The following is a 140,871-nucleotide window of genomic DNA, read 5'->3' as shown; positions in this document are numbered from 1 at the left end:
TAGGAGTATAATAAAAATAAAAATTGAAAAATAATCCAAAATCTTGCTTTATAAAATATTTATGCTATATAATAATGGTTTCAAATTGATTCAAATAATTTTTTTTTGAAATGGAATTTAAATTTTTTTTAAATTTAAGTTTTTAATTAGTGTAAAATGGTTAATTCAAATTATTTAATAGTTTTATACCGGTTATTATATATAATTCCAATTTCAATATTTTAACAATGTGAGACGTTTCCTTCTTCCTTATTCAATTTTTCGACGTTCTCATCGCAATCCTATCGTGCTAATTGGGCATAATTACTAAATCAGCACCATATCATCCTCGTTGCAATTCTATCGTGCTAAATTGGATACAATTACCAAGTGAGAACCACTTTTGAGTATTATGATTTGCTAATATTTCGAGTAGCTCCACATTTTCATTTGATCCAAAATTATGAACCTAAATTGTTTAGTAGTTTCATACTAATTATTATATATAATACCGATTTCGTATTTTAATAATATGAGATGTTTCATTCTTCCTCATTCAATTTTTCAATGTCCTATCGCAATTCTGTCATCCTGAATTGGATGCAATTGTTAAGTTAGGATTAGACCCTCAGATATTATGGTTTGGGCGGTTTCACCTCGTTCTATAAACTCACTAGTTTCACATAATTTTTTTTTTATTTATAGTGCTTCTGATATCAATTCTTTTATTCAGAGTAATTTTAAATTCTGTCATCCTGAATTGTACCGTCCTGAATTGGGTACAGTTGATAAGTCAGGATCAAAATATCGTGGTTTGTTAGTGTCTTGGACGGTTTTAACTCGTTCTACATGGATGACTCTTTCCTAATAAACTCACTGATTTTACATAATTTTTTTTAATTTAGAATAATTTTGATATTAATATTTTTGAGTTTTTATAAATTTTTTATTTTAAATAAATGATTAAAAAAATTAATTAGACATATAATTCTGCAATATTTAATTAGACATATAATTCTGCAATATTTAATTAGACAAATTGATGAGCGGGAAGTGTAGGATGTGCACAATAATTTAATTACTTTTTTAAAAGGTCATTTTTTAAAAGGCAGCAAGCTGCTGTGCAGCAGCAGCTGCTGCACAGCAACTGCTGCTACACAGCAGCTGCTGCTGCACACAGCAGCTGCTGTGCAGCAGCAGCTGCTGCACAGCAGCTGCTGCAGCACAGCAGCAAGCTGCTGTGCAGCAGCAAGCTGCTGTGCTGCACAGCAGCAGCAGCAAGCTGCTGCGCAGCAGCTTGCCTTGCTTGTGCAGCAGCAAGCTGCTGCCTTGCTTGTGCAGCAGCTAGCTTGCTGCTGCACAAGCAAGGCAGCAGCATGCTTGCTGCTGCACAAGCAAGGCAGCAGCAAGCTTGCTGCTGCACAAGCTATATTTCATAATTCCACATTATTTTTTTTTTTTTATAACTAATGAATTTATTTTCACATTATTTTTAACATATTATAATATATATTTCATAATTTATAAAAATTAGTAACATAATAATCATGTAATCTCAAAACCCCAAATAAATAAATAAAAAATATAAAAACAAACAATTAAGCAATAAACCCATCAAACTCAATGGCTAAGTAATCACCTAATATTTTTCAAAATTATTATTTTAATAATTAATATAAAATTAAAAATTAGTATAACAAGCATACATTAGGATCAACCAATCATTCCTTCAATAACTTACATGGAGTGGCGACGATCGGCAGTTGCAACGGCAGTGAGTGGCAACGGTGGTGGCGGCAGCGGTGGCAGCTCCAGCAATGGCGGCACAGCCGCGGCAACAGCAACAGCTACAGAGAGGCGCAGCAACGCGCGATAGCCCGGGAACGACAGTGGCGGCGGCGATGGAGGCGGCGACGGCGACGGCGGCAAGAAGAAGGATGGAGCGATAAGGAGAAGAGAGGAGAAGAGAGGAGAGGAAAATGGTGGCTGAAATCAAAAAGAGTCCCGAAAGAGATGGATTAGGTTTTTAAATATTTTTTTTCATTTTCTGACGGATTAGCGACGGAATAAATTCCGTCGCTAATATTTTAAAAATCCGTCGCTAATCCGTCGCAAATCCGTCAGAAATATAAAGCTTTAGTGTTCGTCGCTGATCCGTCGCTAATTCCGTCGCTAATTTTTTTTTTTCCGACGGAAGTAATTTCCGTCGCTAAATCCGTCACTGATAGCCTGTTTTTTTGTGGTGTAATAAATACTAATTTTTTTACTTTAACATTCAAATATAATTATTGATAATTAAAAAAACAACATATTACCTAATAATTTTATATTATCAAATTATTTATATTTTCATAATAATTTAAACTTTAATTTAAAATTGAAATATTTATTAAAAATTATATTTTTATCAGAATTAATAATATATAAATAATTTAAATTGAGAGATTGTGCAGATCAGCAAAGAAAGAGCTCACTAAATAATTGAAAAATAAGAGCTAATAAATATATCAAATATCACTAATCATACAACAATTATAGCGCTAAATTGATTAAAAATTTAAAAATTACGAACCCTAAAGAGTCCACATAAGATCAATAAAATATTATTTTTTAAATATTATTTTTTGAATAATGTATATCATTAAATTATTACAGTTCAATTTTTTTAATTTATTTAAATATTTTTAAAATATTTATTTAAATATTATTGAATTCATGTACTTATATTATTTATTTATTAAAATAAAAATTAATATTAATATAATTATTTTAATTTAGTTTATATTAATTTATAATTTATCATTTGAATGATTTTTAATTTTTATTAAATATATAATTATATTTATAAAATATTTTACATGATAATAAAAAATAATTTTGAAATTATTAAATTTATTATTATTATTAAATAATAGTCCAAATGAAATTCGTAAGCTTTAATATTTATTCAAATTCAATAACTTATTATTATAATTAAAAAAATAAAATTTTAAAAAATAATAATAATAGATATTTATCTCACTTTTAATCATAGATAAATTAAAATAAATATTAAATATATTAATTTCATAAGTATTAACTATTATAATTTATAAAATAACATCAACAAAAGCTTTTATATAGAAATTCTTAAAATTATTAATAGTATATAGCTCCATTAATAATATTTCTAATATTCTTTAAATTTATATACTAATATAATTAATAAAAAATACATTTTTTTAATTTTATAAGATAAAACATTTTATTTAGAGTTTTTATTATACAAAAATTATTTTTAATAATAAAGTTATATACTTAATTAATAAAAAATATATTATTTTATAAAATAAAATTTATATTTAAATAGAAAATAGTCAATCAAATTAAAGTTTTAACTACAATTTAATTATTCTTTCATCTTTTCACTTTTATAAAATTATTCTATTTCATGTTTTATTAATTATATTTTATTGAATAAAATAATTTAAATATAAAATAAAAGTATTAATCTTAAATAATATTTAAAATAATTTGCTTAATTATTATATTAAATAATATATATAGTAAAAAAATAAAATTGTAGCACTTTAGATATTTACAAAGTTTTCATTTTTAAATTAAAAGAAAACTGTCATTTTTTCTTTCCTTATCTTTTTTATTTAATGAATGCTTATATGAAAAAAAAATTATATATTTTAAATTAAAAAATTATATGTATTTTTTAAATAACAGTTTGTATGAATATCGTATAAAATATTTAAAAAATTAAATTAAATGTAGATAAAAATAAAATCAATTTAATAATAAAAAAATTATAAAATTAAAAAAAATACTTAATCTTTAAAAGTTTTAAAAATTATAAAAATATTAAATTAAATAAAAAAATATAGTAGACAAATACAAAATCAAATCCAATATAAATCTAAATTAAATAAAAATTGATAACTGAAAATAGAATAGGTCTAGGGTCCGGAGTACCTCTTGGCTAGTCCGCTCTACAGTTCGGACCTGGGTTCAGGAGCGTGTATAAACCGGACTGCTCGCAAGCCTAAGCCCGGTAAGGAGAAGAACCAACCCAATGATGGGACCTGAAAAAGAACTACGAGTCCAGCCCTTTTGCAGCCCTATTCACATACACACTAGAAAAAATTTAATAACTGCCTGATATAAGTGAGAAAATTGATAATACCATATATACGGACCTGCCTAATAAAGATATGGGTCACCGTAGAGGAAAAATCGGAAAGTGTCTCTCGTAAGGAAAAATAGGAATAAACGAAGGAAGGATAGAAATAAAAGGAGGAAGGATACCTCTTAAAGACAAACTTTACACACACGTATTAAAAATTATATTCTCTTAATCTCATAATATTAAAAATAAACATAAATTATTAGAGATTAAAAGAGTGGCTAATATTTATGAAAATTAACAATGTAATTAAAATCTAAAAGATTGAAGTTTTATTTATAACTTGAAGAATTAACAGTGCAAATTTAATAGTATGAAATAAGAAAATAATTAATAAGCTATATGCATGTATAATATATTTCAATTAAATCTCGTTTAATTTAAATTTATATTAGCATTTTCAGTTTGAACCGTTTGCCAAACAAAAAATAAATAATAACCAAATTGAAACCTCATATTTCAATATTATTGTACAGTTCTATATTTATAATATGTAATTCAGATATTTATAATATGTATATATACAATATATGGATTTATATAATAATTAAATTTTACTATTTTATGAAAATTCAATCATATTTTAAATAAAAAAATAAAAATTTTCACTTTTAACTTAACAAACATAATTTTGAAATATATAATCCACTCAAAAATATATTTAAAAATTTAATTATTTTCTTATTTTTTTTCGTTTTAAAATATAAAATTTATTATTATTATAATTTAGAATTTTATAAACAAATAAAAATAAGGATAATAATTTATAATTTTCTAAATAAATAAAAATACCCTTTTAAGTTTGATACTCGGTGAAATATAAATAATTTTTTATATTAATTAAAAACAATAATATAAATTTATCTGTAGTGGCATTTTTTTAATTTTTTTATGAAAAAATTAATTTGCACTAATTATTAATTTAAAATTATTTTTATATACGATTTTTTAAATTCATTATTTTTTAAAAAATAATTCAATTTATGATAAAATTTCAATAAATAGAATTTAAATGTAAAAACAATCTTTTATAATAAAATTTAATCAAGAATATTTTTAATTAATTTAAATTTAAATAGAATTAAATAATTAAATTAAAATTTTTTATATAATAGACTATATATTTTTTTTAAATTATAGTTTAACTTAAGATAAAATTTGAATACAAATATTTTAAATATTAAGAGAATTCTTTTTTGATAAAATTTAATCAACTATAATTTAAATATTATGAGATTTCATCAATCAATTTGAATTTAAATAAAATATTAATATAATTAAATAATTAAATTAAAAATTTTTAAATAATAATAAATTTAAAATTAATAAAATATAGTAGGAATAATGTAGAAAGTCCTAATATTCCTCTCTTCTCATTTATATATATATATATCCTTGCTCCTTTCATGTGCATATCCTCACCCAATTATAGTACTGGTTGAATATTAACGATGAAAGTATATTAGAATATCAATTGATTTTTTATATAAAAATTAGAAGAATGTTATATTAAATTATTGAATTTATTTAAATATTTATTTTAAATATGTTAAATTAATTTTATTTTTTTAATTATGTAGAATTAAAATTTGGTTTTTGATTTTTAACATGTTAGTAGGTGCTCCAAGTCCAATGATAATCGCACGTAGGAAGCACATAAACTTTTTTTTGGTCTAAAAAATATGTTGTATATAAAGGCAAGTTAAAGGTTTGTAAAAGGATTCAGTACAAAAGAATCCTGGAAAGCAGGATTAGAGCGAAAACTTACATCTCTGAGTATGGGTGGATACATTTGCCTCACGCCTTACAAAACTGAACTTGACAGAGACCAGTTGATTAGCTAACAAAACAATATCAGCAACCACATCCTGAATATATAGTGTAATGTCTTTTGAAAGATTCTCTGAGCAAGAACCAATAACAGTAGAAGAATCTCCTTCGATAATAACCTGATGTCATCCGTTATTTTTTGCCAATGAGACAGCTTCCCTACAAGTTAGACTATCGAGGATGAGAGGAGCCTCTATCATTTCTAACTACAATTGTTGTTGAACCATGCTTAGATGTAGAGTCCACACCGACATTGAAATTAATCTTAAAGTAGGGAGCCACAGGTGCTTGCCAAGCCGAAAAATATATAGTTGTAACTCTTACTTTTAGATCTGAAAAGCCGAAAAATATAAAGTTCTCTCCTAAGTTGATGGCAGATGTCACTCTCTCCATTAGATCGCGTTGGATATTATTAAAAATAAACTTGTTTCGACTCTTCCAAATCTACCAAAGAATAAAAACTATTAGCTGAGACAGGTTTGAACTTTTTGAATGAGATTGTATCATGCTAAGCAATAGAGACAACAACCTAGCATCTTTTGGCAAGGAATAAGGGATGATCTCAAACGTAAAGGAGAGTGTATCAAAATGGCAATCGCATGCTGACATTCAAAGAAAAGATGAAAAAGATTTTCTTCACCATCATAAAATTTACGTTGAGTGAAATGAGCTTGTAAACGCTTGTGGATGTTCACATTGCAAGGGAACTTCTCCAGCAGCAGATTCTAGAGAAAGATTTTGATTTTACTAGGCAGCTTTTTCTTTCTTAAGGAATTCCAGAGAGCCATATTCGATCTTTGGCCATTTGGACCAGGTCCACCTGAATCAATCAATGTCTTCTTCAACTGGTGAGCCAAATGATAACCTGTCTTTACCAAGTAGCTGTCGTTTCTGTCTAGGTGCCATATAAGTCTATCATTTCATGTATAAAGCTCTACAGGAATTGATAAAATATGGCGGACATCCTCAGGAATAAAATTAGATTGCAATAAGGAAACATCCCAAGAATTACTAATAGGTGAGAACAATTGACAGACTTTGGTGATGTGCTCTTGATAATCCGGTATAATTCTTGGAGTATTCGAGAAGAGACTTGGAACCCATACATCCTCCTTGCAAAAATTGGATTTCCCATTACCCACATGCCAACGAAATCCATGTTGGAGAAGGTCTCTACCCTATAAAATACTTTGCCATCCCAAGAAGCCTTGCTCCCTTGATTAGCTTGCCGTAAAGATGAAAAAGGAAAATATTTCTCCTTCAAAACACAAGCCAAAGGCGAAAGAGGTTTGGTGAGAATTCACCAACCCTGATTTGCCACAAGAGTTTTATTGAAACACTTCATATCTTTGAAACCAATTCCTCCATGATATTTTGATTCACACATTTTTGTCCAAGAGACCCAATGGAGTTTCTTCTCCCCTCCTTTTTGACCCCAAAAGAAGCTAACATTTCTGCTACTTATCTTATTGCATAAAGAGAGAGGGAAATGGAAGGAAAAAATAGGGATGACAGTTGAAATTGATTTGATGAGCACCTCCTTGCCCCCCTTAGAAAGAAGCTTCTTCTTCCATCTTGACATCTTGCCTTCAATACGCTCAACAATATAATTCATAGCTTGTTGCTTAGAGCGAGGGAATTCAGAAGGTAAACCAAAAAACTGGTCATACACATCAATCTATTCAATTTGCATCTTTCTTGTTATTTGATTCTTGAGATCAAGAGGAGTACTGGGGCTGAAAATAATTGCAGATTTCTGCATATTAATAGATTGCCCACTGACTGCTGAATAACTAATTAAGAGAATTCGAATTTTCTCCGCTTTCAGCATTGATGCCTTAGAAAAAGGTATTGAATCATCAGCAAATTGAAGGTGAGTTACTGAGGTGCATGTCTAGAAATTGAAATTCCTTGCTTGCCTTTTTGATGGCAAAGGATAACCCTTTAGTACAAAAAAGAAAAAGATATGATTGTAACGATCTAGAAACCGGACCGCTACCGGCGCTAGAATTTAGATTCACTTAAGATCGCCGGAACCCGTAGCAAGCCTACTATACATCCTGTGTGTACCTGATAAAATCCCATACATGATCATACATTTTCATAAAATTTAAACATTTCCATGAAACCAAGCTCAACCTATGCATGTATTATACTGAAAATATAAAACCCATACTAGAGCCCTCATCAAATGCTCTAGTATGGTTAACATCACATGCCTCAAACTTGGTTTAAACATAAAACATATTTAAAACTTTTACATAAAGATCATGTTAACATGGATTACAAGGTAAAGAAAACTAGGGTCAAGTACAATACTAATCTATTAAACATTACATATCCACAACTATTCTATTACATCAGCTATACCAGCCACTAAGCTGACTCCCAATGCTATTTCTGATCCAGCAAACCTGGGGTTAGGGGAAAGGGATAAGCTACAAGAGTCTAGTGAGCAGAATATAAAAACAGTTTAATAAACATATGCTCATATGAAATGCGTCACAGCACAAATAATTTATAATAAGATGGACTTATTACTAGTAACTCTTTACATATTCCAAATAGTGCCCGGCTCTCGACGAAGCTCCTCAGGACTTTCTCTTAAATATAAAAACAGTTTAATAAATATATGCTCATATGGAATGCGTCACAGCACAAGCAATTTACAACAAGATGGACTTGTCACCAGTAACCCTTTACATATTCCAAATAGTGTCCAGCCCTCGACGGAACTCTTTAGGACTTCCTCTTAAACATAACATAGCTGTAACAGCCCGGAAACCGGTACACCTCTTGTAACGGCCCCAAACTGCTCGGCACTAGGATCCAGATCGGCTTAAGGCCGCCGGGACCCGTAGTAAGCCTCTAGACATCCTGAACTCTAGGTAAAATCCCATACATGATCAGCATTTTCATAAAAACTTAAGCTTTTTCAGAAAGCCTTTAAACTTTTTCTTTATTTCAGCTTGACCTATGTATAGAAACATAGAACTTCATACTAGATGAGTCATCAAGCTAGCTGTAAAAACATATCCGCTTTGGGTCAAGGGATTGAGACCCTTTCTTCCCTCACGGCCATACATACTTCAAACCATTAAAACATTTCATATAACTTGAAAACATTCTTAAAACATTTCTTTAACTTTCATACTGATCCTGCAAAACCAAGGGATTTACCAACACTAGGCAAAGCACAACTCTATACTATACATCTCACATACTATTCTTAGCTTGGCTCTATCTCTTATAACATACTCATTACTCTTTCCATTCATCATGTTCTTTATATACATAAGGACCATACATCAAGTCCATCTATCATGTCCATAAATCATCATTATCCACTACTAAGCTAAACAAGCATACAAAACATACATAGCATTACATAACATATCATCTCTTTAACAACTTCCTTACATAACATCCTCTATAATCATAAACATACACATCAAGCCTTACTCAAACATAAACAAAACATAGCTAAGCTATTACAACCAAACATGGCAACCCATGCTTGAACCTCTTCTTTCCCATAGCTCTATCTGACTTACTCTGGCTTACTTACTCTGGCCCTGCAAAAACTGGGGTTAAGGGAATGGGGTGAGCTACAAGAGCCCAGTGAGTAGAAACAGAGAAAACAGTTCATTAATTATGATTTCATTTTATTATTCATTATTTATTTTATTTTATTCTTTCTATTTTTTTTTCATGCTTTCATGAAATGCGTCATATCACAACGAATACACATCAAACATTTCTTCCCCGCTTGAGTTCACGCTAGCAATCTCTTCCTCTTGCGGGTGATTTTAGAGGGTTCTCGAAACGTCCTTCCCCTCAGGGTTAGACATGACCCCAACATTCCCTCTGTCAAAACTTGGCCCCGAAGGAGCTCTCATAGGGCTTTCCTACATGTACTTGCCCGACTGACAAAGACTCATTGACAGACTTGTGGGCTATTGAGGTCGCCTTGGTCCACCCATCACATCATATACACAACAATTTATGCAATGCGTCATATTCGTGAAATTAGTGCAATCATCCTATTACATATAAACATGATGCATGCATATGCTTTAAGCATTTGAATTCCTTAAAATAAAAGATGCATTTCTACCCAAACTCAACCATCAAACTCTATAAAACTTACTTAAAACTTCATTAAACATAAGGAAAAGCAAGGATCTACACTAACCTCTTGGAGATCGAGGGTTGGTGTGACTCGAACCTTGGAGATGTGGAGGAAACTAGCTCCGGGGTCTCCAAGCTCCAAATCCTTGATCCAAGCTTAAAACTCTTCAAAACCAAGAATGAAACTCATAAAAACCATAGAAGATGAAGGAAAACGTGAAATCGACCAAGGGAGGACATGAACTCACCTTGGCACGAGAATGGGGAGGAAAACTCGCCCATTTTCGGTCTGAGGCCTTTTATAGGCGACCGGCTGAGCCACATTCGGCGGCCAAACCAGCACCCTAAAGTCCCCCATGTTCGGCGGCCGAACTTGAGGTTCGGCAGCCGAACCTGGTTTCTGCCCAACTCAACTTTCGGAAGCCAAAAGTCCATCCGAAACCATCTCATGTTCGGCGGCCGAACATCACCTTCGGCGGCCGAACCTGGGTTCTTCCTCCTTGGCCTTTTCTCTTCAAAACTCAATTCATTTTCATTTAAAACCATGAAATCATGTGAAAACATTTTAGAAAATACATTCTACCCTTCTAGAGAGATCCAACACCCTAGATTCCGCCGGAAGGCAGGAATCCCGATGCCGGATTCTAGCCGGGTATTACATTCTTCCCCCCTTCAAGAACATTCGTCCCCGAATGTTCCACAAACAAACAGGCATCTGAAACATAGCATCAATCATACATAAACAAGCAAAACCTAAAAACCTCTCTCCTAAAAGAGAGACACGGCACTGCCGGAGTCAAAACTCCCGGTTCTCCTAAGAACACTCTTCCAATAGGAGACACCTCTAGCAATACCCAACTTCCTCTGAAACTCAACGCTTCCACTGCGCTACTCTGATCCTTACTCTTCTCTTCTCTTCTCATCTTTACTAACTGGCTTCTTCTCACTGCTAACCCAAACTAACTCTAACTCTCACAGGTAGTACCCGAATTTCAGATCTATCTTGGAAAACAAACAGTTCCTACTAGCTGTCCCAATAGATCATCCATCCTGCATGGGAATACCTGCTCTTGGTAGTGACCTTGTTTAACTGCTTACAGTCGTTACAAGGTCTCAAGGATCCATCCTTCTTTTCCCACAACCACACTGGAACACTCCAGAGTGAGGTACTAGGTCGGATAAAACCCTTATCTACCAAGCCTCACCTCTATTCTGACAACTCTCAACTACAGGTGCCATCCTATAGGGAAGGACAGAAATGGTTCTGCGTCAAGACACCACTCCTATACTCGACTCCATGTCCCTAACAGATGGTGAACCTGACAACTCGCCTGGGGAGACATCTACGAATTCTCTCTCTAACAACTGGCACTGAGGCTGGTTCCCCGACCTGACTGCTAAACTCTCAAACAAGAGCTAGAACCCTCTGACAATCCCTCCTACGCACCCTACGAACCTGACAGGCTGACATCAAACCTCTAGGCATCCCTACTGTGTTCCCTCAACAAACTACCTCTGACCCATCCTGTCCTCTGAACTTGACTACCTCGTCTCTGCAGACCAAGATAGTACCACGAGTAGAAAAACTCAGTCCAACCCTAAACTGACGTCCAGACAATCATGTCTAGGACCTCAAAGTCGGGTGGAAGGCATCTACCCTCAACTGACACAGAACTGAACCGGCAGACTGACTCTGCCACAGATGGATCACACGTGAGTCCACTGACCCAAAGAGAACACTCTAGCCCAGAAGCTATCAACTCAACCTCTCGACGGCTCCTAGAGCAACTAAAGGAAGAGAAACTCCAGGGTTCACAAAAACATACACATCAGAACATTCAAAAGTGAGCGTACCTGGCGTCACCGTGTTCGATGTGTCTGCTCCCCTTCCTTGCCCACTGGTCTGAGTCACATTACTTGGAGTTAACCGCTGGGACCGTACCATCCTGGGTGCAGTAGGACACTCACGTGCTATGTGTCCCTCCTGTCCGCACCTATAACAAGCTGTTGTCCCATAACGGCAGACTCCCTTGTGCGGCCCTCCGCACCTCATACATCTTGTAGTGTCTCGACCAGAACTCGAACCATCTTCAGCATCTAGCCTAAACCTCTTCCACAACCTACCCTTCCTAGTTCTGCCCCATTGCTTAGGGGTTCTTCTCCCCCTTCTACCTCTCTTGGCGGCTGTACTCAGCATGGAGGGATCAACTTCCCTTGAACTTGAATTCTCAGAATCCTTAGACTCTCCCATGCAGTCCTCATCCATATTCACTTGCACACCTATGTCCCTCCTCTGCACCATTCCTTCTCTACTGACATCAACAGACCTTCCAGGGTCTCTTGATGTTTCCCCACTGCCAACCATACCTGACTGTACTCCTGGCAGAACGGGAGGAAAGGTCTCCGTACCTTCCCACTCAGACGGATCTGACTCCACAGATCGACTAGCACCTTGCATCTTCAGTTCTTCTGAAAACACAACAAGCGCACCGGTACACATAAGCATCACATCACATAGCATGGCATCATAACACATAGCATGCATCATATCATATGGTCCATGTGACAAACACATGACCCCTCATGCAATATATATATCATGGATGAACCTGTCACCTATAGCCTACAACATAGCAGAACATGCCTCGACCAACTGTGCCAAAGGCCATACCTGGTCTCTCAGCCCATCTCATATCAGTACATATTATGCCATTTCGTAGCTAGGGGACTATCAACATCCATAATACAAACATAAATGCACATGCACCACACATGGCATTACACATCATCAAACAAGACGGGACTCCCCATCCGATCCTAGTGGACATGATCTTACTCTGAATATTTCTTATTGTGCTTGCCCTTCTATGACATCTAAACCAACCTCTTTCCGATGTGGGATATCTCTAATCCTTGAGCATCTTTGCTCAACACACCGTACTTATGAGGCCCAAAGCTCTGATACCAACTGTAACAGCCCGGAAACCGGTACACCTCTTGTAACGGCCCTAAACTGCTCGGCACTAGGATCCAGATCGGCTTAAGGCCGCCGGGACCCGTAGTAAGCCTCTAGACATCCTGAACTCTAGGTAAAATCCCATACATGATCAGCATTTTCATAAAAACTTAAGCTTTTTCAGAAAGCCTTTAAACTTTTTCTTTATTTCAGCTTGACCTATGTATAGAAACATAGAACTTCATACTAGATGAGTCATCAAGCTAGCTGTAAAAACATATCCGCTTTGGGTCAAGGGATTGAGACCCTTTCTTCCCTCACGGCCATACATACTTCAAACCATTAAAACATTTCATATAACTTGAAAACATTCTTAAAACATTTCTTTAACTTTCATACTGATCCTGCAAAACCAAGGGATTTACCAACACTAGGCAAAGCACAACTCTATACTATACATCTCACATACTATTCTTAGCTTGGCTCTATCTCTTATAACATACTCATTACTCTTTCCATTCATCATGTTCTTTATATACATAAGGACCATACATCAAGTCCATCTATCATGTCCATAAATCATCATTATCCACTACTAAGCTAAACAAGCATACAAAACATACATAGCATTACATAACATATCATCTCTTTAACAACTTCCTTACATAACATCCTCTATAATCATAAACATACACATCAAGCCTTACTCAAACATAAACAAAACATAGCTAAGCTATTACAACCAAACATGGCAACCCATGCTTGAACCTCTTCTTTCCCATAGCTCTATCTGACTTACTCTGGCTTACTTACTCTGGCCCTGCAAAAACTGGGGTTAAGGGAATGGGGTGAGCTACAAGAGCCCAGTGAGTAGAAACAGAGAAAACAGTTCATTAATTATGATTTCATTTTATTATTCATTATTTATTTTATTTTATTCTTTCTATTTTTTTTTTCATGCTTTCATGAAATGCGTCATATCACAACGAATACACATCAAACATTTCTTCCCCGCTTGAGTTCACGCTAGCAATCTCTTCCTCTTGCGGGTGATTTTAGAGGGTTCTCGAAACGTCCTTCCCCTCAGGGTTAGACATGACCCCAACATTCCCTCTGTCAAAACTTGGCCCCGAAGGAGCTCTCATAGGGCTTTCCTACATGTACTTGCCCGACTGACAAAGACTCATTGACAGACTTGTGGGCTATTGAGGTCGCCTTGGTCCACCCATCACATCATATACACAGCAATTTATGCAATGCGTCATATTCGTGAAACTAGTGCAATCATCCTATTACATATAAACATGATGCATGCATATGCTTTAGGCATTTGAATTCCTTAAAATAAAAGATGCATTTCTACCCAAACTCAACCATCAAACTCTATAAAACTTACTTAAAACTTCATTAAACATAAGGAAAAGCAAGGATCTACACTAACCTCTTGGAGATCGAGGGTTGGTGTGACCCGAACCTTGGAGATGTAGAGGAAACTAGCTCCGGGGTCTCCAAGCTCCAAATCCTTGATCCAAGCTTAAAACTCTTCAAAACCAAGAATGAAACTCATAAAAACCATAGAAGATGAAGGAAAACGTGAAATCGACCAAGGGAGGACATGAACTCACCTTGGCACGAGAATGGGGAGGAAAACTCGCCCATTTTCGGTCTGAGGCCTTTTATAGGCGACCGGCTGAGCCACATTCGGCGGCCAAACCAGCACCCTAAAGTCCCCCATGTTCGGCGGCCGAACTTGAGGTTCGGCAGCCGAACCTGGTTTCTGCCCAACTCAACTTTCGGAAGCCAAAAGTCCATCCGAAACCATCTCATGTTCGGCGGCCGAACATCACCTTCGGCGGCCGAACCTGGGTTCTTCCTCCTTGGCCTTTTCTCTTCAAAACTCAATTCATTTTCATTTAAAACCATGAAATCATGTGAAAACATTTTAGAAAATACATTCTACCCTTCTAGAGAGATCCAACACCCTAGATTCTGCCGGAAGGCAGGAATCCCGATGCCGGATTCTAGCCGGGTATTACAATAGCATATCCATAAATGTTAGGGGCGTAAAATGGGCAACCCTGATCTTTCTCTTACATAGTGCCAGGGCGCGTAAAATGGGCAGCCCTGGTCTTCCATATCCGTCATAACATAACCTGCTCGAGAGCTAGTGGGTCATCCAATATCCATCCACAACAACAGTAAATTATGCAATGCATCATATTCGTGAATTCTAATGCAAACAATCTATTATATATCATGGCATTCGTGATGCATGAACATACTTAAAAAGTTTGATTACTTTAAAATAATAGATTAGTTTAGTTCTACTCATCTCCGGCTGATGCTTGACTTAAACTGGCGCAGTTACCTCACTGCAAGCCTCTACGGTCTCCGTAGTCCGATTCTACACAGATGGACTCAAATGAGGGACCAAACATAGCTATTACAAGACTCTAAACACTCCCCAAAAGCCCCCTAAAACATACCAAAATATGCATAGGAAATAAGTAAAAGAAGGCTGGGTAAGGGACTTTCGGCGGCAGGTTCGGCGGCCGAAGGTCCCCACAAATCCGAAACTCAGACACTTTCGGAGGCAGGTTCGGCGGCCGAAGGTCTCCACAGATTCTAAAGTCACTAACCTTCGGGGGTAGGTTCGGCGGCCTAACCCCTTCACATATCCAAAAGTCCATCTTTTCGGGGGCAGGTTAGGTGGCCAAAGGCTGCCTCCACAGGCTGTAACATTCTAAAAAAAATTAATAAATAATAAATAAATAAAAGAATAAGAATAAAAAAAGAAAAAGAGAAGAGAAAGAAAAAAAAATAAGAAAAGATAAATTAAATTTTAATTTAAAGCCAAGTGGCACAACCAAATAAAAAGAAAAAGAAAAGAAAAAGAGAAAAAGAAAAGAAGAAGAATAAAAAGTTAGCAGAGAAGGAAAAGAAAAAGCTGGAAAACATCTTCTTCAACTTTTTTTCCTCTCTTTCCCGTGAACCCAATAGAAGACCCATTCCTCCATCTTTTTTTTTTCACACCAAAATTTCTTCAAAATTCCATCTCCAATCAACTACCTATTTTCTCCCAACACCTTTTCAAAGAAGAATTTGAAGAAAAGAAGGGAAATCAAAGAGAAAATTCAAGGTTGAGGGAGAATGAACAGTAACCAAGGGTTTGGAAATTTAAAGGTATGTCGGGGGTTTTGATGTAGGGATGTTTCTTATTATTTTTATGTGAATATTTATGAGAAATATTGTATTCATTTGATTTATTGGTTTATTTTTCATGAAGAAGAAGTGGAAGGGAAGAGTGAAAATTCTAAAGGAAAAAGAAAAGAAAAGGAAGATTAAGAAATTTTAAACTTGTGAAAGATTTTGGAAGGTAGGTTTGTGCTCAACTCCATTTGAATAAATTCAAGAATTTGTTAATTAGGTTTTATTTGAAATCCTTACTCTCCAATCAACTACCTATTTTCTCCCAACACCTTTTCAAAGAAGAATTTGAAGAAAAGAAGGGAAATCAAAGAGAAAATTCAAGGTTGAGGGAGAATGAACAGTAACCAAGGGTTTGGAAATTTAAAGGTATGTGTGTTTTGATGTAGGGATGTTTCTTATTATTTTTATGTGAATATTTATGAGAAATATTGTATTCATTTGATTTATTGGTTTATTTTTCATGAAGAAGAAGTGGAAGGGAAGAGTGAAAATTCTAAAGGAAAAGGAAAAGAAAAGGAAGATTAAGAAATTTTAAACTTGTGAAAGATTTTGGAAGGTAGGTTTGTGCTCAACTCCATTTGAATAAATTCAAGAATTTGTTAATTAGGTTTTATTTGAAATCCTTACTGCCTTAGTAGAACTAGATCAAGTGAATAATATTTTTGTTATATGCCATGATTAAAGTTTGAAGAATTGATAAATTTGATAAATAGAAAATTTTGAAATTAATATGTAATTTGAGCAAAATTGAAGTTATGGACCAGTGAAATGTCTCTGCTTCCTTTGATAGGGATGTAATTTGGCTAAGATATAGTAATAATAATAAAAAAAATTAATTATTAGCCTAAATAAGGAATATTATATTAAATGTTATAAATTAGTTAAATTAGGATGGAAAGAAACTTATTGTCTTGATGGTGAAAGGAGTTTGGGGGTTACGATTGAAATTGATAGAAGTGTGATATTACTAGTCACAGGTGGAATTACGTCCATAGTTTAGAGGAAACTCTGCCAAATTTTCGGGTAAAAAAAAAAACCATGATTTACATGTTATAAAATAAAAGGAAATATAAGAGAATTGTTACAGAATGTAATATCTCTGGCTCAGTTAATTAAATAACCGGGTAGGGGGTGTTACAGGCAGGTACGGCGGCCGAACCTGAATTCTCCAGAATGGCAGAACCCGATTCTGCCTTATGCACTCAGCCACCAAAACTCTCCAAATCCTCACATCCAACTCCTCAAAACATGCATACACACTTATCAAGTATAAGGGGCATAAAACTAGCCTAAACCTCAAAGAAACAACAATAAAAACTCATAAGAACAAACATTCATCAAAACTCAACTCAAACCCTAAAACTTTAGATCTAAACATTTCATGCATTTATAGCCCTTTACCCTTTCTTAAAACTCATTTAAAACATAAGGAAAGTAAGGATCTAGGCTTACCTCTTGGAGATCTAGGAGTGATAGCAACCCCAACGTGGAGATGAGTCCAAACGGTCTCCGAAGGTCTCCAAGGTTTCAAAACTCAGATTTAAGCTCAAATCTTCAAAAACGAGGGAAAACTCATGAATATTTTGAAGGAAAAACAATAAAATCAACTATGAGAGAGCAAGAACTCACCTTTGCCCAAAAATGGAGAGAGAAACTCTCCCATTTTCGGATTGGAGGCCTCTTATAAATGGCTGGCCAGACCACCTTCGGGGGCCGAAAGGAGAGCTCCCGCGGCAGCACCATGTTCGGCGGCCGAACATGAGGTTCGGCAGCCGAACATGGTTTTTCCCCCATAGCATTTTTCTTTCTTTTAAAATTCTTTAACATAAAAACCAACAGTAAAATCATAAAATTCATTTTGTGAAGAATTTATTTTACCCTTCTAAAAGGTTCCGGCATCCGATTCTAGATTTTAACGAGGATTCCATCGGAAGGTTGGAATTCTGACGTCGGACTCTAGCCGAGTATTACAATGATGATAAATGATCACCTTGTCATAGGCCTCTAGATAGGGATAGATAGCGAAAACGATGCCCATTAATTTGGATAGAATAAGAAACTGTTATCACACATTGTAATATCCCATGAATCCATTTGGAATGGAGGCCCAAATTTGCAACATATGATCGACAAATGGTCATTCATCACATTCATATGCCTTGTTGATGTCTAACTTCAGTCGTACCATAGTTTTTTCCCTTTTTCCTCAATTTCAGGCTATGCATTATTTCATGACAAATCAAGTTATTATTAGTGATGAGCCGATCTTTAACAAAAGCATTTTGCTCAATGAGAGAGTCCATGAAAGGCTTGAGTCTATTAGATAAGACCTTTGCAATAATCTTGTAAAAGATATTACAGAGTGTGATAGTTCTCAAATCTCTCATAGATTTAACTTACTTCACTTTTAATATAAGGGAGATGATAGTATGATTAAAATTTTTTAGCATTATACCTCCCTTAAAAAAAGAAACAATGGCCTTACATATATCAACTCGCGGAATACCCCAATACTTTTGAAAGAATAAAGGAGTCAAACCATCTTCACCTTGGGCTTTAGTAGGATTCATAGAAAAAAGGGCATGCTCAATTTCCAATTCAGAAACTGGTTCGATTGGTTTTGAGTTCATTACATCATTTACCCGCCTAGGAAAACCATCAGTAAGGTTGTGCAAATTAGAGGGTATTGTAGATGAATAGATCTCCCTGAAATAATCTTTCGCAATGAATTGAGTATCGCTGAGATCAGATTTCCATTCTCCATATTTATTTTGGATGCCTTGAATTAGAGCTTCCTGACTTCAAACTTGTCGATGAGGAAGAGATAGAATGAAGACTTCTTGGAGAGCACATAATATCTATCTTCTGGTCTGGTATATTTGCTTCTAGTTGAACTGGGCCTAGGTTAAAATCTTGGGCTGATGTCTTTGGACTATGAGCCAAATTGGATCGTATCGGGTTGGGCTTTAAACTCGTATCTAGTTCCTCAGCAGAGGCCTCTATTTTGTTCTTGTTACTAAGGGAAACATTGATTTTTGTCTCAGATAAAAAGTTTAGAAACTGCATTTCAAAATATTGCTTCAAATAAGGAAAAGATTCAAACATGCCTGTAGAATCTATAGATGGTTGACCCATAGAATGGAGATATTGTCTGAAAAGATCTAGGATCTCATCCAGAGTAAAAGAGAGGCTCAAATCTGTAGGAAAATAGAAGTCAGGAGTTGCTCTGCCAAAAAATGCTTCATTTGTGTAATATGACTTTGAAACATCAGACTGTTGTTGGATTTAACCAAAAATGGAATAGCCAATGAAGGCATGGCAGCCTTCTGAGCCACGTGTTCCCCAAGGTTGTTCAGAGAAGAGGTTGTCGTTATCGGTGAAGAAGGTCCCTCTCCGAGAAAAGGTTTCCGAATGTCAGAACCTATATAGGTGAGTTCGCATCACGCCGTGACAGATTAGATAGCCTTTCCACTAACTCTGTTTGAGTTTTCTTGTCATCTTGTAACATATTGTTCTTCCAAAAGGTTACAGGAGGAGATTGTGCCTTCATCCAGGGACCATAAGCCAATCTTTTACCAGCTGCTGATGATGATGGATGAACTCGAACTACCTTTGCAGGTTGAACTGAAATGTCCTAAGCACCGCAATTGAAGCAGAGATCTGGCAATCTTTCATATTTGAACGAAATCCATTAGAAAGTCTCATCCTCTTTCTTTCTATAGAAACCAGTTATAAAGGTTTTATCTAACTAAATGGAGGCTCTGATATGGAGTTTATCTGATCCTTTTCTAGGGCCATGGGAGTCATCAGATTCTAGAAAGCCTCCAAGAAAGTTTCCTATAGCCTTGGCATTCTAGGTAGTCATCGTATTTAGTGGCAGACCTAAAACATGGATCCAAAAAAGAGAGGTCTTGAAAGAAATTTCCTCCAAACTATGTCTACAAACCACTCTTGTAGGACAAGAAGATAGTTATGAATGGCCCAAGGTCTATTGGTGAGGACATACCTGACATCTTCTTTGATTTGAAAGGAAAACAGAAAGCAATTGCTTCCTCTTGCTTCTATTTTGAAGTCTTTAACTGCTTCCCAGACTTGGGATAAAATAGCTCTAATGTTAGAAGCACTAAAGAATTTATCCGTTACCAACTTATCAACTAATTAACAGCAATATTTGTTGAAAATCATAACTATGAGAGTTATCCACCTTAAGAAATAGGATATGCTCATTACAGCTCAGATTTTCTATCGAAGACATTAGATCAGTTAATTCGTTTTTCATAAGAGTAAGAAGAAAGTAAAAAGACCAAGGACTAGAAAAGATACAACAAAAGAAGGGTAGGCGAGCTAAGATAGAAAAATACACACAAGAGAGTAACGAAAGGAGATATATAAGCGAAGATAAAGAAGAAGAAAAGATACCCTAGAGTCAAGGCGGAGACAGATTCTCAAAGAAGAGGCTTACCTCAGATGTTAGGGCTTTTTGCAAAATTAGGGTAGGGGCTACTTTTATTTCCGGATTTGAGGTTTGGTTGGAAAGATTTTATTTGCGTTTTGGGTTCAGCTGCCACGTGGCAGCAAAAAAGGATGCATGGCGCTTGCGCCAGAGGCTTTTTTTTTTTTATGTGGGCGCCACTTGGTGGCGCCAGACATTTTTTTTTTAAATTATTTTTTTTATTTTTTAATTATTAATATATTATAATAAAATATTTATATTATATTAATTTTTTTTATTTATATTATATTTTTATAATAATAAATATTTTTTATAATTTTAATATATTAATATTTAAAAAATTTTATTATTAATATTTAAATAAAAAATTATTGAAATTATATTTCAGAATTATAAAATTGATATTATGTACGATTGGATGTATAAAATAATTCAATCATATCGTATACATTTATCGAGAGATAAATTTTTTTATTATTTTAATATATTAATACATTAATTCTGTAATTAAATAATATAAATATTTTATACACGTTTAATGTTATTTTATAACTTTACAAAATATTAAGTGTAATTATAAATCATTATTGTAGTTATAAATAATTATTATATTTGATTAAAAAAAAATAATTATTATATTATTTTACTATTACATATTATATGAGAATTGAGTTATTTATAATTTATTAAAAAAATAATTAATTAATCTAATTTAAAGTAAATTAATTAAATTAATTATAAACAATCCGTTGATCGTATCCAACATTTAAGTGAACTATAATAATATTTTTTATGAGGAGAAAGTCCTCATCTCTGCCGGTTTCGCGGCTTCTCCTGCCCGGAAACGGGCAGGGGAGGCTTTCCTCTTTTTGCCCGGACCGTGGGTTCTCTTCTCTCCCCTCGGGTGGAAGTTTGTAGATACTTATTTTCTGTTTCCTGTTCTTGTTTCTTCTTTTTCCTTTTGGTGCGGGTTGGGTTTCATGGCTGTATTTCTAGATCCCTGTTGTTTTTCCTTATTGGTTGGGTGATAGATTGGTGAGGGGTTTGGATTTAGGCGGTGGTTAATCTCTTGGGGTCGTTACCAGGCGTTTAAGCCATTTATGGTGACCCTCAACACCATCGGTGCTTGGAGCTCTGGCCACTACTCCTCAAGGCTGCGATTTCATCAACTTTTTCTATCTTTGCCTTTTCGATCTTTATCTCCCATGGCTTTTGTTTCTCTTATTGCATGTGCTCAAACCCAAACTTGTCCCTTGTTTTCTGAGTGGTTTCCCTGTATTGGGCTTCTTTAAAGATCTTTTTAGTATCAGGGTGTTGTTTGGAGGTGTGCTTCTCATGGTGAATGGCTTCTGTTGCTCTGTGAGTAGGGGTTCTGAGTTTTTTTTTGCTCGGTTGCTGCTAGTTTCTTTCGTCTTGTTGCTCCTCTTCCTCTTGTTTGGAGCTTTTCAGTGTGAAGTTTTTGATGATGGGGCAACAACAGATTTTAGTAATTGCTTGTAATTGGATTTTGATTTTATTTAATGATAATTTTCATACCTTCTGATGGAAAAAATAAAAAAAATTCAGAGTCAGTTTTAAAATGACGTCATTCATGACATCATTCTCCAGACATAACAATGGACTGTCAAATGACCTGCACTTTCCACGTGGCAGCATCTTAGCCGTGGAAAATAATTCCTGAAACACTGACCTTATCGCGCACGCACGAGCACTCATTTAACTTTTATCACAGTACGCGAGAATCTATCCACCAAGAGGAGATCAATTTCAAGAAAATAAAAAACACTGCTCTGTGCAGACGATGAAACCAGAAGCTGAAACTGCTTGTGAAATGAGCACAGACTATCACAAATACTCTACGATTAATTTTGAAGAGACTGAATTGCGTCTAGGGTTACCAGGAGGCAATGCAATTGAACCTGAGCTTGCTAAGCCTCATGGAAAGAGAGGGTTCTCTGAGACTCAAGTGGATTTGAAGCTTAATCTTTCCACCAAAGAATCACCAGAGAACGATATCGGAGATAAGAAAATGAAGGAGAAAGTTACTGTGCTTCCTTCCTCCGCTGATCCGCCCAAGCCTCCGGCCAAGTAAGTCTCATTTAATTTTTCTCTTTGGTTCTTTTGCTTTCCCACGCTTTACCTTGCTGTTGTTTCATTTTCTGCTATATCAATCAATACAGTCGTCGTGTTGAACATATATCTTGGATTTGGAATTTGATTAGCAACTGTAAATTAACCAGCTGCAGAAGATTTCAGTGTAACTGAGAAATTCAACTGTTGTGGAGTTTAACTTCTGTTTTTTTTTAAAAAAAAAAAATTGTTCCCCATGAATTTTTCTTCTTTTCTAATGATTATTATAGTAATTAATTAATATTAGTGGGTGAACTGCAGTATTGATTTATTTGCTTGAAATGTGGATTATTTTTTATGGCAATGGATATGGTTGTCGGGAGCAGAGAAAAAGAACAAAACATAAGGAATCTTTACTTTTCTCGACAGCCAAACAATTCAGGATAAAGGAAAAGCGGATAGATATTAGATAATCTACAGCTGAGAACCCAAGCCTACCTCTGAATAGAATAATTCAGTCGTACGAATTCACCATTTTTTTTTTATAAATTTTTTAAAAATCAGCTGCTCTTTGTTGACCATTAATCACAAGGATTAAAAATTTACAATACTGCACGCAAGAGCTCTAACATAGAAAATGGATGGGACAATTTCAGGGCACAAGTTGTGGGTTGGCCACCAATTCGATCAAAATTCCGAATGTCTGTACAGAAAAACAGCAGTGAAGAGAGAGAAAAAGCGGCTGCCAGTGCCGCCACCGGCGGAGGTGTGGCATTTGTGAAGGTGAGCATGGACGGTGCACCGTACTTGCGAAAAGTGGACTTGAAATTGTATAAAAGCTACCAAGAACTCTCTGATGGCTTGGGCAAAATGTTCAGCTCCTTTACCATTGGTAATAAAATAATGTAATAAATTTTATACATATAATAAAAAAATGAAATACTAATTTTTTTTAATAAAAATTTGAATGTTTCAGGCAATTATGGATCACAAGGAATGAAGGATTTTATGAATGAAAGCAGATTGATAGACTTATTGAATGGTTCTGAGTATGTTCCAACTTATGAAGACAAAGATGGAGATTGGATGCTTGTAGGAGACGTACCATGGGAGTAAGTTTTTTTTTTTTTATTTTTTTTCAATAGTTTAAACTGGGTTAATTTCCAAAACATTTCATTAGCAATTGCTGATTTTTTAATCTGTGCAGAATGTTCGTGGATTCATGTAAAAGATTAAGGATAATGAAGGGGTCTGAGGCAATCGGACTTGGTTAGTATCTATGTTATCGTTATTATCTATTGATGTTTTGTCGTAATTACTCAGTAATAGCTTAATTAACTGAATTTCATTTATTATTATTATTATTTGTTTAAAAATTACAGCTCCTAAAGCTGTGGAGAAGTGCAAGAACAGGAGTTGAAGAAGTGAAGAATTTTGATTGAGCAGGATTCCTCTGATGACATATAAATAATCAGATAATTTGTTAGGGACATGGACTAATAATTTATAGGAGATGTTTATAAGACCTTCTTTTTTTTTTTAAATATATATAATTTAAAAGCTAATTTATTTTTCTTTTTTAATATTATTGTCAAATTAGTGGGTTGCTGTAAATACTTAGAAAATGAGGTGAATATATAGGCAAGACATGTGTATAAATTTACATTTTTATATTTTTAATTTTACAAGGTTTGTAATTTTAGTATTAAATAATAATTAGTCAGCAAAAGTATTTCTTTTTACTTATAATTTTAATTCATTTTACTTTTTTATATATATTAAAAATATATTTTTTTATTAATTTTACCGTTATACTTATTTTAAATATATTAAATTTTATTAAATATTAAAAAATATTTAAAAAAATTTAAAAATAAAATAAAATAAAATAAAATTGTAATAATTAATTTATATATTATTATAGTCTAAAAAATAAAATGATAAAAAATTAATAAAAAATATTATAAAAGTAACTAATTTTATAATAATTAGATCAGAAGACTTGAATTTAATGCATGATTAGTTATTTATTATTCTTTTTATCTACTTATTTATTACTTTTAAAAAGTTGGTTTTGATCAATATATTACATCATTTCTAAAAGATAAAGTATTATTTTTTTTAACAATTTCCTTATTTCTACTAAATATTATAACTATTTTTACAATTTTTTAAAATTTTATCTTATTATCTTTTTCTACTAGTAAAATAATGAAAAAAAAATTTATTTAGAATGAAGTAATTAGGTGAAATAAATGGGAATCAATCAAATTAAATAGCATTGTATTACAAATTTAAATAATTTAGTTATAAAAAAGGATATATAAGATTTAAGGAGTTTTTTTTTTTATCAATAAATATTTAGGGAGGATAAGGAATAGAATTGTGGTCCTAAAAATTTCTAAATGTGTCTTATTAATCTATCTGGTAAGTGGTAAGTGTATAAGAAAAGCAAATTAATTTATTCTCTGAAAGATGTGTTGATGTTTGTAGGTAAGAAATGTATAAATGGTTTGGTATGATGCATGTGTGTAGGATTTGAAAACAGAAAGCTAGGGATTTGTACAATTGTGTTCTCCATAAAGCCACAATTTCATGAAGATTTTATGTACGTAATCTTCCTTCCTAAACTATCACAATATAACTTCTCCTCTTCATCTCCAACTTACAACTAGGGATTTGCAAGATTTCTTCTTCTTCTTCTTCTTTTTTAACACAGAAAATACTAGTGATCAACATTATTATTTATACAAATTTTTTTTCACAAGTAGCACTGATCAAGTAAAAATCAATCTATATTCAAAAAAAAAAAAAAAAAAAAAACACCCCAAAACTTTAAAAAATATGCAAAAACTCATTAATTTGTTAATATTGAATATGGTTAAATTATAGGTTAGGTTGTCAAAAAGATTATTTACTTTTAAGAATAGAATAAAATTTTAACAAATACGTCGTAGCTTTTATATATATATATATATATACACCATATTCTATTTTGTATATGAAACAAAAATGTTTAAAGAGAGAAAATAAAATTTTAAATGTTTAAAATATACATAGCAAAAACAAGTTTAATGAGAAAAGAAAATAATTAAGACACTTGTATTTTTAAATTTAATTTGACAATAAAGGCATATAGTTAAATTTAAAAAAATCTCAAATTGAACGCTTCAACCCATTTCCTTATATGCAAAAAAAAATTAAGCGATATAGAAATTTTTTTTAGAAAATTCTTGTACACATTTTTTATGCATACGCTCGGATAATGCTATGCTTTTTTCTTTTAGCGGCAAATGTTTGTGTTTAGTACATGCTTCCTGTCAAAACTGCATCGTTTGGGCTATGTAAGCACCTTTTTTCTTTATTGAATTTGACAACATCGAATACGATTCATATAATATCAGTAAGCCACAATTAGCTAAGTGGCTATAGTAAGCCACAAATTTATGAACAATGTTAGTGTCTTTGCACCATTTGACCGAAAGAATTGGCAGGCATACCACACCTCACCACAGCACACCACTGGCCTTCAGTCAGCATTTGTGACATATTCCCATGACCTCCTCTATAATTAAATTCAATAACCTTCCGATGACTATAGATGCACGCAATCGAAATGGCACGGTTAATGTGTCTGTGTCTGATGCTCCTTCTCTGTCTCCTCGCTAATGGCATTGCTCAAGAGCATGGCGATGAACATAGTCAGCAGCAAGCCTTGTTTAGACCTAACAATGAAGGTGAAAGTGCTTCTAATGTGAAAGCTACATACCATTTTTACAACGCTGAGGAAAATGGGTGGGACTTGCTTGCTGTAGGTGCCTATTGCTCAACATGGGATGCTGATAAACCCTATGATTGGCGTAGTAAATATGGTTGGACTGCCTTTTGTGGACCAGTTGGACCCCAAGGCCAAGAAGCTTGCGGCAGATGCTTGAGGGTACGAAATATTACATATTTAGTTTTCAGAAAATCAAAGAATTGGGAATAGATAAGCGCAGAACTAGTAGTTAATGTGAAAATATAATGAAGAAAAATTGATTTGGTTGCAGGTGACAAATACTGGGACTGGAGATGAAGCAACAGTGAGGATTGTGGACCAGTGCAGCAGTGGAGGCCTAGACTTGGATGCAGGCGTATTCCAGCAACTGGATACCGATGGAACAGGCAATGCCCAAGGTCATCTTATCGTGGATTACCAGTTTGTGGATTGTGGTGACTGAAGCTCTACTACTATAATGTTGATGAAGAGGAAAGGAAGTATATAGTTGCTTTCAATTTCAATATCTGAGAATAAAATTTCATCGAATAACAATGAAAAAACTATGTATATTTACAGAATAAAAAAGACCCTGCCACGGTCTATTTAATTACTTCTTAATTGCTCATCATCGTTGACAAAATACATGTTCATTGGTATCTCGGAAATTTAATGAGATTAATCGAGTGCATCATCCTTTATTATCACAACTACGATGCATAGGCAAGAGATAAAATTATCAAAACAAAGCAACTTCATGGATCCCATGTAATGTAAGACCATTTTGTGTATGTGTTAAGAGTTATGATTTAAAGACAATGAGCTATGCTCGAGAGCTTAGGTTACAAGCTCAATAAATTTACTAATGGTTCTAAATAGTTCACTGATGTATCGCCTATACTGCAAATAAAAATTACCAAAAATAAAAAGAAGAGAGGGAGAGGGAGAGGGAGAGAGAGAGAGAGAGAGAGATTGCAACAAGAGAGGCATGAAAAGAAAAGTCCGTGATATTGCTCACTTTGATCACTGCCACAAATAATTACCCAAAGACATATCGACGATCAAATAACAAATCCATATACCTAAAGGCTCAACAACTCTTTCACAATGTCAGGCTTAAGATCACTATTGTCGCAAAGCACTTAATAGGCCTAAACACGCTCTTAGAAGATCTGGAATGGCACAAATATGGCAAGGCATTCCAAAAACTATGTATTATGACAACCTAACTATCCATAACTATGATTTGCAACACAAGCACTGTTGCCAGTAAAGTTGAAGCTAGAAACTGGATTTGCAATTTTCACCACGCCAAACTATTAATTGCATATAAACTAAATAAACAATTCTGCCATTACTTTCCAAAACATGGCAACTAGATCAGGAGAGCTTTCTGCACATGTATTGCTTTATACCTTGCTTAATGGATCAATCTCAATGAACATTGCAAACGTTCATTTCGGCACAACTAGTATTCTTAGCGTTCAAATTAATATACAGCAGATGTTCATTTCTGCACAACTAGTATAGATGACGGAAAGATTCAAAGAGATTTTCATGTACCAAATAGAAAAGGTTCAAATACTTAAAGTTTAGACTATCACGAGCTACAAAAGGATAGTAATCAATTGTAAGAGCATGTAAAAGACAAACCAACCAAACAACAATCCACAAAAGCTTTAGCTGCAGCCTTTCAAAGACAAACACCATGACTCGTTAAAGATATAACAGGTAAAAAGCATAGCTTTTCAAACAAATTCCACCTCCAGGTTGAATCTACCTGACGGTAACAATGTCATCAATCTTCAAAATCATCCGTACACACTCTGTAGCCAGTGTGATTGCACTTGTGCTCACAAGCAGTGGCTGCACCACATTCTCCTCCAAGATATTCGTAATCTGGCCCTTCCTGACGTTAATGCCAGCATTGATCTCCCCTTGAGCATGCCTATTTCTCAGCTCTGTCACAATTGCAATCGGATTCAACCCAGCATTCTCCGCCAAAGTATAAGGTATAACTTCCAGCGCTTCTGCAAATGACTTCACACAGTACCCTTCCATCCCATGTAGCACCTTTGCCCATGCCCCAAGCTGCCTGGATAACTCAATCTCCGGAGCCCCTCCGCCTGCAATCAAAAACCGCTTATTCACCAAACATCTAACCACACACAACGCATCATGCAAGCTCCTCTCTGCCTCATCAAGGACTAATTGATTAGAGCCCCGAACAAGCACCGTGCTAGTCCTTCCCATATTTTTGATCCCGGTAATCTTTACAATCTTGCCGTCTCCAAGAGGAACCTCCTCAACAAGGTTTGCATACCCCAACTTCTCCTCTCTGAAATGTTCAATATTTGCAATGGGTAAACAATTCAAGGTCTTGGTTATGAATTCAATATCATCTCTCTCTACATCCTTAAGCACCAAAATCTTGGCTTTAGCCAAATAATGCAGTGACAGATCCGTGACTGCATCTCTCAAAATACTCTTTTGAATCAGCAATACGTTGCAGCCAGTAGCCTTAATCTTCTTAATTATACCCAAAATGTAGTTCCTCTCTTCCTTCAAAATCCTATCCATCTGGGTATAATCTGAAACCACAATGCTCTGCTCAATGTCAGTCTTTGGAGGAGAAATCTGGAACTGAATCACAGCAATCTTAGCATTCTCAACTCGTGTAGGTCCACCAGCTGCATGGCTCACTTTCTTATCAAAGACTAAACCATTAACCATCTCCGTGTCATCCACAGTTCCACCAAGCTTCTTCACTATCCTGACATCCCTCAAGTCCACCAAATCGGGCTTGGCCGGGTCCACTACAGAGAGAACCGCATCTACTGCTAATGGAGCTAGAAGTGTAGAATACTGACTCACCACTTTACTATTCAGAGAAGTACTTGCAGATTTAATAAGGGATTCGCGGTCCGATAACTCCACAGGGACGGCCATGGCAGTCAATACATCAACAGCTTTAATAGAAGCTTTATGAAGAGAATCAGAGATTACCGTCGGGTGTATTCCACTGCCAAGAAGTGAGAGACATTGTTTCAAAAGTGCGCCAGCAATGACGACGACGGTGGTCGTACCATCACCAGCAGCGGCATCCTGAGACTTTGAGAGCTCGACGAGCATTTTGGCGGCGGGCTGAAGGACCTCCATTTTGTTGAGAATCGTAGCGCCGTCGTTGGTGATGATTACTTCGCCATTGGCGGCGGAAATCATTTTGTCCATACCTTTGGGTCCCAGGCTGGTACGGACGGCGTCCGCCACAGCTCGAGCGGCGACGATGTTGGCATGGCGAATGTCCTCTTTGCGCTTATTGTCGACATAGGATTCGGTTTTAGAGGATCTGGGCTGAGAGATTGCTGGTGCAGCCATTAGGGTTTTGAAGATCGAAAGGCGAAACCCTAAACCTAACGTGAGATATGGGCAGGAGAGGAGTTTTTGGGGCGCTGTAAGTCGGTTTTTAACTCAGTTCGACAGTTCCTGAGTTCTGACCGGGAGTCACCTGTATTGAATTTAAATGGAAAAATCGACGTGTCCGATTAATTTAAAATTTCAGTTTAATTTTTAATTTATTTAATTTAATTTTTAATTTTAAAATTTTAATTATAAAAAATTAAAAAATTAAATTGAATCAATGAATAATAATAATATATTAGTTTTAAAAATTAAATCATATTAAAATTAAAATATTTTAATTAAATTTTAAAATATTAAAAATAAAATATAAAAAATAAAAAAATTTATTAAAAATTTAAACTAATTAAAACAAACTGAATCGAATCAAATCGATTCAATTCAATTCGGTTTTTAATTAAAATCAGTTTAATTTAATTTTTATAAATAATAAAATTTTAATTTTTAATTTATTCAGTTTAATTTTAAAATTAAATCGATGAAATACTCGGTCTAATCTTTTGTTATGTTTAAACAGTTGGAGAAAATGAAGGAAAATTAAGGAAAAATGAAAAATATATTTTAAATAAATTATTAGAATATAGGAGAAATATAATTTTTAAAAATATAAAAATTATTATTATAATCTCAGTAAAATGATAACATTAAATTATTTTAATATAAAATAATATATATTTTTTATTTTCACCATTTTAATGAGAAATATTTGAAATTAAAAGCTTGAAAATAAATTAAATAAATAAATTTTTTAAAATTTATTTTCTTCAATTTAACAAAAGGTACAAAACGGGCGTATATAAGTATTAGCATTATTATTATTAAAAGAAATTTACTTTTATTGGTATAGAATTGAAATATATTTTAAAAATTCTTAAAATTTTAAAAAATTTGCTAATTAATTATTTTAAAAATTTTATTTATTAAATATTCTAAAAAATACCTAAACTTATTAGTTGTTTTTTTTTAAATTTTGTAAACATATTTATTAATTATTTTTTTATATTAAAAGCATTTCTATGTAATATTTAATGGTTATAAATAATAGGGTAAATAATTAGTAAATTTTTTAAAATTTTATGTATATTTTTTAAAATAAAAAAATTAACTAATAAATTCCTAATTAAAAGATAATGTTCTCTAAAAAAATATGAGAAACTCGTTAATTCTAGGCAATTTAGTTATTTTATTAATTATTAATATAAATTTAAATATATTTCAAGTCAAAATTTCAAGTAATTTAATTGATTTATTTTAAAGGTTAAACGATTAGCTTGTTAATGTCTTATTTTAATTTATACTCGTCTGTGATTTAGGCTTCAATAAACCCTAAAAACTCACTAATGAAAGCAAATGAATATATATATATATATATATATATATATATATATATATATATATATATATATATAGCTTCATTTATTTCCACCTTTTCTATTAAAATAGAAAAATCTCACAAGCATTTAATTAAAGAAAACAATAATAATAACAACAATAATTGTGAAATTAAGGAAAATTTAAGAAGCTTCGATACACAAAGGCATTTCCATTTTTAGAGCTAATTTATACATTGGTTACAGAGTAGAAGAGTAGGCCTTCCCCTGGTTCAGAGAGACAAAGCAGAATCATCATCCTCTTCGAGAGTTGAAGTGTAGACAGTGTACAACGACCAAATTAAACCAAACACACCAAGCAGTATCCATCCAAGAAGGTTGTTGCTTAAACCAAATGGAAGTCCTGTCCCTTCTGTGCTCATTCTCTCATCCACCAACGCCACCGCTGGCCCCGCCATTCCTGCCGCCGCTGCCATCATCGACAAAACCATGCTTATGTTCCTGCCTTCGCTGCTCTTTGCCTCCTCCCTCTCCTCCACGATGCTGCACTTAATTCTGCACCCTCTTCTTGTCATTACCGGCAACCCTATCATTTTTTACAATCATTGTCAGAATTTGATAGAATCGACGATGTCTAAAAAAGGTTCACAACAGTTTCTTACCAAGAATAGGAGTGGAGTGAATCCGAGCTGTCTTGTTGAAGCTTGCAGGGGCAAAGCATGTCGGCAGCTTGGAGGTTGTAAGAGCGGCCATTTTCCAGAACTTGCAAATTTGGAAGAATCAGTGTAATTGAGCACTGGGAGTACTATATAAAACCAGACAAATCAAAGGTTGGATTATAGCCAGAAATTCCATATCCTAATCTTTTGCCAACCTATCTGTGTTCTCCACGTGTCATTACATCTTACATGATAGACTGGGCTGATAATGGGCCGAGCATAGTGGGTAGAAGGTACGGTTGGATGGGGCGGGCCATGACCCATAAAAGAATTTTAAAAGTTGTGCTGAAAACGTTACGTAGTTTCAGACAGCGCAGTTGACACGTAGTGGGAAGAGGACATTGACATGAGAAAGCAAGCGCAGGTTAAGAAAGAAGACACCTTGAGGCGCACATTATCCCAAGACAAAAGTGAGTGCCGCAAAAACCAAAGATCGAACACGAATTCGGCGTGTTTCGTATTTACACGCTTCCGAAGCCGAAGTTTTTCATGTATTTCGTCGAACCTCAAAACACCCAAAACCAACGCTCTTTAAGTTTTAACGGCAACAACGGCAATAGCAAGCTGTAGAACCAAGCCCACGCATCCTCTTTTTCCCTTGTCCAAAAATCCCACATAACCCCGCGCCTACTTCAATCTCCAATTTCTTCACTCCTTTTTAGATCTTTCTTTCTATATCGATTCCTTGCTTTTTTTATTTCTAGATTTTCTTTTGCGGTGTAATGTAGTGTGCAGAGAGGGAGAGATGGCGGGACAGGTGGTGAAAGTAAAGAGTGAGATACTACAGGCATGCATGACATGTCCTCTTTGTAAGAAGCTGCTAAGGGATGCTACTACTATATCTTTGTGTCTTCATACGTGTATGTTTCTCTTTCCATCTCTTGAATTTTGTCCTTTTCTTTTCCCAATGATTTTGATCTGGAGATGTCTTGTTCGTAAATTGCGTCTTACGATCTGGGTTGTTCGTGCTTTGTAGTTTCGTGATCTGGGTTTTGTTTTCCTTGCTTTGTAATTTCTCAATTTCATTGCTTTTCTACGTTGACGTTCCAATTTCGTAAATCCATCATCTTCAACTCATCTGGGTTGCTCGTATCTTACGATTTATGGATTGACTTTTATTATTTGAGCGTTATTATTCCTATTCCTCGTTCCACTAGTCCCAATTCTTGTTTATTTACGTATTACTATTGGTGTTTGCACGTATAGATTGAGTTTATGTTTTCGGTTTTATATATGTATCTCAAGTCCCTGCCTTTTATTGATGAGCCTCGTTTGATCTTTGAATATTTCGTGCACGACCATTTCGTCATCTTATTCGAAGCTACAATCCATATTCCATAGTGTAACAGAAAATACGCACACTTAGATGTTTATATATATATATTTCATCTGGGAAGAATCTCCAAATGCTTTTTGTTGAAATAAAGCAACAAAATAGTTCGTTGTTAAATGAAACAGTTCAATCTACCTGCAATATAATAAATGATTGTTGACACTTTTTGAAAGAAAATGTGACCAACTGTCTCTTATTCATCGTCTAAACCAGTTTGCAGGAAATGCATATACGAAAAGCTCTCAGATGAAGAAGTAGATTGCTGTCCTGTATGCAATATTGATCTGGGCTGTCTGCCTGTGGAGAAACTGAGGTTAGTCCCTGTCCAAACTGCAGCCAAGTCTCACAGGGCACCTTCTTTTATGGTTAGAATTGGCAATCATATAAACTTATTCCTAAAGAACAAGGCATTTTTATATTGCTAAATTCATGAAGCTGTTAGCTCCAATGATTCACTGCATGTTTTTGGAATTTGTTGCTGGATCATGTTAGTTATTGATTGGTCAGTGGCAGTTAACTGCGCACTAGAGAGTATTGAACTTTAACAGTGGCCTTAGCAGGTGTTACTTAGTTTACTATTTGATGTTTTTGCTTAAGTTGCACCTTTTGTTTTTATAATTTTTTTATTTTATTGTTAATAAATATCTCTTGAATCCTTGGATTTTCTCCTCCTTTTCCTTTTCTACCTTTCACTTGTGCTCTAATTGAGGTGTTACTTTGACCTTCTGAAATTAATATATGTATCGTTAGTTTCTGTTTCCTTTATTTGGGTCCAATTGTCGGGGGATATTAAGGATCACCAACACTATGCAAAATGTAATTTGATCTGTCGAAACCAGAGGATATGCTTTAGTGCTGTTTTCCTTAGCTGTTAATCATTATGAGCTTCTGTTTATCAAAATAGTTCTTTGTATCATCTTTTCCATGGTCCTGGGCTGCTGCTAATGCCAATTTTGCCTAATCTGCTTGAATTGTGTGATGTCTTTCTGGCTCTGTATGAGCGAGAAGATTGAATTAGATATCTTTTCACAGAAGCGTTAAGACCACTTTCTGCAGCATGAGATGTAAATTCTAAAGTGGCTTTTCATCTGACTTTGAGCTGGTTTGATGTATTGGTTTTTTAACAATTTAGGCTAATTGCACACGCTTGCATGCCTCACTTGACGAGAAATCAAACAGACAGGGCAAAAGTTTTGAACATTTTCATCTCTAACAGAAAATATCCTCTCAAGTCTGTGTGCATCTCTTGATTTTTTGCAGGCCAGACCACAATTTGCAAGATATAAGGGCCAAAATATTTCCTTTTAAAAGAAGAAAAATTAAGGCCCCTGAAGTTATGCCTTCAATTGCATTGCCAGCAAAACGAAAGGAGAGATCATTATCATCATTGGTGGTTAGCACTCCCCAAGTGCCAATGCAAACTGGCTTGACAGGAAGGAGGTCTAAAGCTAGTGCAAGAAAGGCTGCTGCTGTACGATGCAGTTTTATTGTTGATGAATCCAATAAAAAGGAAGATTCCGCAGAAGATCATCCAATGAGCTCAAGCACTCCTGAGTCTCCTAACAAGGTTGTCCAAAACAAAAGGCAGGTAAAGGAAGCAGGAATTTTCATGTTTTGTGCTTTAATTACTTGATTCTCATTGAGCTACCTCCTGCTTCTTAGATCCTTCTTTACTTTATTAATAGTTTTTTCTACTTAATTTGGTGCAGGATTCTTCTGTCAATGACCCTCTTAATACACTAAGGCACAAGGAAGAACCAGAAGAGGATGCAGAAATAATAGAAGGGAAAGCTGACTTGTGGACTCCCTTAAATTGTCTTGTTGAAGCTGCTAACAGAAGCAAGTCCTCCAAGTCAAATTTGCAAGGACTCTCTCTTGCCAAATCAGAACTTCCTAGTGCTTCCTGTAGTGAATTCCGGTCACCTGGAACAAAGTCCAGAGCAGATTCCTCCAATGGTCATGAAAGTGAAGTATATATGCCTAGAACCAAAAATAAAGAACACAGGCAGGATGTGAAAGTCCAAGATGATAAGAATGGGATAAATTCACTTCATACACCAGTCAAACGGAGAAGATTGACAGCATCAAGGAGAAGGGCAGCTATGGCTGAAGAGCTCAGTGCCTCAGCACAAGTTATGCTCAATACTGCAGGTGCTAAGAACTATAGAAGAAATTGTCCAATTTGGTTCTCATTAGTTGCCTCTGAAGACCAGTAAGTTGCTTCTTGGGCTGGTTGTAGTTCTTATTCTATTATATAAGAATATACTATTAGGAAGCTGGTGCGATGATTGGTCCATTTCTAGCATCTGATCTTCTGGTTCATGGCTGCAGGAAGGGAGATGATTCCTTGCCACAGATATCGGCGTGTTACCTGAGGATCAAGTGAGTCTCTTTGTTCAGATTATCTCTCAAAAATTTGTCTCATTTTGTTGATTTTTATCGTGTTCTGTCTTCATTTAATAAGATGAATACTTTTCAATGTTGAAGAAGGCCATATAAAACAACAAATGCTATTTTGTACATGTGAACTCTAACCAGAAGATCAAATGGATTTAGCTGGAAGAAAGAAAAAAGAAAACCTGGCTTAGAAGAACTGCTCCCCTAGACATGCTAATGTCAAGTTTAACATGCATATCAAATATTACAGAGCTGACAATCAATATGGCACGACAAATTTTTTGTCATATGTTTCCCCCCCGCCCTGGAATGCTAGTATTATGGATAGGTTGGTGATCTGCATACAATTAAAGGGTCATGTACCAGTTTTTGTGTTCTGTATCATTTGACATCTAATCCATTAAGAAGCATGGTGAAGTTTAGAATTAGATCATTGAAATTAGGGTAGATATTTTCTTTTTCATCAGATCTAATTAATTCCTTTTGTGATCACATGCATTGGTTTGTGCACTAGTATAGTTAATGAAGCATTTGGATCTTTGTGTTGGCTATATTGCACCATAAGAAAATGAAAATGGTTGTTAAGGATTAAGATGTCCTTAGTATGTGGTAACCAGAAACATTGTTGATCATTTAAAGAGAATGAAGACAAAATCTTATCCTATGTTGCTTGTGCAGAACATTTATCCTGACTGTTTAGTTAGATATGGAGTTGCCAATGCTGCTATTTGGTGAACTTGTGCATTCTTTAATGATCTGGGTGAATGGTCTAAAACGTTGATTTTCATATCGTTTATGATTCAGCTTTCTGAAATTTCAGTTGCTGCATGGAGGCTACAAAAACCTCTTTTTAACTGTACTATCCAATTATTCCAGATAACTTGCCCCATAAATACCTTTTGAGGGATTTCAAGTATTACCTGTAACCCAGATGGAGTATATGGAAAGTCGTGTAATATTTTCAGTTTAAGCAATAGCTTCTTCATTTCAAAAAGATATCAAACTGCAATGATTTTTGGAATTTTTACTGCATTTCAGAACGTAGTTTAAGGTTTTCATACATGATATTCAAGAATTAGTTTGGCTAGAAATTAGGAAGTGGATGATCATCTTAGTTAATTATTTTAATATGCTAAACCTGACATATGTTGGCTTCAGCATAAAATGGCATGTTAATGAAGTTTACGCGCTTTTTTCTTTATTTGTTGATTTAATCATTTTACCTGTTTTTTTTTTTAACAAAAATTCAGTCCTTAGTCGTAAATATAACTTATAACCTTAATTTGACCTTCTTTTAGTTCGTTGTTGTGGTTCTAATTTTTCTTGGTTAGTACTAGGTAATTAAGAAGCTACTAATCGTCTTGAAATTGATTTTCTCATCCTCAGTTATATTTTGTTGACTTTTTAGTTCTCCCATCACAGGGATGGCAAAATGCCTGTCTCGTTCATTCAGAAGTATCTTGTTAAAAAACTTGATCTTACTGATGAGACTGAGGTTAGTTCTATCTTCCCTTCCCAGAAAGATGACATTGATTTGATGTATTTTATGTCTTACAACATGTTTCTTCATGTGCCTATCATCTACATTGATTTTTTAACATATTCCAATGTATTCGGAACTTATGTTCTTTGTGCATGCATGATGAAACTACATGCTTTCATTTTGCGTAGGTGGAAATAATGTGCAGGGGTCAGCCAGTGGTTCCAACTCTGCAACTGCAAAACTTGGTAGACTTGTGGTTTCGGACAGCATCCTCATCGAAAAAAGTGCCGGCATCGGTGGGTTCCTCAGCTAAGGACTTTGTGATGGTACTGTCATACTGTCGAAAAGTTAAAGCTTCTTTAAATAGCTAAACATCTTTAATTTGTTGTCCTAGATCAATTACAGTATCTTGGTTTAGAAAAATATATATAGTTGGATCTTGTGAAGCTGTATTTACCTTGACCGTTGGATCCATTCCCATGCATGTGATTACATGTATGAATATACTTGATTTTATTTATTCTGGTGGCTGGCCTCATCGTTTACAGTTTGAACTCTGCAGCAATCATTGTTTGACTCTTTCCTTAAAAAACATGATGTTCAAAACCAATATCAGCCAGTAATGAGCAGCATTGAGATTGTCGAATGGTTCTGCAAGTTTTTATGTAAGAATGAATGGGAGCTGGAAGGTGATATGCCAAAATAGATAATTATAAAATGTCTGCAGCTTCTTTAGCAGTACAATAATAAACGAAAGTTCATCATAGGTCATCACTAACCATAATACAAAATTTGGACTAGCAAAAGTTTAAATATATTAATAAAATGTTTTATAATCATTTTAAATTGATATTAACGCATTTTATTTATAAATGTAATAAAATAATATTTTTCAATACTACCTAAAATAATATTTAAAAATAATTATTTTCTTTAGATTCTTTAATTTTCGATTATAATTGTTGTACAGTATAAATTATATGTAAAAAAAAAATTTCATTCGAAAATTATTTAATAATAGTGTTAAAAATATACAAATTTATATATAAAAAGTTTAATAATATAAATGAAAATTTTTAATAAAATGTAAAATTATTATTATTTTTTAAAACTAATAGCACCTTAATCTTAACCTTAATGCTTGGCGGAATTTTTTTTTAAAAAAAAAGGGAAAAGTTGATGTACAATTTTGCCCTTTTAGTGAGATGCTTGTGGAGAAAAGATGAGGCTATATGAGTAACTTGATGAGAAGAGAAAAAAAAAAAAGTTAGACCTAGCTCAAAGCGCTACCGTATAAACGACGACTGGAGGGAGTGGTTGTCCGGAGATTCAGGAGGAAGTCGGAAACTTTCTCTGCGTCGGAAACTTTCTGAAACCAACATGCAACAGGTAACCAAAACCCTTGCAAAAGCCCTTATTTTGTATTTTCTATGTTAGTTTTTTCTTTTCTATGAAAAATTATTTGTTGGGCTTAAATAAATAGCGTCGAATGTGAAGGGCGGGGGATCTGAAACGGAGGTTACTTGGGATGATCAGCAGAATATCAACAAATTTGGTCGATTAAACAACCGATTTCACGAGCTCGAGGATGAAATTAAGATCGCCAAGGCTAGCTCTCTCTCTCTCTCTCTCTCTCCTGCGCAGCCACATTATCAGTGTTTTAATGCTTGTTGATTTATTACCCAATTGAATGTTATGTGCATAAAATGCATTTGGTTAATTCAAGTGGTCAGAAGCTGGTAATCGAATTTGAAACTAATTAGCTATGTTTAATTTTGATTATGAATAGTCAGTCCTTACCCAAGAGATGGAGATGGTTTGGGTTAAGTTTGAGCAGCTGAAGCGGTTAGGTAATTTTGAATCTCTAAATAACCTATGCTTGTGAGCTGATTGAGCTCATCTTGAATTGTTAACTAGTATTGAGATTGTGTTGTTTACTTGCAAATAAGCTTGATCTAATGGCAAATAAAGTGGCAACAACTATAAATAAGAATGGGATTAGGGCTTGATTTCTGAAATATGTCAAGTGTTTTATCTTGTTGATCTGGCTAAGCTTGAGTGGACTGTTTTGTTCTATGGAACTAAATCTCGACGGCTAGTTTGTTATACAACTTTGAGATATCTATTGATATTTTCTTTCCTCCTTTCTTGCCAATTGGATGGGCAAAATAACCCTACTTTACTGATTTATATTTGGTTAAGCTGTGTCAAGTTGTTTCTTCTCCACTAATTTAGTGGCTGTTTCACTTTAGGAAACCAATGAAAATCTGGAAGATGCAAGTAATGAATTGATTCTTACTGATGAGGAGGTGGTCCGTTTCCAAATAGGAGAAGTATTTGCTCATGTTCCGAAGGAAGAAGTTGAAACCAGAATAGAACAAATGAAAGAGGTGACCAGCAAAAACTTGGAAAAGCTAGAAGAAGAGAAGGATTCCATCCTGGCACAGATGGCAGAGTTAAAGAAGGTTCTGTATGGAAAATTTGGGGACTCAATCAACTTAGAGGAGGATTAATGGGTATTGTTCCTTCTACTCTCCTACTTATTTTCCATGTTCTTCAATGAGTAAACCATCAATCATTTTTCAAATGTCAGGAAAAACGTCTATTCCAGCGGTTTTCTGGTTTTTTCCAGTTTGTAGGATGTAAGGTTGCCGATTATACAGTATATATTTTAATGGATGTTTATGAATCGCATATGTATCTGTTGTTGGGTGATTTCTCATGTAGCTTTTCCTATTTAATACGGGAGCACGTAACTCATTAGGTTCTCTTACGTTTGGATAGTAGTCTTTACTTTTCTCATGACTTTCGGAGTAATTTTCCTGCATAAACATTTGATTGCAAGCTTAAGACACTTGTTTTTGAACCTTTAAGAGCACTAGTACATTGAATAATATTACTTGCTCTACAGAGAAGCACCCCTTTTATTTGCATGCACAGATTACAAATGCGATTAAACATCTAGAAAATGTTAACATGTCAAATTAACAGGAATGTTGAAACTCGAATAGAAAAGGGTATTGAATGTTTCATATTTTGGAAACAGCTATCCCGAAACATAAATGTACTCCTCCGGAGGTGAGTTCCTGAGTTTGTAAACAAGCCCAGGAAGCACTTCAGCCTGTGGGAGAGAAAGGGAAAAATCATGTATACTAATTTAACCTTAGTGGATTGGAGGAGCAAATCATCGAAGCCAAAAAATCACAAAGCAACAAAATTAAAGTTGAAAAATTCAATGTCAATGAAAAACTTAAATAATTGGAAGAATGAACAATGAAAGCGTATATTCTACAATTATTTTTATTATTATTATTTCAGAATGAAAGCGAACCACAGGGGTATAAAAAGCTCCAGTCTGAACTTGAAAGCGGCAGAAACGATGATGTATGTACAGTCCATGAGAGGTAGCATCTGCTTGTTTGCTTCGAACCATACATATCCGATGCCACGTGGATTCATACACGTGGCACTGTAGTAGCATCGGATATATAAAAAAAAATTGTCGAATTAATGTAGTATTTGGTATCTAATTGTTTAATTGGAAATATGCCAAATGGGCTTGCTCCACGCTTATACTGTTCACCTATTAACATTCTAAAATTATTTGAATTATATTTTTAAATAATTCAGATATTTATAAAGTTTTATAGTATTTTGTTAATGTCAAAATTAATAAAAAAATTTCAAATTTTTATTATTTAAAATACATAAATTTCAATCCAAGCTTTCTTTTCCCTCGTTTTTTCATTTTGAATTTTTTTTATCATGCAAAAAAATAATTTGAATTTTTTTTTTTATCATGAAAAAAAGTATAACTAAGAGTTAAACCAATCAAAAACCACAAAATAAATAAAAAGCTAAATAAAGTCAAGTCCTGATTGGAATCGCTGAAGTCACCCAAAACCATCCAGTGCCACCACCATCTTCGTCATGAACACAGACCCAATCAGCGCATGCTCAAGAGAGAATAGCAAAACAAAACACTTACATGCAACTAGATGGAAAACCAAGACTCATAGATTCCACACAAAACCTTTGCTGCACAACACCACGACTAGTCACACCCAAATCAACTCAAAGCTCAAGGCATACTTAATTCGTTGACAACTCAAACACCACATGAAGAGAAGCGACGCGACAAAACAAAATCAAAGGGAGCATGAATCGCCGAGCATAGAAACGCAGCCCCAACAATCAAACTTCCTCTTAAAAGTGCAGAGATAAAGACCAGGTTTCTCTACTAATTAGCCGCAAAAGACTCTCGGGCAACAAAATACATAACCTAATCTCAACCACCCAAAACTTAATCTGAAAAGCTAAACATAACCTAACCTCAACCACCCAAAACTGAATCTGAAAAGCTAAATAAAACTATATATCGCCGACCGAAAAAGAGACGCGGAGGCTAACTTAGCCTCGCTGGCAACCAAAATCGAAATCCTCACTGCGTTCTCACGCTTTCCAAATCTGAGAAAACTCAAAAAAGAACAAATTTGAACAATTTGGATTTGGGAATGATCCCTTCCTATCGTTGCTTTGGGGGTGTGGCCCCTTTTAACAGAGTAAAATGAGTTTTTCTTATTCGTGCAGGCTGCAAGCATCTCAAACTGGACGCTAGTGCGTAGTGCCACACCATGACAGAAGTGGGGCAACTCAATATTCCCACATGTATTCATCTGCCAAAATGATGACCCCCAACTCTTGACATGGGTTTTTAATATTAAAGTTTTTAAAAAGATATTAAAAAAAAAAAAAAAAAAAACACTCGTACATTTCAAACGTCCATGATCGGTCAGACTTAACCAAAGATCATTTAACCCAAATCCTACTAAATCTTCTGCAGCTTGATATGCAAGTTTATGCTTACAAGTCTAAAAATGGCATGCTCCAAAACCGCTAATGACAGGGCGTGCAGCAGGTAAAAATTGATCAGTGGAAATTAAAATGGGAAATTAGTAAAAACATCACCTGATGGATCACAGAGTATAGGTTATACATTCTTTAGAAATTGATGAGAATTCTTCCTATGGCAGTCTAATGGCCAACAGCCCATACATATCATAAAGCTAAAAATTTCAGTAACTGGGATTCCCTAATTTGTTCATACTCAAAAACATGTATTCTATAAGATGAGAGCAACAAGGTTTTGTCATGTTGATCATAGAACTCTTTGACAGTCATTACTATGTTATATTTGCAGTCTTGATTCACTAAATCCATTGGCAACCATCATACTGCTTTAATTTGTGCCAACAGATGCTTGCTCATGTAAACATAGATCATAATAATTTTGTAGGGTAGCCATGAAACAATAAAAGAAAGCTCCAACATCTTTTTGCTTTCAAGCAAACAAGCTATCGACAGAACTAAACCAAGAATCTAATGCAACTGTCTTCAATCAAGTCCCCCGTGTTAGACATATATCAGAATAATAGCACAGAAGAGAGAAGAGACAGAAGACAAGAACTTTTTGGCTTGACCATTTCAATGATCCAACCAGTGCTAAAATTAGAGAAAACTATAACATTTTCCACTAATAGATAACCGGAACTGACAAATTAGTAATCACATTGATGACTAAAATAAGAATTTCTAGAAGAAAAAAAAAATAGAGATCACCTCCTTCGCAAATACTTCCTACATAAGCCAACTCGATATATAACAGCATTCTTGCCGCTTTGCAGCTTTGCACTCCCAATCCATTCCCATCAACACAACATTACAGTCAACGAAAAACCAAAGAAGGCATAGAAAGCACCAACCGAACTATTAGCTACCAATTTTCTCATCATTTTGCATACAAAATCTTAGGTTTAAAGTCCGACAATGCAGCATTGTAACACCAAACCAAGAAGAGAACACCAAACCCATTTCAAACAACTCCAGATCACCAAAGCAACACCTAAAAACAATCAAATTCGAGTATAGCTTGTGGTCTTCAAAGGTTGACTCCCAACAACCGAAAGCAACCCACCTTCAAATGCACTCTCCTCGTCAAGAAACAAATCCTCAGTATTTCTAAAAGCAGCATGAACGCCAACAACCACAACACCAACAATCAAAGATACCAACACATTCAATCCAACATGGGTAAACGCCAAAGCCACAACAGTAACCAATCCAAGCGCAAGCAAGACAACTCTATCATCAAAACTTCTGTTAAACAACACCACCGGACCCTCCCGAGAGAAGTATAGGACAAACCAAGCAATGAATATTATAATGAAGACAATCATGGAGACAGGGTGCCATAGAAGTCCTGCAAACAGAATGAAGAGAAATACCATGGCGTAATTTACCCGAAAGTAGTTGGCATTGTACTTGATCCGGGAGATGGCATCCCCGTAGCTATATGGGAGGGAGAACGAGGAACGGTTGAGAAGTTCCGTCCATGGACGTCGAGTGGCTATTACATTCTGAGTTGCAGTGGTGGCGCGCGAGATAAAAGTGAGGGAGGTGACAGTTTCTGGTGGGGGTTGCGTCGTGGTGGTGGTGGTGGTGGTGGTGGTGGTAGGGATGGTGCCATAACCGGCGGATGATTTTAGAGACATAGTACTAGTTTTGTTAGTATACTAGGTATAAAAAACTGAGCGGATCTGGAAATTTTCAGAAAAAGCTAAACTTGGATTTCGATTTCGAAGGAGAAAGGAGAGAACTGAAAGAAATTTAGGGAGAGAACCCCTGACCCCAAGGTTTAATTTTTAGGGTTTCTCCCGGAGATGGATGGGGAAGAAATAGGAACCAGCCCGGTTTTTCTCTTCCCTGGAAGATAAGTAGACAATGAACGAAACAGCTGACATCATTGCTTTCACCTTTTTTTTTTTTTTAACCGTTGCTTTTACTTTTTCACATCTCCAGCCAAAACTTTGCATTTCAGACTAAATTTTTAAATCTGTCATAATTAATTTTTAAGATAATTTATTAAATTAAATTTAAAATTTTAAAATTTTATATTTAATTACAATTATAAATAAATTTTTAATATTTTATTTATTTTTTTTAATTATAATCAATTTTTAAAATAATTTAATCGATTTTAATATATATATATATATATTTAATTTTAATATTAATTAAATATATGATAATAATTCTTTAATTTAATTAATTATATATATTAAAAAAATAACACTTATTATTCTAATTTTTAATTTAAATATAAAAACTTTTATTTTTAATAAATTTCTAAAAGTTAATAAAAGTCAATCTCCTTTAAAAGTTTAAATTAGAAATTAAAATAATAAAAATAAAATATTTTTAAATACATGATTTATTAAAGTCAAATGATCATTTATATAAATTTAATTAATCTATATTATATTTAAAAGTCTATATAAATAATGTACTTTGGGGCATGAGCTGGACGAAAGTTTAAATAATGTGGTGGCCGGCTTACTGGAGCGATTGGACCAAAAACATAGAATTGTAGTCTTTTCTGAATCGAATTCAGATTGTTCCGTATAAGTTTCACTATGGTCAATTAGTAGGTGAAATAAGAGTGAAAACCCCAATAATAAAAAAAAACCTCTATATTTCATATACGGAGCGAATTAATATTTTAAAATTTAGAAAGAGATAGAATTCAGGTGTATTTTAGTAAGTTTGGTCTGGTGTGTTTCTCCTTCTTTTCTTTTCTTTTTTATTGTGTTTAGTGACGTATAATTATCGTCCTGTATTTATAGCATCATGCCACAGTCACACTAACTATTTAATTTCATCTGGTGTCGTATGGATACGATCCCGAACGTCACACAATTTGTTATCTCCCGAGGCTAGAGAAATAAATAGAATCAAATCTCTTAAGTGTACATTCGAACTCGATCCAGTTCATCGATACAAGTTTTGAACTTATACATAATACATGTATAACTGTTGGGTCTTAATAGAATTGAAATTTACTTGCACAAAACTAGTCTAGGGTGTCCCGAGTCTAAAACTCAGTAACTATACTTAATATTGCTATTGTTGAGTAAGGTGCAAAATATATTTTTTTTGTTGCTGCAGCTTGGAAGAACAACAAAAAGACAACAAAAAAACATCATCAAAAGTAAGAAAATTAATGTAATCCCTTGTAAAAGATTTTGTGACAAGGATTTATCTGCAACTTTTTTTTTTTGAAAGCATATCTGCAACTTTTTTTTATACATATTGTAATAACTAGTAAGCATAATTTATAATAAAAAATAAAAAAATATTTTTTTATAAATAAATTAAAATAATATAAATATTAATATAGCTATAACTAATAATTATTATAAGTGAAACTAATTTTTAATGTTATTAATTTTAAATTATAAAAATTAAATTACTTATTATAATAAAAATAATTTATTGAATTTAATATAAAGTTTAACATTTAAAAATTTTAATATATAATAGATATAAAATCAACATTTATCTGAATATATAATTAAAATTTAAGTAGATAATAATTTTATTATTTAAATTAATTTAAAATTAATAAAATTTGAAAATTTTATATATTTAAATTTATAAGTAGAAGATAATTTTATAAGGGAGATTTATAATTTAGTCTCTGGATATTGTCATTATTAACAAGTCAGTCCCTGTATTTTTAGAAACCTATTAAAACGTCCTTTCTTTCCGTCAACGAAATAGTCCTTCCATCATCTTTTCCGTTAAAATTAGATAAAGAAGGAAAGGGAAAATTTTTAAAATCCAATTTTACCCTCAAATAAAACCATTTATTTAGTTCTTGGATATTGCTATTATTAACAAGTTAGTCCTTATATTTTTAAAAATCTATTAAAACGTTTTTATCTTTTTTCATATCTAGTAAAACGTCCTTATCACTTTTTTCTGATCAATAAAATAGTCTTTATCTTTTCTCATATCTATTAAAACGTCCTTATCGTTTCTTTCCGTCAACAAAATAGTCCCTCCTCATCGTTTTTTTCTATCAACGAAATTGTCACTCCCTATATTTTTAGAAATATATTAAAACGTCCTTATTGTTTCTTTTTGTCAACGAAATAGTCCCTGTCTTTTCTCTCCTCCTCCTCCTCCTCCTCCTCCTCCTCCTCCTCCTCCTCCTCCTCGTCAAAAGAAGAAAGAGAAGAAGAAGAAGAAGAAGAAGAAGAACGAGAAGAAAAAGAAGAAAAAGAAGAAAAAGAAGAAAAAAAGAAGAAAAAAAGAAGAAAAAGAAGAAAAAGAAGAAGAAGAAGGAGAAAAAGGAGAAGAAGAAGAAGAGAAAGAAGAAAAAGAAGAAAAAAAAAGAAAAAGAAGAAAAAGAAGAAGAAGAAGAAGAAGGAGAAGAAGGAGAATAAGAAGAAGAGAAAGAAGAAAAAGAAGAAAAAGAAAAAAAAAGAAGCAAAAGAAGAAGAAGAAGAAGAAGAAGAAGAAGAAGAAGAAGAAGAAGAAGAAGAAGCGGAAGGAGGAAGAATTGATGAAGAAGAAAAGGAAGGAGGAGTAGGAGGAAAATAATGGGGGGTAATTTAGTCTTTTGCTATATTTTTAACGGTAAAAATAGACGGAAGGACTATTTCGTTGACGGAAAGAAAATATAAGAACGTTTTAATAGGTTTCTAAAAATATAGGGATTGACTTGTTAATAATGGCAATATTCAAGTACTAAATTGTAAATCTCCCATTTTATAATTGGATTTAAATTTATAATGAATAATAAATTAAGTAGATAATTATTTTATTATTTAAATTTAATATTAATAAAAATTTTAAATTTTAAATTATATATAAATACTAAAAATTTAAATATATTTTTTTAAAAAAGTCAAATTTATAATATAAAGTTATTAAAATAATACATTTAAATATTAAATAATATTAAAAAATAATATATAAAATTTTTAAATAATAATAATTATATATATATATAATAAATATATACCTATAAATATAATTTATTTATATTATAATGAATATTAAATCGTAAAGACTAATATTTTAAAAAAATTAAATAAATAATACATGACATAATATATATTAATTTAAAATTTAATAAAATTATTTTTAAAATGGACTATAATTATAAAAAGGTTTAGATATAAAATTGGAAATTGTAGATATTATAATACCCGGCTAGACTCCGATACCGGAATTCCTACCGTCCGGTGGGATCTCGGATGTCGGAGACCTCTAGAAGGGTAAAAACATGTTTTAGAAAATGTTTTCATGAATTTTAATGTTTTAAGCATGAAATTAAATGAGTTTTTGCATGAAAAGTCCTTGGAGGAAAACCCAGGTTCGGCCGCCGAAAGTCAAGTTCGGCCGCCGAACATGCATGCGTTTTGGAGGCACGTTAGGCCCCCGAAAGCATGTGTAAGGGGAGTCCAGGTTCGGCCGCCGAACTTCAACTTCGGCCGCTGAACTTGCATGTGTTGCGGAAGCACTTTCGGCCCCCGAACGTGGCCTGGCCAGCCACCTATAAAAGGGGTACTTAGCCGAAATGGGCGAGCTTTCTCCCATTTTCGGCCACAGCTAGCTTCCAACCTCCCTCTCCCCAAATCTTGTGTTCTTCCTCCAAATCTCTTCCATTTTTCTTGAGTTTTAAACTCACATTGCAAGTTTTGAGCATTTAAACCAAGTTTTGGAGCTTTGGAAACTCAGGATCTCATTTGCTTGGATCTCCGGGTTTTGATCGCCTCTCTCTCGATCTTCAAGAGGTAAGAGCCGATCTTAAGCTCAAAGTATGTTTTTAGCAAGTTTTAAGTAGATTTATGGGGTAGAAATGCATGCTAGGCTATATTTGAATATTTGGGTTTATGTTATGTTTTTGAACAATGTATGTTGATTGTGTGTGTTTGAAGTGTTGTAGATGGGGTATTTGATGTTTTGAGGCCCCTAGAAACTTGTATGCATGTCCTAGTTGAGCTTTATACATGATTTGAGGTTTTGGGAGGCAAGGGGTTCATGTGAACCAAGTTTCTGCCCTTCTGGCAGAAACCAGGTTCGGCCGCCGAACCCCCTTGTGGAGGCAGCATTCGGCTGCCGAAGCTTGCCCCCGAAAGAAGACTTTCGGATCTGTCTGGGACTTTCGGCCGCCGAAGGTGCCGCCGAAAGTGCCTGACTTTCGGCTCTGGAGGGACTTTCGGCCGCCGAACCTGCCGCCGAAAGTGCCCTGTTCAGCCATTTCTTGCATGTTTTTATGTGATGTTTTCATGATGTTTTAGGGGGTTTTTGGGGAGTATTTTAGAGTTATGTTCAAGTATGTTTGGTCCCTCATTTGAGTCCACCTGTGTAGGTTCGGACCAGAGAAACCGAGGACCCCAGCAGTGAGTTCAGCTGCTTCGGTGTTGTCAGAGTCAGCCAGAGGTGAGTAGGACTAAACTTAATCTTTTAAATTAAATGTTTTATCATGTTTCATGCATCATGATTATGCAATAGGATGATTGCATTAGTTTTCACGAATATGCCGCATTGCATCGATTGTTGTTGATGTGGGTGAATGTTGGATGACCCAATTAGTCCATGACAGGAAGACCAGGCCCCATTCTACAGGCCTGGCACAGAGTAAGGAAAGACCAGGATCCCATTCTATGGTCTAGCACGGTTATGGGACTCGAAGACCAGGAGCCCAGAGGAGGCCCTGGGGAAATGGTAAGTAATGTATGTTCTGACAGGAAAGACCAGGACCTCATTCTACAGGCCTGGCACAGAGCTAACTTGGACTAATTGGTGACAAGTTCACCCAACCCTTATGTGAATTGTCTGTGTTATGATGCATTTCATTAAAGCATAGTATTAATATGTTTTATAGTTCAGCTCATTGGGCTTTTAGCTCACCCCTCTCCCTTTACCCCCAGGCTTGCAGGTGCAGTATAGTGCGGGAGTCCGGATAGAGTAAAGAAGTCATGCTTATGTAATAGCTAGCAATGGACATGATCAAATTGTAATGTAAAGTTTTAATCAGTATAGTCATGTAATGTAATGAGGTTTATGGATATTAGTGTGTGCTTGACCATAGATTGTGCTATCCCTTTAACACATGATCTTAGAGATTTTTACGATGTTTATGTAAACCAACTCAACAGATGTAGGTCACCCCTTTTGGGGGCACTGATGAGATTCCACAGAGGGATCAATATTATGTTAATGTTTATACAGGATGAGTTTGGTTGATGTTCATGGAAAGAAAAGTTTTAATTTTTATGCATGTTGTTGATCATGTATGGGATTATACAGATTTACAGGTTTTATGTCAGGCTTGCTACGGGTCCCGGCGGCCTTAAGCCGATCTGGATCCTAGCGCCGGTAACGGTCCGATTTTCGGGTCGTTACAGAATGGTATCAGAGCCCTAGGTTCATATGGTCGGACCTAGAGTGTCGGGCTCATAGATGTTATAGAAGGTCAAGCACAATAGGAAAAGATCATGTCCACTAGGATAGGATGTGGAGTCCTGTCTTGCATGATGATGTGAAATGCCATGATAATATGCATGCACATTAATGATATGCTATGATATGTGATGTATGTGATGCGGGTTCATGTGTGCCCACATGAACCATATGATGCTAATGTTTATGTGTTGTGTACTGTTTTTTAGAAAACAGGATGAGAGGAACTCGTCGATCAGCAAGATTGACTGGAGTACCACCTGAGGATGAGGGCATGAGCGCCCGTCCTCCAGCATTGCCTAGGGCAATGTCTAGCAGGTCTAACAGAGAAAGAGCAGCAAGAGACCCTAGAAGGTCTTTGGATCTGGGTAGAAGCAGATCAGTCAGAGGAACAGTTCAGGGAGGAATGTCTAAGGGCATGGGGGATGATATGGATGTAGAACAGAGAAGGGATGGCAGTCTGGGAGTTAGCATGTCAGAGGAAGGTATGGGAGAGTCCCAAGGAGGCACTCAGGCCTCGGGATTTGTACAGCCACCTCACTACCCACATTTCTCACAACATCTCGGGTATTCGATGGGAGGTACATCGGATTACCCTAGTTTCACCCCTTATCCCACACATATGCCATACCCACCATACTACCCACCGTACTCTCAGTACCCAATGTATCCACCTCCACCCTACTATCCAAATCCAGCAAACCCTACCTCAGAAAATGTTGCACCACCTCCACCACCTGCAGAACCAGCAGCCCCAGTTGTTCAGCCACCTAGACCTAGCTCAGCCAGTGGGAGCAAGGTTAAGATGACCGACTACATGAAATTGGGTGCTCCTCAGTATGAAAAAGGGGATGACCCATTTGTGTATCTTGAAAGGGTTAAAGTAATCACTAATGAGATTGGGGCTGATGACAGTAGAGCCATTCAGATGGCCGGGTTCACGCTTAAGTGCAAGAAGGCACGGGAGTGGTTCAAGAATTATGTGAACCCGAGAGTGGACAGCATGACTTGGGAAGAGTTTGCAAACGAGTTTGCGGGATGGGCTTTTCCCGATAGTTCAAGGGAGCTGAAGATGATAGAGTTCGAGCAGTTGAGGCAGACGGATGAAATGAGTGTAGAGGAGTACACCGACAGATTTTTGGAGCTGTTGCCTTTTGCTGGGCAAAGTCTGGATACAGATTCGAAGAGGTCAAGGAGGTATGTCATGAAACTCCAATCCAGGTATTCCTCCTTGATTCAGTCAGTGGACAGGGAGAGCTTCCATGCCATAGTAGATATGGCCAGGAAAATGGAGGCCAGTGCCATCGTTCAGGGGACAGTCAAGCAGTCAGTGGAACAGTCTTCCGGTTCTAAAACTCCGGGTGGGGGAAGATTAGATCCCTTTACCCTGAGTGCAGCAGCTTCAGGCAGTAAGAGATGGGGTAAACCCAAGGGTAAGAAGAACAAGTTCTGGAATAAAGTCAAGTCCAGTCTGGGATTTGGGAGTGGCTCAAGATCTGGTGCGGATAATGCAGTTTGTGCGAAGTGTGGTAGGCCACACAAGGGAGTGTGTCGGTTTGGGACGAACACCTGTTTCAGATGTGGTCAGGAGGGGCATATAGCTCGAGAATGTCCAAGAGTAGCCCCGATGGCTCAGTCCCAGCAGACAGCTTCGGGCAGTGTAGCGCAACCAGCAGCTCCAGCCATGACTCAGGCCAGTGGCAGAGGCAGAGGGAGAGGGGCAGCCTCTTCTTCAGCGGGTTTCAGAGGTGAAGGTCCATCAGCTCCAGCGCGGATCTTCACAATGACACAGCAGGAGGCAGATGCATCTAACACCGTGGTGGCAGGTAACTTAATTATTGGTTGTTCAGATGTATATGCCTTGATGGACCCTGGTGCATCTCATTCTTTTATCGCTCCGAGAGCCATGGGGAGGTTAGGTCTGATGACTTCTGGGTTAGAGTGTCCTTTCTGGGTCAGTGGACCCAAGTGTGATCCATCTGTGGCAGAGTCAGTCTGCCAGTGTAGTCCTGTGTTTGTTAAGGGAAGATGCTTGTTCGCTGACCTAGTGGTTCTAGATTTGACAGATTTCGACGTCATTCTAGGGATGGACTGGTTATCTACCCATGGTGCTACCTTGGACTGCAGGGACAAGGTAGTCAGGTTCAGAGGTCAGGATGGGTCTGAGGTTGTCTTCAGAGGAGACAGGAGGGGTACACTTAGAGGTCTGATATCAGCTCTTCAGGCTCGTAGGTTGCTCAGGAGGGGATGTCAGGGGTATTTGGCTCATGTGAGAGAGCTTAGCAGTCAGGTTAGAGAGCCCGCCTCGGTGCCAGTGGTTAGAGAGTTCTTAGATGTGTTCCCAGACAAACTGCCAGGTTTACCACCTGCTAGGGAGATAGAGTTCGAGATAGAACTGATGCCTGGAACCCGACCGATCTCTATCCCTCCCTACAGGATGGCGCCAGCAGAATTGAAAGAGTTGAAGGAGCAGTTGCAGGAGCTGGTAGACAAGGGCTTCATCCGACCGAGTACCTCACCCTGGGGTGCTCCAGTTTTGTTTGTGATAAAGAAGGATGGATCCCTTAGACTTTGTATCGACTACAGGCAGTTGAACAAAGTCACTACCAAGAACAAGTACCCATTGCCAAGGATCGACGATCTATTCGACCAGCTAGCAGGAGCGGGTTGTTTCTCCAAAATAGATCTGAGGTCCGAGTATCATCAGTTGAGGATCAGGGAAGAGGATGTACCGAAGACAGCTTTCAGGACCAGATATGGGCATTTTGAGTTCCTTGTAATGCCGTTCGGGTTAACCAACGCCCCTGCAGCATTCATGGACCTCATGAACAGAGTGTTTAGCCAGTACCTGGATCACTTCGTTATTGTCTTCATAGATGATATCTTGGTGTATTCCAGGAATGCAGAGGAGCATGCCCATCATCTGAGGTTGGTTCTGCAGACTTTAAGGGAGCATGGCTTGTATGCCAAGTTCTCTAAATGTGAGTTCTGGCTGAGGAGCATTTCGTTCTTGGGGCATGTAGTGTCAGAGAATGGGATTGAGGTGGACCCCAAGAAGACAGAAACTGTGGCTAACTGGCCTAGACCCACTTCAGTGACAGAGATCAGGAGTTTCTTGGGTTTGGCAGGTTACTACAGGAGGTTTGTTCAGGACTTCTCAAAGATAGCAGCTCCTCTGACCAGACTAACCAGGAAGAATCAGAAATTTCTGTGGACCGACCAATGCGAGGAGAGTTTTGAAGAGCTCAAGAAGAGGTTGACTTCAGCACCAGTGTTAGCTCTGCCATCTAGTGATGAGGACTTCACGGTTTTCTGTGATGCATCCCGAGTGGGACTGGGTGGTGTACTGATGCAAAATGAGAGGGTGATTGCTTATGCTTCTAGGCAGCTAAAGAAGCATAAGTTGAATTACCCCACACATGACCTGGAGATGGCAGCAGTAATCTTTGCACTCAAGATGTGGAGGCACTACCTCTATGGGGTAAAATGTGAGATCTTTACAGATCATAAGAGCCTGCAATACATCCTGAGTCAAAGAGATTTGAATTTGAGACAGAGGAGGTGGGTAGAGCTGCTGAGTGACTATGATTGCAAGATTCAGTATCATCCGGATAAGGCGAATGTTGTGGCAGACGCCCTAAGCCGGAAGTCACTAGGCAGTCTATCCCACATCACGGCAGAGAGGAGACCAGTGGTGAAGGAGTTTTACAAGCTTATTGAGGAAGGTTTACAGTTGGAGTTATCTGGTACAGGTGCCTTGGTTGCTCAGATGAAAGTGACACCCGTGTTTCTGGAGCAGGTGGCTCAGAAACAGCATGAGGACCCAGAGTTAGTAAGGATTGCCAGGACTGTTCAGTCAGGCAAAGACAGCGAGTTCAGATTCGACAACAAGGGGATCCTCCGCTATGGGAGTCGATTGTGTGTACCAGATGACATAGGGCTAAAAGGAGACATTATGAGAGAGGCTCATAATGCAAGATACAGCATTCACCCCGGAGCCACCAAGATGTATCAGGATCTGAAAAAGGTTTATTGGTGGTCAGCTATGAAAAGAGAAGTGGCACAGTTTGTGTCAGCCTGCGAAGTTTGTCAGAGGGTGAAGCTGGAACATCAGAAGCCGGCTGGAATGCTTAACCCGCTACCTATTCCAGAGTGGAAATGGGAGAATATAGCTATGGACTTCGTAGTGGGGTTACCGGCGACGTCCAACAGATTGGACTCCATATGGGTGATTGTGGACAGACTCACCAAATCTGCTCACTTCATTCCTGTCAGGAGTTGCTATTCTGTGGACAAGTTGGCGCAGGTGTACGTTGATGAGATAGTCAGATTGCATGGGATTCCTGTTTCTATAGTGTCAGATAGAGGGCCCCAGTTCACCTTCAGGTTTTGGCGGAGTCTGCAGAATGCCATGGGTACCAGGTTAGATTTTAGCACTGCCTTCCATCCACAGACAGACGGACAGTCAGAGAGGACCATCCAGACCATAAAAGATATGCTAAGAATGTGTGTGCTGGACTTTGGCGGTTCTTGGAGGCAGCATCTACCTTTGGTGGAGTTTGCCTACAATAACAGCCATCATGCTAGCATCGGGATGGCTCCATATGAAGCTTTATATGGGAGGAAGTGCAGGTCACCTGTTTGCTGGGAGGAAGTTGGAGAAAAGGCCTTGGCAGGGCCTGAGCTAGTAGAGATCACCAGCAGGGTGGTACCCTTAATCAGAGAAAGAATCAAGACAGCTGCAAGCAGACAGAAGAGTTATGCAGACATCCGCAGAAGACTAGTAGAGTTTCAGGAGGGGGATCTGGTATTGCTCAAGGTGTCTCCAATGAAAGGAGTGGTTCGGTTCGGGAAGAAGGGTAAGCTGGCTCCGAGGTACATCGGACCCTTTGAAGTCCTGCAAAGGATTGGGAATGTATCGTACAAGCTGGATTTACCTGCTTCAATGGCAAGAATCCACCCGGTTTTCCATGTTTCTATGTTGAGAAGATTCGTGTCAGATCCGGGCAAGGTTCTTAGTGAGCCTGATGTGGAGATCCAAGAGGATCTCACCTATGTTGAGCAGCCAGTACGGATCCTAGACACCCAGATCAGGAAGCTGAGAAACAAGGAAATCCCGATGGTGAAAGTCCTTTGGAACCACCACAATCTGGAAGAGTGCACTTGGGAGACACAGGAGTCTATACTCCGGCAATATCCTCATCTTTTTTAAGGTTAGTCTCTATGTGTTTTATGTGTATGTTATGTTGTTTGCTATGCATGTGCTGGTTGAGGAACATTCGGGGACGAATGTTCTTAAGGGGGGGAGAATGTAATACCCGGCTAGACTCCGATACCGGAATTCCTACCGTCCGGTGGGATCTCGGATGTCGGAGACCTCTAGAAGGGTAAAAACATGTTTTAGAAAATGTTTTCATGAATTTTAATGTTTTAAGCATGAAATTAAATGAGTTTTTGCATGAAAAGTCCTTGGAGGAAAACCCAGGTTCGGCCGCCGAAAGTCAAGTTCGGCCGCCGAACATGCATGCGTTTTGGAGGCACGTTAGGCCCCCGAAAGCATGTGTAAGGGGAGTCCAGGTTCGGCCGCCGAACTTCAACTTCGGCCGCCGAACTTGCATGTGTTGCGGAAGCACTTTCGGCCCCCGAACGTGGCCTGGCCAGCCACCTATAAAAGGGGTACTTAGCCGAAATGGGCGAGCTTTCTCCCATTTTCGGCCACAGCTAGCTTCCGACCTCCCTCTCCCCAAATCTTGTGTTCTTCCTCCAAATCTCTTCCATTTTTCTTGAGTTTTAAACTCACATTGCAAGTTTTGAGCATTTAAACCAAGTTTTGGAGCTTTGGAAACTCAGGATCTCATTTGCTTGGATCTCCGGGTTTTGATCGCCTCTCTCTCGATCTTCAAGAGGTAAGAGCCGATCTTAAGCTCAAAGTATGTTTTTAGCAAGTTTTAAGTAGATTTATGGGGTAGAAATGCATGCTAGGCTATATTTGAATATTTGGGTTTATGTTATGTTTTTGAACAATGTATGTTGATTGTGTGTGTTTGAAGTGTTGTAGATGGGGTATTTGATGTTTTGAGGCCCCTAGGAACTTGTATGCATGTCCTAGTTGAGCTTTATACATGATTTGAGGTTTTGGGAGGCAAGGGGTTCATGTGAACCAAGTTTTTGCCCTTCTGGCAGAAACCAGGTTCGGCTGCCGAAGGGAGTTTTGGCCGCCGAACCCCCTTGTGGAGGCAGCATTCGGCTGCCGAAGCTTGCCCCCGAAAGAAGACTTTCGGATCTGTCTGGGACTTTCGGCCGCCGAAGGTGCCGCCGAAGGTGCCGCCGAAAGTGCCTGACTTTCGGCTCTGGAGGGACTTTCGGCCGTCGAACCTGCCGCCGAAAGTGCCCTGTTCAGCCATTTCTTGCATGTTTTTATGTGATGTTTTCATGATGTTTTAGGGGGTTTTTGGGGAGTATTTTAGAGTTATGTTCAAGTATGTTTGGTCCCTCATTTGAGTCCACCTGTGTAGGTTCGGACCCGAGGAACCGAGGACCCCAGCAGTGAGTTCAGCTGCTTCGGTGTTGTCAGAGTCAGCCAGAGGTGAGTAGGACTAAACTTAATCTTTTAAATTAAATGTTTTATCATGTTTCATGCATCATGATTATGCAATAGGATGATTGCATTAGTTTTCACGAATATGCCGCATTGCATCGATTGTTGTTGATGTGGGTGAATGTCGGATGACCCAATTAGTCCATGACAGGAAGACCAGGCCCCATTCTACAGGCCTGGCACAGAGTAAGGAAAGACCAGGCCCCATTCTACAGGCCTGGCACAGAGTAAGGAAAGACCAGGATCCCATTCTATGGTCTAGCACGGTTATGGGACTCGAAGACCAGGAGCCCAGAGGAGGCCCTGGGGAAATGGTAAGTAATGTATGTTCTGACAGGAAAGACCAGGACCCCATTCTACAGGCCTGGCATAGAGTTAACTTGGACTAATTGGTGACAAGTTCACCCAACCCTTATGTGAATTGTCTGTGTTATGATGCATTTCATTAAAGCATAGTATTAATATGTTTTATAGTTCAGCTCATTGGGCTTTTAGCTCACCCCTCTCCCTTTACCCCCAGGCTTGCAGGTGCAGTATAGTGCGGGAGTTCGGATAGAGTAAAGAAGTCATGCTTATGTAATAGCTAGCAATGGACATGATCAAATTGTAATGTAAAGTTTTAATCAGTATAGTCATGTAATGTAATGAGGTTTATGGATGTTAGTGTGTGCTTGACCATAGATTGTGCTATCCCTTTAACACATGATCTTAGAGATTTTTACGATGTTTATGTAAACCAACTCAACAGATGTAGGTCACCCCTTTTGGGGGCACTGATGAGATTCCACAGAGGGATCAATATTATGTTAATGTTTATACAGGATGAGTTTGGTTGATGTTCACGGAAAGAAAAGTTTTAATTTTTATGCATGTTGTTGATCATGTATGGGATTATACAGGTTTACAGGTTTTATGTCAGGCTTGCTACGGATCCCGGCGGCCTTAAGCCGATCTGGATCCTAGCGCCGGTAACGGTCCGATTTTCGGGTCGTTACAGATATAATTACAATTAAATGTGAAATTTTAAATTTTATATATAATTGGATAAATTATCTTAAAATTTAACTATAATTATAATAAATTTAAAAATTAAAATTTTATTATTTAAAATTAAAAAATTTGATAGCAACGGATGATTTTAAATTTTATATTCAATAATTTTCCCCTTAAATTATAGACATTTAAATGCCACGCTAATTAGACCTGAACACTTAGAGTAGTATTACGACGAACACATCTAATAGAAATATCAATTCTAAAGTCTAACAAAGATTTACAATCATTTAAAATCAAATCTCTGCATAAAATAATTTAGCAAAAATGCTTCTCAAATGTCTGTCTAAACATAATTTGGTAAAGATATTCCCCATTCTTTCTCATCTCTCGAGTATAAATCATTAAAATCTTTCGAATAAAGTCACGGAAAAGAGTTTTTATGAGATAAAACTCAAATAAGGTTTTAAGACTAACGTAGTTGCGATTCGCATACGTTATAAATATTTATAATATAGATAAAAATAATATAAAAAAAATTATATATCTATTTTATAAAATATGAATATTTATAAATATTAATTAAATTTTATATTTAAGAAAATAAGACTTCTCACATACGTTAAATGCATTTGACATTTATTTTGTTTAATTATGTGATTATATTCAAATGCGTAATGCATTGACTCAATTTATAAATGCATAATTATTAAAATATGTTGTGGTGAGCATCAAGAAAATATTTTTTTCACCCTATTTCTCTGTCATTTTCATCGCGAGGTTGAATTATATCATCATAAAACCAAAATTGAATATCTGTTCAGGTTGCTAATGTAATGTGACATTACAAATTTTTCAGAGTTAATTAATAAAACTTTATAAAATTTAATTATGATATTGGAGTTAATTATTATAATTTTATAAAATAAAGTTAAATGTCAATAAACCAATTAAAATGTTGAAATGATTATTGAAAGATAAAAATCAATTCAATTTGATGTATTTAACTTTATTTTTATTTTTCAAAATAATCATAAACATTGAAAGTATTATGTGATTGAATATAAAAAATTAACAAGCAGCAGAAATACGAATGACATATTTATAAATTTATTAAAAATAACAAAATTTATCAACTAAATCTTTTCGTATTTATTAATGGATGATGATATTTGCAGGAAACAAAAGGAGGATCATTTGTTTTATTAGTGAGAAAATCCCAAAAAGTCTAAAGCTCAATGAACTTTCAGTTGAAGGTTAAAAGCACTGCCACGTGTCAAACAGGGTTAGCTTCAAGTGTTGAGGACCTCAACTAGGTCAAAACACAAAATGGAGAAATTAAGCAACCCAAATGAAGCAGAAGCATTTCGTAGATGATAATGAAAATAGCAGACTCAAATCCACAGCTTCACAAACTTATCATGACTAGCAGAAGCAACCATTCGAGTAGCAGTTGATACAGCCAAGGAAGCAATTAATCCTTCATGAGCAGGAACGCTCCTAGACTTGTTTTCAGTCATGTTCCAAAGTTCCAGATACTGAAGCACATGCCCACAATTTTATATCAGAAACAGTAACAAACACCAGCAACATACTTGCACAACAAGAAGTTCAAAAATTTAATAGTTATCACAAGAGTCATCAACAAATGGAGATTCCAGCTTGCCTGGTAACAGCCAATGATTAGCAAGGAAGGGTTTGTGGGATGAAAAACACAGGAATGGAATTTGTTGCCTTTAGATCTCAACTCATGAATGCATTCTCCTTCATCCCCTGATCCAACTCTCCATATTCTGACAGAGTCCTCACTCACTGATGCTAAATACTCGCCTGAAGGATCCCAGCAAAGAAAATGAATTGGCTTGACATGTCCCTGCAGTTAGCCATTCATAGCCAGTAGAATGTCAGCGATGCTGCAGTAAGCAAAGGTTGTTCATGTTTGCTTTGAGCTTCCCTAAATTAAGTATACGTACGGACTCACATATTCATCAGCTCATCAAGGTTATAAGTTTCTTTTTATACTCTTAATTTGTTACAAGTTTTTCATATTCACATACTGACATATAAATTAGCAGTTAAAGAACAAACTACACTAATATGTCACCACAAAATACCAACCATGATAAAAACATTCTCCCTGTTTTTTCGAAGAACACATGATACAACATTGTTAACCATGGTGATTTGTGAATCATCCTTTTCATTTTAAGGGATAAAAAAGAATAGTGTTTTATATCACTGCACCACATGAACCTGATTAGCTATGAGGTGAGAGAAAACTTTAAACTAACCTGTAGTAACTGTCTACTTGCTTGTGTCTCAACATCTAGTATGGACACAGAAAAATCCTCAGCTGCAGCAAGATACCTCCCCAGACGGGGTTGAAATCTCACCTGGGCCGTACCGCCCTAATCCAAAAAAAAGTAATAATAAAAAACTACTAGTGTTGGCCAACTGATATTGTAAATCAAACAATCCACAATATTCTACCTTGAAAACTCCTGCACAATTACTGTTAGTAATACTCCAGTATCGTATCTCGCCATTCCCATCGCAAGAGCAAATAAGGTCATCTCTGTTTGAGTGGAAATCTACTGACATAACACAAGTAGAGTGTCCCCTAAAAGTATGTAAGGAGTCATGAGGCTGCAAGAAGCTACAACAATATGAATTTGATGAAGCAAACCCAAAGGATACAATAGTATTCTTTACTGGAAGTATCTTACAACATGTAAAAAAAAAAATTGTGTAGGCATAGGTGGAGAGTAATAAAATTCTAACTCCATCAAACATGGTAAAGTAATACTTCACAGTTTTGATTAACAACAAAACTGTTATCAGCAAAAGAGGCAAAATGCCACTTCATCCTGATATGTTATGCTTAGAGAAGGATGGAATCATCCACTTCTACCAAAACCTAATGCTGAACAGTCTCTAGATTGCCTTCTTGCTAGCCACTGGTTTAGTATGCATTTTAAACACTTAGTATACCAAAAACTACCACCACTTAAAATTTTTGAATTCAAAGAGAATTAAGTATTACTAGTCAACTTGGCAGCTAAAGCCACATTAATTTTACCTTCAATAAATAAAGTCTCTCTCATGACAAAAGGTCAAGATTGCATTCTAACCATCAAGATATTTTGAATGGCAAGTGGTCAGTGTGCAACCACCCCATCTGCTCTAAACAGGAACAAGGAAGTATCCTCATTAATTCCACAGCCATTTTTTAACATTTAAAACCCTCAACAGCCGAACCCACTGTAATGAGAGAAAAAAGGGCAAAATATGTACTTAATTCAATTCCATCCACAACCCATAACAATCTTTGAGACAAAACCAAACAGCAAAATTACATGCATAAAAAAAATACCTAAGCAACCTCGCAGCTAAATAATATCCACATATCTAATGGGATAAAAAGTTCAACCACAACCTTTTGAACAAGCAAAAATATATACAATTTTTTTTAGGGGAAAAGGCAAAAGGAAGCAACTATTGGGTCAGAGAACTATAATGGAGAAAATGACAGAGTATGTGAACTAACACTGCCAGCATCCCAGACCCTTATAGTTTTGTCGAATGAAGATGTTGCAAGATATGGCAAGACTGGACTGAAACAGACATCTGTAATCAAAGATGAATGCCCTTCAAATATAGATTTTGGCTTTAACCCATCTGTATACCACAGTACAGCCTGCATCACAGAAAAACAGGCAAACAAAATTACATTCTGTTTAAGCTTGGCATGATCCAGAAGAAACATTGGAAGTAGTCTTTCCTTCCCTTCTTTTTCCCAAGTGTTCACACTGACAAAGTAACAAACAATTCAATCCTTCTGAACAAGTAAAATCAGGTTTTCAAAGAATTAATTTACCAGAAAGTAAATTTATTTTGAGAAAGTTAGGTTTACCTTTTTATCATGGCCAGCAGTAGCAAGCCATTTTCCATCTGCTGAAAAGTGGCAAGAGATTACTTTCATAGAACTCGCTTTAACTGAATTTACTTCAGTAAATGTGAACCCTGAAAGAAAACATAATTCAACAATCAAAGCCCATGTTTTAAATTTCATTTAATTCCAACCCTTGTTAGTTTGACTTGTTGAAATTGAAAAAAAGGAAGAGAAAACCAAGAAAGAAAGAAAGACAAATCATCATCAATAACCAGTGATAGTTGAAATATCAGAAGGCAATCAGTAAAACCCTGCATCAAAGTCAAACCCCTTTGATATGGAAGCAAAGTCTAATAAATATAGAAATTCTTAATCACCATTGTTGCCGTCCATAGTAGAAGCAACAGTATCCTGAGTGCCAGTTCTTGAGGTATCAGCAGAGGATCGACTCTTGTTGTTTCCTCTTCTTGCAAATCTGATTTCCTGACTCCTTATGCTTAAAATGTTGTACACCTAAAGGAAACTACGTGATTGTTTAAACAGTTGCGAAACCCAGAATATAATTTTCAGAAAGTTGAGATCCGTGAACAAGAGGACGATGATTTTATAGGTGGGCTCATGGAATTTGATTTAGATTGTTCAAACAGTTCCCCGAACACGATCAGTGCAAGACTCGTCAGTAGTCAACGGATGATGACTAATCGGGAATTAATTCAAAAAAAAAACTGTGATTAAAAAATTGCAAACGTGGGTGGAGCATGACTGTGTAACGTGGACTTCGTTTGAGCCAATGGATCACTCGTTTTACCTGCCATCTGCCGACATTAGTAACACAACTGAAAATTACACCCACCGTCCACTTTTTAACGGTTAAGTACGGTTTTAAAGTAGTTTTAGCAGGAATGGCAGTAGATCCAGTTATTCAAAGAGAGTATAAATTTTAGCAGGAATGGCGGTAGATCCAGTATTTGAAGTATTCAATGGAAATCTCACTAGAATTTAAATTTTTTAAAAACATCATTTTTAAATGAAAATTACTAATAAAAATATATTCTTATATGAGTTATGTCTACACAAAAATAAATATTTTCTGATATTGTAAGAGTATTAAATGTAAAATTTTTTAAATTTAAATTTATATTTAAAAGAAAATAAGAATCTATTTTTAAAAATCTTTAACAATTATCAATTTCAACCTATTTGGAAAAATTTTAAAAATGCAGTAAAAAATATTCCCTTCATTCTGAATGATAAAAAAAATATTAAAATTTAAAAATTATGAAAAAGTTTTTATCTCATAAAATGATCGTATTTTATGGGTTAGTGGAGAAATAAATCCAAAAAGTGAGCGGATTCCAAAGTCTGGCACTTTTCGATTGGCGTGTGAAATTAACCAACCAAACACAAATACCATGTGGACAACGCAGCTCCATTCGCGAGTACAGACTTTTGCTCTACTCGACCGTCCAATCAAAATTTTGCAATAATTTCGTAAATATGAAAGTTTAAAAAACAGTTGAAGTTTCTGCAACACGAGCTTCATAATTGTTAAAAATGTGAACGCCGGGAAAAGTTTAAAATTCTATAACGGCAAACTTATGATTGTTAAGTTACATATTTAAGTTAAATAATCTTTAATTATATATATAATCTTCAATATAATATTTAATTTAATAATTATTATTTTTATATTAAATATACTCGATATTTCATTTTATTTTTTTATATATAACTTTTTAACTATACTTATCGTAAAAATATTAAATTTTATTAAATATATTTAATATTAAATCCTATGAAATGTTTTAAAAAATTTTTATAAATAAAATAAAATAAAATAGAATTATATTAGTTAATTTTGTTAAGATACTTAGAGATTACTCCAATTTAAAATACGCAGCGAAAAAATAAAAATCTCTAATTTTTTTCACAGGATCTGAGTGTTTCGTTTATTTCGAAATGAATGATAAAAAACTAACATGTTAGACTTGACGAGAAAATATTATTCCGGACTGATGACGCTGCTTTTGAAACGAACACCTTCAATGGTATTTACACGAATGTCTTTTATATTAGTCATATTTTATTATTATCACTATAATAATAAGTAACCAGGGATATTAATCATTATTATGTAACATGCAAACAAATAATAATGATAATAAAACCTATTTTATTAATAACTAAAATGACATATAAAAAGGTTCAAAATAATGGTATAGGCCAAATACACTAACAATCTCCCACTTGCACTAGGCCTAATCATACAAATATGTAATACCAATAGACCAAGTGTGCTGATCATGCTTGACCTGCGAGAGTGGCTTGGTTAGTGGATCTGCAATATTATCATTTGTGTCTACTTTGCATATTTTGATATCTCCTCTATCAATGATCTCTCGAATAAGGTGATATCGCATGAGTATATGCTTAGATTTCTGATGAGATCTGGGCTCATTTGCCTGTGTTATGGCACCATTGTTATCGCAATAAAGGTCCATAGGATTTGCAATGCTGGAAACCACTCCAAACTCTGTGATGAATTTCTTCAACCAGACTGCCTACTTAGCTGCATCTAATGCTGCTATATACTAAGTTTTTATTGTAGAATCTGCTACAGTGCTCTGCTTGGAACTTTTCAAACTAACAACTCCACCATTTAAAGTGAATATGAATCCTGACTGCAATCTAAAGTCATCTATATCGGTTTGGAAACTAGCATCTGTGTAACCTTTTACAACTAGCTCGTCTTCCAAACCTCTATAAACTAGGAATGCATCCTTAGTCCTTCTAAGGTACTTTAGGATATTATTAACAGTTGTCCAGTGACTTTCATCGGGATCTACCTGATATCTGCTTGTTGTGCTTAATGCATATGAGACATCTGGTCTAGTACATAACATGACATACATGATAGATCCAATAGCAGAAAGATAAGAAATCTTATTCATCCGTTCTCGCTCATCAGATGTCATAGGACATTGGTTCTTGCTGAGATGAATACCATGAGACATTGGCAAGAATCCTCTTTTGGAATCTTGCATTCTTGCATGTTGAACCTTTTCAGCACTTTATCAATATAAGTACTTTGACTCAGAGCAATTATCCTCTTGGATCTATCCTTATAGATCTTAACACCAAGGATATATGCAACCTCGCCTAAGTCCTTCCTTGAAAAAAAATTCCCTAACCAAGTCTTAACCTTTTGTAAGATAGGAATATCATTTCCAATGAGTAATATGTCATCCACATATAGGACTAGAAACACAACTGCACTCCCACTAACCATCTTCTAAATACAAGGTTCATTTTCATTCTTGATGAATCCAAAGTCCCTGATTATCTCATCAAAACGAAGATTCCAGCTTCGAGAGGCTTGCTTCAATCCATAAATGGATCTTTGAAGCTGGTAAATCTTTCTCGAATTCTCAGGGATTACAAAACCCTCAGGTCGTATCATGTACACATCTTCGAGCAAGTTTCCATTAAGGAAAGCTGTTTTGACATCCATTTGTCATATCTCATAATCATAGTACATAGCAATGGCAATGAGAATCCTAACTGTAATGATCCGGGGACCGGACCGCTACCGGCGCTAGGATTCAGATCGACTTAAGGTTGCCGAAACCCGTAGCAAGCCTACTATGCATCCTGTAAACCTGATAAATCCCATACATGATCCACAACTTCCATAAAATTTTAAACTTTTCATCAACCAAGTTTAACCTGTGCATGCACTAACTGTAAACATAAAACCCCATACTAGAGCCCTCATCAAATGCTCTAGTTAGGTCAACATTACATATATTAAGCTTGGTTCTCAACACATATCACTATAAAACATAAGATACTGATCATGTACAAAAGGGATCAACCATACTCTAGGGCCAAGCACAATTCTATCCTCAATATACATTACATTACATTACATTATTTTTTTACAAGACATGTCCACTACTGTACTATTACATAGACTTTTCTCTTGCTGCTATCCCGTGCTATCTCTGGCCCTGCAAACCTGGGGGTTAGGGAGAGGGGTGAGCTACGAGAGCTGGGTGAGCAGAACAATAATAAAAATCATTTAATAAATCATGCTTCCATAAAATGCATCACATCACAAACAAGTCACATAACGGATGGACTGACCCAAAAATCCCTCTACTCTGTGCCCGGCCCTCGGTGGAGCTCCTCAGGACTTCTGTTACATACAATAAGCTCTGTGCCCGGCTCTCAAAGGAGCTCCTCAGGACTTCTGTTACATAAAATAATAACTAGAGGGCTAAAGGGTCGTCCTGTTGTCCATCCACACCGACAAGAAATAATGCAATGCGTCATCTTCGTGAATACTAATACAATACAACCTAACATATACATGGCATTCATGATGCATGGGTCATGCTCAAAATTTTCATTAGTTTAAAACATAGTTCAGTTCTACTCACCTCTAGTAGATGCTGGAATCACTCTGAACCAGCTAACTTTGTGGGCCTCCTTGGTTCCTCGGGTCCGATCCTACAAAGGTGGACTCAAATGAGGGACCAAATATACTCTAACATAACTCTGAACATCTCCCCAAAAACCCCCCTAAAACATCTCAAACATGCATGGAAAAACAGGCAAAGGAGGGTTGGACATGAGACTTTCGGCGGTAGGTTCGGCGGCCGAAGGTCCCTCCAGAGCTGAAAGTCAAGCACTTTCGGGGGCAGCGTTCGGCGGCTGAAAGTCTTCGAAACTTTCTTCCTACTGGTCAGACCACACAAACTTCTGATTCTTCTTGGTTAATTTGATCATAGGAGCGGCGATCTTAGAGAAGTCCTGAACGAACCTCCTATAATAGCCTGTCAAACCCAGAAAACTCTTAATCTCTGTCACTGTAGTGGGTCTAGGCCAGCTAGCTACAACCTCTATTTTCTTGGGGTCCACTTCAATTCCTTGGTCTGATACAACATGCCCCAAGAAAGAAATGCTCCTTAACCAGAATTCACACTTGGAGAACTTGGCATACAAGCCATGCTCCCTCAAAGTCTGCAAAACTAACCTCAGATGATGGGCATGCTCCTCTGCATTTCTGGAATACACGAGGATATCATCAATGAAGACAATAACAAAGTGATCCAGATACTGACTGAAAACTCTGTTCATGAGATCCATGAATGCTACAGGGGCATTGGTTAGCCCAAACGACATCACTAGAAACTCATAGTGCCCATATCTGATCCTGAACGCTGTCTTCGGCACATCCTCTTCTTTGATTCTCAGCTGGTGGTATCCAGATCTTAGATCTATTTTGGAAAAACAACCCGCTCCTGCTAGCTGGTCAAATAGATCATCGATCATGGGTAAATGATACTTGTTCTTGGTAGTGACTTTGTTAAACTGCCTGTAGTCGATACAAAGTCTCAAGGATCCATACTTCTTCTTTACAAACATCACTGGAGCGCCCTAAGGTGAGGTACTCGGTCGGATGAAACCCTTATCTACCAGCTCTTGCAACTGCTCCTTTAGCTCTTTTAACTCTGCTGGTGCCATCCTGTAGGGAGGGATAGAGATCGGTCTGGTTCCAGGCATAACTTCTATTTCGAACTCTATCTCCCTAGCAGGTGGTAGTCCTGGAAGCTCGTTTGGGAAAACATCTGGAAACTCTCTAACTACGGGCACTGAGGCGGGTTCCCTAACCTGACCATCAAGCTCTCTTACATGAGCTAGAAACCCCTGACAACCCCTCCTGAGCAACCTACGAGCCTGCAGGGTTGATATCAAATCTCTAGGCGTATCCCTCCTGTCTCTTCTGAAGACAAACTCTGATCCATCCTGATCTCTGAACCTGACTACCTTGTCTCTACAGTCCAAGATAGCACCATGAGCAGATAGCCAATTCATCCCTAGAATGACATCAAAATCCGTCAAATCTAGAACCACAAGGTCGGCTGGAAGGCATCTACCCTCAACGAACACTGGACTAAACAGGCAGACTGACTCTGCCACTGATGGATCACACTTAGGCCCACTGACCCAAAGGGGACACTCTAACCCAGAAGCCATCAAACCCACTCTATCTACGGCTCTCGGTGCAACAAAAGAATTAGAAGCACCAGGGTCCATTAAAGCATACACATCAGAACACCCAATGATGAGATTACCTGACACCACGGTGTTTGACGTGTTAGCCTCCTACTGTATCAGAGTGAAGATCCGAGCTGGAGCTGATGGACTTTCACCTCGGGAACCTACTGAAGAAGAGGCTGCCCCTTTCCCTCTGCCACTGCTACTGCCCTGAGTCATGGCTGGAGCTGATGGCTGTGCCCTACTGCCTGGAGCTGTCTGCTGGGACGGTGCCATGAAAGCTGCTCTAGGACACTCCCGAGCTATGTGTCTCTTCTGGCCACATCTGAAACATGATGTTGTCTCAAACCGACAAACTCCCTTGTGCAGCTTACCGCACCTCATACACTCTGCACCACTTGGACCTGAGCTCGAGCCACCTCCTAAACCTAGACCTGACTTTAACTTGTTCCAGAACTTGTTCTTCTTTGGCTTATTAGAGCCGCTCCACCTTTTACTGCCTGAAACTGCTGCACTCTAAGAAGAGGGATCTGACTTTCCCCCACCTGGGGTCTTGGAACCCAAAGACTGTGCCACCTGCTGTTTAACTGTTCCCTGAATAATGGCACTAGCCTCCATCTTTCTAGCTGCATCCACTATAACGTGGAAGCTCTCCCTCTCTGCTGCTAGAATCAGGGAGGAATACCTAGGATGAAGCCTCATGGTATACCTCCTAGCTTTTTTCTGGTCTGTATCATATGCCTGACCCACATACTGTAGCAACTCCAAGAACTTGTCAGTGTACTCATCGACACTCATATCCTCTGACTGCCTCAGCTGCTCAAACTCTATTATTTTCAGCTCTCTAGAACTGTAATACCCGGCTAGACTCCGGTATCGAAATTCCTACCGTCCGGTGGAATCTCGGATGTCGGAGACTTCTAGAAGGGAAAAACCATGTTTTCATAAATTGTTTTAATGTGTTTTATGGTTTTAAGCAAGATGGAAATGAGTTTTTGCATAAAAACAACCTTGGAGGAAAACCCAGGTTCGGCCGCCAAACATGCATGCATTTCGGGTGTGCCTTAGGCCCCCAAAGGCATAAGTGAGGGAAGTCCAGGTTCGGCCGCCGAACCTCAAGTTCGGCCGCCGAACATGGCATGCATGCGGAGGCACGTTCGGCCCCCGAACGTGGCCTGGCCAGTCACTATAAAAGGGTCCCTTAGCCGAAAACGGGCGAGCTTTTCTCCCCATTGTCAGCCAAGGTGAGCTCTCCGCCATCCCTCACCAATCTTGAGTCATTTCCTTCAAATCTTTCACGATTTTCACAAGTTTTCATCTTGTTTTGAAGATTTTCAAGTTTTGAGCTTGGAGACCCAAGGAAGTTGAAAATCTCCCATCTCCAAGATTAGGTCGTCTCTCTCTCGATCTTCAAGAGGTAAGAGCCGATCTTAAGCTCATTGCATGTTTTAAGTAAGTTTTATGAAGATCTATGGGGTAGAATGCATGTTTAGCTTATGGTTAGGTTTATGAGTTTATGTTGTGTTTTTGAACAATGTGGCTTGCAAATGCTTGTTTGATGTGTTGTAGATGGGGTTTAAGATAGTTTGAAGCCCCTAGGAGCTTATATGCTTGAGTATGTGTGTTGTAGAATAGGATTATGCATGTTTAGAAGGTTTGGGAGGCATTGGAGGCAAGAGGAGCCAAGTTTCTGCCCTTTGACAGAAACCAGGTTCGGCAGCCGAAGGACTTTTGACCGCCGAACATGGCTGGGGAGGCAAGCCTTTCGGCTGCCGAAGCCTGCCCCCGAAAGGAGACTTTCGTCTCTGTCTGGGAGTTTCGGCCGCCGAAAGTGCCGCTGAACATGCATGAGTTTCGCCTCTGTCTGGGAGTTTAGGCCGCCGAAGGTGCCGCCGAACCTGCCTGACTTTCGGCTCTGGAGGGACTTTCGGCCGCCGAACCTGCCGCCGAAAGTGCCCTGTTCAGCCTTCCTTTGCATGTTTTTGCATGATTGTTTTGAGGTATTTTAGGGGGTTTTTGGGGGATGTTTTTAGAATTATGTTCTAGTTGTTTGGTCTCTCATTTGAGTCCACCTGTATAGGTTCGGACCTGAGGAACCGAGGACCCCAGCAGTGAGTCAGCTGCTTTAGTCATTGTCAGAGCTAGCCAAGAGGTGAGTAGAATAAACCTTTATGATTGAAAGCAAATAAATTATAAAGTTTTGAGCATGTTCATGCATCATGAATGCCATGTGATGAATTAGGTTGTTTGCATTAGAATTCACGAATATGTTGCATTGCATTTATGATGTTGATGTGGATTGGTTATTGGATGATCCTTTAGTCCTCATATGATATGATGAGGTACGGCATGATACGGTATGGAAGTCCAGGTTGTACCCATTCTACGTCCTGGCACGATGTAAGAGAAAGTCCAGGTTGTACCCATTCTACGTCCCTGGCACATTGGAATGCTATGTTATGTTATGTTAAGAGAAAGACCGGTTGACCCATTCTACGTCCCGGCATTTTGGAATGTAGAGGACTATTGGTGACAATACCATCCGAGATGTGATTTGTTGTGATGTGCTGCATTACATGATGGCATGAGATTTTAAATATTGTTTTTCATTATTCTGCTCACTGGACTCTAGTAGCTCACCCCTTTCCCTAATCCCCCAGGATTGCAGGTACGGGCTAGACAGAGAAGTCAAGGAGAGTAAAGTCATGTATTTGTAATAGATAGGAAGTGGACATGATAAATTGTAAGATGATGTAAAGTTGAATAGTCATGTTATGTATAATGATATTGAGGATTAGAAGTTGTGCTTGACTCTATGGGTATTGTTATCCCTTTTTATTACATGATCTCAAATATTTTTATGATGTATATGTGAACCAACTCAACGCATGTTATGTCGCCCATTGGGGCTTTGATGAGATCCCACAGAGGGGTCAATGTTATGGTTATGTTTATGTTTAGTGCATGCACAGGTTGAGATTGGTACATGAGAAAATGAACGAAAGAAAAGTTTTAATTTTTATGTATTTTGTCGATCATGTATGGGATTAAACAGATTAACAGGATGCATGTTAGGCTTGCTACGGGTCCCGGCGGCCTTAAGTCGACCTGGATCCTAGCGCCGGTAGCGGTCTGATTTTCGGATCGTTACAGAATGGTATCAAAGCCCTAGGTTCATATGGTCGGACCTAGAGTGTCGGGCTCATAGATGTTATAGAAGGTCAAGCACAATAGGAAAATCATGTCCACTAGGATAGGATGTGGAGTCCTGTCTTGAATGATGATGTGAAATGCCATGATTATATGCATGTGCATTAATGATATGTGATGTATGTGATGAGGGTTCATGTGTGCCCACATGAACCATATGATGCTAATGTTTGCTTGTTATGTGCTGCCTTTCAGAAAACAGGATGAGGGGAACTCGTCGATCAGCAAGATTGACTGGAGTACCACCTGAGGATGAGGGCACGAGCGCCCGTCCTCCTGCATTGCCTAGGGCAATGTCATGTAGATCAAGCAGAGAAAGAGTGTCAAGGGACCCTAGAAGGTCTTTTGATGCTAGCAGAAGGGGGACAGATAGAGGAGGAAGTTCTTCAGATGTGAGGGAGGTTATGGAAGAGGACCAGAGGAGGGATGGGAATCTGGATGTCAGCATGACAGAAGAAGGGACATGGGAGTCGCAGGGAGGCGTTCAGGCCTCGGGGTATGGTTTTCCACCCCATTATCCACCCTTCCCACAGGGTTCAGGGTATCCGATGGGAGGCACATCGGATTACTCCAGCTTTAGCCCCTACCCTACCTACATGCCTTATCCACCTCACCCCCAGTACCCAGCTTATCCACCCTCACCCTTTTATCCTCACCCGGCAAACCCCACCTCGGGGAATGCCGCACCCCCACCTCCACCACCTACAGAACCAGCAGCCCCAGTTACTCAACCTTCTAGACCTAGCTCAGCCAGTGGGAGCAAGGTTAAGATGATCGACTACATGAAACTGGGTGCTCCCCAGTATGAAAAAGGGGATGACCCATTTGTGTATCTTGAAAGGGTTAAGGTGATCACAGATGAGATTGGGGTTGATGACAGTAGAGCCATTCAGATGGCTGGGTTCACGCTTAAGTGCAAGAAGGCACGGGAGTGGTTCAAGAATTATGTGAACCCGAGAGTAGACAACATGTCTTGGGAGGAGTTTGCAAACGAGTTTGCAGGATGGGCTTTTCCCGATAGCTCAAGGGAGCTGAAGATGATAGAGTTTGAGCAGTTGAGGCAGACTGATGAGATGGGTGTAGAGGAGTTCACAGACAGATTCTTGGAGCTGTTGCCATTTGCAGGGCAAAACCTTGACACAGACCAGAAGAAGTCAAGGAGGTATATCATGAAACTCCACTCCAGATATTCCTCCTTGATCCAGTCAGCAGATAGGGAGAGCTTCCATGCCATAGTGGATATAGCCCGGAAAATGGAGGCCAGTGCCATCATTCAGGGAATAGTCAGACAGTCAGTGGCACAGTCTTCTGGTTCCAAGACCCCAGGCTCTTCTTCTCTGAGTGCAGCAGCTTCAGGTAGCAAAAAGTGGAGTAATACCACTAGGAAGCCCAAGAAGAACAAGTTTTGGAACAATGTCAAATCCAGTCTGGGACTAGGGAGTGGCTCGAGCTCTGGTGCGAATAATGCAGTTTGTGCAAAGTGTAGTAGGCCACACAGGGGAGTTTGCCGGGCTGGGACAACAGCCTGCTTCAGATGCGGGCAAGAGGGACACATGGCTCGGGAGTGTCCTAGGGCAGCTTTTGGAGCACAGTCTCAGCAGACGGCTTCTGGCAGTATGGCTCAACCGGCAGCTCCAGCCATGACTCAGGCCAGTGGCAGAGGTAGAGGAAGAGGGGCAGCCTCTTCGTCAGCGGGTTTCAGAGGTGAAGGTCCATCAGCTCCAGCACGGATCTTCACCATGACTCAACAGGAGGCAGATGCATCTAACACCGTGGTGGCAGGTAACTTAGTCATTGGTTGTTCAGATGTGTATGCCTTGATGGACCCTAGTGCATCTCATTCTTTTATTGCTCCGAGAGCCGTTGAGAGGTTGGGTCTGATGATCTCTGGGTTAGAGTGTCCTCTCTGGGTCAGTGGACCCAAGTGTGATCCATCAGTGGCAGAGTCAGTCTGCCAGTGCAATCCAGTATTTGTTAAGGGAAGATGCCTTTCCGCCGACTTTGTGGTTCTAGACTTGACAGATTTTGACGTCATTCTAGGGATGGACTGGTTATCTACCCATGGTGCTACCTTGGACTGCAGGGACAAGGTAGTCAGGTTCAGAGGTCAGGATGGGTCAGAGGTTGTCTTCAGGGGAGACAGGAGGGGTACACCTAGAGGTCTGATATCAGCTCTTCAGGCTCGTAGGTGGCTTAGGAAGGGATGTCAGGGGTATTTGGCTCATGTGAGAGAGCTTAACAGTCAGGTTAGAGAGCCCGCCTTGGTGCCAGTGGTTAGAGAGTTTCTAGACGTCTTCCCAGACGAGCTGCCAGGTTTACCACCTGCTAGGGAGATAGAGTTCGAGATAGAGCTGATGCCTGGAACCCGACCGATCTCTATTCCTCCCTACAGGATGGCTCCAGTTGAGTTGAAAGAATTGAAGGAACAGTTGCAAGAGCTGGTAGAAAAGGGCTTCATCCGACCGAGCACCTCACCTTGGGGTGCACCAGTTTTGTTTGTCAGAAAGAAGGATGGATCCCTTAGACTTTGTATCGACTACAGGTGTAATACCCGGCTAGATTCCGGCATCGGAATCCCTACCTTCCGGCGGAATCTCCGTTGGAATCTGGAATTTTGATGATGCCAGAGTCTTCTTGTAGGGTAAAAAGGTGTTTTCTAAAATGTTTTTACTGATTCCATGGTTTTAAATGAAAAAGATTTGAGTTTTGAAAGGAAAAGAACCAAGGAGGCGTTTGAAAGGTTCGGCCGCCGAAAGTGAAGTTCGGCCGCCGAACATGGAAAGGTTTCGGGAGCGCCTTTGGCCTCCGAAAGCCTTGTTTGAACAAACCAGGTTCGGCCGCCGAACATGGGGGTGTTTCGCATGCACGTTAGGCCGCCGAAAGAGGTTCGGCTGGCCACCTATAAAAGCCCCTCAGACCGAAAATGGGCGAGAGTTCTCCCCATTCTCGAGCTCAGGTGTGTTCATGCCCTCCTTTGGTCATTTTCATGTTTTCTCTTCATCTCCTTCCTATTTTTATGAGTTCCATGGTTGTTTTAAAGAGTTTTAAAGCTTGGATCAAAGTTTGGAGAGCTTGGAGACTTTAAGAGTTTGGGTTCTCCACATCTCAAGCTTTGGGTCGCACCAACCCTCGATCTTCAAGAGGTAAGTGTAGATCCTTACTTCTCTACTGTTTTAATGAAGTTTTAAGTGAGTTTATGGGAGTGTTATGGGTAGCTATGCATGTTAGGGTTTATGTGGGTTTTATGCCCAATGTTTGATAATGTATGTTCTTATGATGTTTGTGTTGGGGTTTAAGTTAGTTTTCAAGCCCCTTGAGCATGTGGGAGAGAGTATGCATGATTGGGAGAGAGTATGTGAGGTTTGGTTTGTTTTGATGGTTTTGGCCTATGTGGGTCATAAACTATCTATGTATGCTTTAGATGTTGTTTTTGGGAGTTTAAGCTTTGTTTGAGCTCCTTTGTGCATGGTTAAGGATGTATGCATGTGTTTGAGAAGTTGGGTGCTTATTTTGGGGTGTATGGAAGGTTTGGGAGGCTTGAAATGCACAAAGGCTGAGTTCTGGATGAACTCAGGTTCGGCCGCCGAAGGTGGTTTCGGCCGCCGAACCTGCCTGAGGATGCAAGGATTGGCCGCCTAACCTTGCCCCCGAAAGTTGAGTTTTGGCTTGAAAGCAGACTTTCGGCCGCCGAAGGTAATGTTCGACCGCCGAAAGTGCCTGACTTTCGTCTCTGTCTGGGACTTTCGGCCGCCGAAGGTGCCGCCGAAAGTGCCCTGTCCAGCCTTTTCTTGAGTGTTTTCTATGCATGTTTAAGTGACGCTTTAGGGGGTTTTTGGGTGGTTGTTTATGAGTTGTTTAGAGTATGCTTGGCACCTCACTGGAGTCCACCTGTGTAGGATCGGACCCAAGGAACCGAGGTGTTCAGCAGTGTTAGCTGCTTCAGAGTTAGTCCAGAGCTAGCCAGAGGTGAGTGGAACTGAACCTTATGTTTTAAAATAAATCAAATGTTAAGCATGTTCATGCATCATGATTACCATGTTATGTAGTAGGTTGTATTGCACTAGTATTCACGAATATGATGCATTGCATGATATGTTGTTGATGTGGATGAATATTGGATGATCCATTAGCCCTCAGTATGATGTGATATGACATAATATGACACGATATGACATGTATGGCATGATATGAGATGAAAGACCAGGTGTGGCCGTATCGCCCCTGGCATAGAGCATGAAAGACCAGGTGTGGCCGTATCGCCCCTGGCATAGAGCATGAAAGACCAGGTGTGGCCGTATCGCCCCTGGCATAGAGTTATGTGAAGTCCAGGCGTGGCCGCATCGCCCCTGGCATAGAGCATTATTGACTTGATCTGAGATGAGACTTATGTGAAAAAGGGCTAATGGTGACGAATTCATCCTTGATGTGTATTGTTTGTGATGTGATGCATGTCATGAAAGCATATGATATAATAAACTGTTTTCTTTATGGTTTCTGCTCACTGGGCTTTTTAGCTCACCCCTCTCCCCTAACCCCAGGTTTGCAGGGTCAGAGTTAATCAGGAGATCAGCAGGTTACGTCCATAGTCATGTTTATGTAATAGAATAGTAGTGGACATGATGTAATGTAAGGATGTAAACGAGTTATGTTGTAAAATGATATTATGTAATTTGTTCAGAGTTATAGTATTGTGCTTGGCCCGAGTTGGATAATCCCTTTGTACATGAGTTTTATTTTTGTGTTGATGTATATGTTGGACCGGGTTTGACATACGGTATGCTGACCCTAGGGGTTCTATGAGTTCAGTCATAGTGCATACACAGGTCAAGCTGGTTAAAGGTAAAGTTTTAAATGTTTTATGGATATGTTTGATCATGTTTGGGATTATACTAGCTGTACAGGATGCATAGTAGGCTTGCTACGGGTCCCGGCGGCCTTATGCCGATCTGGATCCTAGCGCCGGTAGCGGTCCGAATTTTCGGGTCGTTACAACAGGCAGTTGAACAAAGTCACTACCAAGAATAAGTACCCATTGCCAAGGATCGACGATCTATTCGACCAGCTAGCAGGAGCGAGTTGTTTCTCCAAAATAGATCTAAGATCGGGGTACCATCAGCTGAGGATTAGAGAAGAAGATGTGCCAAAGACAGCTTTCAGGACCAGATATGGGCATTTTGAGTTCCTTGTAATGCCGTTCGAGTTAACCAACGCCCCTGCAGCATTCATGGATCTCATGAACAGAGTGTTTAGCCAATACCTGGATCACTTTGTTATTGTCTTCATAGATGATATCTTAGTGTATTCCAGGAATGCAGAGGAGCATGCCCATCATCTGAGGTTGGTTCTGCAGACCTTGAGGGAACATGGCTTGTATGCCAAGTTCTACAAGTGCGAGTTCTGGCTGAGGAGCATTTCATTCTTAGGGCATGTGGTGTCAGAAAATGGGATAGAGGTGGACCCCAAGAAGGTAGAAGTTGTGGCTAACTGGCCTAGACCCACTTCAGTGACAGAAATCAGGAGTTTCTTGGGTTTGGCAGGTTACTACAGGAGGTTCGTTCAGGACTTCTCAAAGATTGCAGCTCCTCTGACCAGGTTAACCAGGAAGAATCAAAAGTTTGTGTGGACCGACCAGTGCGAAGAGAGTTTTGAAGAGCTTAAGAAGAGGTTGACTTCAGCACCAGTGTTAGCCCTGCCATCTAGTGATGAGGACTTTACAGTCTTTTGTGATACGTCCCGTGTGGGACTGGGTTGTGTACTGATGCAGAATGAAAGGGTGATTGCTTTTGCTTCTAGACAGCTGAAGAAGCACGAGTTAAATTATCCCACGCATGACCTAGAGATGGCAGCAGTAATCTTTGCACTCAAGATGTGGAGGCACTACCTCTATGGGGTAAAATGTGAGATCTTTACAGATCATAAGAGCCTGCAGTACATCCTGAGTCAAAGAGATTTGAACTTGAGACAGAGAAGGTGGGTAGAGCTGCTGAGTGACTATGATTGCAAGATTCAGTATCATCCGGGTAAGGCGAATGTCGTGGCAGACGCCCTAAGCCGGAAGTCACTAGGCAGTCTATCCCACATTACGGCAGAGAGGAGACCAGTGGTGAAGGAGTTTTACAAGCTCATTGATGAAGGTCTACAGTTGGAGTTATCTGGTACAGGTGCTTTAGTGGCCCAGATGAGAGTGACACCTGTGTTTCTGGAGCAAGTGGCTCAGAAACAGCATGAGGACCCATAGTTAGTGAAGATTGCCAGGACTGTCCAGTCAGGCAAGGACAGTGAGTTCAGATTTGACAGTAAGGGGATCCTCCGCTATGGTAGTCGATTGTGTGTACCAGATGACATAGGGCTAAAAGGAGACATTATGAGAGAGGCTCATAATGCAAGATACAGCATTCACCCCGGAGCCACCAAGATGTATCAAGATCTGAAGAAGGTTTATTGGTGGCCAGCGATGAAGAAAGAAGTGGCACAGTTTGTGTCAGCCTGCGAAGTGTGTCAGAGGGTGAAGCTGGAACATCAGAAGCCGGCTGGAATGCTTAACCCGCTACCTATTCTAGAGTGGAAATGGGAGAATATAGCTATGGACTTTGTAGTGGGGTTACCAGCGACGTCCAACAGATTGGACTCCATATGGGTGATTGTGGACAGACTCACCAAATCTGCTCACTTCATCCCTGTCAGGAGTGGCTATTCTGTGGACAAGTTGGCGCAGGTGTATGTAGATGAGATCGTCAGGCTGCATGGGGTTCCTGTTTCAATAGTGTCTGATAGAGGGCCCCAGTTCACCTCCAAGTTTTGGCGGAGTCTGCAGAATGCCATGGGTACCAGGTTGGATTTTAGTACCGCCTTCCACCCCCAGACGGACGGACAATCCGAAAGGACCATCCAGACTATCGAGGATATGCTCAGAATGTGTGTGCTGGACTTTGGCGGTTCTTGGAGGCAGCATCTACCTTTGGTGGAGTTTGCCTACAATAACAGCCATCATGCTAGCATCGGGATGGCTCCTTATGAAGCTTTATATGGAAGGAAGTGCAGGTCACCTGTTTGCTTGAAGGAAGTTGGAGAGAAGGCCTTAGCAGGGCCTGAGCTAGTAGAGATTACCAGCAGGGTGGTACCCATAATCAGAGAAAGGATCAAGACTGCTGCAAGCAAACAGAAGAGTTATGCAGACATCCGCAGACGGCAAGTAGAGTTTCAGAAGGGAGATCTGGTATTGCTCAAGGTGTCTCCTATGAAAGGAGTGGTTCGTTTTGGGAAGAAAGGTAAACTAGCCCCAAGAATACATCGGACCCTTTGAAATCTTGCAGAAGATTGGGAATGTGTTGTACAAGCTAGATTTGCCTGCTTCAATGGAAAGAATCCATCCGGTTTTTCATGTTTCCATGTTAAGGAAGTTCGTGTCAGATCCGAGTAAGGTTCTTAGTGAGCCTGATGTAGAGATTCAAGAAGATCTCACCTATGTTGAACAGCCAGTACGGATCATAGACACCCAGATCAGAAAGCTAAGGAACAAGGAAATCCCGATGGTGAAAGTCCTGTGGAACCACCACAATATGGAAGAATGCACTTGGGAGACACGGGAGTCCATGCTCCAGCAATACCCTTATCTTTTCTGAGGTTAGTTCCTTGTGAGTTTATGTGCTTCGTATGTATGATATGTGTATGCCATGCTAAGTGCTAGTTGAGGAACATTTGGGGACGAATGTTCTTAAGGGGGGGAGAATGTAATACCCGGCTAGACTCCGGTATCGAAATTCCTACCGTCCGGTGGAATCTCGGATGTCGGAGACTTCTAGAAGGGAAAAACCATGTTTTCATAAATTGTTTTAATGTGTTTTATGGTTTTAAGCAAGATGGAAATGAGTTTTTGCATGAAAACAACCTTGGAGGAAAACCCAGGTTCGGCCGCCGAACATGCATGCATTTCGGGTGTGCCTTAGGCCCCCGAAGGCATAAGTGAGGGAAGTCCAGGTTCGGCCGTCGAACATGGCATGCATGCGGAGGCACGTTCGGCCCCCGAACGTGGCCTGGCCAGCCACTATAAAAGGGTCCCTTAGCCGAAAACGGGCGAGCTTTTCTCCCCATTGTCGGCCAAGGTGAGCTCTCCGCCATCCCTCACCAATCTTGAGTCCTTTCCTTTAAATCTTTCACGATTTTCACAAGTTTTCATCTTGTTTTGAAGATTTTCAAGTTTTGAGCAAGTTTTGAGCTTGGAGACCCAAGGAAGTTGAAAATCTCCCATCTCCAAGATTAGGTCGTCTCTCTCTCGATCTTCAAGAGGTAAGAGCCGATCTTAAGCTCATTGCATGTTTTAAGTAAGTTTTATGAAGATCTATGGGGTAGAATGCATGTTTAGCTTATGGTTAGGTTTATGAGTTTATGTTGTGTTTTTGAACAATGTGGCTTGCAAATGCTTGTTTAATGTGTTGTAGATGGGGTTTAAGATAGTTTGAAGCCCCTAGGAGCTTGTATGCTTGAGTATGTGTGTTGTAGAATAGGATTATGCATGTTTAGAAGGTTTGGGAGGCATTGGAGGCAAGAGGAGCCAAGTTTCTGCCCTTTGACAGAAACTAGGTTCGGCAGTCGAAGGACTTTCGACCGCCGAACATGGCTGGGGAGGCAAGCCTTTCGGCTGCCAAATCCTGCCCCCGAAAGGAGACTTTCGTCTCTGTCTGGGAGTTTCGGCCGCCGAAAGTGCCGCCGAACATGCATGAGTTTCGCCTCTGTCTGGAAGTTTCGGCCGCCAAAGGTGCCGCCGAACCTGCCTGACTTTCGGCTCTGGAGGGACTTTCGGCCGCCGAACCTGCCGCCGAAAGTGCCCTGTTCAGCCTTCCTTTGCATGTTGTTGCATGATTGTTTTGAGGTATTTTAGGGGGATGTTTTTAGAATTATGTTCTAGTTGTTTGGTCCCTCATTTGAGTCCACCTGTGTAGGTTCGGACCTGAGGAACCGAGGACCCCAACAGTGAGTCAGCTGCTTTAGTCATTGTCAGAGCTAGCCAAGAGGTGAGTAGAATAAACCTTTACGATTGAAAGCAAATAAATTATAAAGTTTTGAGCATGTTCATGCATCATGAATGCCATGTGATGAATTAGGTTGTTTGCATTAGAATTCACGAATATGTTGCATTGCATTTATGATGTTGATGTGGATTGGTTATTGGATGATCCTTCAGTCCTCATATGATATGATGAGGTTACGGCATGATACGGTATGGAAGTCCATGTTGTACCCATTCTACGTCCTGGCACAATGTAAGAGAAAGTCCAAGTTGTACCCATTCTATGTCCCTGGCACATTGAAATGCTATGTTATGTTATGTTAAGAGAAAGACCGGTTGACCCATTCTACGTCCCGGCATTTTGGAATGTAGAGGACTATTGGTGACAATACCATCCGAGATGTGATTTGTTGTGATGTGCTGCATTACATGATGGCATGAGATTTTAAATATTGTTTTTCATTATTCTGCTCACTGGGCTCTAGTAGCTCACCCCTTTCCCTAATCCCCCAGGATTGCAGGTACGGGCTAGACAGAGAAGTCAAGGAGAGTAAAGTCATGTATTTGTAATAGATAGGAAGTGGACATGATAAATTGTAAGATGATGTAAAGTTGAATAGTCATGTTATGTATAATGATATTGAGGATTAGAAATTGTGCTTGACTCTATGGGTATTGTTATCCCCTTTTATTACATGATCTCAGATGTTTTTATGATGTATATGTGAACCAACTCAACGCATATTATGTCGCCCATTGGGGCTTTGATGAGATCCCACAGAGGGGTCAATGTTATGGTTATGTTTATGTTTAGTGCATGCACAGGTTGAGATTGGTACATGAAAAAATGAACGAAAGAAAAGTTTTAATTTTTATGTATTTTGTCGATCATGTATGGGATTAAACAGATTAACAGGATGCATGTTAGGCTTGCTACGGGTCCCGGCGGCCTTAAGTCGACCTGGATCCTAGCGCCGGTAGCGGTCCGATTTTCGGGTCGTTACAAGAACTGTCTGGAAAAGCCCATCCAGGAAACTCATTAGCAAACTCCTCCCATGACAGGTTATCCAACCTAGGGTCCACATAATTATTAAACCACTCTTTTGCTTTCTTGCATTTCAGAGTGAACCCCGCCATCTAAATGGCTCTATTATCACTTGCCCCCAGCTCATCTGCTATCATTTTCACCGTTTTGAGATACTCAAACGGATCACCTCCTGTTTTGTACTTAGGAGCATCCAGCTTAGGTAATCTGTCATCTTTACCTTGCTCCTCTCCGGTGAGCTAGGTTTAGGTGTTTGGATAACAGGGACAACTGGTTCTGCTGGTGGTGGAGGAGGTACAACACTTCCTGGATAAGGGTTTGCTGGACTTGGGTAAAAGGGCGAGGGTGGATACATGGGGTATTATGGATATGGTGGGTAAAAAGGAGGATAAGGCATGAAGGTGGGATATGGGTTAAACCTAGAGTAATCCGATGTACCCCCCATCGAATACCGTGCGCCCTGAAAAAACGGCTGGTATTGGGGTGGATAACCAAACCCCGAGGCCTGAACGCCTCCCTAAGATTCTTCCATACCCTCTTCAGACATGCCAACACCCACACTTCCTTCTCTTCTCTAGTCAACATCCATAGCCTCCCTCACATCCTCTGACACTTCACCCTGAACTGTTCCTCTTCTGCTTGCATCAAAAGACCTTCGAGGGTCCCTTGATGTACCTTCTCTGTTTGTCCTGCCAGACATTGCCCTTGGCAAAGCAGGGGGACGAGCATCCATGCCCTCATTCTCTGGTGGAACTCCAGTCAATCGTGCAGATCGACGAGTACCTCACATTCTGACTTCTAAAAACATAACAATACACAAAAACATTAGCATCATATTGTCCATGTGGAACACATGAACCCTCTACACATACATAGCATATCATGAATGCACATGCAAACAGTCATGGTCTTTCACATCATCAAGACAGGACTCTACATCCTATCCTAGTGGACATGATTTTTCTTATTGTGCTCGCCATTCTATGACATCTATGAGCCCAACACTCTCTAGGTCCAACCATATGAACCTAGGGCTCTGATACCAATCTGTAACGACCCGGAGACCGGACCGCTACCGGCGCTAGAATTCAGATCGACTTAAGGTCGCTGGAACCCGTAGCAAGCCTACTATACATCCTGTAAACCTGATAAATCCCATACATGATCCACAACTTCCATAAAATTTTAAACTTTTCATCAACCAAGCTTAACCTGTGCATGCACTAACTGTAAACATAAAACCCCATACTAGAACCCTCATCAAATGCTCTAGTTAGGTCAACATTACATATATTAAACTTGGTTATCAACACATATCACTATAAAACATAAGATACTGATCATGTACAAAAGGGATCAACCATACTCTAGGGCCAATCACAATTCTATCCTCAATATACATTACATTACATTACATCTTTTTTTATAATACATGTCCACTACTGTACTATTACATAGACTTTACTCTTGCTGCTATCCCGTGCTATCTCTGGCCCTATAAACCTGAGGGTTAGGGAGAGGGGTGAGCTACGAGAGCCCAGTGAGCAGAACAATAATAAAAATCATTTAATAAATCATGCTTCCATAAAATGCATCATATCACAAACAAGTCACATAACGGATAGACTGACCCAAAAATCTCTCTACTCTGTGCCCGGCCCTCGGTGAAGCTCCTCAGGACTTCTGTTACATACAATAAGCTCTGTGCCCGGCTCTCAAAGGAGCTCCTCAGGACTTCTGTTACATAAAATAATAATTAGAGGGCTAAAGGGTCGTCCTGTTGTCCATCCACACCGACAAGAAATAATGCAATGCGTCATCTTCGTGAATACTAATACAATACAACCTAACATATACATGGCATTCATGATGCATTGGTCATGCTCAAAACTTTCATTAGTTTAAAACATAGTTCAGTTCTACTCACCTCTAGTAGATGCTGGAATCACTCTGAACCAGCTAACTCTGTGGGCCTCCTTGGTTCCTCAGGTCCGATCCTACAAAGGTGGACTCAAATGAGGGACCAAATATACTCTAACATAACTCTGAACATCTCCCCAAAAATCCCTCTAAAACATCTCAAACATGCATGGAAAAACAGGCAAAAAGAGCTGGACAGGGGACTTTCGGCGGCAGGTTCGGCAGCCGAAGGTCCCTCTAGAGCCGAAAGTCAGACACTTTCGTAGGCAGGGTTCGGTGGCCTGTTTTTATGGGGCCTGTTTTTAATAAACAAATTAATATTAAGGCGATAATAATCTCCTACTAAAATACAACCCTCAACAAAAAGAATTATTACAATAATAATATTTTAGTGGGCTAAGATCCATATTTCACCTAATTTCAAGTCAGCTTTGGCATGACGGTTATAATTAAGCTAAACAGAACCATTAATCATATTAACAATATTCTACCTAAATTCTTTTATTCTGCATATCAGTCAAATTGATTTTACTGATCGTATCAGTAATTGTTTGATCATATCAAACAATTATTGACTATACAGAAAACGATACCATCATTTATTAATCATATTAACAAACAACAGTAACGCATATGTGTATGTATACTTTGTGAAAATGATTCACATAAAACCTACAAATATCATTGATTCATATCACATATAAATTTATCGTTTTGAACATCATATGTAAAACGAATTATACAGTTTAATTATCATGCCATTCGAATAAACATATATCACATGTAGCACATCAATCATGGCATATTCGACTTAAACGAAGAGCACAGGTTGGTTCTGATACCACTGTTAGGATACCCAGAGATTACTGCAATCCAAAACACGCAGCGGAAAAATAAAAACCTCTGATTTCCTTCACAAGATCTGAATGCTTCGTTTATTTCGAAAAGAATGATAAAAAACTAACATATTAGACTCGACGAGAAGATAGTATTTCGGATTGATGGTACTGCTTTTGAAACGAACATCCTTAATGGTATCCACACGAACGTTTTTTATCCTTTTAGAGTGCTTCCTCTCTCAAAGATGGATAAGATATGTGCTCCCCAATTTGTAACTCAAAAAAATGATTTCTTCAAAATCTTACTCCCACAATTCACAGAAGATGGTTTTTCAATCTTTTTATTTTCCCACAACTCTTTTACGTCAGAAGATGGTTTTTCAATCTTTTTATTTTCCCACAATTCTTTTCGTAAAAGAGTTGTGCTCATAACCAACTATCACAATCTCGCAGATACTCAAATATTTTACGTGATAGTTTGTTTTAATAAGAAAAATCGAAAAATATTTTATCTGTAATAGTTACAAATAAACTGCAGATCTTTTAAATATTATTATCTTATAATAATAAATAATTAATATTAATTATAATATCATTATTACTATTAATTATACTAATGGGCTTTTAGCCCATTTAATATAACACATTAACAACATTTTTTTATGTGTAACCCAATAAACTCATATTAATTGGCAATAGGCCCAGTCCTACAAGGTCCATAAATCATAAGCGGCCTCTAACAAACTATTATAACTACCCAATTAATATGAGAATCGATAGTCCGATAAAGTCTAATAAATATAACATGTATTAATCCATTTGTCACACGATATCTAGTTTGAACATAAGTTATGGTCAATGTCAAACTTATAATGTTCAAACTTATGATTTCTCAATCTCTAAATAGATCGATAAAATCAAATAATATTGATCATACTATCAATTCATTTGAACACAACCATGCATTTCTCAGTCTCACTTATTAAGAGGCCCAGAAAATATCTCTCTTTGGATAAATTCTATCTTGATTATTCAATATTCTTTACATAATTTCTATTATACACAATCATAACCTTTATGATTATCCAATTATACACAATGTTTGATTATGTCAAAACATAACAGTCTTTATATTGGAAACTATGATAATCTCAAGTCAAATGATTAAGACATAACTTTGAAATTCACTTATAATAATAACCCATACAGCGATCTCAATGCAAATCCATCCGATACTTTGTTCTCTAACAAATATCTATAATTATTAAATTATATCAACATATACATAATCATCTCATAATTATCAATTAATAATCATACTAGTCATATTTTATTATTATCACCATAATAACAAGTAATCAGAAATATTAATCATTTATTATATAACATGCAAACGAATAATAATGATAATAAAACTTTTTTTATTAATAACTAAAATGACATATAAAAAGGTTCGAGATAATGATTTAGGCTAAATACACTAACAAATTTATATATTATTAGAATGTAAAAAAGAAAATGGACAGGGAAAATATAAAATTTTAAACTTAAGAAAATTAAGAAAATACTGAAATATCTATAACTAAAATATTCTTTAAAAGCGTATCTTCAAGTTGGTGCAAATCTATGACAAAAACTTCCCAAAATGTTAAATATTATTAGCTCATAGGTACACACTCTCTTTTTCTTCTTTCCATGGAGCTTCAACTCAGAACAAAGATATGCTTTTTATGGTTTCTAACCAACTACAGAGAAGGGCAAAGGGGAATGGAAAAACTTTTTAACTGTCTTTGGTGTTCATTTGTCACCTAAGATTTCATGATTTTTGTTATCAGTACCATGAAACTTTCTCCCAGCTTCAACAGCTTCCCTGAAAAGGTGGCCAAAGTTGCATGGAAACCAATTAGGCAGTGTTAACCTAGGACTTTACAAGGTATCCAGACGAGGATGAGATGTTAAAAGAAGGCTACTAATAATGGCGTAGCCATGCAGATCCAATAAGTGATGACAGCTAATGAAGAAGAAAAGAGGAAAAATAAGGAGCATCTAATCACAAACCTAAATGCCGAAACGAGTTCCTTGTTTTCAGGATTAAGCTTGACTCCCTTATAGAACAAATTTGCTGCTTCATCGAACCTCTGCAATTAAAACACAACAAAGAACTGTTAGACAATATAGGTCTTGAAATCATTCTCATAGACTCAAAAGAAAGAAAGAGAGACATGCCTGCAATAAACGCAGAGCTGCACCTTCCCGATAGCAAGCTTTTGGCCAATCTGGTCTTAGTGCTCTGCAAGCTTGTGCATCAGTTAATGCATGCTCAGGTTGTCCCAAGCGCAACCAACAAAGGCTTCTATTTGAAAGCAAAGTGGCATCAGTACGGTCTAGATCAATCGCCTGCAAATGCAACACCAAATCATTATTAAGTCAACATCAAGAAAACTCACTAACTACTGTCACCAGTTGTCAAGGGTGTCTTCGATTGGTGATTATAGTTCGTTTTGCAATTGGCGGGTTCCTTCCAGTTCCAGATACCTACACTAACAACTAGCAATTCTAACTTTTAGGTTTGAAATACTACTTCAACCAATAAGCCAAGTAAATGCTCCAAACCAAGAGTTGATGGGTTAATGCTAACTCTCAACCACTAAATTAAATCAAACACCATCTAGTGCCTGTTTTTATGGCGCACCAGTTGTGTGCAAAATCCAAGACATCAAAACAGCAGCTGTGCATAAGAGCAAGAGAAAAAAGCTTTGTCGCCCTTGAAGTTTTTGCACCTCAATTCCAAACTGGGCTCTTGTGTTCTCTATAAAGTGGCACCAGGAAGTGGAAAGAAAACACCTAGAAAGGGGCATTTCCTCTAGAGTAGTGTCTTTCCATGATATTTGCTCCACTGAACTCTATGTCCTAAGAAAAACCTCTTGTATTCACCAACTGCTACTCTTCATGCTACAGCAAAATGAAAGTTGTGGCTTCAACTCTTTATCAAGAGAAATACATAGTTATTTAGGGATGGATGCTCATGGTTGTTTTCACATGGAAGAGGAAAGAAACAATTTTCAGAATGTCATAAAGCATGTTAAAAAAATCTAGATTCTGTCCTCCAACGAACAGAAAAGGCCAAAAATCTAATTAAAAACTAGGAAGAGACTAAATATTGTGAAGTGGATATTATACAAACTGCATACTTGTGTATAAGCATCCACAGCCATACAATAATCCTTTCTTCTGAAAGCATCATCTCCTCTTGATTTCGCTTCTGCAGCTCTCGCCTTTGCTTCAGGTGATACCTGAACAAGTTGGGAATAACATCTATGAGGGTGAAGCTCAGGGAAAAATATAACTTTTACCAAACTATGTTATTATTATTAGTAGTATTATTGTGCATCACTTTTGACCTGCCACAAAAGACAATGCACAGGAATCGCTTAAGATCTGTCAGGTGCAAAAATATACATGGTGTAATAAAACCTTAAATAACCAACAACAAATTCACTAAAGTCACCATATTTTGGTAAATTGTGAATACGATTACTTTCTCCAAATGGAACCTTAAATACAGAATCGGCATAATTTTCTTATAAGTTCCAAAAGCATGCAATGATTCTATCATAATCTGCTTCTTCAGGAACTTTCCAAATCAAACAATTTCTTTATACTTCAAATGCCTCAAAAGTCATCCAACTTACAATGATTCTTAATCAAGTCCTTGAACTATATTAAAATCATTCCATAACAAAAAGTGATAGGTGAGGATAAATGTCAATAGAATTATACATGTGGTAGTAGGTGGGAACAAAGAACATGGAGAAACCGAGAAACCGAATTGAGAAATTCTCTTAGCCAGCCTAGCCTAATGTGGTATAGGTAGAAGCTTTGGGAATTTTTTGGATTTCGGTTCTCGACCAGTTCTTTACTTGGACCACTGGTTAATTAACCAATCCGAAAAGCAATTTAATTTAAATTTCAATATATTTTTACATTGTGTGAGTTATAGAACTATCATCATTTAAAAACCTCAAAAGGACCTGATATTAGGAAGACGGAGGAAAAATAAATACTATATCTATTAATGTAAAAAAAAAAAAAAAACTTTATTTTTATTCATTCAATTTATTTTGAATTTTGTTTATATTTAATTTGTTGGATTAATATTTAATGTTGGCTTTTAAATAATAAATTTTTCTTTCACTTCTAAATGTTCCAATGGTTTGTTGATTGTTTTAAGGGTTTATGCAAGATTTCCTTTCTTGTTTTTCCCTTTTCTAAAGGGACAAAAAATCAAACCAATTGGCTAACTGATCTGGTCAAACAGTTAACCCATTTAACTGTATGGTTTTGCTTTATAAACATAATGAATTGAAGCCTTCAGTCCAGCATAAGAATATATAAGGCATGGAACCATGCCCAAACCTAAGCGGCACATGTACATGAATTATGGAATAATATTATCTTCAACCATTCAAGTACTCCAGTGAAATAGAAAAGAAATTTCTAGGGCTCAATTGAGGTTTTGTTATAAGTTGAAGGACTTCCGGTTACTTCTCACTTTTTCATATATAAATAAACGACCATCATAAGTTTATAAGCATATAAACATGGTTATTTCTACCAATGGAAAGAAAACCATCTGTTACAACAATTAGGAAGTAATTAAAGGAAATTTATTCTAAGAAATTTTTTTTCATGAAATAAAAAGATTTTGATGGTAAATTGGAAAAATGCCACAAAAGCAACAAAAGAATTAAGTTACAGAATAGAAGTGCTACCTCAGGGGGAACATTTCTTGGTATTGCAGCGGCCTCTATAGCACTAACTTCCCTCAGATTCCTCATTTCTTCCTGCAAACAAATATAAGAATTTCCAGCAGTGTAGTCAGTTGCTGCAGAACGAGAAAAAGCAAGTTTCAAGCAGTATATTGAAATTCAATAACAATATCTGGTGAAAACAGTATTGTATTTGTATCTCTGTTTCATTTATGACCATAATCTCCACCTCGTATTAAACATTTTTGTCCCTTGTCAGAAACTACCAAAAGCACAATCATTAAGACGAAGGAAACTTAGTACTATTATATTACAAAAAGAATATACCATCACATGCTGAAAGTGAATTGACAAATTACTCATCATAACAGCATATGAAGCAGAGACATTCATTCTCCTAAATAGTGAAATCCAAAACATAATCTTAATGATCTGAGTACCAGTTGTTTGTTAGTTTCAGACTGCATATATCCGATAATTCCATCAACAGTCCACTCTGGGATAGTTTGAACTTTTGCTGTCAAGGGAAAAAGGATCTCAACAGCTGCACGATTGCCTCTTGCTGCTGCAACCTGTATAGGTTTCTGGCCATCCTGTGGAGCAAATACAACTTTTTGACTCCAAATGATAATGAGGTTGTCAATTCAATTGGTAGAAGCATATCAAGAAATGAAAGAAAATAGAAATATTCATTAAATAAATGAATACAGTGATGGCTTCACCTCATCAGCGACATTAGGATCAGCCCCAACTTTCAGTAAACAGTTCAAGATTTCTGGACTCCCATTATCAGCTGCAATATGCAATGGCGTGGCTCCACCAGCAACAACATTCACATCAGCACCTGCCTGCACATAAGAAATCAAGATATTAATGCTATAAAATAGCAGAAAACCTCATCATAATCAATAAAATTAAGGACATTGCCGCGCCAGAAGATAGCACCTTTAACATCATCATAAATCTCAAGCCTAGAAAAAGTATCAGAAGTTTCACTTCACGATTTGCAAGATCAATCAGCTACAGAAGGCAATATATATATGGAATTTGACAACCATCACAAAATGTAAAACATTAACTGAAAGATAGTTTACAACCACAAAATGATGTATCTATGGTAGCTAACTTGCCAAACCACCGACCAATAATACATTTCTTCTAGAGGTGAGGTGAAGGAGGGAGGAGGAAATTAAGTAAACCCTTCAGCGGTAAGGCCCACTTTCTCTTTCTTTGATAAGGTAAGTTCAATTTCTCTTTGCTATGATGCAACACCGAACTTTACTTTTCGACCTATTGTGATTTGCATCTTTAATTTTTCAGCTGGGACGCAGTAAATTAAATGCCCAAAAACCTAATACCCATTTCAATAAAGGAAAAGGATATTTATTAGTGCTAAAAGGTATAATTGAACTCTATATTATTCAACTGACTTCCTTTAGATTATTCATTGAAATGCCACGTTTTCTTTTTCTATTTTGAGCATCTATTTGAGGGGTCCATGCATCGTGTTTGAAGCCAAACAGTGATGCAATATTTCATTAATTCCTTTCGAATGAAAATCCAATCCAGAAGGAGACAGAAGGTAAGAGAGCACGTCACCAATTCATAACTACAAGAAGTTTTAAGCATCAACGAACAACCTATTTTGAATTTCTTTTCTTAACAGTGCAAACAAACATGATCCCATTCCTTTTCAGTTTTAGACTTCCTATCTTTACCTAGAAACTAAAGATGCACTGCTGTCAAACTCAAAAACATTATCCAACAAATTAAAGGAAGAAAGAAGGTACCTGAACTAATGATTCTATGCAAGCTAATGAACCAGCAGCAACAGCTGACAATACTGGAGTTATATTATCTTCTGTTTCAGCATTAGGCTGCATGAAAATTTCAAATAATATAAGAAACACACAAAAAAAAAGTCTCATTCATGCCTTTGAGAAACCTAAATGCCTTTTTTTTGGGAATGTTATTTTGGAAACCATGAAAATGAAACGATTACTGCCACTCCAAGCAACAGAAATACTTTTTGAAACAAAAAAAAAAAAACTTCACAGATTTTCTATTAAAAAAAAAGGGTTCATATTCATGTTGTCGTTGTTCCCCAAAAATGAATATAACAAAGGCTTGCAAACCATAAGCAATGCATCATAAGACACTTGTCCACTGACTATTGGCCTTAGAGAAGTAACTTCCCTTCCCAAACCCCAATAAGAGCAAAAACTTCCTGTAATAAGAAAATTCAAATAACACCTTCCTCAAAAGCACAAAATGAGGCTCTCTCTTTCTCTCTCTCCAATATTTTAATTAAAAACAAACATAACACATAGAAGAAGATGCAATTCGACCTTTTTTATCACAATTATACGACATAGAAAGAACCAGAGAAAGAGCAAATGTTACATTAGCATGGTGTTCTAACAAAACTTTCAAAGCATCAGGCTGAGCATGACCGGCAGCCCAAATTAAAGGAGTGCCAGCATCACTTTCTGAATCAACCTCAACACCCTTAGAAAGTAAATACGTCGTCAACTCAATATTTCCTGCAAACAAGAGCAAAAAGGGCAGAAATAAAAATCTGATCAGATGGCTAATGAATCTGGGGAAGAAAAATGAGATATGCTTTAATTCTAATTGCAAGCATGCCACGTGCAAATCATCACAGAAATTAAGCAAGGAGTAAAACCACGCTGCAGATGGTCTAGAATTGTCCCCTACAACCACAAAGAAAGATGAAAGGATTAAAATAACAATTACCTATCCCTGCAGAATGATGCAAAGCTGTGGCCCCTAAATCACTTGGAATCGAAGGATCAGCACCATGCTCAATAAGGAATTTAGCAGTAACAGCATGTCCTTGCCGAGCAGCATGAAGAAGAGGAGTATCGCCTGTATAAGCAACAAGTACCACAAACGAGACTCTTAATTCGTGCAAAAGAAAACTGAAATTTAGCTACGAGGTCAAACAAAAATCTATTGCTGATGTTAATTATCATAATGCATGTCCTTCCCGAGCAGCTGATGTTCATTTACCTCAAACAAATACAGGGCACCACATTGTTTATTTTGTGGGGGAAGAAAATAATGAATAATTTTCTCAGGAATGAAGGGCATGAAACAATTACGTATTGATAATGCAAACATTAAATGCATACCATCTTCATCCTTCGTATCAACATCAAGCTTCAAGTCCTCCACTAAGAACTTGCATACTTCAGTTTGTCCCTCCCTTGCTGCAAAATGAAGCGCCCCTCGTTTATTAGCATCCTTTATATCTGCAACAGTTTTTTCCAGTCCTTTCCCATCATCGAGCTGGGCTGCTACATCTATTAAAGCAAATGCCAAACGACAAAAATAACAGGAAAAAAAAAAACACAAGAAATTTAACTAAGGGTAATAAACCCATAACCCTTTTTGACTAGAGAAAAATTAAGCAGAAGTTACTCTTCAGAAGATCGAGATTCCCAGTTCTTGCAGAATTGAGGAACTGCTGAACTTTCTGCCTGACTGCAACAACAACCAAAACATAAGTAAAAAAAACTGAATTGAGCAAGCGAAAACTCCGAAATGTGAGAGAGGGTAGTGACCAGCAAGAGCAACAGAGGCATCGGGAGCCATGTATCTTCGGAGAAACTAGCGACTGAAACCCTAAAAATCAAAAACTTCCTGACGGTTTTGGCATAAAAGGGCAGACTAACGTCACCCGGATACGCCAGACAACAAACGGAAAACAAATGGAACTGTCTGGCGCTGGGGTTTAATACAAGAATGACGCAGGGTTTTAACCTTTTTAAGTAGAGATGCCTAAATTTTTAAAAATTTAATAGCTGACCCTATTTCAAAATTAATTGATTAATATGTCTTCATATTTTATATAATTTGACTTTTCAATTTTTTTCATTTAATTAATTAGTATTTATTTTAATATTAATTAGAGATATTAAATAATATAAATATATAAAAAATAATTAGTACTTATTTTAATATTAATTAAAGATATTAAATAATATAAATATTTAAAATTATAAAAATTAAATAAAATAATAAAAAATATTATTTAATTTTTATATTATAAAAAATTTACTAATCAATCATTCATTATAAAAAAATATATTAAAATATTAATAATATTTTAAAAAAATTATTAATTAATTTTAACCGTTAAATATTATATAAAAATATAAAATAGCTTTAATATAAAAAAGATTATTTAATAGATTTACATAAAATTAAAAAATTAATTAATAAATTTTTTAAAATTATAAATATTAAATAATAATAGATTTAATATTTAAAATTAATGAAATAATTAATTAGTAAATTTTTTAAAATTTTAAAAATATTTAAATATATTTTTTAAAATTAATAGATTAATCAATAAATTTTCTATTAAATAATAAATTTTTTAATATAAATAATTAAAATTATAAAAACTAAATAATATCACTATTCAAACCATCTAACAAACTTTTTTAACAAGAAATATCAAAAAAATAAACTTTAAGAAAATAAAAATATTATAATCCAATAATTTTAATAAATTTTCTAAAAATAATTCACTCTACTTTTATTAATTCAGCTTTTTTTTCTTAAAAATTATACTCTCTCCATTACATAATTTGTATTATTTTATTTTTCATATATATTTAAAAATATATTAATTTTTCAATTATATATTTTAAAAAAATTAAATTTTATTAAATATTAATAAATATTTTGAAAAATTTATTAAAAATAATATAAAATTAAATAGGATTATAATAATTAATTTATATATTATTATAGTATAACAAAGGGAAGTGTATAATTATTTTTAAATAATTAAAAAAAATAGATAAAAATTATATGATGGAAAGAGTACGTTTTATTTATACCTAAATCTTAAAAACAAAAATTTTTAATTTTAAAATATGATATATATGTATATATATAATTAATATAATTTTGATATTAAGTATAAAATTATTAACAGTAAAATTAAATATATAATAAAATTAATTAAATATATAAAACAAATTTATAAATTTAAGAACAAATATTTAATGTAATAATTATAGTTATTAAACACATCGTTAAAAGCTTTTTTTATGACTTTTTGTATGTGTGAGATCTAAAAACTTGTAATCGAGTCAATTGGCCCACTCAATTTTTTTTAATTTCATTTATATTATTATATATAATTATTCTTATAACTACTAAAATACTTTTAACTGCACTAAAATTTTTAAAAAATTATAATATTTTAAAAAAATTAGACTTATTAAACTCTAATTATCGACATAGGTCGATTATAGGAAATTAAAATTATATATAATAATGATTTTTTATTTTTAGTAGGATATAGTTTTTCATTTGTTTAAAGAAAATAATTAAATTTTAAAAAGTTATAAAGAAAAAAAAGAGAGAAAGAAGGAATTGGAGATTGGGGGGAGGGGAACAATAAATGAGAGAATTTCATTGCTTGTATAATGAGATTGAAGTTGGATTAAAATTAACTATATTAACCGTCAAGTCAAAATTCAATGGATTTGGTGTTATGATATTATTTTAATGAAACTACAAAATCTCAATGACAAACTAAAATTAGCAAAAAATATATATATATAGAAATCAAGAAATTTAGTGGGCAAGTACACAGTACACAATAAGCATTTTGCATTTGATAGAATACATGAATTTGAGGAAAAAAAAAACAAAAAGATAAAGTTACAGTGCCTACCAGTACTGTTACACTTTTGTTCTGCCCCAAAACAAACTTAATGGAAAATTATATCAATAACAAACAAGAAAAACGAGAAGAATGCATATTTATCTCTTACCAAAGTCGTCATCAAAAGCCAAGAACCTCTTCAACAAATAGAAAAGGAACCTCAAAACGGCGTCGCACCAACCTTTTTTTTTTCAAAAAAGTTTGTCATTATTTTTCATTTTTATTTTTCCTGGTGGGGCAAATGAAAGACAATCTGTAATTCTGCAAGTCTGATGCCTGTGTCTTCTGTAAAAGCCATCCCACACTTGGATCAATAAGACTGCAACACTGAACATGCCACGGCTTGTGCCCAATGCCTCAACTTGGTCTTCACCTGCTGAGGATCATCCCCTGCACCATCTCTCTCATTCATGTTAATAAATTTCATATTTTTTTAATGGGGATGTAATTTATTATGTGGGTAATGGATTTCCTTTACCTGGGCTGCATATTTTCCAATCTGAATCACTAGTTTGGCTCCCAAACGATGAGGATCGCTTGCCCAAGGACGACATGGTCTCCGGGCACTCTGGCGTGGACACTGGACTAGGTGAAAGCTGTCGGTTTACTGCAAAATAAAGATCAAGAGCCGGCAAGGTATTGCACAGTTGCTGCCCTTCTTCTTCATTGAACCCAAACCCAAGTTCTATACACCCTTTAAGCTCGTTCAAGTCCTCGTCGGTCAAGTCTTCGGAATCAATAATATTGTTCTTTTTACGTTCTTGCATAAGAGTTTGGTGACGCCTCTTCTCCCAAGCGATGTCCCGTCGAGTCTCGCACATGGATAGCTGTTTCGACAACTTTTTCTTGTTCTTCGTTAAAAGCATACGCTGCAACTCCGACGTATCTGGGCCGTACAATGATGGTGATGATGATGAGGATGACAAAGATACATTATTGGTCATTGGGCTGTAGTCCGTCATCCCAATATTGAACAATATCAAAATGAGCAATGTTGAAGGGGAATGCCGCGGCAACGATATATACCTATTTGGTTGCAACAATGAATAAAGTTGAGAAAATGCAATGAACAGAAGGCGGCGTCGGCGGCAAAGAGAGAAAATAGCCGTCGCGCCGCCAGCTGCGTGGGGGGAGTGTGGGATGGGGAGCGGGGGTGGGTATGAAAAGATCCTTAGATGAAGAAGAGATATGGTATATGATTGGAAACACACACCAGCCCGACCAGCTCAAGCTAGAGAAGCTGTGCAGGGCTTTATTAATGGAGGTGGTGGTAGGCACTAAGGAGAGAGGAGTTGCGGCGGTCGCGCACATCCGTTGGGTTGTGTTTTTGTTGTTATACCATTCATTTGTAACTTCCATATGGTAAATTTGGAATCTTGGTTTTTTTAGATTTTTGGCTATTTTGGATTGTTGTGTTGCTGCTCTTTTTTTAAGCTTTTCCTATTTTGTTACATTTTTAAAATAAAAAATATTAGCAAAATAAATATTTAATATTTAAAAATAACCGTTATTAGCATTTCCCCATTTAGAATTATATATATAGCCTTTTGCCAAATGGGATTCATTCAATGAATTTTCTTTTCTCTTCTAGAAAAGATTTTGAGTGATTTTGGTTATGGAAAGGATTTTGGTGTTTAATCTATAATGAGAAACTCAAATTAATTATTCCCTGAAATGTTTTGCCAGTTCCAATCTTTCTTACTATTTAATCTATAATATCTGGTCAATTTTATATTACTTATCTTACTGTGCAAGTAATGAAGGTTCAAATTAATATATATTATACATAATATAAATAAAATAATTTTAATTTTTAAATACATCCTTAAATTATTAGTTTATAAGAAAAATTAATATCATGTCAAACTTGAAAAGTCAATATTGAGTAAAATATCTAAAACTAAATATTAATATGAGCTATTTTTTTTCCAACTTCTAAGATTAAATATCTCTATGTTTGGAAAAATGAAGAAACAATTAGTTTTATATAATCCTCACCATCAACGTAGCTTGTTAAACCATAACAAAAACTTTATCTACGCCCTGATTTAGCGGTTGAGAGGTCAACCCATGGTAGTATTTGAAAAATGGAGGCTTTCCCTTTTTTTTTTATCTGAAAGTGTAGAAGAAGACCGACACAGTGGCAGAAGCTAGAGCTCCAAAGCTGTAGCTCTAGAATAATACCACAAATGTAAATAAGTTTGATATTTATTTGGTGAAACATTTCATCTACCTATATATAAATTAATTATTATAATATGTTTAGCTTCTAAAATATTTTTTAATATTTAATAAATTTTAATATAAATATAATTAAAAAGCTAAGTACTTATTGAATGATTAGGGAGGGAGTATTATTTTATTATAATGGGAATTTAAATACATTAAAAACCAACCAATTTTCAGAATTTACGATTCTTTCTCTCCTTCATCAGTTTCCAACTGCCAATGAATTTCAACAATGACATCTAGCGAAATAGGAGAAAAAGAAAGAGAAAAAAGAAAATAACATTTAAAAAAAAAAAAATTCTCCATCTACAATTTCTTGCCTGGGTTGGTGCCTCTATGATCCAGGCATGATTCTCCATGGCTCGTTAAAAGTTGGCCTAATTAAACCACCTTGTAAATATAACACAAACAAAAAGCAGCCTCAATTTTGTAAAGTTTCAGGCGTACAGGAAAACTTTCTTTCATCATTCCTGTGTGTGAAGCTCTTCTTTGTTTTCCTGTACGCCATGAATATCAATACCCAGATATTTCTTTTTCTTTCTTGTTTTTATATTCTCTGCAATGCCCTTCATGTGTTTAGTGCAAACACAACAACTTCTTTTTTGTTGAACTGTGGCTCGGAAGAAGGAGGCACTGATGCTGACGGGAGAAAATGGGAACCAGATACCAAATACCTTGTTGGGAATCATCCTCACGCCAGAGCTGAACTCCAAGACTCTTCAATCCTTTCTGATGTTCCATTTATGGATGCTAGAATTTTCAGATCTGAAGCAATCTACAACATCCCCATAAAGCCAAAAACTCGCCATTTTCTTAGGCTCTACTTTTATCCTTCTGAATACGCTGGCCTCAATATCTCCAACTCATATTTTTCAGTGGTGGCAGCAGGAGTTACCCTCCTGAATAATTTCAGTGCTTCAATCACAGCTCAATCCCTTACATATGCATACCTGATTAAAGAGTATTCTTTGCCTGCCAATGATTCTGATACTCTCAGCATCAGCTTCAAGCCATCAGATAAAGCTGTAGATGCTTTTGCTTTTGTCAATGGGATAGAGGTGACACAAATTCCTGATGATCTCTTTGGTTCAGGTGTAATGACTGGTTTTGCTGATGCTTCCATTGATGCCAAGGACGCTAATTTAGAGACCATGTATAGATTAAATGTTGCAGGACAGTATATAGCTCCAAATAAAGATTCTGGTGGTCTTGCAAGAACCTGGTATAATGATGCACCTTATATATTCAGTGCTGCAATGGGGATTGATATGGCAGCAAACAAAAGTCTTGCAATCACTTATGGGGATTTGCCCGAGTATGTAGCTCCTGTAGAAGTTTACCAAACTGCAAGAGACATGGGACCTGATTCGTCTATGAACTTGAAGTTTAATTTGACATGGTTGTTTCTAGTTGATGCCAATTTCACATACATTGTTAGGTTGCATTTTTGCGAGTTCAATTTAAGAAGAAGCAATCAGAAGACTTTCGACATTAACATTAACAATCAAACGGCTCAGGGTGGTGAGACAGCAGCTGATATAATTGGGTGGACAGGACAAATTGGAAAGCCAACATATAAAGACTACATGATCGCAGTCATTGACAAGCCAGGCGATGATCATATTCAGGTGGACTTGCACCCGTCAACCCTGTCGAAGCCTCAATATTATGATGCTTCACTCAATGGATTAGAGATATTCAAGATGAGCGATGCGAACAATAACTTGGCAGGCCCCAATCCTGAAATATCTCCAATGCTTGCCAAGGATCTGGCTAAAGGTAAACAAAAAGAATTTCAAACTTCTGGAAACGCTGTGGCAGGAGGAGCAGCAGGCGTTTGTTTGGTGGCAGCAATATGTATCATTGCCTACCAGAAGAAGAGGAGAGCCCCCAACGTAGAATCTCACACATCTAGCTGGCTGCCTCTTACCAACTCCCACAGTAGCACCAGTAAATCATCGATCTCTGGCAGGAGTACTACTAGTAGCCACCTTTCAACATTGGCTCAGGGTCTTTGTCGCCATTTCTCTCTACCTGAGATAAAAAAAGCTACGAAGAATTTCAACGAGTCTAACGTTATTGGTGTCGGAGGTTTTGGAAAGGTGTATAAAGGGATTATTGATCAAAATGTGAAAGTTGCCATTAAAAGATCAAACCCACAATCTGAACAAGGAGTTAATGAATTCGAAACTGAGATTGAGATGCTCTCAAAGTTGAGACACAAGCATCTGGTCTCATTAATTGGTTTCTGCGAGGAAGATGAAGAGATGTGCTTGGTTTACGATTATATGGCACTTGGAACTCTGAGAGAACATCTATACAACACAAAGAGACCAAAGCTCTCATGGAGACAAAGGCTGGAGATAAGCATTGGATCAGCTAGAGGACTCCATTACCTTCACACTGGAGCTAAGTACACAATCATTCATAGAGATGTTAAGACAACAAACATTCTTTTAAACGAAAATTGGATTGCAAAGGTTTCTGATTTCGGGCTCTCGAAAACCGGTCCTAATCTAGACAAAGGCCATGTTAGTACTGTGGTGAAGGGTAGTTTTGGTTACTTGGATCCTGAGTACTTCAAGAGACAACAACTGACTGAAAAATCCGATGTTTACTCATTTGGAGTTGTCCTTTTTGAGGTATTGTGTGCAAGGGCTGCTCTGAACCCAAACCTTCCAAAGGAACAAGTTAGTCTTGCAGATTGGGCCCTTCATTGCCAACGTAAAGGCATTCTTGATGATATTATTGATCCTCACATCAAGGGAAAAATTGATCCTGAATGCCTTAAAAAGTTCGCAGAAACAGCAGAGAAATGCTTGGACGATGCAGGAACAGAACGACCCAGCATGGGTGATGTTCTATGGAATCTGGAATTTGCTCTCCAATTACAAGATAATTCTGGGAGTTCAAAGCATAGTACACAAGCTGAGGCTAGTGACACTTACACTTCAAGAGAGATTCATGGAAACGGCAACATTGGAAACAATTATGAAACAGGTCGGGACTCTGATGACCCAAGTGAAGTCTTCTCTCAGATTGTCAATCCAAGAGGAAGATGAAGATAACTTTCTAAGTAATTGCTGTGAGATAACCATGGAACTCAAGATTGGATTTTTGGAGCCGTTTAATTAATGGAAACTTAAATACGGCATACAGAGTTTTAAGGCAGATTCAAATTCATCAAGAATTTTTCTGAATCTGCAATATTTTTTTTTCTTACATTAAATATTTGTAGGGTCTCATAAAAGGAAAAAACTAGAATCATTTTGTTCATATTCTTTGGTTCAATTTGTGTAAATTAGATTTTGTAATCAAATTGACTCCAATCATCAGTGTAATTTTAGAGTTTTCAATTTTGTTTCAAATCTGCTGACGAAGTGAGCTTCTTGTATTTTTCTCCTCTACAAGTAATACACAGCTGAAGCTCATGCAAATGGGTCACGTAAATTTTTTTTTTTTTCTTTTTAATCTGGTAGCCATTTGATCTATTGTAGCATACCTGTTCTGATTCTTTCTGCTGATAAGACAAATTTAATACTTATTCCCTGTGCAATCATGAATCCATATTGGGTATTGATAACTTTGAGATCCAAGGTAAACAGGGTAAGGACAGGAGGTTAGGCAAAGGTTTATGGAGAAATGAATGAACCAGACTTAGTAAACCAGGATAATAGTGATTCTGGATATAAGGTATTTTGGAGGTCTATTATGAAGATAAAAAGACAGAATGAAATCCCCATTCTTCATAATGGAAGGAGTATATATATATATATATATACTGTTGGTGGCAAATATGTTTGGTGGATATGTATCGAGAGTAGACCGTTGTACTTTTTGATAGATATTTTTTGATCCGTTCATTAATATGTTATACCCGGCCTGTTGTTGAAAAAAAAAAGAAGAAAAGGGGCCCTATATATAATTATTAGTAAATAAAATTAAAAAAATAAAATATTAATTAATTAATTAATTAAAAAAAATAAAATAAAAAAAAAAACATTTAATTAAAAGCTGTGGTTTCGGCACCTTCCCGAAACCACAGCAAAAATCAAATTGACGGACTCCGTCGTCTTCCTCATAGAGAAACCATGCTATGTTATTTGTAAAAAAAAAAAAAAAAAAAAAAAATTCCTCCGTAACCCAAATCTCCTCCTTCTCAACCCAATCAACCCATTTGGAACAGCGCTTGATATACAGACAGCCTTTGTGGCATATGTAAGGTGATCACCCGTTGAGGGTAACTCTGCATATGTGTAGAACAGCGCTTGATATACAGACAGCCTTTATGGCATATGTAAGGTGATCACCCGTTGAGGGTAACTCTGCATATGTGTAGGACCAGTATTTCATTAGCTCTTGGACCAAATATGTTATCATAGAGCCTAAGATATCAGCATTGCTATGCGGATTCTATTTTTCACAATTTATTTTATATTGATTGAATTAAATTGAATTATTTAACTTATTTATTTTAGCTAAATATATAGTACTATTAATTAACTAATCTTTACATTTTCCCCTTTATTATTTATTTATCCGCTCACTGAGTAGTTTGTACTCATCTTTTATATTTTTAATATTTCAATTACTTTTTGGTGATCCGCTCAACAGTCCTCATCTTCTTGTTTATTCTTCCTTCCACATCGTCCACTCAGAGTTTAGAGGAGGTCAGATCAATCTTAGATCTTTTGTCACTTCTTGTTGTAATTTTGAAAAATCATGTATAGATTGTACATTACAGTGAAAAATGTATTTTGTTTATTGTAAATATATTATGGATTGACTAGTCCAGCTATCAATCATCTCTTATATGTTTAATATTTTAAAATTATAGCAGGTTATTTATATTTATATGTATAAATATCAGGGAAAGTTCTATCAGTTTTCTGGATCATATCCGTCTCTACACGTTAGAGAATGGGTGTGACATAATAAATAGTAAATAATTAACTCATTTAAAATTTAGTCGGTTAAGGTCATGCAATCCCTATCCCTATCATAAGTTATATGAAAATGATAAGAGTACACGTATTAAAAATTTTATATGATTATTTGAGGTTCTAGGCTCCTCGCGTTGTAGGTGAATCTCACCCTACAAATAATTTTTATTAACCCAATATAGAGTTAATTATATAACCATATATGCAACTATGGGTATTGGGTATTTGTAGAATTGATTGCTCTATTTCTGGAAGCTGAATAATTTAGATTAGCACACAAAAATTGCAGAAATTTTCCAATATAGCCTGCTGGTTTAATTAGTGGACAATTAGTCATCAAATTGCATAATCTCTAAGTCAGGCAAACATTTCATATTGAATTATTGGTAAAAAAAAAAAAAACCCACTTTTGTCACTTCACTTGCTTAGAACTAATTAATTCATGAAAACTGGAAAGATCTCAGATGCTCTTGTAATGTGTCTCATTTGAAATGACTCCAGGATTTTCTTAAGTAATTTAATAATATAAAGCTTTCCACCAAAGTCAATAATAATAATAACAAATAAGAATACTATAATAATTATCACTATTTTACATAATTCTCATCATTTAAATAACCCATTAATAATTACTTTAATTCTTAAAAAATTAAAAATCAAATTAATTTAATTGTTAATGTATAGATATTTTGAGATAATTTTGGTATATAAGTATTGTGTCATTTACGTTAATATTTTTTTATTTAATTTATTAAAAAATAAATTGTTGTCAATAAATATTTATTTTATTTAATGTTTTAAAAACTAAAAAGGGGGAAACATATCATCAACAAATAAATTATAGTCATCCATTGTTTAGTGGAGAATATCATTAAAGGCTGCATAGATTTCCAAATTAGTAGCAAGCAATTGGACAAATATAATATTAATGAAGTGTCCATTTGAGAACAAATCAACAATTTGAGTTCTAATGGGGTCAGTAAGTAGTGACAATGAGCCTTTAACAGGCCAACTATCACATTACAAATGCTGCCAAAATCTTTTAAAAAATTAATATAATCTTAATTTTTTTATATATATAAAAAATTATTTTTTCTACTAAATTGGTGATTAGGGAACCTTAGATACTGTTGAAGAATGATAATTGCAGAACCAAGTGTCATTGTTTGTCCACATATGACATCCGAATCCAGTTCAATTATACCAAGTGCCCACTAAATTTCAATATTATCTTTGTGACGTGAGTTACGATTGACGGAATATGATAAATTTAATAATTTATATAAAATTATTAAATAATTTAAATTAATTATTTTAATTTAAATAAAAAATAAATTTAATAATTATTTAAATTAATTTGAATTGAATTATTTTAATCTTTGATTTAATATTTAAATATTTCAATACTAACTGTTTTAATTCGAAACTAAACAAAAATTCATACGGTGACAAAGTCTAGATTCTAGAGATGATAATATGATCATATTTTAATGGTAAAAGGAGCAAAAAAGAAAAAGAAGTAAAAAAGGAAAGAAAAGAAAAGAAAAGAAAAGAAAAGAAAAAGCCTCGTGAGGGTTGAATCCTTGAAAGGAAAACCCTATTAATGCAGATGCAGTAACAAAGCTATAGATAGCCGTAGTTGAAAATTGAAATGGCTATCAGTATCCCAACCATGCCCTTTCACGTCAATCATCATTCTTCAATCTCTCACCTCTTCACTATTCAAAACTGATCATTGTTATTTCATCCCCATAAAGACAAATTTTAGCCCTGGACTTCAATTATTTATTTCTCTCTCTAGTTATTTTTTTGATTAATTCGTTCAATATTTTCTATTTTATTGATTGAAAAATATTTATTTTGAATCTTTGATTTAAAGAACAATGGGTTATTTAAGAGATTTTTTTGGTCCATGATTTAATATAAAGTAAATAAAAAGTAATGATTAGGTGCAAGCAGGAGTAGGTAATCATGTCTGATTAATGGATTAGGGGATTAATGGTAAAAATTTGATGAGCAACAAAATTGGGATAAGCAGAGAGAATCTCTGTAGAGGTCAACTGTGTGCTGACACGGTCCCCACCACAAACCCTAATTTTCACTGCTAATTGGTAAACACTAACAGACAACCAAAGCTCTGCATTTCCTTGGGACAAGTGTCTAATGCCTTATCTACGTGGCACTTATCACTGCCGTCAATGTCCACAAAGCCTATCTTGGGATGTTCCCTGTCCAGAGTGGAATTTTGGGCCCACCTTTCTCTAACACTTTGACAAAGTATCTATCCATTCATATAGATTAAATATAGAAAAAAAAAATTATCATTAAAGAAAAATGAAATTATAAAGTTGAAAAAGAGCAAAAAAATAAAAAATAAAGGAATTATAACTGTGTCTTTTGGTGGGACCCATCTTAGGATCTTTGACAGAGACGTCTGTTTCATTGTTTCTCTCTGCCACTGGACAGTGCTTTCGCTCTCTCTCTCTCTCTCTCTCTCTCTCTCTCTCTATCTGTTGGATTCTTTTGGCTTTTTTTTTCTTGTTATTGTTTTTAAATTTTGATTTGTTTATGTTGTTTTGAGTTAAAGAGCGACTTTGTTTTCTTTTGAGCCATTTTAACAAATCCTAGAAAGAGAACTCGAGTCTTCTCTTTCACACTATGGTATAGACCTTCTTTATAGGATCTCACTTAAAAAAAATTAACAAATACCTGTTTTTATCTGTCTTCTTTGGTTTAGTTCCTTGGAAAATTGGCTATTTTTTTCATCTGGGTAGTTCTTTGATTTCAGTATGAAGCCTTTCAGCCTCGCTCTGCTTCTGTTTTGAAAAACATTTTGATGGTGCAAAGGTATCGAGTTTTGATTAATACCCATTTGAGGATATGCCATTATGGAAATGGTTTTTTGGGTATTTTGTCCTTGTGCTGGTAGTCTGAGCCTTTGAGCTGTCTTCCTGATGTACTTGGTTTTAGGGGTTTGTAAGGGTTTTAACAATTGACAATTGGTTCGTTAAGTTTTTAGATGAATATGGAAGAGATCGAGGAAGCAAACAAGGCAGCTGTTGAGAGCTGCCATAGAGTTGTTGGCCTCCTTTGTCAACCCAGAGATCAAGTTCCTGGAAGGAACTTGATGATGGAAACTGAAGAGACTGTGTCTAAGTTTAAGAGAGTAGTGTCTCTTCTAAGCAATAGTTTTGGTCATGGAAGAGTGAGAAAGATGAAGAAGTTTAGACCATCTTTGCCTCTAAACATCTTCTTAGATAGCCCCAATTGCACAACAGTTTTGGCACCAAAGCCCCTCCAGATGGTCCCTGCTAATTTTCTTGAAACCCCAGTTACTGAAATGGATTCCAAGTCTAAATCTTGTATGCAAACAACCACCCAGAAATGTTTTATTGAGAACCCAGTACTTGAAATGAACTCAAATGCTAGGCCTCCACTCCAAAATCCCCAAATAAAACCATCACAACACTACCAGTTCCTTCAACAACAGCAGCAAATACAGAGGATGCAGTTTCAGCAGCAGCAACAACTGAAATATCAAGCTGATATGATGTACTCTAGGAGTAACAGTGGCATTAATCTTAAATTTGATGGGTCTACTTGCACACAAGCCATGTCATCAACAAGATCATACATATCATCCCTGAGCATGGATGGTGCTGTGGCTAACTTTAATGGAGATTCATTCCATTTGATAGGTGTGCCTCAGTCATCTGATCATATCTCACAACAGACAAAGAGAAGGTGTTCTGGTAGAGGAGAAGATGGCAGTGTGAAATGTGGAAGCACTGGTAAATGTCATTGTTCAAAGAGAAGGTCAGACTCAATTCTCTATCTCATTCTCTAATTCTGCTGTATTATGCTTATGCTGAGATAAATTTCCTTTGTTTTCTGCTTCTAGGAAACTGAGGGTGAAGAGATCCATAAAGGTGCCTGCTATTAGTAACAAAGTTGCAGATATTCCTCCTGATGAGTATTCATGGAGGAAATATGGCCAAAAGCCAATTAAGGGTTCTCCACATCCCAGGTATTTATCTAATTAAAGATTTATTATTAAAAAGCACCTCTGGTTTAATTTTTCATGTTCTTGAATTGCTCTTATGCATATCAATGATGAGCTAAGCTACCCTAAGTTGTTGCTATTGACCTGGACATGCACTTTTGAAATCATTATTTTTGCTCTGTTGATATGATTCCAACTGGGTTTCGAACTTGAGATATTGGTCCGAATGAGCTAAAACTCATAGCTTGAAACAAATTTTTAATGCAGGGGATATTACAAATGCAGCAGTTTGAGAGGTTGCCCAGCCAGGAAGCATGTTGAGAGATGCCTGGAAGATCCATCAATGTTAATTGTCACTTATGAAGGTGAGCATAATCATTCCAGATTACTCTCATCACAATCTGCCTACACATGAAACTTAGAAGATATCTTCATTCAAACTTACCCCAAGAGCTCAAATCTCCAAATGTTCCAAGTCCAACAGAAACTGGTTTCTCTGTATTTGTGAATTACTACTGTATATAATATGTGATTCGAATCCGTGACAACAAACGATGGATCAGATTTATGGTTAGTTGACAGTTGGGTTCGCACGGTTTGAGCTGCTCTTATATAGAATAGGGTTTAAAAATTGTAAACTTGTGCTACCTTAAATATCTAAGTTACATTTCTTCCGCCTTGTGCAAGTATCTCTCTGTTGAACTCATGGGTTTCCAAATGAAGGACACACGCATAGAATGAAATTTGAATCTCACTTGTATAATTATAATTATGCTTCTTGAGTTGACTGATGCTTGAAGTCATGCGGCGGATGGATATTATCTTCATCCATGGCTGAACAAAAATGGGAGAAAATCAATTGTACCATTTCATTTCCCCGTGTGCATGTATAATCTTCTCAGGTTTCCGACAATTATAAGTTTTTACATAGTTCAGTGATGTCGTTCACTGTCTTTGCATGATGTTCTGATAATAACACCCCTGTCTTCTCAAAATCTGAACACTCAGAATCAGTTGTACCAGAAGTGCAGCTATGGTTGAAGAGCAGTGCATTAATGGAAGAAATCCCTCCTAGCCTAGGTCCTGGCAGATTTTAAAACATGAAAAGTTGTCCATTCCCACTTCTGAATTCCATATAAGCTCTATAGAGAGAGCATTAAGAAGTTTAGTGTCATCTAATATTGCTTTCTCGACACCTTTTTCTTTTATTATTATTATTTTATAATTTTAACAAAACCTACAATTTGAAAAAAAAAAAAAGAAAAGAAAAACTTAATCTACGATATTTATAATTTAATAGAGGTATTTTGATCGATTATATATATAAAATATTTAATAATTATTAAACACGTTTTCATATAAATTTTAGGTAAGATTATATTCATATCTTATTTAGAAGAAGTGAAAGCCGTCCAAGGCAAGAATTAATGATAAAGGAATGGTTGATGGATTTTGTATAAGCTCTATTTATGGATTATATGTAAATATTTGTGATTGATGATCAATAAACATCAATCAATTTCAATTCTTTTATTATGATGATGTCCAAACTAGGTTGGCCCTAAATCAATTTTAATCCGTTTCTGTGCTAAATGGTAAATTAATTGAATATTTTAATTTATCTTCCATTATATTTAAAAATATATTAAATTTAAGTCCTTTTCCGTTAATTATAGATTTTGTTACTTTCATATGTTTTTGTGAAAAAAATAAATAAATGAAGTGATAGAGGAAAGGGAATTTTATATTAAAATTGATCCAAAATAAAGTTAAATATGCACTTATTATAGTCACATTTTATAACCTAATCTGATTTAGTTCAGTGATTAATTGAGATTCGAATTCCCAATTTCCAAATCCGCTGCTAAAAAAAATGAAAAATTAGCGCTTCTGTTACTGACATGCACAAAGGGGAAAAGAATGAGATCCTTAGAGCATTCAAAGAAGAAAAAACTATCATCAGGAGTGTTCATGCCCAGCACTAAAAAGGGTGAAAAAAATGTTTAAGTTACAACCTCAGCAATCTCAAAATCAAGCCATGTCAATGATCACCTTCAGAAAAACTACTCGTCAAGGTTTCAAAGAACTAAGACAGCAGACACCTACATCAGTTGAGACAACAAATTTGGTCCAAGATGATAGAATCATCACCTCTTTTCATATGTAACATCACAAGTAAATTATGTAACTTACAAAACATATACAATTCACATTGACACAAAACACTTTAAACAAAAAGCATTGCAGCTGAAAAGGAAGCAGGCTATTCCCTATCAAAACAACATCCAATATCGTAACTAAGGAAATTCAAAATGTTTTCCTCACTTTAGAGTTAGTAAAATCCAGCTGTTTACGCCTCAACTCATATGTCTTCGTTTGTCTCCTCGGCTATCATATCGGGAACTGCTCTTGCTGTAACATTTTCCCGTTTAGGTCTGTCCTTGGCCTTGCGACTGCGAGTGCCGTTAGTGGTATGTGCACTGTTCTGAACCTTGTTTTTGGCTATGATGGCAGTATTCAAGTCTTCTTTGTGGTTGCCTAGGCTGTGTCTGTGCCGAGCACAATGTTTCCCCACCTCATCGTTCGATGGCTGGATTGCATCACCGCAGCTCTTTCTCCGGCTTAGTTTTGGTGAAACTGGTTGAGTCAATGGCAGCTGGCAACAAATAAATAATACTATCATCATCCAACAAAGGCTACCAGTAGAATTTATACCTAAATGATCATGCATACATAATAAATTAATGATGTTCAATTTTTTTAACAATTCTAAATTAAGAGGCTAGAAACACTGCAGCTGACAGCTTGTATTCATTAATTTACTAATATCTAATATTTTGAAGAGCAAAGTCGGGGTTGATTTCATCAAAAGAACTGCTCAAACCTAAAAGCTTGAGCTTGTGGGCAAGGACAACCACAAAATAATAATTTTGAAATCTAACAGATTTAGCTTAAATAAATTCCCCCAACGCTTATACAAGTTATATGCCACCACTAGCCGTTCTGCAAGTCAAACTAAGTCCAGAGTAAAATATCTATTCCACTTCACTGTTGCAAATAAATCCTAATGCAAGTTTCATTAACTAATCTGAAGTGCTATATCCAGTCATTGCTCGGTAGTAGTTAGTACTATTCTTCTGTGTAAAGTGATGGCTTTACCAGCTCCTTGGTGCATCTTCAACATTTATGAACCATACAGAAATGAGAATGTCCTGATCAGAATACCTTCTTGAGTTCAACCTTAGGTGGAGGTGGCTCATAGTAGAAACTAGGAACGGGTTTTGCTTTGACCACCATGCTCTTTCTAAGCTGCTTGATGTCTGCTTGCTGCTCTTCCTAAAATAAAGAAGAAAAGTTTAAGGCACACAAACACGCATCATATACAAGACTAAAGAAAGCAATCTACCTTGGATCTTGCCTCAGCCTGGTTTCGCTCTTCTTCCAAAGCTCGGTGCTTTTCCTCTAGTTTTGTGTAAAACTGGTTGACAATAATAAAGAAACTAACTTGTGAGATCAATGCAAAGTTGTCGATAAAGAAAAAGTTCGAGGAACACGTTTTCTACAATCGTTTAATCAGTAAAATACCTCCTTTCGTCTCTCCGCGCGTGCAGCAGATTTAAAGGTAGGAGCTGTTCCAATGGTTACAGATTTTACAGTTCTCACTGATGCAGCAGTACTAAATATAACTAAGGACTACTGATCCAGAAATGACAAAGTCAGATTTTATATGTAACATAAATCTAAAGAAAGCCTTTCTTTTTCTTTCTTCCCTCCTTTTGGCTGGTAAATTACTGTAAAAATACACTAAATTCTCAAAAGGAAAATTGCTTAATCTGGAAAAGGATACGAGGATGCAACAGACCAATTATCTTCTTCATCAAGAAGCTTCTTATTGTCAGGGTACAGTGGCTTCCTTGCTGTAGAAGGTGAATTTGACTGAAGGAAATGACATAAGTTTTAGTGTCAGGGCCATATCCAAATATAAATATAAAGGCATTACACCACTAATTCAGGGAGGAAAGAAATCCATTAATCTTTCTGAATTCAATCTATGCTTCAGCTGTACAAATAACAAACTTCAAAGGCAAATGCAAATTGCGAACTATATTATATGGTTATATCGATGGCTAAGGCCCACCAAGGCAGTAAAGTCGTACTTTATATAGAGCTGAGGATCTAGGTTGAATTAAATCCAACATCAAACAATCATGTGGATTTTGAACATATTATTACCAAATGAGCAGCTCCCTGTGTCATAAAAGTTCTAAACAAAGTTCTCCAAGCCAAGTACTAGCTCAACACAATTTAATAATCACTCACATGCATATATGTAAAAGTAATTTAAAAAACGCCAGATAAAATGGGGGAGAAAAACCTCAAAAATGGCAGGTGCATTGGTAAGAAAACAGTGAATGTCACTTGTATCTCTAAACATTATGTTCCAAATATCTGAAAGAAAATTTCATCCAAAAGAGGGTCTAGATTAAATATGAGAAATTTGCAGAAAGTTATAACAGGAAACAGCATGTTATTTCCAGTTTAAAAAACATCAAGTGCTTACTAAAGTTCATTTCAGAAAACCTTCAATTTCCCCATTCCTGTCTATCTCCCAATCCCAAAGTCCACTTATAGCAATCTTAATCAAATCTCAAACAGATCAATTGAGTTTGGTTCAAGGCTCTCCCTGAGTTAATAGCATCATTTCAGCAACCCTTGGGCAAATAATGGAAAGCAGGGTGACAGAATTACCACAAAGCTGTTGAGAACTCTAATTACCTGTGAATTCTTTGTAGCAATAGGGGAGCTCACATTATTCACATTCGTTGAAGTGTTCACACTTGCACGTTTTTCAGTTGCCAGAGCAAATGGCTGTGGGACAGTATGATGCCCCCGTGCGCTTCTGGCTGCACCAGATTTTGAAGCAGGGAAGCTTGGAGTTTTATCATTGCTTGACTTCTGAGCACCGGCCTTTTCATTTTTAGCCTCAGCTTGGTCAGGATCAAAATTTGTGCTTTTGACACCAAGCACATCTTGTTCCTCATCATGGTTCGCAACAACTGAATCTTCTGCACTGCATTCCGCCTCATAGTCCTTTGCTTCAACACTATGTCCTGAAGTTTTAGGAAGAGCATGGACTTTCTCATGAGAGACACCATTTGACTTCACTAGAACACCATTTGACTTCACTAGAACACCATTTGGCTTCCGATCCATTTCTTAGTCTGTGAGTTCCAATCCCATCAAACTGAAAAAATTGCAATATTCTTAGCATCAAAATGCTTCATAAAGCAGCATGTTTAGCTTGTAATAGATAATAAAACTTTTTTTTGTAAGAGACCAAAAAATAAATAAATAAAACAGCATATAAAACAAAATTTACTATTTCATGAATGTCAAGCGGTCAAATTTAGTTAAAACAAATAGAAACAGCCAAATAAGTTGAATTTGATAAGCCACCTTTAACACTTTTATCCATAAGTTGAAGCCAAATAAATCTAATTATTTAATTGAGTAAAAGATAAACTACATACAATTTTGAGAACGTAATTTGAAAATGTTTATCGAAAAAGCCGAGCAGATAAGATTTGAAAAGACTAATAAACAGTCAATTCAAGTTAAGAAGAGAAAAGGTTAACAGAAATCTACTAAGTACATGAGCGCATGTATTACTCCGGGATCATCACAAAATAAATTAAACTATAACTAGCAACACCGAAAACTAGAGTGGAATGCACAGAGCCACTAGTAAACACAAAAAAGATGCAATCCTGATGCCTAGGCTTAATAAAGATAAAAGATAATGGCAGGAAAGATCAATTACTCCAAAATATGCATAAATTGTTTGTACAAGACCGATAAGGTAACTTTTCTCCTAATCTAGTTTCATAGTTTCATGCCACAAGTATTTACCACATGCACACATATAAGAAGAACTTAGGTTCAGTCGATATTTTCTTAATCTTTTTTTCTTTAGACCATATTATTTTCACTATTTTCCTAACAAAAATCCACAGGAGAATTAAAAAAAGCAAAGATGGTATAGATCAAACCAAAATAATATGCAAGTAGACTTTAATGAATCAAGAAACAAAGGGCAGATGATTATATTCCTAGGAGGTTGATTAAAAAAAGAAAATAACAATAATTTGAAGATAAAAGGCTGATGAGAGGGCTAAAACCAGGTTTAAAAAAAATCTCTCATGCTTTAAAAGCTAAAGACAATTGAAAGAAAGCGGAAAGGCGCAGAGAAAAATATGGCAATAAACACAAGAAGATAAACCGAAACAGCAACAAAGAAAAGACCCAACTTCACATTCAAACTGATAATTTCTCAGCACCCAGAATAATATAGAGTGAGAGAACACTTAAACCACAGAAAAAGCTCATTTCTAAAAATTAATGAACCTCCAAAACACCTCAAAAATTACCCAAAAAGAGAGGGGGAGCTCGTTTATCAGCCAACAGTGAGCTCAAATGTGAGAAGGAAAAGCTACCCAGAGAGCAGAAACCCAAAGGAAGGAAAGCAGAACCTCAAAAAGAGAAAATCAAAGATCAAATAAAGAACCTTGTAGATCGAACCACATTGCTTTTGGTCAAGAAAACAGAGCTATCACCAAGAAGAAAAAAACCAAAAACAGTAAGAAGTTGATAAGATTCCTTACAATTCCGGTCCGATCTGAGAGGATCTTGAGCTTCTGTCTTCCTCTCACCGCGTTTCTCTCTATCTCTATTTCTCTCTCTAAAAGAATAAAAAAGAAAAAGAAGCAAAAAATATGCTTTCTGTGATTTTGGTTTTTAATAGCGAGAGGCTTAAAACTGTTTTATGTTTATGCTAGAGCGGTTTTTTTCAGTTTTGACGGCGTTATATAACTGAAGCTGGATTATTTATAGTTCTTGAGTTTTTTTTTTTTTAAATTGTTATTTTATTTCATTAATAAATATATATATATATATATATATTTAAATGTGCATAATAATGTCTCACATATAATATATTAAATTAAAGAAATGAAATTTTAAAAAATAATAATAAATAATTATTTATAATATAAAAATAATTTTTATAATAATTTATAAAAGCATAAGGGGAATAGGCAGAGAATAAAATTTGTTTATTATGTCAACACTAACGTGGAGAGATTTTTGCTTATCTATACAACGTTAAGTGACGGCAAAATATTGGAGGCCGAATTTTACCTAAATAGCACAGCACCGACGACGACGTGATGGATTGGTGGCGAAAAGACACGTATGAGCAAAACCAAAAGTAGAGAAAATATAGTGTATAGCAATTATTCTGTACATTAAATGATAAGCTAAATAAGTCTGTCTATATATGATTATTGAAATTATTTAAAATATTTATAAAAAAATTATTATTCAACTTATAAATATTATCACTATCTGCTTAAAAAAATTATCATTATTAATAAATTAATCACTTTATTATCCATCAAAATATTTTTATTTTTTATTTCCATCAATAAAATAATTTTTTATTCTTTTTTTTATAAAAAATAAAAAAAATTAAAATTTTATTTTATTTTTAAATAAAAAATTTTATTTTAATTTTAAAAAAATATTTTTTTTTTATTTCCATTAATGAAATAGTTTCTTATTTGTTTTAAAGAAAAATATAAAGAAAATGATGATAAAAAACCACCACCTCCTTTCCTTTAAAAATTTAAAAAGAAAAAAATGAATGATTTAATATTTTAATATATTTTCAATGAGAGAAATAGATAAAAAATTATTTCATAAATAAAAATAATAATAATAAATATTTTAATAAATTTTTTAAAATTAAGTGATTGACTTGTTATTAATAATAATATTTAAAAATTAAATAATAAATTTTTCTATTTATAATTATAAATTTTATAAAATCCACTTAAATATATCCATTATTTATTACTCTATCCTTTATTAACAATGGATCATAATGAAAAAAGAAATCCTGTAAGTGTTACTACAACAATAGAAAATTATACTATAGTAGGTAGTTCAATTCAATTTTGGAAGGTTGGATGGATTTTTGGGTTAGGGTTCTTCCTTTCTAGATTAGGGCTTGAATTCCCTAGCCAAAATCTTAACCAAATTTGGGTAATTTGTTTTGAAGTGTAAAAATGATCAATTCAGTTATGGGAATTAAAGGGGTATTAATATTTGACCTTAATTTGTTGTGATAATGAAATGTCTATCATTTTATATTCTTTATTCCTTTCCGATATTATTTGCTTGGATGCCAAGAAAATTAAAGAAAATAAAGACTTCTCTCATTCCTCATAATACTACAGAGATATTAGGATGGGAAACTTAACACAGTTTATAGAAATTAAATAAGAAAATGGAGTTGAATGAAAGGAAATTTTGGAGTGGAACTGTGGAAGGGATTGATGAGATAGATTCCAACTCTTTATAACCCAAACGAAACGGCAATTGAAATGGATTGAATTTATGCGCAATTCGTTGAGTGCTGATTATTCCCACCTCCCACCTTCAATCAAAGTCAAAAAGCATTCAGCCGTTTCGTTGGAAAATTTTTCCCTCTTTCCTCTCTATCTCTCTCATATATTCATTCAATTCTACTTTTTTTTTTTTTCTGAATCCAAACACTTATCCTATCACCATTTATGCTGACACAGTAAAACAATAAAAAATAAAATAATTATCATCCAATTTTATTAATTTATAAGTTTAAAACATATATAATAAAATTCATTGTGTAATTAATAATATGTGTGATTAATTTTTATTTTTATATCGATCGATAATATAATTAATTTAAATTTATTTCTAACGAATGGAAAACAACATTTGAAAAATGTAAGCATCAACCTAAAGCAGAATAGAAAAGGACCCAATTGGTCTCATTTTCAGAAGAGAAAGTGAAAACAGGGGACCAATACAACACCTTTTCATCATGCTCCAACAATCAATGGAGGAGTAATTGGCGCCAAATTTTGTTTCACTAATTTTTATTAATTATTTATATAATTGCGAATGGCTAAATGTTGAATTTCATATTTTTTTATTTAAAATAGTTTAAATTTTTTAATATTATATAAATTTAACTCAGCAAATAATAATTTAAGAGCTAAAATTCTTTATATAGCCCTGAGACTGTAGTTTTTAAATGACAGGAATTAAAATTTTCTAATGATATTTATTTATTAATTAATATACTTTATAAGTTTTTTTTTTAATAATGAAAATGGAAAAAGGGATTATATTTGTAAATGGGAGTAAAATACAACAGTTGTGGGGTTATGGGTTAAGCACTTTGAAAAATACAGATCAAGTAATTGGCATTAAGTGGGTGAGTGACGTTAACCTAACCCATTTTTGACTTGTTTGGAATCTTCTTAGCCTAAATTAATCCCACTTTATTCTAAGAATTCCTTTACTAAAATAGTAAAATCAGTAATTGTCTTGTAATTTAACAGCTAAGATTTAATTTATTTTAAACTGTTATTAACTTCCATAAAAAATTATTAAATATAATTAAAAAAATTAATTAGTCGATCACAGTTTATTTAAAAATAATAATTAAGGTGAATTTATTTATTTAAATGGATAGGAATATAAATACTATGATACTAAAACTTTATATAATGAAAAATGATTTTTTTTTCTTAAATATTTATAAAGTAAATTTGACTTTGGTTAGGGACAAAGAAACTTAGGATATAATTATTTATCTCACCCCAAATTTTGGTAGAGACTAATTGCAAACAGTCAAAACTCTTTTTCAAATTAGACAATTAGATGGTAAGCTTTTTGGGAGCCAAGATTAAACCTTTTATATATATATATATATTATACAAAACGATTAAGCCATAAGTTTATTATTTTTTTAATATGAATTTATATTTTATCATTTTTTTATTGCAACTTTAAAAAAAAAAAATTTGTTTTAGTCGGACGAATTAATGATGGCACATTTTCTTATTGTCCAATCTTAATCAAGGAATAAGTTGCAACCACCATACTTAAGCGTAACCATATGCTTCATATTTAATTGACCACAGATTGATTAATTAATTAGTCTGAATTTTCACGTGTTTTATTTTATGTAATGAGATTTGTATTAATTAATAATAATACATCACTATAAAAAATAAAATAGTCAATGAAATTTATTCATTAAATTATTAAAAAAATTATTAATGTAAATTATTGATTCAGTGGTAATGAGATTATTTATAAAACTACGTATTTTTTTAATAAATAAAAGAAAAGGGATGGTTGATGGGGCATGAGCAGTGCATTGTCCAATCAAAATCATCAAATAAGGATGGACCATGTATGTGTAACTCAATTATTGTCTTCAACAAAAACTAAGATGTCTCATAAGAAGCAAAAAGATTTGTCAAAATCAAGCATCCCAAGGCCATCCATGCAATGAATTTTTATTGAATCATTTTTTTATTATTCTTTAATTATTGGGTTCCTTTTTATTATTATTTAAAGAAAAAAGTTTTGATAATTTTAGAAGGGGACAGCTCTAGGAAGCTTCATGAGTTGTTGTTCCATCTTTATACATATCCTTCAAGTTTTTGCATTATGCACCTCGTGGAGCATTTCTAATATTGTTCATATTTATATTATTTAACTTTTTTTTAAAGTTCATTGAAATAAAGTTTTTGTTACTCGCCTATTTAATTATGCATATGGTGTAATTCTTTTTTCTTTTTTTTTTTTTTTGACATTTTTCTAAAAAATAACTTACAAGAATAATATCAATGGACTGTTGAATCAGTAAAATTAGATAGAGTGTGAATTTTATCGGTAAAGTCAGAATTTAATTCATTTTACAGCTGCAAGTGTTTCACCTGAAAGTTTTTTTTTTTTGTCTCCCAAATAATATATTAATTAAAAAATAAAGGCTTGATACTAGAAAACCCATAAAAACTAAAATACAAAAATTTACGCACACCAAAAAATAATTAAAAAAAGTCCAAAAATATGAAACCCTGCATCCAGGAGCAGGAGATCCAAATTCAGATCCGATTGATCTTTTCATTTTATCCGTTGATGCTACCGGTAGTCAAGCAATGTTCATGCAAATTGTCTTAATTCAACTATCGGCTTTTCAAGAAACCAAATGAAATTCAAAATGAAAATATGATACAATTTACGTTACATTCATTTAAAAAAAAATAAAAACACGTGCAATGTTATCACAAATTAAAATAACTATTAGATAATCTTTTTTCGATTTTAAAAAAAATCTTGTTTTGTAAGTTATCAAGGAGGATGGAGACGATCCGCCATATGAGAAAGAATTTTATCAATTCAATTTTTTATCAATTAAGGAAACAAAGAGAACTATAAACTAAAAACTTTATTTTATAAACCTAAAGAAATACATGCAATTATAAATCTCTTATAAATTTAAATAAATACATGCAATTCTAAATAAAATTATAAGACTTGTGACTCTAAAAAATTTAAAAATTAAAATAAAAAGTTTAAAATATCAACCCATTTAAATAAAAAAAAAATTCATTAAAATAAAAATAACGGAGACGTTTCTATCCAAAAAAGACAAACATGCTATAACTTTAATTTGAATAAAGTCTATGACTAATGAACAACCTATTTAGAAAAAAAATATAGAGGAAATTCTAGTACAACCAATAAGTTAATGTTGAAAGAACTCCAAGGCAACAAAGTAATGGTCTAAAATGTTGAAATATTTGGGTGACCCCTTTGATGTGGTGGGGGCTGAGAAAGGGGGTGGGGATATTCGGGCATTTCTTTTTTGCTTTTTTTTTTTTCTCTTTTTCTTACAATAAGGCGTCACTTTGAAAATGACAATTCAATAGATTTAGGATTGTCCCTATTTTGATTTCCTCCATCTCCCCTGTAATGCCATGCCTTAACCTTAATTGCCGACATTTCTCACGTGTGTTCATCAATGCAATTTCTTCTCAAATACCCAACCCAATTCCTTTGGCAGAAAAAAAAAAAAAAACCAATTCCATTTCAATCTTACCTGTATCATCTCCTGCCTTAAAAATTAAAAAAATATTGTTAATTGAATTAAATAATAAATTTTACATCAATTTGCTATAAGGAGGGACACAATAAAAGGAGAGGTTGGGCCCTAAATTCCAGAAACGTAGAAATGAATTATAATCGAAAAGGCCCATTTTGGTTCAGGCTTTAGCCTTCAAAAACTAATAATGGTTGGTTATTCAGTTATTCTTCAAACCATCAGGGGTATATTCGTCATTTTAATCAACAAAAACAAACCAAGCTCCGTCTAATTCTCTTACCATTTCAACAACCATTGACAAATCAACACGTGTTGCTGTCTTATTAACCACCACTGTCCACTCGCGCCTCACTATAAAACCACCACCATTTGTAACGGTCTAACCCAACAATCGCTTCTCCTCGATAACCCAACTCTCCCGCTCTTTAAAGACAGAACAAGAAAAATATTCAGACTACAAACAAGAATTTCAGAGAAAGAGAGATCTATAGAGGAAAAATGGCGGTCGAGACTGTAGCTCCAGCACCAGCAACTGCACCCACAGAGATGTCCGACGCTGCCCAGGCGCAGCAGAAGAAGAACAGGATTCAAGTGTCCAACACCAAGAAGCCGCTCTTCTTTTATGTCAATCTCGCTAAGGTTTAATCCTTTTTTTTTTTTTCTCAATTGGATGTATAAGTTGAGCCGTCGAGGCTTCTGGGTTTCCTTGTTTCGATGTTCCATTGTGTTATTTTTGTATTCTGCAATGTGGAATTAGATATAACGTTTAATTATACGTTGTGTAATCTAATTGGAGAATTTTGATAATTTGCACATAAAGTGATTGCTATAATGTTTCTCATATATTTATGATTCTTTAGATTGCACGTTTTCTTGGATTTTCTCTTTTATTTTAAAAATATTTTTTGTAATATGTTATCTGTTTTCACAGAGGTATATCCAGCAACATGATGAGGTTGAGCTTTCTGCCTTGGGCATGGGTACGTATGTTGTTTGAACTCATCATCGTCGTCATCATCATCATCTTCTTCTTATTTTTAAATCGTAGATGCTTCAATTGATCAGAACTTTTCAATGTGATATAATATACTAACTAAAATTTGGAAGTAGTTTTTGTCTTTTTAGTTTCTAAGTGTATTCCTCGCAGCAATCACCACTGTTGTTACAATTGCTGAGATATTGAAGAACACTGGATTAGCCACCGAGAAGAGTAAGATTCCCTTCCTTAATTAACCTGCAAAAAAAAAGAGGCTTTGTGTTCGCCATGAAGATTAAGAATGGCTGATTTTCTTCCCCCTGAATGAACAGAAGTTTTGACATCTACAGTAGGCATGAAAGACGAAAACAAAGGAAAGCTGGTTCAGAAGGCCAAGGTATATATAATGTATTCATCATTTATTTTTGCAGGGGTGTTAAATGGTTTATTGATATCTGGTTCTATTTAATTTGTTTATTTCTCCCTTGATTTGTAGATCGAAATAGTGTTGGGGAAATCTGAGAAATTTGATAGTCTGATGGAAGCTGCAAATACAGCCACAGAGGAATCGCCCAAAGACAACGAATGAGGAGAGACACTATGGAGCAGCAAAGCCTGATGTTTACTTCTGTAGTTATGCATCCAAACCAAAACCCTTTGTCTGCCTAATAGTGATAAGTAGGAAGGATATATATATAATATATATATATAAATATAGATAGGTGTTTTTTTTTATCCCTCAAAATGGTTATGGCATAATGGAGCCAATTGTACTTCATATGCACCTCTCTACAACTCTCAGAGTTATTGAACTGTTTCCATATATTTATATATATATCTTTTATGATTACTGCACTCAAGTGCCTAAGTACGGAAATTGTACTTACTTTAAAGCTCTATTCTTAATCCAGATGCTGTTTTGGGTTTCATAAGAAAGGGCAGGCAATCTTTCTTCATCTTGCAGCTCATTATATTCTTGTAAATAGTCGGATTAAAGTAAATGGTATTTCCAACACACAAAAGAAAGTAAATGGTAATGGTAAGGATAAGGGCGCTAACCAATCCAAAAACCTTAAAAGAGTCCAATACCCTCTCAATCTCAGAGGAAGGTTGGTAGAATAATTTTTATATTTGGTAATTTTTTATTGCAGGGTTAAGCTTATCTAATTTACAAACCCAACGCAGCCGAACCATAACAAGCCCGTTAGCTTAAAAATTAGGGCTAGTTTCTCCATTTAACAAGAAACAAGGTTCACATTGCAAATTAAGGAGTTTATGAGCAGGGTTAAGCCCAACTAATTTACAAACCCAGCGCAGCCCAGCCCAGCCCAGCCATAACAAGCCCGTTAGCTTAAAGATTAGGGCTAATTTCTCCATTTAACAAGAAACAAGGACCACATTGCAAATTAAAGAGTTTATGAGCAGGGTTAAGCCCATCTAATTTACAAACCCAGCGCAGCGCAGCCCAGCCCAGCCATAACAAGCCCGTTAGCTTAAAAATTAAGGCTATTTTCTCCATTTAACAAGAAACAAGGACTACATTGCAAATTAAAGAGTTTATGAGGACGACAGAGCAAAACGAACAACCCCAAAATCTATATCGCCCCCACACACACCCCTCACTCTGGAGGCTATAAACCCTGGAAACCTATATTTCCACGATTCTCTTGACACCCACTGACTGCAACCGTTAAATCATTTTCTTTCCATTACATGTATGTGTTTTCTTCTGTTATTCTTTCCATGCAGATGCAGTTGTGTTCGTCTTCTCCGTTCTTATATTCTTTGCAATTGTTATGTTCTTTATTTTTAATTATGAGCTTTTGTTATTTTCTTTGCAATTGTTATGTTGTTCTTTATTTTTAATTATGAGCTTTTGTTTTTTGTTTTTTGTTTTTTTGTTGTTTTTGTTTCCCGTCGCTGTTCATTTTGCTTTCGTACTTCCGTAATTATATGTGCTTTTCACTTGTGGGATTTGTGGTGCCTTATAAGGCATAGATGTTCATGGTGTTCTCAAACCCTTTTTTTTCCTGGATTAGTGTGGCCATTGAAATAAATTTTTTACTTTCATTACAAACAAGATAATATATAAAAATGAAATTAATTGAATTAAATTTGCAAAATTCTTGATTCCAAACAGGGGAGGTGTTTTAATGAGAAATGCGATAGGTAGGGTTCTTCATTCCTGTTTTAGTTTCAAAGTTATGATTCTATTTTTTTTTCTGGCCCAGTGCAAGAATTATGGCAGAAGTTGATCAAAGTATTGTGGAGCATGATGTGGATCAAGCGGCAGTTCCTGGACTGGATATTGTTGTAGATCATGGCGTGGATCATGCTGTGGATCCTGACATAGATCATGCTGTGGATCATGCACTTGATCATGGTGCGAATCATCCTGTTGACCAGGGCTTGGATCAACCTACACATAGCTTGGTTGTAGAGCATAACGTCGATCACCCTTTAGATCAGAATGTGGATCATGCTATAAAACATAGTTTAGACCATGCAGAAGATCACGTGCCTGAGAATTTTCAGGCTCAAGAAAAACAAGGACATGATGATGATACAGTTGCTGGAGGTGGTGAAAAGAAGTGGCCTGGATGGCCTGGAGAGAGTGTGTTCCGGATGTTAGTTCCTGCACAAAAAGTTGGTAGTATAATTGGACGCAAAGGGGAGTTCATTAAAAAAATTGTTGAGGAGACAAGAGCTCGCATTAAGATACTTGATGGTCCTCCAGGGACTACAGAAAGAGCTGTAAGTTATTCTTTTTCCCTTTTATTTTTGCAATTTAGTGTATGTACTGGCTAATGTAGAAATTCATGTTTACTTACTGACCTGGCATTATATTTGATTCATATATCAATGATTTGTATTTGAATTTTCTCCTTCTGTTTGCCTCTGCTTTGTTTGTGACTAACTCTCTTGCAAGGCATTAAAAGATAACCTTTATGTGTTTTGGCAGTTTAATTCAATTTTTAATTCTTGGATAATAGTTTAGATTTTCAAAATTTTTGAGGTAGGCTTGGCAATTTTTAGGCCCTACAAATATTTTGTTATGAGTATGGATTGAGTTAAGTATAAAAGAAAGCTAAGCATTGAAATAAAATAAAGGCCAATAGTCATTAAAAAGCACACCTTTTTGTGTTTTGGCCATTTAATCTTATTTTTTATTCTTGGCATAATAGTCCAGAATTTCAAAACTGTTTGCAATTTTCTCAATTTTGAAATCCAATTTTGGGAAGTTTCTGTTGTGATATTAAAAATAATAACATTTGGTTAATTAGTCAACCTTAATCCAATTCACAAGTTGCAAATATTAAAATTGTGTATTGATGTGATAATATTTAGAGGTGCAGTCTCTCACCCTGGAGAGATCATAAGATCAGAAATGTTGAATATATCCTTAAAAACCCTTATTTGAAAAGATTATGTAATTCAAAGAAGACAAAGAGGAAGCTTCATCAGAAGAAGTCCAGAAATATGACTGGATTCCTTTTATTGCAATAACAAAAATGAATCTGTGCAGGTTCTGTCCGCAAATTTTAAAGGAATCAATCACCATTAGGATTCCATATTTGAAGAAACCAAAGATTCAGATTGCAGGGATCAGCATTGAGCATTGCAAAGTGCTGAAAAGTGATTTGAATTAACAGACACTTTGTACGTACAACCATATCAAGAAGCTCAGCATTTGCTCTGGTAACTTCAGAACCTGGATGGTTGATTTCTTAACACAGATTGTGAACACAATTTGCGGAACCTGTAATAATGAATGCCCAAAGGATGCTGAAATTGCTGTTAACCTAACTGCTACCTAAATCATAAATATGTTAACAATGACTAAAGCATTAAAGCATCTGAAGTGATTAATCAACTTTACACGCTAATATACTGAAGCTCATTGAATGTGTTTTGTGAACTTATTTAGCAGTAATATCCAACTATTACATCTTGTAAAGATGATAAATTTTTTGTTACTAAGGATCATGGATTTGGAAATTAAGTTAAATACCCTTTGCTAGAAGAGAACATAAAATGGAATTGCAAATTCTCAGGTAGTTAACAAGTTACTGATCCTATGGATCATGGATTTGGAAATTAAATTAAATAGCCTTTGCCACACGGGAACAAGAAAATGGAATGGCAAATAGTGACCTTGCTCAGTCGAAAATTTCATTGGTACTTCTGTGTTACTGTCATCCATATTTGTTTAATCAAGTGCCTATTTCATGTTGACTTTATTTTTTCCTCAAACTTTAGTTGTGAGTATGTGTTGAACATGTTATGCTTTCTCAATTCTTGTTGCTGACATTTGTTTTTATGTAGGTAATGGTATCTGGCAAGGAGGAACCTGATTCTTCTCTCCCTCCTGCCATGGATGGCCTTCTGAGGGTCCATAAACGGATTGTTGATGGTTTGGAGGGTGATTCTTCTCATGTCCCCTCTGGCACAGGGACCAAGGTTTCAACAAGGTTGCTTGTACCAGCCTCACAAGCAGGAAGTTTAATTGGAAAACAAGGAGGAACTGTTAAATCTATTCAGGAAGCATCTGGTTGTGTCGTTAGAGTTCTTGGAGCAGGTTTTTCCAATAAAACTTTCTTTCTCATGATTTTCATCTAAGCTTCTTCCTAAGTTGTAAGTGCTATGATACTAAATATGACTGTCATATCCATCTTTGTATTGGTGCAAGTTTCCATTGTCATCATCTATCATTCTAATCCTTACTTGCCCTGCCTTTAATATGTTACGGTGTGACCCCAACAATGCTAAGATTGCTGGTCCTTCCTCCACTCTATTTCTGATCATTGCTTTCTTTGTTATTTAATTCACCACCAAGTTTGCAACTGCTGCCTCTACACCCCACATGCCCCCCTGCCCCCTGCCCACCTTTTAAGTGCAAGTTGCTGAATTTTATATCTATAAACTTTACACTGTTTGTTGGGACATTGGTGCAGAAGACCTTCCTGTCTTTTCTCTCCAAGATGATAGAGTTGTTGAAGTATTGGGGGATCCAGCTAGTGTGCACAAAGCAGTGGAGTTAATTACTTCTCATCTAAGGAAGTTTTTAGTTGATCGTAGTATGATTCCATTATTTGAAATGCATGTAAGCAGCTCATTGTAAGTTCTGTATTTTTATACCTTTTTAGTATGTCCAACCAGATGCTAATTTGTATTCTGGCAGATGCAAATGTCAAATCATCAGATGGAGCGCATGCCGCCACATCAATCATGGGGTCCACCTCAAAATCTTCCTCTAAATGCTGGTGGAGGTCCTGGTTTTGGACCTAATCCTCAATATATGCCACCTCCACGGCAAATTGAGAATTACTATCCTCCAGCTGACTTGCCACCTCCAATGGAAAAACAGCCTCATCATGGTATATCTACTTATGGAAGAGAAGCTCCTGCCGGTATCCATGCATCATCAAATCCCCAAGCAGCACCATCAGTGATTACACAGGTTGTACATTATTAAGCTTCTATATATTGTATTGCTGATGAAGCAAATTTTTTGACATTGGCAAGGGTTTGAACAGGGTTATGTGCAGCTGCCTAATGCTGTATGACAAATATCATATAGCAACTGTTTGGGTTGATATTTTTGTGTCTGCTTGTATTTGCATGCTCATTTATCTTTTCAATCTTGTCATTTTCAAAGGCAAGTTTGTTTCAGTTAACCAATTGGAAAACCTAAACAGAGTTTATTCTGCAAACTTTACAGGGTGAAGAGCTCTAGATGATAACTTCATTTAAATATGAAAAATTTCTTATTTTCTCTATTCAACATGTACTTTTTTTAACTTTCAGGACCCCTAAATGGTAGGTTTCATGGATTTTTCAGATTACACAGCAAATGCAAATTCCATTATCTTACGCTGATGCTGTTATTGGGACGGCTGGTGCAAGTATTAGCTACACTCGACGTGCTAGCGGAGCAACTGTTACTATACAAGAAAGTAGAGGTTTTCCTGGGGAAATGACAGTTGAAATCAGTGGAACTGCTTCCCAAGTGCAAACAGCTCAGCAGCTGATACAGGCAAGATAGCTTGTCATATCTTTTCATTTATTGACTGCTTTGACTCTCTTTACTAGATATCCCTGTGGCATAGCTTGTTTCTCATAAACATAGGCTGGATGGCTGGGTGATTTGATGGTAATCTTAGCAAATATATGAAGTCCATACAAGTTGTATATATATACTTACAATGAAGGAAGAAAGGGACTATTTAGAGCACAAATGAAGATATATCAAATGGTTTTGATTAAGAGAGTTCATTACTTGACTAGGAAGTTGTATTGAACACAAAAAGTGAACCCCTGGACTACTCACATTGGGTAAAGAGGTTAGACGTAGCCTCGGCCTTGAATTTGTGATCTCCATGTCACCATTGAGCAATCTTCAGTGCACAAACGTTTGGCTCTGTGAATGCGTAGTTTAGCATTATTTGTTATTTTAATAAGGTTGTCACCATCTCTATATGTAAATAAAATACAGGGCCACTGTTTGGATTCCAATTTTTTTTCCCTCAATATTCTCATGTACGTGTACTTAGTTGTATTATATGTGCATTTGCTCTGATAATACTGTCTTGCAGAATTTCATGGCGGAAGCTGCGGGATCAGCCCAAACGCATGGGCCCACAGACCAAGGATATAATCCTTATGCAGCTCATGGTTCTGTTTATGCATCCCCCCCATCCAATCCAGGACATGCTGGCTATACCGGAGGCTATGGCTCAGTCTATGGCACAAACTACGGGTACTAAGCATAATGTCTCTGATTTAGTTTGGTCATTCATTGAGGCTGTAATGGTTTCTAATTTGGTTTGTAAAATCATCAAATAATTTTTACCAAGACAACTTTAATGTTGTATTTTGATTTCGTGTAGATTGTCGGTTAGATTAGAACTAGTCACATATGTTAGATCTGTTTGTGCATGAGGATAACCGTGGAGTTGCAAATGCAGTATGTTGAATTTGCTTCCGACTTTGTGGTTCTATATAAATAGTATCATATGTGTTTTGCTTAGAGATTACATGCCTGCTCAGACTCTCCTACATGATTCATATATTGCTTGAAGCACCCTGGACGGATGATTCTGATTCTAACAATGACCGCTCTCAACAAAGTGTAAAAGAAATTCTTTAGCGCTACATGAACCTTTCTGGAAATGGATTGTCCAGACAACTCTTCATGCTGCGGTTGAAACTACAAAGGTGTCGGTATCTAGTTCAAATCGAAATAACAGACTCAACTGATCCGGCGAATCAATTTAAAATTTTAATTTTATGTTCTTATTGGTTTCATTTGGGTTTTAGTTTTTAAAATATTTGGTTATTTTGATTCGGTTTTAATAACTAATTCGTTTGCAATATTATAATTAAAACTGAATTGATACGAATGCTCATCCAGCAACTTTGCTGGACGAGAGAAGATCTTTCCATTGCAGATAAATGATGGAAGAGGTAGACAAGAACAACTGGACAATCGGGAGTGAGGATTTTCTTGCTGTTTTAATTCAAGGCTGTCGCTTAAAACTTTTTCGGATATAGAATTAGAATGAATCTGTCAAATCTCCTGGACTGGGTCCAGGGGGGGGGGTGTGATAAAATTAATCTTCTACTCAAGTGGGCTTGGGCCTCTCCAATGTTGACCGGATCGTTGTCAGCCATATTTTACGGTCAGTCCTGGTTTTCTTTGTTTTCCAAAACATGTGGGAAACTAGCAATTTTAAAACAATGCCTAGAAAAAAGAATTATTTAATGTATTTTGCTTTAAAAAAAAAAAAACAGAAAAGAGGCCGACTTGAAGCTCTTGACAAACATTTTTGTCGTCCATTAACCCACTGATGACTTTGTTTGATTGAGGAGTAGAGGAGAAAAAGTTTGAGAAATTACTTTTCAACTTCTTGTATTTAGCCTAAATTTAATAGAGAGAAATAAAAATTAATATTTTTTGTTTTATAATTTTTTCATATTTTTTAATTATTTTAAAATTATTATTTATTTATTTTATTTTATAGTAACATATAAATTGATTATTATAAGTGCCATAGAGTTGTTCACCTAAATACATCATGAGCTATTACCATATAATCAAGGATCTAATATGTGGTTAATAGGGGTGAGTAGTATTCGGTTCAAATCGAAAAAACTGATCAAACTGAACTAATTTAGAAATTTGATTCGGTTTAGTTTTTAATTTTAAAAAGGGAAAAATTACTTTTTAGTCCTTGATATTTAACGTAATTAACACTTTTGTCCCTCTATTTTGACAACCCAACACTTAAGTCCCTCACTTTCTTTTCCATCTGAATTCGTAGTCCTTCCGTCTAAAATAACCGTTTGGGACACATGAATTGACAAAATTGACCCTCACCAAAAGTCTTTATACTTCAAAATTATGAAACCCTATCGCTCTTTCTTCTCCCTCTTTCTTCTCTCTCTCTCTCATGCTCTCTCTGTCTTTGTCTAAACTTCTCTATCTCTCTCAGCTTTGTCCCTTTCTCTCGCGCTCTCTTTATCTCTCTTTCTATCGAAACTAAACCCCTCTATCTCTATCAAAACTTATCCCTCTCTCTTGCGCTCTGTTTGTCTCTGTTGAAGTCTTATCCCTCTCTCACGCACTCTCTGTCTCTTTCTCTATAAAAAATTCTCTCTATGGTCCCATTGTCCCTTATTTCCTTAATCTTCTCAAGAAACACTGAACCCACCATATTTTGAAGGTAGAATTAGTGTTCATATAAGCAGAATAAAACGAAATCATGGTGCACTTCAAAAATACGAAAATCCCTTTTGTTTTATGGTGAAGACAAATTCGTTGCTTTATTGTTTAAATTTTTTGAGTTATAATTAATAATTTATTTATTTATTTATTTTTTTAGGGTTTACTATTAAAATAAGGGGTTTAATGATTTGGGAATTAATTTTGTAATTTCTTTTTTATTTTTGTATATAGCAATGGATAAATCTAAGAGGTGTGCAAGTTGTGAGTTTTTTGTTGGATATATTAGATATGCAACATGTTTTTTTTTTTTTTTGACAGATTTGGTGAGTTTTAACTTAGTCCAAATTGGATGAAATTGTGATTTTTTTGGACATAATTAGCATGCAGCTTTTGATGTTTGTTTTTTTTTTTTACAGATTTCATTTGCAGATTTTTATTTTTATTTTTTTTACATATTTCATTTGCAGGTTTTAAACATGTATTGGCCTTCTTGAAATCTTTTGATGTGCAGCTATTTTGGATATATACTGGTCATTTCAAATATGCAAATATTGTAAAGCTATTTTGGACAACTTTGGAGAATTTAGATAGATTTTTTGTATATATTTTGTGATGTAATGGAAAAAATTTTATTTGTAATGTAATGAACTTGATCAGTGGAATGATAAGGCTGCTGTTGTCATTCAAATGATCTAAGTTTTTATATGAATAAATATTCAGTTTTTTCACATTCTGTGTATACATTTATATTTATTGTTGGCTATTTTTTATAACATTTTTATATGTAAATAAGGATAAAGTATTTTGTAACAAAATAATATATCTGTGAAGGATACTGTCATATAATTAACTAAAAGTTTACAACACTATAGTCCCCATACATTTAAATATTCAAACACTATAATTCTCATATTTTTAAATTTGCAGACACTTTAGTCCTCATATGTTTAATTTTTTAAACACTTATGTCATTATAAAATTAAATATTCAAACACTTTAATCCATCGTACCACTATAAATTCAAAATATATATTCTCAGTAAAAAAAATAGTTTCTATTATCTAAATTCTTTCTTCTTCATTGGTCTTTTTCAAATCATTTTTCATCTTTACAATATTTTCAATTACATTCTCGAGCATGCGAGGGAGAAGAAAGATATGAGAGAGTAGAAAGATAGAGAAGATGTGAGAGAGAAGAAAGATGGAAATGAGAAAAAAATAAAAAAGAATCAACAATGGCCAAAAGAAAATAGAGAAGATACGATGGAGAATAAAGATACGAGAGAGTAGAAAGATATGAGTGAGAATAAAGATGGAAAAGAGAAAAAAAAAGAGAATCAACCATGGCCAAAAAGAAATAAAAAAGATATGAGGGAGAAGAATGATGGAGGGATTGCTAGAATGAAAGGGGTTTTAACAAGTTCATTAATGACATTTTTGGTAAAAAATCTTATCTCTCATCTTAGACTCTTTGCCCAAACGGCTATTTTGGACGGAAGGATTACGAATTCGGACGGAAGAGAAAGCGAGAGACTTAAGTGTTGGGTCGTCAAAATAGAGGGACAGAAGTGTTAATTACGTTAAATCTCAGGGACTAAAAAGTAATTTTCCCTTTTAAAAATTTTAGTTATTTTTATTTGATTCGATTTTAGTAAAAAAAATCGATAAAATGAAACTAAACCTATTAGTGATAATAATATATTATTTTTTTATAATATATACAGAGAGATTAAACTATAATCAGGATTAAAATATTTCAATTAAATTTTAGGATAGTAAAAATAAGGTGTAAAAAATAAAAATTTTATTAAAATTTTAACCGATCAAATCGAACTGAATCATATTAATTTGATTAGGTTATCGATTTGATTTAATTTTCATAAATACTAAAATTTTAGTTTTCAGTTTATTTAGTTCAATTCGATTTTTGAACCGAACCGACCGAATGTTCATCCCTAATGATTAACACGGTCCCATCTGAGGAAAAAAAGACCCGGACACCTTAACACTTGAATTCATCATCAAGACTTGCCCTCTCCTGAATAGATCGAGTCTCAATATAAAGTTACTATTAGCAAATACAATCCGGTGGGCTTTTATTACGCTTGTAATCGCGGGATCCTTGACTAGTTAATTCGACGGTATCCCTTATCAAGCAGCCGACCATATAATTGCTAGAATACCAGAAAATGTTATATTTATCCTCATTTTCTTCCAGTATAAAAGGAGAGAGATCATAGAGGCAAAGATACACAATTCCTATACTACTCAAGTTCTAAACAATTCATTACCTTTGTCATCTTCTCCAGTTTATTGACTTAACCGTCGGAGTGGCTGTCGTGGACACTCACCATCTCACATTCTCTTTCTTGAAGGTTTAGCCAATCACAAAATAACTCTGTTTTTCGGTCGCATCATTTGGTTCTATTGCTGAAAAAGTCCATTAAATTTTTTCTGTTCGTTTGGGTTACTACCAATTTCCTACTCCTTTCCTCTTAGAAAAGAATCTCTCCATTTTCTCTCTCTTGAAATGGTCGGGATCATACATGTCATTGTAGGAGGATCTGATAAGGGCAAAAGGAAAAACAAGTGCGTAGCAGAAGATGTCTTATCAGTAGAACAGGAACCATAGGCCAAGTAGGAGGTAGGGTTCACTTCTGCATATAAAACAATTGGATTCTTTTAAAACAACCCGACGACCGAAGATAAGACCGTGGCAGTACTGGGCACCATCAACCTCCCTCTAGCGCTGGGTGACGAAAAATATAAGCAAGAGTTATATTCAGAATTTACAGTGGTAGATATCCTATTTATGTACAAAGTGACACTTGTCCGCCCAATTTTAAATTGTCATGGTATTATTATTAACATGGACAATATATATCTTAAGCTACTAGCTCATGGGGGAATAGCCGTGGTCCGAGGCAATCTGAGGTTAGCCAAAGAATGTTACAGACACTTCTCAAAAAGTCTCATAAAAGCAACAATGCCCATCGGATTGCTAGAGAAGTCAGAATCTCATATAAAGCCAAAGCCAGTAGACCCGTTAGAGAAGGTCTAGCTAGATAAGGAATAAAAGGTATAGTTCAGTACTGCATTAACAGGTAAAATAAAGATTTGTTTAATAGAGTTGCTAAAGTATCGAGTAACCACTTCCGTTTGGTCTCCAAAAGATGTCACAGGGGAAGACTCAACTCTCATAACTCATAAGCTATCAAAGCTCTCAAATCGGTCCAACAAAAGAAAAGAAGGCTCGCACCGGAGAGGCAATAAGTAATCAAAGAAGAGGTTGAAAAGCTATTGAATGCAGAGTTAATAAAGAAAGTCCAATATCTCACATAACTCACTAATGTGGTCCTAGTGAAGAAGGCTAACGAGAAATTGAGGATGTGCGTGGATTTTACTGACCTGAATAAAGCATGTCCGAAATATCAATGCCCATTGCTGTCTATCGATAGGTTAGTAGACTCAACCTTGGGTCACGTAGTGGTTTCCTTTCTTGATGCTATTTCAAGTTACGATCAAATTATGATGGATACCAAAGTTTTCTGCTACAAATTGATGCCATTTGGATTAAAAAAATGCGGAGGTAACTTATCAAAGGCTGGTGTCAGACATTTTTAAAGATTTGATGGGGTCAATAAGTGTACGTGAATGATATGGTGGTAAAGAGACGATCTTTAGTAGACCATCTAAAAGATATTTGAAAAGTCTTTGACGTAGTAGATAAGGTGGGTATGAAGTTAAACCCTAAAAAGTGCACCTTCAGGGTAAAAGCTGGGAAGTTTATGGGGTATATAAACTCAGAAAGAGGCATAGAAGTGAATCCTAAGAAGATCAATGCCATCCAAAATATGGAACCACCCAAAGCAATTAACGAGATGTTGAGGTTGAATGGGCGAGTCACTGCCCTGGGTCGGTTCATATCGTGCTTGACCAGAAGATGTCTTCCGTTCTTCAAAACCTTAAAAGGAAAATGTAAGTTTGTGTGTGAGGAAGAATGCGCAGAGGCAATTGAAAGCCTAAAAACCTTTTTATCATCTCCTCCATTGCTAAGCTCGTCTCACGAAGGCAAAGTTTTGCTTCTATACTTGTCTGTGACATAGGAAACAATTTGCTCAGTACTCATTCGTGAGAACAATGGAGAACAAAGCTTAGTATATTATGTCAGTCAAGTCTTGAAGGGGGTAGAGATGAACTATACTCTTCTAGAAAAGTTAGCATTTGTGATCCTGATGTCAGCCACAAAGCTACGTGATCAAGCATAATTTAGCCACATTTTTATCATAATTATTATTGTTTATTTACACATTTTTTAGTTTAATTTATGGTTTTTATCTTATTTTTACAGAAAAGGAAGAAATTGAAAAATTGGAGAAAAAGTGCAGAAAATTGACAGAAAAGTGATTGGGTCAGTGATTTGCCCAAAACACTCAAATCACCGGGCAAATCACTTTGACAGCAGAAACCTGGAGGCAACAGGCAGAAGTGATATGGGCAAGTGATTTGCCCAAGACACTCGAAGACACTGGCCAAATCACTCGCAGAAGACAAAGAGCAAAAAACTGGACTGACTCACAGAAAAGTGATTGGGTCAGTGATTTGCCCAAAGCACTCAAATCATCGGGCAAATCACTTTGACAGCAGAAACTGACAGAAGAGCGGGAAATTGGGCAGAAAACAGAAATCCGAATTTTCAGAAGTCCAATTCCAACCCAATCACTACCAACATAAAACCAAGAGCCACGAAAGAGCTTCTCATCCAAGAAATTCCAATTGCAATTAAATTCAACATTAAAAGAGGAGTCAAACACCAAATCAAAAGGGGATTTTGAAACCCTAGATGGATGGAATTCTTCAGCTATAAAAGGAGAGCCTCCAAACCAGCAGAGCATCTTCTGATCATCTCTCAGCTTCATAAACTCTCCAGAAACGCAGCAATCTCTTCTTTCTTTTTTTTTCTTTTGTGATTTTGTCCACCATGAGTGGCTAAACACTTTCCTTTCTAGTTGAAGTTGGAAAATTCAGATTTGTGATGAATTGGGAGATTTAAATCTTCATTGTTAAACTTCTATTTATTTTCAATATTTATGCAATTTAATCTTTCTATAATTGTTGTTTTGCTTTTAGAATCAATTTAGGCCTATTGCTTTTAATTGCTTGAGTAACAATTGTTTGAATAATTTAAGTCTGTAATTGCTTATATTATTTGAACACAAATTTAATCAAGTTGCATGATCTAAACTTGACCACGCAGTTGGCAAGGTTAGAATTAGGTTTCTCTAAGTCTTAATGCAGTTAACAGTTGTTCGATGCCAAAGGCCCCAAGGACGTTCCTTGGCAACTTGTTAACTAGTGTTTGATTAGCGAACGTTTCCTAATCAAACTAGAACTAAGGAGGAATTTGGATTGTGAGAAGCGTCTTCCACATCCTAAACTAATTTATTGAGATAAATAGGAGTATTAAAGAATCAATGATCAATTCTAAACAATCTGAAATAGATCCATACTTCAACTAGAAGCTTTTCTCTTCTTGATTTACTCATCTTTAAATTATTGCTTTCTTTTGTTATTTAGTGTTAATCCATTAACTCAAAACCCCCCTCTTTTAATTACTTGTTATTTACTTGACCTAGTCATTATTAGGAAAATCATTGGTGTCAATTCCCTGTGGTTCGACCCTATTGCCACTATCTACAAGTTTATTGTTGATTGTTTAATAGGTTTATTTTTGACGGTTTCGACAACCGCTTATCACTACGTCCATACTTCGAGTCACATACAATAGAAGTCTGTTGTCCCTTGAAGCAACCCAAGAGAGGGGGTGAATTGGGTTTATAAAAAATTTAAGGCAAAAGAATAAATTAGAAGGCAATAAGGAAGAAGATAATCAACACAAGAATTTATAGAGGTTCAGCTATCTCAAGCCTACGTCCTCTCCTCAAGGTCCACCTTGAGAGTTCAACTCCACTATCAAATCTTCTTTGGGTGAAGATTAAAACCCTTACAATCTTAGAGCAAGCCTTTGCTCTTTACAAATCTCTTTTTCACTCAAGAGCAATTCTTTGCTCAATGCCACACTCACAACAACAGAATCTCTCAACAACCTTTACTCACTCTGAAAAGCCAACCAATTACAACTCAAAACAAACTTTCAAGAAATCAATGCTTTGACTCAAGGTTTTGAGAGAGAGAGAATGAAAAATGCTATAATCTCAATAAATATTTGCTTAGATGGTTGTTGTAACCTCTTCACATTAAAAGCACGTTATATTTATAGTTCTATCATAAATATGGCCGTTGGGGGTGCATTAAATGCAAATAGAGCCGTTTATGTTCAGAAATAACCGTTATATCTTTCTTAGAAAAATTCAGGTTCGGCGGCCTAAGCTAAAGTTTGGCGGCCGAACCAATTGAGGTGAAGAACATCACTCTTTAAAAAAGGACTTTCGGCGGCCTAAAGTCATAGTTCGGCGGCCGAACTTGTGAGACTTTCGTCTCTGTCCCTCTCTTTCGGAAGCCGAACATTAGGCTTCGGAGGCAGACTTAAAAGCATACTTTCGGCGGCCGAAGGTAATGTTCGGCGGCTGAACATAGGTGACTTTTGCCTCTGTCCTTCACTTTCGAAAGCCAATGTTCGGCGGCCGAAGGTACAGGACTTTAGTCTCTGTCCCTTACTTTCGGAGGCCGAAGGTTGCTCTTTAGGCTGCAAGTTGAAAACATATTTTCGGCGGCCGAAAGTCAATGTTTGGCGGCCGAACATGTGGGACTTTCGTCTCTGTCCCTGACTTTCGGAAGCCGAAAGTTGGCTTTAGGGGGCACAAAAATATTTCATTAAATTCTTTGAAAAATCATAACTTATGCTATAAAAATCCATTTTTTAATCCGTTTGAATTTTTGTAACCCATATTTTTAGATCTTTGATTTTGATAAAGAATAATTTCAAAATCGCTTCTTTTGGAAAATTTCATTTTAGTCCCTAAAAGTCAAGTATTTAAAGATTTGGCCATATCTAAAAAACTTTTAGAAATGAAAGAAACCTTGAGCCATCACACCTAATTAATTGAAATTCACAATGAATAACTTGACAAAACATAAACAAGAAATTACTTTATGATCCCTTTCTTGTGGTATGCTTCCAAAATATGCATTTTTTCCTTTTGAGATTGAAGCAATTTCGTTCTTGTTAGCAAGGGACCTACAAGCTCAACATAAACACTTAGGTTCAACAAATAAGGATTAGAACATTTAGGTTCAACAAAGTCAAAATAGATTATCCTCTGCAAAAGGTTTTACACAGGCCGAAGCTGTCAGGGTGGCTATCCACATGGGTTGTAATATTGTCAATCTTTAATATCAGGAACGTTCTAAGAAAGGTCATGAAAACTCAAGCAGTAGTCAATTTTATCGCAGAAATGACTCCACCATTAGAACCTTCAGAAACCCTTGAATCAACCATGGAGGAGTGGAAGGTTTAGGAAGATAGAGCTTACGGGGTCGGGGGTTCTGAGATCGAGATCCTGTTGTAGTCTCACACCGCTATAAAACTTCGATATGCGATAAAACTTGCCTTCAATGCTATTAACAATGTAGCTGAGTATGAGGCAGTAATAATGGCCCTGCAATTATCAAGGAATTAGGTATATAGAAATCTACTATTTTTAGTGACTCACAACTGGTTATTAATCAGTGCCAGTAACAATTTAAAGTCCGAGAACCAAATCTTGTCAAATACAAGAAAAAGGTTAAGTCCCTAATGGAGAGGATCAAAGACGAGCAGGGCAGCTGGAAGCTTCGCCAAGTGGCCAGAGGCGAGAGCGAAGAGGCAAATTTTTTAGCCAAAATGGCAGCGACAGATGAACAGCATCTGACTCAACCATTTCAGTTTGAGAAATTGCACATTTCAGCAAAGAACGTGGAGGAGTCTTTTCCTATAGAGGAGGGGGAATCATGGATGACGCCCGTATATAAATTTTTGACACAAGATGATCTTCCGGCCGATGAGTTATCGGCCAAACAGATAATAAGAAAGTCCTCTAAATATGCACTAATTGATGGCTGGTTGTACAAGAGGTCTTCAATACAACCATGGCTGCATTGTGTTACAGAGGAGGAAGGCCATAAAATCTTAAAGAATATTCATAAAGGTGATTGTGGGAGCTATGAAGGAGCTCAGACAATTGTTCAGAAAGCATTTAAACAAGGGTATTATTGGTCAATGATAGTGCAAGATGTGAAGCAGCTTGCCCATAAGTGTCGAAGACGTCAAGTACATGCGAATATTCCAAGGACCCCGAGAGAGATGCAATAAGCAATTGGAAGCCTCTGCCTTTTCTTTCAGTGGGGGATAGACATCCTTGGCCCATTTTCAAAGACAATCGAGTCAAGAAAGTTTGTAATCATAGCAGTATACTATTTCAGCAAGTGGGCCGAGGTTGAAGTAATACAGTCCATCACCACCTGACAAGCGATCTCCTTCGTCAGTAAAAATTTCTTCACTCGGTTCAAAATCTCAAAGGTAGTGATCACCAATAACAAAACTCAGTTTGCAAGCTTTAGGTTTAAAGTCTTTTATAGGAAATGGGAGATTGACTTGCGATTCAACTCAGTCTATCATCCTCATACAAACGAAATGACCGAGATAATAAACAGAACCATCCTATAAGAGCTAAAGAAAAGGCTCGACCAAGCCAAGGGCAAGTGGCTCGAAGAGTTACCTCACATACTATACGCATATAGAACAACCCCTAGAACGCCACAGTAAAAACACCCTTTTCTCTTGTATATAGGATCGATGCAATCATCCCTATGGAAATCTAAGTAAGCAGCTTCAATACACAACACCTTGAGATTTTAGGGGATTCCAAAGAAATGCAATTCAATTTGGATCAAGTCGAATTCCTACGAGAAAAGATCGTAATTAGAATGGTGATTTACAAAAATAAAATATCCAGAATATTCAATAGAAAGGTTAGACAACGTGCTTTTAATGTGGGGAACTTAGTCCTTAAAAGAATATATGTAACAAGTGGCAGTGACGGGTCTGGTAAGTTGGGCGAGAACTGAAAAGGACCGTTTAGGGTCTAGAAGGTCATTCGCCTAGGGTTCTATAAACTGGCCAAACTAGATGGTCGAGTCATTTTCCATTTCTAGAATATCTATAATCTGAGAAAATTTTATCAATAATAAATTAATGAGGTATTTTTCATATGTTATGTTCTTCAATGACGAGAAACGATGGGATTGCCTTCTTAAAAAGATTAAGAAGATAAGAAGATGCCACAAGACGGGTTCTGCCATGCTATTATCCGAGTGTCAGTCCCACTAATCAAGGCCACAAGGTGGGTTTCGCCAAACCAGGTCACAAGGCGGGTTCAGCCAGACCACAATCCGAGTATCGGTCCCATCAAACTGTTAGTGTATTTACCCTAAACCATTATCTTGGACCTTTTATATGTCATTTTGTTTATTAATAAAAGAGATTTTACTATCATTATTATTTATTTGCATGTTACATAATAATGATTAACATCATTAGTTACATAATAATGATTAACATTATTAGTTACTTATTATTATAATGATAATAATAAAATATGACTAGTATGATTATTAATCGATAATCATGAAATGATTATGTGTATGTTGATATAAATCAATAATTATAGATACTTGTTAGAAAACAAAGTATTGGATGGACCCACACTGAGATTACTATATAAGTTATTGTCATAAGTGTATCTCAAGATAGTTATGTTTTAATCCTTTGACTTGAGATTGTCATAGTTTCCAATATGAGGACTGTTATATTTTGACATAACCAAACATTGTCTTTAATAGAATGTCATTGATGTACTATATTATATTAATGTGCTAAGAGCCTGCTAGTATAATTAATAATAGTATTAATAAATATGTTATTAATATTAATTATTTATTATTATTATAAGATACTAATATCTGTCGCCTATCTATAACAGTTACAGATAAAAGATCTTTTCATTTTCTTTTAAAAAGGACTTATCGCACAGATATATTGGTATATGCGATCGTGTACCTATTACGATTACCACAACTCTTTTATGAAAAGAAAAGTGTGAAAATGAAAAGTTTTTTAGAGAAAATGAGTGAACAGAAAATACATTCTTTAAGAGCTTTACAGAAAGCGTGAGCAGGATTTTTGTGATCATTTTCTGTATTGCAGATTTGGAGCACATAGCTAATCCATCCGTTCAGAGAGCTAGCAATCCAGACGGAAACGTTCATGTGGATACCATTGAGAGTATTCGTTTCAAAAGTAGTATCATCAGTCCTGATAGGATTTTCAAAATCTAAAAAGTTAGTTTTTTTATTCTTCCTTTCGAATTAAACGAAGCACTCGGATCCTGAAAGGGGAAACAAAGATCTTTTATTTTTCGCTGCGTATTTTTGGGTTGCAGTGATCTCTAGACTTCCTTACACAAACAAGGCGGGTTCCACCAGACCACCATCCGGGTGTTAGTCTCACTAATCAAAGCCATAATGTAACAGCCCGGAAACCGAACTGCTACCGACACTAGGATCCAGATCGACTTAAGGTCGCCGGGACCCGTAGTAAGCCTGCTATACTGTCTGTGTACCTGTGAAATCCCATACATGATCATACATTTCTGTAAAAACTTAAAACTTTTCTTATCTCCAGAGCTTAACCTGTGCATGCACTAGCTCTGTTCTAGAACAATCCCTACTAGAGCTCCTCATTGCTCTAGGCGGATACAACTCATACTGTTAAGCCTGGTTTTCTCATAACATACAAGGACAATATGTAAATATAAACTGGTCATGTATATACACAAAGGGATTACAACTCTTATAAGTCAAGCACAAAGCTACACCTATACATTATCTCTTTACATGTACATGTCCACCCTAGCTATTACATAACTCTTCTTCTTCCGTACCCTGCTAGATTCCCTCTGAACTCTGAACCTGCACAACTGGGGTTAGGGGAGAGGAGTGAGCTACTAGAGCCCAATGAGTAGAACAGTAGTAAAATAACAGGTGATCGAACATGCTCTCATGGAATGCAGCACATCACAAGTAAGTCACATCATCTCAGTAGGACGGATCAAAACTCCCTCTATCTGTGTCCAGCCCATAGGACTGCATCTCATCTGGGGTACTAAAGTACCATGTGCTTGGTCCCCGTAGGGCTGTTCCAGGTCTTTCTGCCTGCCTGGTCCCCGTAGGGCTGTTCCAGGTCTTTCCTTCGAGGGCTAGTGATCCTCACAAAGTCCATACCATCATAGAAGCAATGTACAAGGAGCCATGCCAAGTACAAGGATAGATGCAATGCGTCATCTTCGTGTACACTAATGCACTCACCCTATAGCATATTCATGATGCATGAAGTATGATAAAATAGTCATTTCTCATATTAAAACATTAAGTTCAGTTTCACTCACCTCTGGTTGACTCTGGACTAGCTCTGCAGGTTCTGAAACAATACTCACTGCTGCTCTCTGGGGTTCCTCTGGTCCGTACCTACACAGGTGGACTCAAATGAGGGACCAAACTAACTCAAGACCGTCGCTAAGAACCTCCCCAAAAACCCTCTCAAAGATCCTAAAACAAGCACATAAAACATGCAAAAGAAAGCTGGACAGGGCACTTTCGGCGGCCGAAACCCCTCTCCAGAGACGAAACTCAAGCATGTTCGGCGGCACCTTCGGCAGCCGAAAGTCTCGTCCAGAGACGAAACTCAACCTTCGGCGGCACTTTCGGCGGCCGAACCTTGCCTCCAGAGACGAAAGTCCCAAATTTCGGGGGCAAGCTTTGGCAGCCGAAACTGCCTCCACAAGGGGTTCGGCGGCCGAACATTCCTTCGGTGGCCGAACCTGGCTTTTGCCCGTTGGGCAGAAACCTGCTCTGTTTCATGCAAACCGTTCCCCCAACTTACCCAACATGCATATCAACTACTCCCAACTAGCACATACCATAAAACATGCATAAAGAGGTCCAAACCTAGCCTAAAACCTCAAACAAACACATCAAACAACACTTAACATGCTTGAACATAAACATCTCCCAAAAACCTCACATAAACCTAATCATGCATACTACCCATCAAACTTCCATAAAACCTTTCAAAACCATCAAAGAAGTTCAGGATCCACCCTTACCTCCTTAAGAACTTGAGGATGAGTGATCCTAACGTAGAAAACCTCTTCCAAAGCTCCAAACTTCCAAACTTGCTAGTTTTGCTCAAAACCTTCAAAACACACCAAAACTCTTAAAACCCTTGAAAGATTTGGTGCAAAACAGGAAAAACATGAAAGTCAACGTGGGGAGAGGCTGGAACTCACCTCTGGCTGCAAGTGGAGGAGAAATATCCTCCTTCCACCGACCTTTGGCCCTTAAATAGGTGGCTGGCCAGACCACCTTCGGCAGCCGAACGTGAATCCGAAACCATACAATGTTCGGCGGTCGAAAGTGACCTTCTGCGGCCGAACCTTTGCATTTCTCCCTTCTTGCTTTTCTTGCAAAACTCATTTCCTTTCACACGTGAAAACCTTTAAAACTCTTAAAACACACATGAAAACATAGGTCTTACCCTTCCCGAGGGTTCCGACACCCGAGATTCCACCAAATGATAGGAATTCCGAGGCCGGACTCACGCCGGGTATTACATTCTTCCCCCCTTAAGAACATTCGTCCCCGAATGTTCCTCAAACAACGAAACACATAAACACATAGAAAAAGGGGAAAAACTAACCTTAAAACAGATATGGACATTGCTGGAGCATCGACTCCCGCGTCTCCCAGGTGCACTCTTCTAGGTTGTGGTGGTTCCACAGGACTTTCACCATTGGTATCTCCTTGTTTCTTAGCTTTCGAATCTGGGTGTCAATGAACCGCACTGGCTGCTCTACATAGGTGAGATCGCTTAAGATGTCCACCTCAGGCTCACTAAAAACCTTCTCTGAATCTGACACAAACTTTCTCAACATCGAAACATGAAATACTGGGTGAATTTGTTCCATCGATGCAGGTAAAGCCAGCTTATACGACACAGGCCCGATCTTCTGCAAGATCTCAAAGGGACCTACGTACCGTGGAGCTAATTTACCCTTCTTTCCAAAGCGAACCACTCCCTTCATTGGAGACACCTTTAGCAACACCATATCCCCCTCCTGGAACTCTGTCTGCTTCCTACGGATGTCTGCATAGCTTTTCTGTCTGCTTACAGCTGTTCTGATCCTTTCTCTGATGATAGGTACCAACTTGCTGGTAATCTCAACTAACTCTGGCCCTGCAAGAGCCTTCTCTCCTACCTCTTCCCAGCAAACAGGTGTTCTGCACGTCCTTCCATATAGAGCTTCATAAGGAGCCATCCCTAGGCTAGCATGATGGTTGTTGTTGTAGGCAAACTCCACCAAAGGTAGATGCTGCCTCCAAGAACCGCCAAAGTCTAACACACACATTCTCAGCATATCTTCTATGGTATGGATGGTCCTTTCTGACTAACCGTCTGTCTGTGGATGGAAAGCAGTGCTGAAATCCAATCTGGTACCCATAGAAGCTTGCAGACTCCGCCAAAACCTGGAGGTGAACTGCGGTCCTCTATCTGATACTATCGACACTGGAACTCCATGCAGCTTGACTATCTCGTTCACATACACCTGCGCTAGTTTGTCCACAGAATAGTTGCTCCTGACTGGTATGAAGTGAGTAGATTTCGTCAGTCTGTCCACAATCACCCATATGGAGTCTAACCTGTTGGACGTCGCCGGTAACCCCACTACAAAATCCATAGCTATGTTCTCCCATTTCCACTCTGGAATCGGCAGTGGGTTAAGCAGTCCAGCTGGCTTCTGGTGTTCTAGTTTCACCCTTTGACATGTCTCGCAGGCTGACACATACTGTGCCACTTCCCTCTTCATCGCTGGCCACCAATACACCCTTCTCAGATCTTGATACATCTTAGTGGCTCCAGGGTGAACGCTATACCTCGCACTATGAGCTTCCCTCATAATGTCTTCCTTCAAACTGCTATCATCTGGTACACATAATCTCTTACCATGACGAAGAATCCCCTCACTGTCAAATCTGAACTCTGCACTGTTGCCAGACTGAACAGTCCTGGCAATCTTCACTAACTCAGGATCTTCGTGCTGTTTCAGAGCCACTTGCTCTAGAAACACTGGTGTAACTCTCATCTGTGCAATCAAAGCACCTGTACCAGATAACTGCAACTGTAGCCCTTCATCCATGAGTCTATAAAAGTCCTTCACCACCGGTCTTCTCTCTACTGCAATGTGGGATAAACTGCCAAGTGACTTCCGGCTTAAGGCATCAGCTACAACATTAGCCTTACCCGGATGATACTGAATCTTACAATCGTAATCA

General features: G+C 36.3%; 16 protein-coding genes and 1 long non-coding RNA gene across 31 annotated transcripts; 9 read left to right on the top strand and 8 right to left on the bottom strand.

The window, feature by feature from the left end:
* Positions 1-15,994: 15,994 nt before the first annotated feature.
* Positions 15,995-26,432, top strand: LOC110621960 (auxin-responsive protein IAA16). 5 transcript variants are annotated; one of them, XM_043959563.1, is made up of 7 exons: positions 16,483-16,643; positions 16,747-16,833; positions 22,529-22,818; positions 23,457-23,692; positions 23,777-23,912; positions 24,008-24,069; positions 26,295-26,432. In XM_043959563.1, the coding sequence occupies exons 3-7, from the start codon at positions 22,532-22,534 to the stop codon at positions 26,357-26,359; spliced, it is 786 nt and encodes a 261-aa protein (XP_043815498.1). In that variant the 5' UTR covers positions 16,483-16,643; positions 16,747-16,833; positions 22,529-22,531; the 3' UTR covers positions 26,360-26,432. The 5 variants fall into 5 exon arrangements, with proteins under 5 accessions (XP_043815496.1, XP_043815495.1, XP_043815498.1 ...); XM_043959562.1 differs by having other exon boundaries at positions 16,744-16,833; XM_043959561.1 differs by lacking the exons at positions 16,483-16,643; positions 16,747-16,833 and adding an exon at positions 15,995-16,250.
* Positions 16,097-16,649, bottom strand: LOC122724496. Its single transcript, XR_006351928.1, has 2 exons — positions 16,530-16,649; positions 16,097-16,136 (listed from the first exon to the last, which is right to left on the bottom strand). It is a non-coding gene; the product is annotated as an uncharacterized LOC122724496 (long non-coding RNA).
* Positions 26,402-27,170, top strand: LOC110621961 (pathogenesis-related protein PR-4). 2 transcript variants are annotated; one of them, XM_021766271.2, is made up of 3 exons: positions 26,402-26,537; positions 26,616-26,737; positions 26,850-27,170. In XM_021766271.2, exons 1-3 carry the CDS (start codon positions 26,402-26,404, stop codon positions 27,018-27,020), a joined length of 429 nt encoding a protein of 142 aa, XP_021621963.1. In that variant the 3' UTR covers positions 27,021-27,170. The 2 variants fall into 2 exon arrangements, with proteins under 2 accessions (XP_021621963.1, XP_021621962.1); XM_021766270.2 differs by having other exon boundaries at positions 26,402-26,737.
* Positions 27,171-28,088: 918 nt separating this feature from the next.
* LOC110621959 (T-complex protein 1 subunit delta) lies at positions 28,089-30,050 on the bottom strand. Its single transcript, XM_021766265.2, has one exon. It carries the CDS (start codon positions 29,933-29,935, stop codon positions 28,334-28,336), a length of 1,602 nt encoding a protein of 533 aa, XP_021621957.1. The 5' UTR covers positions 29,936-30,050; the 3' UTR covers positions 28,089-28,333.
* A 1,404-nt stretch (positions 30,051-31,454) lies between these two features.
* On the bottom strand, positions 31,455-32,132 carry LOC110622823 (photosystem II reaction center W protein, chloroplastic). Its single transcript, XM_021767487.2, has 2 exons — positions 31,971-32,132; positions 31,455-31,894 (listed from the first exon to the last, which is right to left on the bottom strand). Exons 1-2 carry the CDS (start codon positions 32,059-32,061, stop codon positions 31,581-31,583), a joined length of 405 nt encoding a protein of 134 aa, XP_021623179.1. The 5' UTR covers positions 32,062-32,132; the 3' UTR covers positions 31,455-31,580.
* Positions 32,133-32,154: 22 nt separating this feature from the next.
* Positions 32,155-37,760, top strand: LOC110622822 (E3 ubiquitin protein ligase DRIP2). Of its 3 annotated transcripts, none has more exons than XM_021767484.2 (7): positions 32,155-32,887; positions 33,574-33,673; positions 34,621-34,948; positions 35,070-35,572; positions 35,692-35,742; positions 37,180-37,252; positions 37,429-37,760. In XM_021767484.2, the coding sequence occupies exons 1-7, from the start codon at positions 32,773-32,775 to the stop codon at positions 37,609-37,611; spliced, it is 1,353 nt and encodes a 450-aa protein (XP_021623176.1). In that variant the 5' UTR covers positions 32,155-32,772; the 3' UTR covers positions 37,612-37,760. The 3 variants fall into 3 exon arrangements, with proteins under 3 accessions (XP_021623176.1, XP_021623177.1, XP_021623178.1); XM_021767485.2 differs by having other exon boundaries at positions 37,166-37,252; positions 37,429-37,572; XM_021767486.2 differs by lacking the exon at positions 37,180-37,252 and having other exon boundaries at positions 37,429-37,588.
* Positions 37,761-38,471: 711 nt separating this feature from the next.
* Positions 38,472-39,955, top strand: LOC110622081 (probable prefoldin subunit 4). Of its 2 annotated transcripts, XM_021766459.2 has the most exons (4): positions 38,472-38,629; positions 38,738-38,848; positions 39,493-39,756; positions 39,834-39,955. In XM_021766459.2, exons 1-3 carry the CDS (start codon positions 38,621-38,623, stop codon positions 39,751-39,753), a joined length of 381 nt encoding a protein of 126 aa, XP_021622151.1. In that variant the 5' UTR covers positions 38,472-38,620; the 3' UTR covers positions 39,754-39,756; positions 39,834-39,955. The 2 variants fall into 2 exon arrangements, with proteins under 2 accessions (XP_021622151.1, XP_043815576.1); XM_043959641.1 differs by having other exon boundaries at positions 39,493-39,955.
* Positions 39,956-42,544: 2,589 nt separating this feature from the next.
* LOC110621995 (PRA1 family protein E) lies at positions 42,545-44,030 on the bottom strand. Its single transcript, XM_021766326.2, has one exon. The coding sequence runs from the start codon at positions 43,789-43,791 to the stop codon at positions 43,153-43,155; it is 639 nt and encodes a 212-aa protein (XP_021622018.1). The 5' UTR covers positions 43,792-44,030; the 3' UTR covers positions 42,545-43,152.
* A 14,287-nt stretch (positions 44,031-58,317) lies between these two features.
* Positions 58,318-61,731, bottom strand: LOC110623570 (transcriptional corepressor LEUNIG). 2 transcript variants are annotated; one of them, XM_021768562.2, is made up of 7 exons: positions 61,416-61,731; positions 61,060-61,169; positions 60,694-60,955; positions 59,637-59,792; positions 59,438-59,554; positions 58,813-59,019; positions 58,318-58,684 (listed from the first exon to the last, which is right to left on the bottom strand). In XM_021768562.2, exons 2-7 carry the CDS (start codon positions 61,095-61,097, stop codon positions 58,541-58,543), a joined length of 924 nt encoding a protein of 307 aa, XP_021624254.1. In that variant the 5' UTR covers positions 61,098-61,169; positions 61,416-61,731; the 3' UTR covers positions 58,318-58,540. The 2 variants fall into 2 exon arrangements, with proteins under 2 accessions (XP_021624254.1, XP_021624255.1); XM_021768563.2 differs by having other exon boundaries at positions 60,694-60,843; positions 61,416-61,728.
* A 3,051-nt stretch (positions 61,732-64,782) lies between these two features.
* On the bottom strand, positions 64,783-91,660 carry LOC110623764 (putative ankyrin repeat protein RF_0381). 5 transcript variants are annotated; one of them, XM_043960402.1, is made up of 14 exons: positions 91,479-91,660; positions 91,336-91,398; positions 91,047-91,217; positions 90,649-90,780; positions 90,295-90,434; positions 89,682-89,768; positions 88,614-88,739; positions 88,332-88,484; positions 87,895-87,966; positions 86,314-86,415; positions 85,349-85,519; positions 85,181-85,260; positions 82,291-82,360; positions 81,594-81,866 (listed from the first exon to the last, which is right to left on the bottom strand). In XM_043960402.1, the coding sequence occupies exons 1-13, from the start codon at positions 91,507-91,509 to the stop codon at positions 82,309-82,311; spliced, it is 1,380 nt and encodes a 459-aa protein (XP_043816337.1). In that variant the 5' UTR covers positions 91,510-91,660; the 3' UTR covers positions 81,594-81,866; positions 82,291-82,308. The 5 variants fall into 5 exon arrangements, with proteins under 5 accessions (XP_043816335.1, XP_043816337.1, XP_043816336.1 ...); XM_043960403.1 differs by lacking the exon at positions 81,594-81,866 and adding an exon at positions 82,073-82,100; XM_043960400.1 differs by lacking the exons at positions 81,594-81,866; positions 82,291-82,360 and adding an exon at positions 64,783-65,056.
* A 1,861-nt stretch (positions 91,661-93,521) lies between these two features.
* LOC110623765 lies at positions 93,522-95,008 on the bottom strand. Its single transcript, XM_021768785.1, has 2 exons — positions 94,080-95,008; positions 93,522-93,991 (listed from the first exon to the last, which is right to left on the bottom strand). Exons 1-2 carry the CDS (start codon positions 94,561-94,563, stop codon positions 93,912-93,914), a joined length of 564 nt encoding a protein of 187 aa, XP_021624477.1. The 5' UTR covers positions 94,564-95,008; the 3' UTR covers positions 93,522-93,911.
* Positions 95,009-96,336: 1,328 nt separating this feature from the next.
* Positions 96,337-103,336, top strand: LOC110623715 (receptor-like protein kinase ANXUR1). 2 transcript variants are annotated; one of them, XM_043959931.1, is made up of 2 exons: positions 96,337-98,734; positions 103,135-103,336. In XM_043959931.1, the coding sequence occupies exons 1-2, from the start codon at positions 96,337-96,339 to the stop codon at positions 103,332-103,334; spliced, it is 2,598 nt and encodes an 865-aa protein (XP_043815866.1). In that variant the 3' UTR covers positions 103,335-103,336. The 2 variants fall into 2 exon arrangements, with proteins under 2 accessions (XP_043815866.1, XP_021624426.1); XM_021768734.1 differs by lacking the exon at positions 103,135-103,336 and having other exon boundaries at positions 96,337-98,892.
* A 50-nt stretch (positions 103,337-103,386) lies between these two features.
* Positions 103,387-105,548, top strand: LOC110622177 (probable WRKY transcription factor 39). The gene is made up of 3 exons (XM_021766598.2): positions 103,387-104,589; positions 104,675-104,800; positions 105,044-105,548. The coding sequence occupies exons 1-3, from the start codon at positions 103,793-103,795 to the stop codon at positions 105,189-105,191; spliced, it is 1,071 nt and encodes a 356-aa protein (XP_021622290.1). The 5' UTR covers positions 103,387-103,792; the 3' UTR covers positions 105,192-105,548.
* Positions 105,549-106,719: 1,171 nt separating this feature from the next.
* LOC110623136 (protein WVD2-like 1) lies at positions 106,720-111,592 on the bottom strand. Its single transcript, XM_021768039.2, has 7 exons — positions 111,439-111,592; positions 109,553-110,021; positions 108,624-108,712; positions 108,362-108,452; positions 108,183-108,254; positions 108,002-108,112; positions 106,720-107,432 (listed from the first exon to the last, which is right to left on the bottom strand). Exons 2-7 carry the CDS (start codon positions 109,988-109,990, stop codon positions 107,139-107,141), a joined length of 1,095 nt encoding a protein of 364 aa, XP_021623731.1. The 5' UTR covers positions 109,991-110,021; positions 111,439-111,592; the 3' UTR covers positions 106,720-107,138.
* Positions 111,593-117,158: 5,566 nt separating this feature from the next.
* Positions 117,159-118,624, top strand: LOC110623476 (uncharacterized protein At2g34160). The gene is made up of 5 exons (XM_021768438.2): positions 117,159-117,419; positions 117,712-117,760; positions 117,928-117,990; positions 118,089-118,153; positions 118,253-118,624. The coding sequence occupies exons 1-5, from the start codon at positions 117,279-117,281 to the stop codon at positions 118,343-118,345; spliced, it is 411 nt and encodes a 136-aa protein (XP_021624130.1). The 5' UTR covers positions 117,159-117,278; the 3' UTR covers positions 118,346-118,624.
* A 701-nt stretch (positions 118,625-119,325) lies between these two features.
* LOC110623371 (flowering locus K homology domain) lies at positions 119,326-124,788 on the top strand. Its single transcript, XM_021768285.2, has 7 exons — positions 119,326-119,471; positions 119,988-120,510; positions 122,083-122,335; positions 122,712-122,860; positions 122,939-123,217; positions 123,599-123,793; positions 124,353-124,788. The coding sequence occupies exons 2-7, from the start codon at positions 119,998-120,000 to the stop codon at positions 124,521-124,523; spliced, it is 1,560 nt and encodes a 519-aa protein (XP_021623977.1). The 5' UTR covers positions 119,326-119,471; positions 119,988-119,997; the 3' UTR covers positions 124,524-124,788.
* Positions 124,789-134,239: 9,451 nt separating this feature from the next.
* Positions 134,240-134,794, top strand: LOC110623328. Its single transcript, XM_021768243.1, has one exon. It carries the CDS (start codon positions 134,240-134,242, stop codon positions 134,792-134,794), a length of 555 nt encoding a protein of 184 aa, XP_021623935.1.
* The last annotated feature ends 6,077 nt before the right edge of the window (positions 134,795-140,871 follow it).

This window comes from Manihot esculenta, chromosome 9, assembly GCF_001659605.2.
Source record: "Manihot esculenta cultivar AM560-2 chromosome 9, M.esculenta_v8, whole genome shotgun sequence".
Taxonomy (NCBI): domain Eukaryota; kingdom Viridiplantae; phylum Streptophyta; class Magnoliopsida; order Malpighiales; family Euphorbiaceae; genus Manihot; species Manihot esculenta.
Note: the sequence above shows the minus strand (reverse complement) of the source record. Positions and strands in the feature narration are given on the sequence as shown.

Coding starts and splice junctions, on each gene's coding strand:
- LOC110621960 (XM_043959561.1), top strand. CDS start 16,218: ATGAACAGTAACCAAGGGTTTGGAAATTTAAAG. Junction 16,251..22,528: donor AAGGGTTTGGAAATTTAAAG/GTATGTCGGGGG, acceptor TGCTCTGTGCAG/ACGATGAAACCAGAAGCTGA. Junction 22,819..23,456: donor CCGCCCAAGCCTCCGGCCAA/GTAAGTCTCATT, acceptor GGACAATTTCAG/GGCACAAGTTGTGGGTTGGC.
- LOC110621961 (XM_021766270.2), top strand. CDS start 26,402: ATGCACGCAATCGAAATGGCACGGTTAATGTGTCTGTGTCTGATGCTC. Junction 26,738..26,849: donor CTTGCGGCAGATGCTTGAGG/GTACGAAATATT, acceptor ATTTGGTTGCAG/GTGACAAATACTGGGACTGG.
- LOC110621959 (XM_021766265.2), bottom strand. CDS start 29,935: ATGGCTGCACCAGCAATCTCTCAGCCCAGATCCTCTAAAACCGAATCC.
- LOC110622823 (XM_021767487.2), bottom strand. CDS start 32,061: ATGGCCGCTCTTACAACCTCCAAGCTGCCGACATGCTTTGCCCCTGCA. Junction 31,895..31,970: donor TCACTCCACTCCTATTCTTG/GTAAGAAACTGT, acceptor AAAAAATGATAG/GGTTGCCGGTAATGACAAGA.
- LOC110622822 (XM_021767484.2), top strand. CDS start 32,773: ATGGCGGGACAGGTGGTGAAAGTAAAGAGTGAGATACTACAGGCATGC. Junction 33,674..34,620: donor CTGCCTGTGGAGAAACTGAG/GTTAGTCCCTGT, acceptor GATTTTTTGCAG/GCCAGACCACAATTTGCAAG. Junction 35,743..37,179: donor GCGTGTTACCTGAGGATCAA/GTGAGTCTCTTT, acceptor CTCCCATCACAG/GGATGGCAAAATGCCTGTCT.
- LOC110622081 (XM_021766459.2), top strand. Junction 38,849..39,492: donor ATGAAATTAAGATCGCCAAG/GCTAGCTCTCTC, acceptor GTTTCACTTTAG/GAAACCAATGAAAATCTGGA.
- LOC110621995 (XM_021766326.2), bottom strand. CDS start 43,791: ATGTCTCTAAAATCATCCGCCGGTTATGGCACCATCCCTACCACCACC.
- LOC110623570 (XM_021768562.2), bottom strand. CDS start 61,097: ATGGAAAATGGCTTGCTACTGCTGGCCATGATAAAAAG. Junction 59,555..59,636: donor ATTGTGCAGGAGTTTTCAAG/GTAGAATATTGT, acceptor TTTTTGGATTAG/GGCGGTACGGCCCAGGTGAG. Junction 58,685..58,812: donor TAATCATTGGCTGTTACCAG/GCAAGCTGGAAT, acceptor CATGTGCTTCAG/TATCTGGAACTTTGGAACAT.
- LOC110623764 (XM_021768784.2), bottom strand. CDS start 91,509: ATGGCTCCCGATGCCTCTGTTGCTCTTGCTG. Junction 88,740..89,681: donor GCATAGAATCATTAGTTCAG/GTACCTTCTTTC, acceptor TCTTATGTGCAG/GCAGGTGCTGATGTGAATGT. Junction 85,520..86,313: donor CTGTGGATGCTTATACACAA/GTATGCAGTTTG, acceptor TTGCATTTGCAG/GCGATTGATCTAGACCGTAC.
- LOC110623765 (XM_021768785.1), bottom strand. CDS start 94,563: ATGACGGACTACAGCCCAATGACCAATAATGTATCTTTGTCATCCTCA. Junction 93,992..94,079: donor TTGGAAAATATGCAGCCCAG/GTAAAGGAAATC, acceptor GAGATGGTGCAG/GGGATGATCCTCAGCAGGTG.
- LOC110623715 (XM_043959931.1), top strand. CDS start 96,337: ATGAATATCAATACCCAGATATTTCTTTTTCTTTCTTGTTTTTATATT. Junction 98,735..103,134: donor CCAATTACAAGATAATTCTG/GGAGTTCAAAGC, acceptor TGAAAAAGAGCA/AAAAAATAAAAAATAAAGGA.
- LOC110622177 (XM_021766598.2), top strand. CDS start 103,793: ATGAATATGGAAGAGATCGAGGAAGCAAACAAGGCAGCTGTTGAGAGC. Junction 104,590..104,674: donor TGTCATTGTTCAAAGAGAAG/GTCAGACTCAAT, acceptor TTCTGCTTCTAG/GAAACTGAGGGTGAAGAGAT. Junction 104,801..105,043: donor AAGGGTTCTCCACATCCCAG/GTATTTATCTAA, acceptor TTTTTAATGCAG/GGGATATTACAAATGCAGCA.
- LOC110623136 (XM_021768039.2), bottom strand. CDS start 109,990: ATGGATCGGAAGCCAAATGGTGTTCTAGTGAAGTCAAATGGTGTTCTA. Junction 108,713..109,552: donor TTGCTACAAAGAATTCACAG/GTAATTAGAGTT, acceptor CATTTCCTTCAG/TCAAATTCACCTTCTACAGC. Junction 108,113..108,182: donor AGGCTGAGGCAAGATCCAAG/GTAGATTGCTTT, acceptor TCTTTATTTTAG/GAAGAGCAGCAAGCAGACAT.
- LOC110623476 (XM_021768438.2), top strand. CDS start 117,279: ATGGCGGTCGAGACTGTAGCTCCAGCACCAGCAACTGCACCCACAGAG. Junction 117,420..117,711: donor TTTATGTCAATCTCGCTAAG/GTTTAATCCTTT, acceptor CTGTTTTCACAG/AGGTATATCCAGCAACATGA. Junction 118,154..118,252: donor AGCTGGTTCAGAAGGCCAAG/GTATATATAATG, acceptor CTTGATTTGTAG/ATCGAAATAGTGTTGGGGAA.
- LOC110623371 (XM_021768285.2), top strand. CDS start 119,998: ATGGCAGAAGTTGATCAAAGTATTGTGGAGCATGATGTGGATCAAGCG. Junction 120,511..122,082: donor CAGGGACTACAGAAAGAGCT/GTAAGTTATTCT, acceptor GTTTTTATGTAG/GTAATGGTATCTGGCAAGGA. Junction 122,861..122,938: donor TTCCATTATTTGAAATGCAT/GTAAGCAGCTCA, acceptor GTATTCTGGCAG/ATGCAAATGTCAAATCATCA.
- LOC110623328 (XM_021768243.1), top strand. CDS start 134,240: ATGGAGAGGATCAAAGACGAGCAGGGCAGCTGGAAGCTTCGCCAAGTG.